General features: G+C 40.8%; 1 protein-coding gene across 1 annotated transcript; it reads right to left on the bottom strand.

Annotated features, from left to right (window-relative positions):
* Positions 1 to 229: 229 nt before the first annotated feature.
* LOC124717021 (inositol-tetrakisphosphate 1-kinase-like) lies at positions 230 to 94,821 on the bottom strand. Its single transcript, XM_047243675.1, has 11 exons — positions 93,926 to 94,821; positions 82,177 to 82,201; positions 71,373 to 71,471; positions 58,500 to 58,644; positions 46,788 to 46,880; positions 32,051 to 32,094; positions 24,090 to 24,249; positions 21,066 to 21,308; positions 13,296 to 13,439; positions 8,466 to 8,619; positions 230 to 599 (listed from the first exon to the last, which is right to left on the bottom strand). Exons 1-10 carry the CDS (start codon positions 94,030 to 94,032, stop codon positions 8,474 to 8,476), a joined length of 1,206 nt encoding a protein of 401 aa, XP_047099631.1. The 5' UTR covers positions 94,033 to 94,821; the 3' UTR covers positions 230 to 599; positions 8,466 to 8,473.
* Positions 94,822 to 121,896: the final 27,075 nt, after the last annotated feature.

Here is a 121,896-nt window from a genome sequence, read left to right as displayed (position 1 = left end):
GAAAAACAGATTGTAGAAATACCAATTTTACAGAAATGTGAGTGAATCATCTAGTTTAGCAGTAGAAGCATAAAAAAGCGAGAAGGCGACAGACACTGGAATGGCACACTCAAATGCAAATCACAGCCTGGACAATGACCTGACATATTAAAATGACAGTTGCAGAAAAGCAATGCCTAAAGAACACTCGAACATTAATACATGCTTAAAATAGTGAAACATTTCTAGATACTAAATAAATGCTTTGAGAGAGATCTGAATACAATAATTTAACTTGTTCTTGGGACTCAGAGTGTCTCATTCAGGAAACAGTATCTTGAAGGCAACAGAGGTGTAACACTTTTTTAAATTTCAGCAATATCTCCCCTTTTTTTGTCTACTAAATGAACACAGTTGAAAAGTCAGAGTTCCTCCTGTTTCAAACACAGTCAATACACACAAAAAAGTCAGCCAAAGAGGTTCCAGAGAGACAAAAGTGCAGAAACTGGAATGTAAATCACTATCTCTGTTGGTGGCCAATGAAGAAGAGAATGTACACACTGAGGCAGCTAACACAAAGCTGCTTCGGGAGTTCATCTGGCACAACTGTCCCCAGGAACCTGCAACACAACACCGTAAAGCTTCATTCAAAGAGACACCAGTGTACCATATGGTTTTAATGTAACAAACAGATGCTGACGTCTTTATAAAGATTTATAATACACCTACAGCTACCTAAAATATTTTATGAACCCTTTGACCACCACAGGTGTGCTCGATACAGGCTTAGCTGCATGTTGCACGCTTCTTGCCCGATGCGTCTACCCGCACTACTTTACGTGTTTGGGCCAGGGCTACCCGAAGGTCTGGCTTGCCCTGTGCTGAATATTTTTAGAGTGATTTCTGCAACGTCTCCCCCTGTTGCTCTCCGATTTGTCACTGCTGAGGTGAACATTATTGTATGTTAGTTGTTACTCTGCAAATTTACAATTATAACAAATCTGCCCAGATATGAAGATGGCTTTTTCAACAGTGTCAAACCCAGTTTTGGTAACCATAACTTTCAAATACTTTGTAATAAGAACTATGAATTACCATATTTACCCAAGTGAAAGATGACCGTGAATACAGGAGAAAAAATTATTGTTTAACTTATTATGACTAAACAAAATTACAAACTTTTATTGCTGTAGGAGATTTGTCTAAAAAGTTAACATTACACCTAGTCTAAATTTATGCCCTTTACTGATTGTCTACATTTTGACAATACAAGGAGAAATAAAATGAATAAAAAGAAATTTTTACACTAGTTTTTATCTTCACTGCTTTTTAGTTTACTTAGCCTATCATCTGTAGTATCATTAGTTTCAATCATAGTCATCATCATGATCATCGTCATCACTGCCATCATCCTAACAGGACAGCTGTGAAACTTATAATATTCACTGTCACAAATATTTGGCCGTTGGTTCCAAATATTTTGCCATTTCTGAGGTGGTTGTTACAGTGGGACCCAAGAACACAGCTATTTATTTTCTGAACATACTGCAGATATCACTTCTATAATGACATGAGAATGTTACAATGTCTCTTGCTTCCAAACACATTGCCTGTCCACCACTCTCTAATTGGCTGTGTACAACCAGCAGCTGACACCCCCAACTGTCCCCGTCGTACCTCACGGTGAGTGTCAACAACAGTGCTGCACGAAACATGTAAGTAAACCACTGGTGCCCATCTAGTCTTTTAGTGTTTCCTGCAGAAATGTATGCTATTGTTGAGTACCTGACAAATTTTAAAGTCAGTTTGCTTCTAAGTACAAATGGATTCAGGCAAACTGCAGTTTAAACATGGTAGATGTAATGCAATATACATTCCCATGGTTGGCAGCATGACGAAATTTCTGTTGCTCAACAATAGCCCCCCAACCCCGCACCGATTGCAGTTCTTCAGCCAAATCGGTCACTGTTTGTAAGCAACGGTGAAACGCGGATGGTGATATCTTCTAAAGTGCAGGTCATATGTAACAACAAAAAACAAATAAATAAATAAATAAAAGGTCACAATCACTATTTGGTCCAATTCTTGAACTTTTGCTTGTCCCACAATCTAGTGATGACTTTTCATATAATCTCCACAACAGGTCTTTCCGCTGTAATATATTCTCACGACAACAATTACAGTCACTTTAATATGATTTACTTAATTTATTTGACATAACCTCAAACTGTATGAATTACCTCGAAGAGAATGGTCTATTGACACATTGTCGACACAGACTTAGAAAACATCGTTCTTGTGAAACACAACTAGCTTTTTATTCACATGGAAGTGTTGAGTGGTACTGACAAGGGATTTCAAATCGATTTTGTATTTCTAGGTTCCCCGAAAACTTTCGACACACTACCTCACAAGTGGCTTGTAGTCAAATTGCGTGCTTATAGAATATCATATCAGTTGAGTGACTGGATTCATGATTTCCTGTCAGTAATGGAAAATCATCAAGTAAAACAGAAGAGATTTCTGGTGTTCCCCACGTTGAGTTATATGTTCTCTGCTGTTCCTTTTCTATATGAACAATTTAGGAGACAATATGAGCAGCCACCTTAGGTTGTTTGCAGATAATGCTGTCTTTAGTATCTAGTAAAGTCATCAAAAGATCGAAGCAAATTGAAAACAATTTAGAAAAGATACCTGTATGGTGTGGAACTCGGCAACTGATCCTAAATAATGAAAACTGTGAGGTTATCCACATGAGTGCTAAAAGGAATTCTTTCAACTTCGGTTAGACGATAAATTAGTCAAATCTAAAGGTCACAAATTCAGCAAAATACCTAGGAATTACAGTTACGAACAAAATGCTGTGGGGCAGGTAATCAAGGATTGCGTTTTATTGGCAGAACACTCAGAAGATGCAAAAGATCTACTGAAGAGACTGCCTACACTACGCTTGTGCATCCTCTTCTGGAGTACTGCTGCACATTGTGGGATCCTTACCAGATAGGATTAATGGAGTACATCGAGAAAGTTCACAGAAGAGCAGCCGTTTTGCACGATTGAGAAACAGAAAGTGTCACAGACGTGATACAGGATTTGGGGTGGACATAATTAAAACAAAGGTGTTTTTTGTCGCGGTGGAATCTTCTCACGAAATTTCAGTCACCAACTTTCTCCTCCGAATGCAAAAATATTTTGTTGATGCCAACCAACATAGGGAGAGAAATGATCTTCATCATAAAATAAGGGACATTAGAGCTCGCACAAAAAGATTAGGTGTTCATTCTTTTTTTTGTGAACTGCTTGAGATTGGAATAAAAGAGAATTATTGTGAAGGTGGTTCAATGAAACCTCTGCCAGGCACTTAAAGTGAGATTTGCAGAGTATCCACGCAGATGCAGATGTAGATGTAAACGTAGACATTTCATTCTGGATTAATTTTCTTTCTTGTTGCACTTGAATGTCATCATCTTGTTCTAAAGTTCTAAAGCTTGTACAGTAATGATTTTCTCCAGTATTATAATATGAGATCAGCAGTGGAATTACTCGTTTGCAACCTACCTGGTGAATCATTAATTCTTCACAGCCAAATAAAATATAGACATGGGTTAAGAATCAAGTAATGGGTTTTTCATCTCTGAATGTTACATTTACTTAAAAAGCAACAAAAATGTATGTGTAATGTATCTTAAATACAACAAAAGTTTGTAAGTTGATAGAATTTAATGTTGTTCCTCCTGGCTTTCACAAAATTGTCAATTTTTTTTGCATAGCATTAGATTGTTGTTGTATCCCTTACGATAGCGCTGCAAGTTACAGGTCACGTGATTGTTCGAGCAAGGTCGATAACGTACTGAGCAATTCAATGTATTGGGAATTCTTGAACCATCTGAACTCAAGTATTGTGTGATAAGCCGTACCCTACGGCACTGTTCAAAATAAGTTTGTATGAAACCTCAATAGTCAAATTTCATCTGTAAACATAATATGACCCCTGTATTACTCTATTGAACAGCGTAAAAATGTTGACCTCAGAAGCAATATCTTAATCTGCGAATGCAAGATGAGCCCATATTTTTCAAATGATGAATTTGGGAAACAATTTGTGTTATAGTCAGGTAAGTATGATACAGTAATTGTCGAAACATAAGACTGTAGCACTACTCCAGCTGACGTGTGTAGTTTACGACTGTCACTTTCAGAATCTCTGAAGGACTTATCATGTATGTCGACATCAAATAATTTGTCCTCATTGTTGCTCTTTGTGAGCATATGCAAGTGCAACCACTATGCCTTGTCATTTTCCTTGTAGAATAGAGTATGAGAAAAACATTGTGATGCCAATCCTGAGGGACAGAATGATGAACAGAGAAGTCGGATGCAGCAAAACAAAATAATGACAGATCAAGTACATGGTCACAACTTAGCAGCTAGGTCTGTGAAATGCTTTTGAAATATGAGGCAGAGACACTGCTGTACATTTAAGCTCGCCAACAGCTGACGTGAGTCCATACTGGTCATCAGCACTCAGGGATCAGCAAGGAGGCCTAAGTTAAATTATCAACAGTGGTGGAGGAAAACCCAGAGACTACACTTAAACTTTGTAACAGTGCTTGGGGAGCGGCAGTGCGTAAAGAATTAATTCATCAAAAGCAGTCAAAGGGTTTAATATTTAAACAAAGTTATCTGTTTTATAATCAGATAGTACAATTATTTTGTGATTAGTTGAAATAGCATCTGCCTCACCTGAATAAGTGTGTATGTTCATTTTATGAGGCCTAACATTGACATTGCTAAAATTCTAAGTCAGTAATGTATCATTACCAATGTTAAACTTACTGGCAGATTAAAACTGTGTGCCCGACCGAGACTCGAACTCGGGACCTTTGCCTTTCGCGGGCAAGTGCTCTACCATCTGAGCTACCGAAGCACGACTCACGCCCGGTACTCACAGCTTTACTTCTGCCAGTACCTCGTCTCCTACCTTCCAAACTTTACAGAAGCTCTCCTGCGAACCTTGCAGAACCAGCACTCCTGAAAGAAAGGATATTGCGGAGACATGGCTTAGCCACAGCCTGGGGGATGTTTCCAGAATGAGATTTTCACTCTGCAGCGGAGTGTGCGCTGATATGAAACTTACTGGCAGATTAAAACTGTGTGCCCGACCGAGACTCGAACTCGGGACCTTTGCCTTTCGCGGGCAAGTGCTCTACCATCTGAGCTACCGAAGCACGACTCACGCCCGGTACTCACAGCTTTACTTCTGCCAGTACCTCGTCTCCTACCTTCCAAACTTTACAGAAGCTCTCCTGCGAACCTTGCAGAACCAGCACTCCTGAAAGAAAGGATATTGCGGAGACATGGCTTAGCCACAGCCTGGGGGATGTTTCCAGAATGAGATTTTCACTCTGCAGCGGAGTGTGCGCTGATATGAAACTTACTGCAGAGTGAAAATCTCATTCTGGAAACATCCCCCAGGCTGTGGCTAAGCCATGTCTCCGCAATATCCTTTCTTTCAGGAGTGCTGGTTCTGCAAGGTTCGCAGGAGAGCTTCTGTAAAGTTTGGAAGGTAGGAGACGAGGTACTGGCAGAAGTAAAGCTGTGAGTACCGGGCGTGAGTCGTGCTTCGGTAGCTCAGATGGTAGAGCACTTGCCCGCGAAAGGCAAAGGTCCCGAGTTCGAGTCTCGGTCGGGCACACAGTTTTAATCTGCCAGTAAGTTTCATATCAGCGCACACTCCGCTGCAGAGTGAAAATCTCATTCTGGAAACATCCCCCAGGCTGTGGCTAAGCCATGTCTCCGCAATATCCTTTCTTTCAGGAGTGCTGGTTCTGCAAGGTTCGCAGGAGAGCTTCTGTAAAGTTTGGAAGGTAGGAGACGAGGTACTGGCAGAAGTAAAGCTGTGAGTACCGGGCGTGAGTCGTGCTTCGGTAGCTCAGATGGTAGAGCACTTGCCCGCGAAAGGCAAAGGTCCCGAGTTCGAGTCTCGGTCGGGCACACAGTTTTAATCTGCCAGTAAGTTTCATATCAGCGCACACTCCGCTGCAGAGTGAAAATCTCATTCTGGAAACATCCCCCAGGCTGTGGCTAAGCCATGTCTCCGCAATATCCTTTCTTTCAGGAGTGCTGGTTCTGCAAGGTTCGCAGGAGAGCTTCTGTAAAGTTTGGAAGGTAGGAGACGAGGTACTGGCAGAAGTAAAGCTGTGAGTACCGGGCGTGAGTCGTGCTTCGGTAGCTCAGATGGTAGAGCACTTGCCCGCGAAAGGCAAAGGTCCCGAGTTCGAGTCTCGGTCGGGCACACAGTTTTAATCTGCCAGTAAGTTTCATATCAGCGCACACTCCGCTGCAGAGTGAAAATCTCATTCTGGAAACATCCCCCAGGCTGTGGCTAAGCCATGTCTCCGCAATATCCTTTCTTTCAGGAGTGCTGGTTCTGCAAGGTTCGCAGGAGAGCTTCTGTAAAGTTTGGAAGGTAGGAGACGAGGTACTGGCAGAAGTAAAGCTGTGAGTACCGGGCGTGAGTCGTGCTTCGGTAGCTCAGATGGTAGAGCACTTGCCCGCGAAAGGCAAAGGTCCCGAGTTCGAGTCTCGGTCGGGCACACAGTTTTAATCTGCCAGTAAGTTTCATATCAGCGCACACTCCGCTGCAGAGTGAAAATCTCATTCTGGAAACATCCCCCAGGCTGTGGCTAAGCCATGTCTCCGCAATATCCTTTCTTTCAGGAGTGCTGGTTCTGCAAGGTTCGCAGGAGAGCTTCTGTAAAGTTTGGAAGGTAGGAGACGAGGTACTGGCAGAAGTAAAGCTGTGAGTACCGGGCGTGAGTCGTGCTTCGGTAGCTCAGATGGTAGAGCACTTGCCCGCGAAAGGCAAAGGTCCCGAGTTCGAGTCTCGGTCGGGCACACAGTTTTAATCTGCCAGTAAGTTTCATATCAGCGCACACTCCGCTGCAGAGTGAAAATCTCATTCTGGAAACATCCCCCAGGCTGTGGCTAAGCCATGTCTCTGCAATATCCTTTCTTTCAGGAGTGCTGGTTCTGCAAGGTTCGCAGGAGAGCTTCTGTAAAGTTTGGAAGGTAGGAGACGAGGTACTGGCAGAAGTAAAGCTGTGAGTACCGGGCGTGAGTCGTGCTTCGGTAGCTCAGATGGTAGAGCACTTGCCCGCGAAAGGCAAAGGTCCCGAGTTCGAGTCTCGGTCGGGCACACAGTTTTAATCTGCCAGTAAGTTTCATATCAGCGCACACTCCGCTGCAGAGTGAAAATCTCATTACCAATGTTGTTAAAAGGGTAATTACACATTATATGAGCCTGAATCACTCACTCGGAGAAATGGTAGTCTTTGAAGAAAATACATTTGAATTTCAATTAAATTTGCTGCTGTCAACTTGTGTAGCTTTTCAAACAGACTGATTTTAATTAAGATTGCCACTTTGGCTTCAGTGGCCAACTCAACTTTCTGTTCAAATTATACTCTGATTAACTTCATTATTATAATAATTCTTTTTTGTGCAGTGTTAACAGGATTGATTGGCCAAATGCGTCATTTTTGTTGTAGCTTCCTTCTACTGGAGAAAGCTGTGCTGAACCACTCCTACTTCACATGATGACAATTTTTCATGTAGTACCAGCATTTAAGATAAATACTGTTGAAAGATGGTTGGTAAATTATACAGGTGAAATGCATTTACAGCTGAATATGGACAATTGTCAGCTGTACAACAGAATGCCAACAATGAAAATTTGTGCCAGACTGGGACTCGAATCCAGATTTCCTGCTTATCACAAGCAGTCGCCTTAGGAATTGGCTATTCAAGCACGACTCATGGCTGGACCCACGCTTTTATACATCGTGAACCACGCATCTACATCCTGTACTCGTACATCCATTATATATAGATACATTCCTGTACAGGTGAGGCATTTTACGTGAAAGCCATTTGCCGGGAGTCAATGGGTAATTACGATAATGCACAGTGCCTGTGTTATTATGAATTACAATGCAGTGTTCCTTGGGCATGCATGTATGTCCAAAGGAACATTGCATTGTAATTCGGAAAAATACAGGCACTGCAGTATTGAAATTATGGTGACATTTATTTACATTGTCACAGTGTTCTCACAGGCAGTAACTACATAACTGTACTGCTACTGATATGGCCCGTACAGCGCTGTTTGATTAAAAACTTACGCCTATTGTCACAGCGAGATCTATGAACTAAACACGCCTCGAGCACTGCAGTTTCTACCAGATAAAACATTAGTCTACTATGACAGGTTACAGTATGCTGCACATATTAATGAGGTACTTACAGAAATGAAAGATCACAACTACAATTTTCTAAATTAAAAGAACTGTAACATTACAATAGAAATGAGGCTCAAAATTCCCAATTAATTAACAAATGCAGACAACGCTAGATGCAGTTACATTACAAATAGTGGTTCCAACTACACACAGAATCACAAACAGAGATGTTTAACAGCTGCGTACCTGAGCTGTTACTTGCCGGCGACCGCCGCGAAGCCGCCGCTCCCACGAAGGCGTCGGCCCCACTTCTTCTTCTTCTCGTCACTCGAGTCGCCCCCTGTGTCGAAGCCGGAATCGTCCTGGTCGCCTGGTGAGCTCGTGCTGCTGCTAGTTTTGCCTAAGCCAGAAGAAAATATGTGTGTGTGTGTGTACATTATGTTCCACCAAAAATAAAATGACAGTGTTACTGCGCCTACATTCGGTCTTTTTTCATCTCCTTAAGAATGTAAAGCCTCTATTTATGGAATGGTAGTTACTAATTTCACTATGCATTTTACTGTGATTGTGCTTTCATTGACAACTGAATGATAAGTACAAATTCTGTCTAGCAAGAAAGAAAAGTTCTTGCACCATTCTTTATTGACCAACTATGACAACGAAATGAACGGTATCAAAAGTTAAGCAACTAACACTCTCTCCACAGAAATGAATTGCCTAACAGACAACAGCAATGGTTTTCAAATTAGAACAGTTACAACATTAAAGACACCTTCTCTCCAATTTTCTTCATCTTCAAAGCATCTGGAGGTCAGTGACTGGACATCAATATCCTGCAGCAGTAAAGCGCACACACACACACACACACACACACACACACACACACACACACACACACAGTAATTAATTGTGATGTCGCTTGTTTGAATCTCGCTCATAGTTATTTTTTCTACTTGTATTTAAATTCCACATTTATTAACAAATGGAAATGTTAATTAACAAATACTGAATCATAATTTTTTATAAAAATAACTTCTTTATTTTTAATTACTGGTTATATGTAAATAAATTAAAACTCAATACAAACATGCGCAAAATGGCTCTTTATTACACGAAGAAAGTTAAATACATAAATAATAGTGTTCAATCTCTAAAAATAAAAACATACTTTATATTTTACTTGATGTTTCACATTTTCATACAAATAGTAATTAAAAATAAAAAGATGTTAATTTTATCAAAAACATTTGCTAGTATATATTTCCATTTGTTAATAAACATGGACTTCTAATAAAATAAAACTATGCTACACGTGAAGTTCAATCTAGTGACTTTAGGATTACCATCCTCTTATGGTACGCATTCACCTACTGGCATATAAGTTGATAAGACAAAAATTTTTTGCACTTAACTGTGAATGGAAAACATTTTTGAAGGCCTCTTTCCTTCCAACTTCTTCTGAGAATTGCACCGTACTGTGCCTGCTGTCCAGGCAATGACCTTCAAATTGTCTACATATGAAGAAAATTGAAGAAGCTGAGCAGCCTGTAAGGGCCCCTGGTTAGAGTAAAGTTATTCGTTCCATATTCTGGTGGCATTTCAGGACAGAAATGGGTACTCAGTTACATACAGGGTACAATCAGGAAGTGTTGCATTTCTGAAACCCAAACCCAGTTGTTTCTGAATGGATAAGAATTTTTTTCCTTAAAATTAAATATACAATGTCATTTGGTAAATGCATTATCAATAGGTGTCAAAAATGGCTTAACACATGAGACAACTATTCGTACTCAGGATTAGTTGCAGGATTATGGAAAAAAATGTCCATACAGCTTTCAAACATAGCACATGGAATTGCTTGGATATCACCAGTCCTACTTTCCAAAAGAGCTTCATGACCATCGGTTTTCCAATTACGTCCAAGATTTAGGTGACCCCACTAGAAATGAGTACTTGGAGCAAGATCCAGAGATTAAAGGGCCACTTCACATGCCTGACAGACAAAACGCCATGTCCTCTCTCAAGAAAGCTATGGAGCCTCTTAAGACATGGCACAACACGGCACATGTAGACAACCTCAGCAAAATAGCTAGTGGGATGGAAATTACCAGGAGGCACTGTGCAGAAATAGGACGAATTTAAATACCTGGGAGAATATATGACAGGGAAAAACAGGAGCAATGAGGAAATAGTAGAGAGGATGAAGATGTGGTCAGCCTTCTGTATGACCAGAGATATACACACGAAAAATAACAAATATCTACTGAAGCAAAGATGAGACACTACACGGCAACATGAGGAATGCAGTATTATATGTGGCCGAGATGATGCGTAGTAAGTACACACAGGTAACTGCGATGATGGCACTAGGATGCAGAAAACCAGAGAAATAAGAGTGAGAAACAGTGAGGAAAATACCAGGCCCTAAAAGGAGTGGTGAAAGATGGATGCGAAAATGTAGGGAAAACTGCCGGAACATAAGGACAATATTAGAAGAAATCGGAGTGAGAAGGGCAAGGTTTACCGGACATGAAATCAGAGTGAATCTGGATGGAATGATGAAAAGAGTATGGGAAAAAACAGGGAATACAAGTGGAAAAACAAGAACTGTGTGGGTTGTTGAACTCCAAAAGTATTTGTTGAATTGAGGATCAAAATAAAAGGAAAGGAAAATTGGTGAAGCAAGTACACACCAACCAATATGCCGGAGACTGACAACAGAGAAGGATACGGGGGAAGCAAGAACAGTCTCCAGTGGAGCAGACAAGAAAAGAGAATACTGAATATCTCAGAAGACAGTCAAGATGGAAGAAGAGAAAGAATGAAGATATTCTGAGAGCAGAAGCAGAAAATGCAATCTATGATGGGGCTACCAGTGGTCCTACAGAGGCTGTAATGCAAGAAGAAGAAGAAACAGGAAGTAGCACCACACCACTGAAACCAAACCCTACTGATATAAATTCAGCATCTTCTCAGATTAAGCAAAAAAAAAAAAAATTCTTACCAGAGTATAAGGTAACACTGTGACTTATCTGTTGTTCCAGAAAAACACACGTTATAATAAGTAAAAATCGTGGAATTCCACATTTTGCAGTTACTTGGTCACTATGAGGGGGTTGATGAAGTTTACAAGCACTACTTGCTAACCAATACTGGCAGTTCCGTTTGTATAAAGTACCTGATAGGTAGAAATGAGCCTCACAGCTCCTTACAGAATACAGTCAATGTGCCAGGTTTCCAAGGTCATTTCTGCAAACGTAAACACTTGCAGATGATCATTTTCTTCAGTTCGTTACATGTGACTTTGTACAGGCTTAAGTGAGGACCAAACCACAAAATTTGGCAAATAGGCCTCACTGACATGCACAAAGCATAATTGTGCTGTGCTACCAAAGGATGAGACATCTCTACAGGCTGTTCTTGTGACTATAGCTCCGACTGTAATACCCTAACATAGTGTCAGCTACAAATGATTTTTCCTGTTTCTCAAATATAAAGTAACATAGATTTATTTATTTCTGGGCAATCTGGATGAAGTGCACATCAATAATAAAAATTAATGCCTATAATGCTATTATATAACAATTGTATTCACTGAGATAAGATAGGGTGAAGAAAATTGTGTAGCTGAGGATTGCCACATCTTCCTAACAGTGACTTTTGAAATTATGCATGCTTGGGTGTACACACCAGTCACAGGGAGAGGATATGGCTACTGGACACGTTGTTAGAGCTCTGCAGCTGACTCGTATGTGGCGGACTGTGATCAGATGCTTTTCTGAAGTGCAAGTTAAAAGTGTGTGAGTTTCTCACAAGCATGACACATCTGGGCTGCAGTTGGAAAAGAAGAAAACTCTGACAAGAGTTTATTCAACAGCACAAAATTAATGAGTGTCAGAAACTTCAGATATGGAGCAATTTCGCACCAGTCACCACTGACCGACCTCATCAAGATTATGACATTCGCCAACACTCGTGAGACTGTAAGATTTGCGCTTTGAGCGACCAGTAATTTAAATCATTTAAATCGTAAGTTCCACTGACTCGGAACAAAAAGGAAGATATACATGTTGCTTATGAGAAACGATTTTTTCAATGAACGTGGACTTGCCAATATTTGTGTCGCCATAAAGGTACAATTGTTTTTTACGCACCACCTTGGACCGAAAGGCCTGGTTATACCAGCGTACCACGCGGCCCGCCCAGCCATTATACTGCAAATGACACTCGGACAACGAACTCACTATAAGCTTCTTAGCCTGAAAGGATTTGAAATATTTTTCAATGAAACGAATACGTGACCAGTTGTTAACTAAAAACGGATCTGTATAATCTATAACATTAGTACGTTCGGCCCACCTTCGAACACGAACGTTAAAAGACAAAGCAGAATCATTACTATTAGAAATAGGTTCGGCATCATACTTGCTTATATATATCCTATTCCAAGATTCCTATTTGTATGATAAAGTATCATAAATACTCTGACAGAAAAAAATCACAACACCAAGAACTAATTAGTGTAGTCATGAAATTTATGGAATACATTTGTCTTGGTAACATACTTAAGTGATTAATATTCCAAGACCACCCATACTGAACCCTGAATTGAATACATAAGGTAATTAAAATCATATGGGAGAAGATTCCAGATGGAAAAAAAGAAATAATAATAATGAGAGCAAATTAAAAGGTGAATATAATGATTAAAATGATGCGACAAAGGACGAGAAATAAAAAAAAAAAAAAAGAAAAGAAAAATTAAAGCAAGTAACTGAATAAAAATAATGATCACAGTCATTCTGATAAACTTATTGCCATGTTATGGTGCCATTTCAAAATCAGTGCTATTTTCGTTGTTCTAATCAATCATATGATTTTTTTTTTATTACTTACAAACAAGGGCTCACTAGGCTGAAAAGTTGCAGAGTGTGATATCTGATATCCTATCTTACAGAAATGCGTAGGTGGTTTCAAAAAGTCTATTCCATCCTTGGGAACGACCTCTTGCAAGTTAAAATGAATAAATTGCTAAACTCATTGATTAAAAATAAATTTTTTAAAACTTAAGCTCACTGCAAGCAGAACTGCCAGGTCCACTGGAGAAGCTGTCCGATCCATTGGAGAGGACCGCATCCGACACGTCTGTTCGGTGTGACTCGACGGCTCCCAGGATGCACGTCATCAAGCTCTCAAAGAAGTTGGGGAAGCCGTCATAACCTGCACACGAGTGCCACAAACCTTACACAGTTCTAATAAGAGAAGAACTAACACATTTGATTTCACAATCCAGATGAAAATTTAATGGAGATTCGGAATTTCAATTTGATTACGAAAAAAATGGAAAAATAATAGCAAAATACGGTCTGGGGGAAAGGAATGAAAGGACGAGAATTTTCCACAGGGCACAATTTAATCATCGCTAACACTCGGTTTAAGAATCGTGTAAAAGGGCTGCATATGTAAAAGAGACTGGGAGACTCTCAAAGATTTCAGACTTATTACATAATGCTAAGACAGATGTCCAAACCAGATTTTAAACAGCACAGTATTTCCGTGGGCAGATGTGCACTCTGGCCATAATGCATGGGTTATGAACTGCAATTTAAAACAGAAGAAACTGCAGAAAGGTAGATAACTAAGAAGTTTGGACACAGTAAATTGAAGGAACCAAAGATTGTTAAGAGTTGCAAAGTGGACATTAGGCATTTGACTGAAATGGAGAAAAGGAATACACTAGAAGATGAATGGGTAGCTCAGAGATTAAACAGTGAAGGCAGCAGGGGAAAAGATGGCAAAAAGACAAGATCTGTTAGAAGCCCTTGTACAGTTCACATGTCCATATGTATAGCAAAAAAAGTGTGTGTGTTTTCCACATCTCCTAAACCACTAGACTAATTTTAACCACATTTAGTACACATATCCCTTACTGTCAGGTAACAATTGCTGTGGGGGTAAGAACCACCAACCTATCATAGTTCAGGAGATAAGACATCGTAAACACAGAGCTGCGTGAAAATTGCAGCACTGTGCGTGGCGTTTAAATTTATTATTTCTTTTCTACTAACTCTGTTCACAACACATTTTCCTGACAGTATCCACATATGTCGCTGAATGTACCTACACGGATATATCATTACACGACACACAGTTGAAGAGATACGGTTAATAAATACTGAGATATGTGGAAAAAAAGTGCTGCATCAAGCATGAAGTTTTAATACAATTATTCCTTACTACTGAGACACATCTAGAATCAGGTCATCTTAATGAAATCCCTAATACCTGGCAACGATATTGCTCACTCTCCACTGCTATACACAAACAGCTGTAGGTGAATACAATAGCCATTTGTAGTGCTACGAACAAGCACTGCCACAGGGATGTCTACAAAATCGCATTGCAGGCATGCGAAGGAGCTGTGTCCTGTGTACAGAAACTGTCTGGGATCATATTTCTTGACATGGATACTGTACTTATACGTGTGTAATTTATGAATATTTCTCTGTACAACTGTTTCATAATTTCAAAGGTATTTTCACGAACGCACGGAAATCAGTTTTTTTGGTGCTTCGCTGCAAACGCAGTTCATTTCTTTATCTTCGTTTCTAACAGAAAATTATTGGCAAAATGAATACCTGGGCAATGCCAGGTTTTTCAGCTAGTTGAATATAATTGATGAAAGGAGTATATATAAAACTGCAGCACATGAAGCTGGCAAACATGAATACAGAAGTCCAAATAATGAGACTGACTGGAAGTGCAAAATGGCAAAGCAGGAATGGCTGGGGTGATACTAAGCCAGTACTAAGCACAAAATGGAAAGTTGAAACGTAATACGAGTATACAGAAAGGCTAAACAGGGGGAAGGAACTTGAAGGGAATCCTATGGAGAAGAAAGAGGAGACACATGAAGATGAGATGGGAAATACGATACTGAGAGAAGAATTCAAAAAAGCACAGGAAGACTTATATCGAAACAAGTTCCTCGGACTACACAACTATCTCTCACAATTCACGAGATCATCGGTATTGCCTGTCAAGGTGAAGACTATTCCACTAGGAGGCCGAGACAAATGAGACGTGCGAAATATCCTCAGACTTCGAGAAGACTGTAATAATTTCTAGTCCAAAGAAGACGGGATCTGACAAGTGTGAATGTTACTGAAGCACTGGTTTAATAAGGCATGCTCGCAGAGCACTGACACGACAACTGGTAGAATCTGACCTCGGGGAAGACCAGTTTTAGTTCTGATGAAATGTCGGAATGCGCGAGGCAGTATCGATCCTATGACTCCTCTTAGAAGATAAACTGAATATTTGCAGGTTTAGGGAAGACTTGTGGAAGTGTTGAGTGGTACTACACTCTTTGAAATAATGAAGGTAACAGTGATAAAGGTTGTGACCACTACACAGTGACCAAGAGTGCAAGCACTGGTAAGGAATTGATTCAAATAGAATAACCCAAACAGAAGTCCAATAGTAGACCCAATACAGCCAGAGCACAACGATCACCAGAGTGCAACTAGCAAAGTGAAGTGTGGAGTTGAGGCGGTGGCCTTAGTAAGTCACTGTACTTCAAAGGTGTGCCAACTGGCACAGTCTGAGCATCAGCACCCACATTGTTTCGGGACAGTCTCTACAGGAAAGCTGGTGTTGTTTCTAGATGCCGATTCTGGAATGGACGCCATCGGCTAGCAGGTGAGCCTCGACGATGAAGCTCAGTGAGGTGGAAATGGTAGGATGCTGTTTGTGTGGCCACATGTCAACCGTCCACGCTTCAAATGGTGGCCGGACGAGAGGCAGCAGCCACTGCTGCCATCAGAGACGGAGAGGCCTAGTAATGCGGTAACGTGTGAGTTACCACATAATATACAGGGGGTGAAGGGTTATCCAAAACTTGAACAGAAACTGGATCGATTATAAGAGTTGAAGGACATCAAAGTGAATCAGTAGTTAAGAGAGAAACGAGGCAGGGTTGTAGCCAATCCCGATGTTATTGAACTGCACACTGAACAAGCTGGGGAGGAAAATAAGGAAAAATTTGAAAAGAGAAAAGTTCATGGTAAAATATTTAAACTTTGAAGTGTACTGATGACATTGTTATTCTGTTGAGGATTTGCAGTATGAATTGGAACAGAATGGAAACTGTCTGTATAAAAAAGGCTGAAGCAAGTCAGGTGATGCTGGGAGAACTAGATTAGGAAATGAGATGCTGAAATAGTAGATTAGTTTTTGTATTTGGTCAGCAGAGTGACTGGTGGATTGTTTTGGATACTACCATAATTTTTTACAAACTAGTACAATATAGAAATATTTTTAACTATGCTGCCAATAAATGACATGTTTTTTAGTCTAGTTATAAAATAAAACTGATATTTGGTCGTTTTTCATTATGCAAACAAAATTTGTTGCTTCCTCTGTTTAACTCATTTTATTCATCGTCTACAATTCAGGACACAGAAATTGTAAGTTACACATCTCTGATGAAGTTATGATGAATTGCCCTAAATTGTAAGTAAAATCACTTCACAAACATCAAATGATTCAGTCATAAGTTACTGATGTGAGTTTGGTGACACAGTATGCGACTGTAAGTTTCTATACTTAGTGACTAACAGAAAAATGTATAATATCAAGGATGCACATATAAGAGACAATAGGTACTCAATGTCAGATTTAGTGTACTATATTTTCAAATATTTCATTTATATCCTGCGACTGATAAATAATTATGTGCTAGGGTTGTCTGTAAAGCAAAGTCTTCAACAAGCTCCCACCGGCACAGAGCAAGCTAGCTTAAATCTGATAACAGCACTGTGTTCCTTGCTTCCCACACCACTATTTTTGCCAGTCTCCACCCCTCTGTGACACTCATTCTTGGCATAGTAGCCATTAACGATGAAAAGGAAAATTGATGCTCCTGCCAAGTGTGAATTGCGTTCTGTGATTAGATTTCTGTGGTTTAAGGGGTCAACTCCTACTGAAATCCACCACCAGTTGACAAATGAGTATGGAAAAAAGTGTATGAATGTAAAAAAGTGTTCATAAGTGGTTTAGGTGTTTCACAGTTGGCTGTACTAACTTGCACGATGAGGCAAGCTGTGGGCGTCCATCAGTTTTGAATGAGACAATGAGGAAAGTTGAAGAAGTTCTGCCTGCGGATCAGCGTGTGACTGCGAGTTTTGAATGAGACAATGAGGAAAGTTGAAGAAGTTCTGCCTGCGGATCAGCGTGTGACTGCGAGAGATTGCTGAACTGATGGGGGATGTGTCTGAGAATACTGTGGACAAGATTTTGATGGACATTTTGAAGTATCACACGGTGTATGCCAGGTGGGTGCCACGGATACTCACTGATGAACACAAAAAGAAGCGCATCGAAAGTGCTCACAAGTTTTTGTGCCACTACCAGGAAGAGAGTGAAGAATTTCTGGATTCAGTTATAATCGGACACAAGATTAGGGTTCACTACTTCATGCCAGAGACTACTGAACAATTAAAACAATGGTAGCATTCTGTTCTCCAAATGTCAAGAAGTTTTAGCAAATGCCGTCAGGGTGGAAGGTGATGGCTCAGTATTCTGGGGTATAGAATGTGTTCTGCTGGTTGACTACCTGAAAAGAGGTACAACAAACAATGTGGCAAGGTACTGAAAGATACTAACAAAGCTAGGCCGGGCTACACAGAACAAAAGGAGGGATTGGCTGACAAAGGGAGTTTGTTTGCACCATGACAACACCCACCTTCATGTCACCAGCACCATGACAGGTCTCATCGCCAAATTCAGATGGGAAATCGTTGACCATCCTCCATACAGCCCTGGTTTGGCTCTCAGTGACTACTATTTGTTTTCCAACTTGAAGCAACACTTAGGCAGAATTAAATTATCAAGCAACAAAGAGATGAAGGCAGCTGTCCATTCCTTTTTGCACGAGTCGGCGGGAGAGTGGTATAGTGCAGGTACGAAAACGCTTCTGGAGCATCTAAAAATGCATATTTTGATGGTGACTACATTGAAAAATAGCTAAAAGTCCAACCTTTCAGAATCTGTAACTGATTTTGCTATAAAATGATGTTTACCATGTGAAAAAGCATTGGAGACCTCAATTTTCAGACAACCCTCATACTTGACACCAAGAAACCATCTTTTAACCTGAAGTAATGGTGTCCATGAGTATCTGCTCTATACAATAGTTTGCATTACTATTATTTTGACATATACTATCTAAACATATAACAAATTAAAATTCTTCATCACAGTTTTCATCTATATGTTTCAGGTTAATCTTAGGAACTACTGTAGGGATTTTGATGTGGTTTCACTAATAGATAAACTGGTTTACAAGGAAGGTCTGGGCATATAATGTATTACGACTACATAACGATGAATGTATAATTTCTATGTTGTTATCAGTTCCATATTTATGCAGCATTTGGAGCAGATCTCATGGCAACAATAAGAGTCACAAGCTTCTCAGCTAGAGAGGAGGCAGTAAGTGATGAGAAAAGGAGTAAAGTAAGCAGGCAACACAACTCCAGAGAGCAGCAAAGTTTGATTAGAATCGATGTTGGGCCTGGAGGGCTAGTGGTAAAGGGTGTGCATTAAAATCAAAAAGTGACAGTATTGTATCTTGGTCAGACCACTGTTTTTTTCAATTTGTCTTTTAACCTATCAGTTATCTCTTAATGCTGTGGAGGTTCACCAGTAATGGCAGTGGTTTGGATTTCACACTGAGTTGTACAGTACGTCCTCTTTGCCCAGTTGAATAACTGGGGAAGGTTAGCGACACGCATGTTGCCAAAGTGGTATCCAACAGTAAGACTTGCCCTGGGCCATTGAGCCGCATGAAATTATTACTACCAGAATATATACATATTATAAAATCTCCAGTTGTGTTTTTCTGTCTCTTTGTGAAGACCAATTTCAGGAACTAGCGATTTTGATGTGGTTTTCACTAATAAACTGAATTCTTGAGGAAGCTTTGCATATATAATCTATCAATATTTTCAGTAAATTGGCTGAACTGTTGTTGTCGTGGTCTTCAGTCCAGAGACTGGTTTGATGCAGCTCTCGATGCTACTCTATCCTGAGCAAACTACTTCATCTCCAAGTACCTACTGCAACCTACGTCCTTCTCAATCTGCGTAGTGTATTCATCTCTTGGTCTCCCTCTGCAGTTTTTACCCTCCACACTGCCTTCCAATACTAAATTGGTGATCCCTTGATGCCTGAAAACATGTCCTACCAAGTGGTCCCTTCTTCTTGTCAAGATGTGCCACAAACTCCTCTTCTCCCCAATTCCATTCAATATCTCCTCATTAGTTACATGATCTACCCATACAATCTTCAGCATTCTTGTGTAGCACCACATTTCAAAAGCTTCCTTTCTCTTCTCCTCTAAACTATTTATCGCCCATGTTTTACTTCCATACATGGCTACACTCCATACAAATACTTTCAGAAAGGACTTCCTGACATTTAAATCTATACTCAAAGTTAAGAAGTTTCTTTTCTTCAGAAACGCTTTCCTCGCCATTGCCGGTCTACATTTTATATTCTCTCTACATCGACCATAATCAGTTATTTTGCTCCCCAAGTAGCAAAACTCATCTACTACTTCAAGTGTCTCATTTCCTAATCCAATTCTCTCAACGTCATCCGATTTAATTCGACTGAATTCCATTATCCACATTTTGTTTTTGTTAATGTTATCTTATATCCTCCTTTCAAGACACTATCCTGTTCGCTCAACTGCTCTTCCACATCCTTTCTGTCTCTGACAGAATTACAATGTCATCAGCAAAACCTCAAAGTTTTTTATTTCTTCTCCATGGATTTTAATTCCTACTCTGAATTTTTCTTATGTTTGCTTTACTGCTTGCTCAATATACAGATTGAACAATATTGGGGATAGATTGCAACCCTGTCTCACTCCCTTCCCAACCACTGCTTCCCTTTCATGCCCCTTGACTCTTATAACTGCCATCCGGTTTCAGTACAAATTGTAAATAGCCTTTCGCTCCCTGTATTTTACCCCTGCCACCTTCATAATTTGAAAGAAGTATTCCAGTCAACATTGTCAAAAGCTTTCTCTAAGTCTACAAATGGCTGACTACGAAGAATTAAATTCCTCTGTCTTGTTTCTCCATCTGTATGTAGAGGTTAATCTCAGGAATATCTGCAAGGATTTCGATACAGTTTTCATTAATAGATATAATGATTCATGAAGAAAATTTGTGTACACTTTATTACCACTACACCAGACAAGTCTTCCAGCCGTAGATACGTAGTGTTAAACATGCAATGCAAGAAGCATTGCTAATTTCCTACACGTTTTGTTAATACATAGGTGAACTAAATACGGTCACTTGACCACAAATGGCTATCTATAAATAAACACAGCTCACAGGAACTTTCAGTGGTTTCGTGATTCTGTTCTGTAGATAGACTAAGGCCGTGCAGCTCTGTATACAGAAAATATTTTGGGCATCTTCCAACGAAGTATTGGAATCTTTTTACTGACTCTATAGTTCCTCACCTCCGAGACTGTTACTGTCGATGATATAAGGTGTAAAACTACATATAATCAAACAACCCTCAATCAAGTACAGACTCATCAAAAATTTTTAACAAACTGTAACACGGTGGATGATGCCGATGACAGAAGTCTGACGGCACACTCGTGTTCTATACTCTGAGACCAGAGAATTTAATCCAAATACAGTAGAGATAACTGGATTTATGAAGCATATTCAATTCATTCATTCATAAATTTGATCTCAGATACGTTGCACAGCAATTAAACAACCCAGAGGAACAGTCCGAAGCATGCTGTACACCCACCAGGGTAGGCATTGATGTCAATAATGGCGATGCGGCCACTGCAGTTCTCGACGACCACGTCCACGCCGAGGAGTGCCAGCCCGAGCTTGGAGCGTAGTGCGTTGACAACCGCCCGGAGTCTCTCGGGGTCTGGGGGCGGTGGCTGGGGAACTGTTGCCGCATCCTCTGGATCCAGCACAGAGAGTGCCGACTGCGAATCTGCCTTCGACACGTCGTGGCTGTCGTAAAAAATCGTGTCTCGATCTGTGAAACACACGTGAAGAAATGTTTGTGAAATGTTGCCTTGTCCAATCTCCGATCTTTTTTTCTTCCTTTTTCGTGTGCAAATGCTGAAACTTATAAACTGTTCAAAAGTTTTTGAAACTGTTTAAAAAGTCACATAACATTAGTGTCAAGAATTTAATTATAAAATCTGCTGAAGTATCTATTCCTTTCACAAATGTAGATTGTATGAAAAGACACAGAAAATATTTTACTCCACCTATAAAACATTGACCTCTACCTGCTGTTGTCTTTATTTTTCTTGAAAATGCAACAAGAATGTTGGAGTATCTGCCTTTAGGTATATTTTTATTACATAGTGTAAATAGTTACTTGGCTGATTTTACAGATTCTATAATTATTCTTTGGCAGCTCTTTTTATCTATTGACAGTCTGAAGATGCAGCAGGGGGATGGAGAGATAGGGCGAAGGGTTCGTTGGGACAATATCTTATGGATAAATTAAATTTGAGTAATTTGAATCTTTTTGCTGGTGCAGCTGTGCTATCTGCATTCCGTGCTGAATGCTGCTTTTTCATGGCTGTACTGCTCACCAAATGCTGCTGTCTCTGCTGAGAGGTGGTGTTGCGGCCGCTATGAAATACTTATCATTCGATTTTAAGAAAACTATTAGATGGTAACATTGATTTTTACACATCTTACAGTCTTATATCTACACACAATAAAGAACTTAATTTATTTTTGTTATATGCCATTATTACTATGATGCATCAAATTAGCTAAAAAATTTCACACAATTTTAAAGAATTTGCAGATGTAAAAACACACTGTGTCAACTTTGTGTATGGTTGATTAAGGTCACATACTGTAGCGTATGAAATGTACAAAGATGTTGAATGATAAATTGTCCAAACTTTTTTATTCACTGAGATATGGAAGTAACTCAACCACAGCAGTGAGAGGTTGGTGGAACGGGACGCGTAAACACAACAACACCACTTCAGGAAAACCCAGGGTCTGCATTTAAAGACATCCTCTGCACCTATGGAGTGGTGGAACATGGCTAGTTATCTTGTTTACAGCAGTTAAAGGGTTAAGCATACCAAATTCCCTCCTACAGTTTCTTGGTAGATTTTATAATGATTCTTTGTTTCCTCTTCCTATCTATAGGCAGTAAGAAGAGGTTAAAACTGGTTACGCACTGTGAAAGGTTATATATTTGTGTTGTAAAAACCATACAAAAATAAAATAACATGATCAGTGAATCACATAATCTATATGGACAGAACGTCTTAGGGATTTTCTATACTTTCTACCCAGTAGAATTCTTGTGTATTCAACTGTATTACTGTCTTGGAAAATAATATGTTTCAAACATTCCAATTGGAATGTCATTATTTATGTTTGTACTTGGATCGGGATAACAAAATCAATAACTAAAATGGGGCATGAAAGGGAAGCAATGGTTGAGAAGGGACTGCGGCAGTTTTGTAGGTTATTCCTGATTTTATTGAATCTGCACAATGAGCAAGCAGTAAAGAAGTTCAGGGAGAAGAAATAATAAACTTATGGTTTGTCAATGACACTGAAATTCTATAAGAGATTGCAGAGGATTTCGAACAGCAGCTGAACAGAATGGATAGTGTCTTGACAAGGTGTTATAATGGAATGTAATTACATTAAATCTGGTCATGCTGATTTAATTATTTTAGGAATATGACACTAAGAGTAAAAGACAGCAAAATAACTGATGAGGGACAAGGTGGAGAGCATATAGGAAGCAGACTGGCAATAGAAAGAAAAGGATTTCTGAAAAACAGAAATTTGTTAACATCTACTATAAATTTAAATGTTAGGAAATGTTTCATGAAGGTATTTGTCAGCAGCAAGGGAATCCAACCTTTCAGTTCACCTGAGCCATGTCAGGAGAAGACAAGTGTTTTTGGGCTACTCTAAAAGGGAGGGAAGGAGGGAGGGGGCAGGGAGGGAGGGGGAGGGGGGAAAGGGCGAGAGAGAGAGAGAGAGAGAGAGAGAGAGAGAGAGAGAGAGAGAGAGAGAGAACTATGCAGCAGCAGTTTCAAATTGAAAATATTCAATGTATCACAACTTTACAAAACCGTAATTTTATGGAATTTATTTTTTGTTGATCATGTGATAGACACTCACTTTTTGGGAGACACTGAAACTTGCTTTGGGCTGCATGCAGTCATCACAACTTTACAAAACTGTAATTTTATGGAATTTATTTTTTGTTGATCATGTGATAGACCCACACTTTTTGGGAGACACTGAAACTTGCTTTGGGCTGCATGCAGTCTGCTGGTTGGACACCTCTTGTCATTTACAGAAGAGAACCATGGATGATAATTAGTTCTGACAAGAAGAGAAAAGAAGTTTTTGAAATGTGGTGCTACAGAAGAATGGTGAAAATTGAAGTACTGAATCAGACTGAGGAAAAAAGAAACTTATCACCCTAGTTGTCTGAAAGAAGGGATCGGTTGATAGGACACATCCTAAGGCATCATAGAATTATCAGTTTGGTAATTGGGGGTGGGGGGAAGGTGGAAGTGTAGGGGGTAAAAATCGAAATCTTCGTAGAGTGAAACCAATGCATGAATACAGTAATCAGGTTGAAATGGATGTCACTTGCAGTAGTCATTTAGAGATGAAGAGGCTTGAACAGGATAAACTAGTATGTAGAGCTGCATCAGACCAGGCTTTGGACCAAATACAATAACAACAACAACAGCACTAAGTCCAAAGTTTAAAGCGGCGCAAAAACAGCAAAGACGGCGCATCTCACCACACGGGTAGAAGTTCTTGAGGGATGGCCTCTCGACGATGTGCTGTCTGTCTCCCACCACATATATCTTGTACAGGATGGCGTTGTGATTGATGAAGCTCTGAGCCACACACGGAGGCTGACAGTCACGTACTCCACGCTCGTTAAAGATGAGGCACATCTTGAAAAGGAAAGAAACTTGTGTTTGCAGGATGGACTGGAATATTGTTAACACAAGATTCGCAAGACTCCAAATTCCTTTATTGCTCAAAAGTCAAGGTTGAGTAAATTCTTTTTTTGCATCAGAAATTAGCAAATTAATATAGAAAATAGATTTCCTGAATGAGTTTGCTACCATTGTGGATATATTGTTAATAAAACCTTCTAGATCACTTAATATACTTCTTTATTTAATACATCATTTTAGCTAATATCATCATCAGATTTGTAATTAAGATTAAAGGAACATAAGAGTGGGAGGCGTTTGTTATACAATATCAAGCTGCAAAAGATCAAAAATTAAAACTTAAAAACTTTTAAAAAGTACACTCACAAAAACGTAGAACTTGTAAAACAATGCTCAGTGTTAGTATCAACAAAACGTACATCTAAGTGGGATGTCAACTGTCAACTCAGCTCACAATGTTTACAAAGATACAAGTGTTACCCGAGGTATGCACTAATGTTGGGGATGATGGCAGCAGCCAAAACAATGTAATAAATAAAGAAATATATTAAAAACTACTCACAAAGAGTGGCAAGTGTGGCATCATCTTTGTATTCATTTTCCTGTTTTAACAGCTCTGAGCCTCTGCTTAGCATTTCATTTGCAACTATTTCAATTTGAAAAAGCATGTTTTTGCAGTCTGTTTTGCCTTATAAAATTATCTTTTGGAATCAGCCAGCTAAAATTAATGCAGTTCAGTCTGAACAAATTGGGAATAGTAATATCGTGTAAAGAATCAATATCAAATTCATTGATTATGGATTATGTTTTGAGGGCTGTGACTGTCAATTATAATATGTTGTATCATTCATACTGTGTATAGTAAATGACTGAGCTTCAAGTTAGACTGCTTGGACTTACTTCACTGTACAGTTATTCCTCATTGGTATTAGCAGTTATAAAACAAAAGTCCAATTACAGTCATTTGTATTATGTAAAATAATAAGACATGATGGAAATAATTTACATTTATAACTGCCTCCTCATCTAGCATTCAGACTGGAGTTCTACATACAATAGGCACAGTTTGGTTAAATGTACAGTGAATAATAGCACCCTTCAGGTGTAAGTAAATGGCAGCAAAGGTCAAAAATGAGAACTAGAGAGCACTTACAATGCAGTACCCCACTATGCACTATGAACGAAAAATGTGGAGTTTCAATAATGTGATTAAAACCAGCAGAATAAGGATTCTTGGGGTAAAAATCATAAAGTAATTACTGTGGCTTTGATACTGAACAACTGCAGTGGAAATAGACTGAAAATGATGTAGCATGTCCATCTGTTGCCATTGTCAAGCATGCACACTGTTCCATTCTGCTGTAATTTGATCGCTTTATTGAAACTACACATATGCACTTAGATGAAAAATAAGGAAAGATCATACAACTATTATTTTGAGAAGCATGACTCTGTGAGTACTGCATGTGTTAACACACAGTGTTTCAAGCAAGTCTTACAAGGAAACATCACCAAATTACCAAGTTGACCTCATATTTTAAGGAGAAAAAAAAGCATATTTGTAAGATGGCAGCCCCAGCAATTGATACCATGTGAAAATTCGAGCCATAACTCTGATAATATGCATTTATGGCCTTCTGAAAGTACATTTCTAAACTTTCCAAACACTGGGAAACCCAAGATGGAATAACAACTATATTATGGAAAGTATTTGCTGCACACACCATATAGAGGAGACACTGAGTTGCAGACAGGCAGAAAAAAAAAGACTGCTAAACATTTCTCTTTTCAGCCACAAGGCCTTCTTCAAAAGTAGAAAACACACAAAAACAACTCACACATGAGACCACTGTCTCTGTCTGCTAAGGCCGCTCAGCAACCACAGATAGTGGTCATATGTGTATGAGCTGTGTTTGTGAGAATGTGGGGTGTTTTCTACTTTATAAGAAGGTCCTGTGGCCAAAAGCAGCCTTTTTGTTGTGATTGTCTCCAGCTCAATGTATCCTCTATATGGGGAGTAGCACTCCATCCTTTCCATTATACTGTAGATTTTAAACTTCCATGTACACTGAGTGAAGCGCCCTACAGCCTGAGTGAGAAGTACTGCACACTGAAATGACAACCAGAGCCCTCCTGTTCATGTGATGTTGAAGGTGAGGAAAGAGGAGGAGACGTTGTCTGCCCAATACATTTGGAAATCTTGTTTGAGAACACATGTCACTCTATGCAAAAAAAATACTAAGCACCATGACTACATAATATGCCACCTCATGTACATATATTTTCAATGAGGCTCCAGCAGTCAGTTCAGCTTTGTGGATCGGTGCAGCTTACTCCATGGTAGTCCATCTGCCATTCTGGAGTCTGAAGATGATCCTTATGGATTGAAACCGGTCTCCCCGATTAAAAGAAATTTGCGATCAAGACTGTTTTATAATTATCATATTAATATAAGATCACTGATAATGTCTTTTTTTAAAAAATTATCATTACAACAGTATTCTTGTATTGATATTCTGCAGTTATATTTAAGCCTCTAAATCAAAAAGAAAAACCTAAGCAACTGTAGAATCTTTATGAAATGAAATTAATGATTTTCTATTTAAAATTTAATCATGCCAATCATGTTGAAAAATAGTAGATCTCCTGCAAATGTACTTCACTTTAACAGTCATAGCTTTAAAACCAGAAGAAAATAATGCACAAGAGTGGTGTTAATAACTGAATAGTGCTACACTACTACTCTAATGACAACTAATTTGTTTCACTCATTTACACTGCTTTTTTTAATCAAACATAAAAATGTGCAATGCAGAGAGGTCCTTGGCACCAACAACAGGTTAGAAACTGTGCACTCTGATACAATGAACAAAGCATGTTAACAATGTGAAAAAATTAATTCATAAACCTCTTACTCAGTCCACTGATTCCATTTAAAGTACCGATGTCATTGCTATCATTAGTTCCTTCCCTTTCTTTTGCTTTCTCTCTTCTCTACCTTCAATTTACATAATATGGATCACATCTGCGAATTCCGCGTGGTGTATGTTGTTTCGAACATGTTCGAAAGAAGACATCACACGTTCATATAATCTTTCTTCTGAGACTTACGTTTTCTTGGGATTTTTCAATCAATCTAAGTTCTCTGCAGATGTCCAACTTTAAGTTTCCCAACATGAACATTTCGAGACAGGACAGTTTAAAATAATGATCACCAATCTATATCATGCCTATTTCTGCACAACACATTACATTTCTGTGGGTAAACTGACAGTCTTCTGCAGGTATTTTCACATTCCAATACAGCTTTCTGGTGTTGCAGCATTATTTGCTAACAGATTCACAGAGCTGACATAGCTATGCACCAAATCATTTGCATACACTGATTAGCTAGAATTTTATAACCATCTACTTAATGGTGTGTTTACCCATCTGTAGCACGGAATAAGGTGTGGGTTCCGTGTGGCACGGTTTTGACAACTCCTCAAAATGTTTCCACATGTATGTGGCGTCAGATGTTACACACAGACCACGCAATTCCTGTAAATTATGGGGAGGTGGTTTTTGAACTCAGAGCTGGCACCCGACAGCATACCAGATGTGTTAACCAGTTTCGGAACAGGCGATTTTTGTGGCCAAAAAACATCAACATAGTTCACCACCATCTTCCTCTATGCACTGCAGAACAATTCTGGCCTTGTGACACAGATAGTTATCCTGCTGGAAGATGCCATAGCGACCAGGAAAGACATCAAGCACGAAGAGATGCAGGTGATCCGAAATAATTTTCACAAAGTGTACAGCTGTCATAGTGCCTTTGATTAGTATCACAGGTGCTCCTAAAGCCAATGTGAATTTTTTCCATAGCATAATACAGCCTTAAGTGGCCAGTGACTATGGCATGGTGCGTGTTTTGAGCATTCATTCGCCTGGACAGTGGTGAAAAGGAATTATGATTCAACAAACAGGAAACAAATTTCCATTGATCCATCATCCAATCTCTTTGACCCAGGACCCACTGCAATTGTAATCGTTAATGTCATTCAGTCAACATGGGAAAATGTAGATGTTGTCTCTGCAGAGCCTCATGTTCAACAATATATGTTGAATGGTCTGCTTCATAAAACTCATGCTTGTATGAGCATAATGTTCTGTTGTCAGAACTACCATAGACTGCTTCCCATCCTCCACCTTCATGTTCAGTGATGAAGTGTGGATGTCCAACACCTCGTCGCCAACTTGTGGTTTTACTGTTCTTCAACCACTTTCTGTTAAATTTCTGTCATTTGTACTGAGGTGATTCATGTGAAAAGATTTCTGAAGTGATTAGGTCTGCACAACACGAATTAACAGATTTTGAATGTGGAATGGCAGTTGTAGCTAGATGCATGGGACATTCCATTTCAGAAATTGGTAGAGAATCCAATATTCTAAGACCCACAGTGCCAAGAATATGCCTAGAAAACCGAATTTCAGGCTATACCTCTCACCAAGGAGAACACAGTGGTCAACTGCCTTCACACTACAACTGAGAGCAGTGGCATTTGCGTCGAGTTGTTAGTATTAACAGGCAAGCAATATGGCGTGAAATAACCACAAGAATCAATAGGGACATGCGAGGAACGTATATGTTAGGACACTGTGGCGAAAATGATCGTCGCGATGCCTCTGCTAACAGCATGGTGTCGCATGCAGTGCCCATCCTGGACTCATGACCATATTAGTTGGATCCTAGATGACTGGAAAACCATGGCCAGATCAGATGAGTCCCAATTTCAGTTGTTAAGAGCTGATGGTAGGATTCAAGTGTGGTGTAAAACCAATAAAGCCATGAACCCAAGTTATCAACAAGACATAGTGCAAGCTGGTGGTGACTCCATAATGGTATGGGCTGTATTTACATGGAATGGAGTGGGTCCTCTGGTATAAGTGAGTTGATTATTGACTGGAAATGTTTATGTTCACCTATCATATTCCCAAACAACTATGGAATTTTTATAGATGACAATGTACCTTGTCACTGAGCCACAACTGTTCGTGATTGGTTTGAAGAACATTTGGAACAATTTGAGAGAATAATTTGGCCTCCCAGATCGCCCAACACGCATCCCATCAAACACTTATGGGACATAATTGAGAGGTCAGTTCGTACACAAAACCCTGAACTGGTAACGCTTTTGCAATTATGTAGAGTTAAAAAAAAGGCACCGTTGCCCAATATTTCTGCAGGGGACTTCCAACGACTTGTTGAGTCCGTGCCGTATAGAGTTGCTGCACTATGCTAGGCGAAAGAAGATCTGACATAATATTAGAGGGTATTCCATGACTTTTGTTCCTCAGTGTATACACCACTGAAAACGTGATCACCATGAGTTGTAGAGGAGCCTGAAGATGGTGGATTGTATCACTGATCAGGTCACAATACATAGAAAATTGGTACATACAGCTGAGGGTATTTTTATTACTGCACACTTTCCAGAAATGTCAAAACAGTAGCACATGTACAGCTCACCGGCATCACTGTTTAAGAGAAGCTCCTTCCCAGGTATCAGGTCATAACAATCTGCACTTTGCCAAAGCTGTTTACATCAATGGACTTCTCTATTTGCAGCTCACATTTTCACTAGAATGATTCCCATTCTTCTTCGCTCTACTTATATATTTTCCGTGCCATTTCAGGAGCACATGAAGATAGAGGGGTAAAATTAACATGTGCTTGAAAAGGCATGGGGTTTTATTGAAGCCACAACAAAATGTACAAAATGACCATTAGCTTCATATGATACAAAAACAATAATAAGCATAACAACTCGTGTTGTTTATAACAAATGCTCAACATGTCTATCATTCATTCATCAACAATACCTACAGTTGAGGGACAATGTGAACAGCACTGTACAGCATGTCAGCGGATATGGTGAGAAATTGCTGTCAGATATTGTCTTTCAGCATCTCCAATCAGGTCGGATGATGTGGTAGACTTGTGCCTTCAGGCAACCTCATCACCACTAATCACACAGATTGAAATCTGGGAACCTGCAAGGCCAAGCATGACAGAAGTCGCAGCTCAGCACGCAATCCTCACCCGACAACACACACAAGAGATCTTTCACATGTGTAGCAATGTGGGATGAAGCGCCATCCTGCATAAAAGCTGTCCCTTCCAGAATGAGTTTATCAGCCAGGCTAGGGATGTCATCTCCTGTAATGTACTGGTATAGCTCGCACCCATCATACTGAATTTTATACAAGATTCTCATGTGATGTCATTAACATGTTGCTGTTCAGCACCACCTGTTGAGCAGTTTTTGCTCTAATTTTTTGTTTCAATTAAACCCCACATCCTTTCACACATGTGTGTCAAGTTATACCTCTCTACATAAATTATTCCCTGAGATACAGAGTCCAGAATGCAAGTTGTGGATGGATGGAGCTAGTTTCCCATCTGATGATTTCTTCTATCTGCTAGGACAACTTGAATTCAATCAAAAAGCTGATCTGTAGTTACACAATACCATATTTAAAAAATTACTGAAAATACTTTCTATGCTGACTGCAAGTTATACACAAATAAAGATCAAGTTTTTAATTCAGATATACAGTAGTATAATACAAAAAATGAGAAGCCTGAAAGCACCCTGTGAGAGGGGAAAATGTTTACTCAACACCAACAATTATTAATATAGTCCTGGCAATTTTAAATAGCTATGCTACTTAGTTGTTCTTATTTCTGAGGTTCCCCCAGTTATGATTTTGAAAATATACCTCCATGTATCCAGCTGAAGTGTGACTATGACTTTTCTACACAATATATCAATGACTTATCCAATCTTCTTCACCAAGGGATTTCAGTGAAGGTTTTGAGATAATTTGGTTGCAGGTAGGGCAGGTCCCAGATCTTCGCTTGCAACACCAGGTGAAGAGATGTGTAAGTCACTTGTCAAAATATTGCATACAAAAATGCTAAAATCAATCTTACTGTACATTTGACAGTACAGCAAGCTTTAATAACCTGGGTGTGGATTATCCATACATAGTTTGGTGCATTTTTGAAAGAAATAAAAAAATGAAGCTGGAAGTATTCTGATATAATTAGAACAAATATTTTCATTCAGAATACAAGTATATGATTGTGAATATATAGATGATGAAACCACCCGAAACTGGTTATATAGCTATGCCCAGGAATCAGGGTTTGAGCAGTTATGTGACGCAGACACAGTGAATGCAGTGTGCCCAGGAGAAAAAGAGAGCAAAGAAGAGTAATTGAGGAACCCATTACCGTGCACTCTGAGCCACTGAAATGTGTCGATCAGTTATCTGAGTATGTGAGGCAAAATCTGTTAGACTAAATGTGTATTTTGACTCTCCAGCAAATGAGAGCTATTATGGATGGGAAATATTGAAAAATTATTTTCTGAAAGCAAATGATATGAACTACAATTTATTTTAAGTGCAACTTTGTAATTTTACAGCAAGTAACACATAAATAATGCTGTGGGTTTTCAAATGTGACATGTAGTATGTTTTGTAAATACAGAAAATAGCAATTTCTGGTAAAAATGTGTATTCTGAATTATGCATACAGTCTCAGATCCACATTAACCCAGATAATAGGGACCTTGCTATAAATCTACAATATGATCATCTTTGTTTTAGACTAATGGTTCCACTCACTCCCTGCAAACACAAACATGCACATGCATACACTTGTAAAACACACACACACACACACACACACACACACACACACACACACACAAACAACATTTATATATATTTCAAAACAACTAACCTTGTGAGCTCTGCTTGATCCATGGGCAACAGAAGGCTTGCACACTGTAACAGGAAGTTCAATGTCTACTGAAAACCACACTAATGTTTTGAAAGTAAATCACTACAAGTTGAGATTCTCATTATACACCCACAGATGCAATTTATGGATTTTCTTTTCTTATGGGACTATACAAATTTATTTATTTCAAAGCAACAACAGCAACCAAATATTAACAACACTTGCAACAAAACAGGTGTGTGTACACACTGGTCACTTTAATGGGAAAAACTGAATAAGAGCTAATAGACAGATAATTTTAAAACCAGTGCTGAATCTCAGGTTTCATTATATTAAAACATCCCCTCCAAAGGAAAAAACAAGGACACAAATGAGAGCTATTATGGATGGGAAATATTGAAAAATTATTTTCTGAAAGCAAGTGATATGAACTACAATTTATTTTAAGTGGAACACAACTTGGGCTTCAGCATTTCAGTACCGCTCACACTAAGTTCTCGCCAGTCATACGATGTTAATTTAGGCTGGTCTCTTCTCCCTTGGTTTCTGGATTCTCTTAAGCCTATTTTACGCGGCACGTGCGACAGAACAAGAAAGTCGTTGTCTACTGCAGCGCTCCACATGACAGATTGTCCGGCTACAAGAAAATCTCTACACAGTATGTGCCAGTCTAATCGTCTGCTTCACATGTCTACTGTGTTTGTTGTCAACTTGCAACATGTGAATAGACAGTTTAAATTCACTTTTTTATATTATCAAGTGTTTTATGTCCTTTTGTAATGATTAATGTATATATCTGTATTTTAGACTGACACGGTGATGCTGTATTACTTGTTTTCATCCAGTTTAGGTGAAAGTAAATTGCCCATATGTGTAAACGAACTCATTATAAAAGCTGGAAATTATGGATAAAGCAATATAAATGTTGCTCTTCTGTTGACGCTATTAATTTACTCATTGAAGACAAGTTTTCCTTTAATGAGAAGACACATAGTGGCTCACCTCTGCTTACATTGTGAATGTATGTACAAGTGAACAAGAATAAATTTTTTAAGAGTAGTTCCAGATTGACCCAGATTGCTGAATTACATTCATTTCATTGCATTGCATAACTGTCTTATCATTTAAATTACAATGAGTGTTTACAGCAGCTCTTTCACCAGTTAACTATTTATGAGACGAACAAATTACAACATTTCACTGAGCAGGAGACACTATTCAAAAGAACTTCACGTGATTATCAGTTGGGCTCCCCACTTGGTTGTCTGTGAATCCACAAAGCACTTTCATACAGGTGAGAATGAGATCCACCCTATTCTGTTTAAACATGATTGTACACATGAATATTGTGCAAGCAGTCACGTCCACAGACCGAGTGGTTCTATGCGCTTCAGTCTGGAACTGCACGACCGCTATGGTCACAGGTACGAATCCTGCCTCGGGCATGGATGTGTGTGATGTCCTTAGGTTAGTTAGGTTTAAGTAGTTCTAAGTCCTAGGGGACTGATGACCTCAGATGTTAAGTCCCATAGAGCTCAGAGCCATTTGAACCACGTCCGCAGAGTAGAGGCCGGCAAAACACGTGCATTGTGGGTAATTTTTCAAGCTCACATGTCCTCTGGAGAACAGGCTTTGCAGTCCAGACTTTCCTTCTCCCTTTTCTACTTACATTCTGAATAGTTCAAAACATGGTCATGGAACAAGGTACAGTTTGGGCTTACATTTGCCAAATGTTAAGAACTGAAAAACTCTAAACAGTATTTTCCATATGAGATTAAAATTATTAAATAATTTTCCCAAGGATTTGAAAGTGGTAACTAAAATATGTTTATTTAAAAAGGCAATAGCATATCTCTTAAATAATTCACATTAAAAAATTACATACAGAATTCAAACTAGGGATTAATAATCATTAAAGAAGTAACAGCTAGAACATCTGTCACATTATGTGGTCGCACTGTAAAGCTTTTTACAGGAAAATTATATACTCGAGATCACAGCTTACAAATTACGCAGACTACATTCCTCCAGTATTTGAGAATGACAGCACTTAGTGCCTTTCAGCAGATTTCACACATGTTTACATTAATATTTGATAACTGTTTGGTTGTTTAGACACATTGACCCACAGATATACTTGTAAAAATTCCAATTGCATCACAAAAACACTTCGGCAATGCACTGATATTATTGCAGCAAAAAAACTGACAGACCTTAAAACAAAGAATGCAGCAGTAATCTCAGTCTCAGGTCACATACAAGGTGTCCCCCCTAAACTTTTCACCACCTATATCTCTGGAACCACAACCGATATTGACAAACGGCTTTTACAGGTATGAATGTACAGCAGCGGCTTACAAAAGTTCTAAACCATGTGCAAATATTGGTTCCAACACAAACTTGTATCTTTTAAAATGGAGACCCCATATTATTCCATACGCTATCAATAACACGAGAAATCACTATAGTAATGGTGGTGGGTGCATCGCATCCTGAGAAATTGGAATGCGATGTTGGGGTGCAAAATGAATGAAGCACACCCCTATTGCACTTCCCGTGATGCAAATGTGACCTGCACGTTCCTCGTAATCGCGATGTGATTGACGTACGTATTCTTACTTTTAATGTTATCGCATGGCTGAAAGTAATAATAGGGATTCCTGCCAGAAACATTAATATGACATAACGATGTCCCTTATGCATGTTGTATTTATCTATGTACAGACAACAGAAGAGTACTGGCTAGTGTACGCCGCCCCATTATACCGCCCAATCAACACTTTGCCTCTGCAGTTGTGTACAGGGACAGGTGGCAATCAGCACTGTGTGTGGGAACAGCTCACTATGAAGCAGATTGGTCTGCATGGAAGTGTGTACAGGTACATTGCACCGGTGTAGTGTACACTGTAATTTGTATCACTGTTGTGATTGTGATATTAATTTACATGTCCATCTATTCTAGGCATTCGACATGGTATTCACAAATGAGGAAATAGCTGACATGATTTTATTGTATGGAGAATGTCACCAAAATGGCACCTGTGCAGTACAGATGTATGTCGAGTGGTACCCTAATAGAAGTCATCCAACTCACTCTACCTCCATGAATATTGTTAGAAGGTTTTGCACGACACAGCAGGTGTCTCCAAGAACACAGCTCCAGAGCACAGGCATAACTTATGAAGCAGCTGTTCTGGTGGCTGCTGCAGTAAACCCTCATGCAAGTTTTTGTGAAATGGAGAGACAGATGGGAATCTCTTGAACAAGCATGGTGCATATTCTGCACACACATAGGACCATCCATATCACGTGGCACTACATCAAGGCCTCCACAGCAACAATGTTCACAATTGCCTGGAATACTGTCGGTGGGTTCTGTAGCAAAACCATGACGTTATGTGTAGGGCACTGTTTACTGATGACGACACATTTACAAACCCTGGGAACATCACGTTACACAATATGCACTATGGGTCACCAGAAAACAAACACTGGATTTGCCAAGTTGAACATCAACATCAGTGGAATGTCAATGTATCACACAGTATTGTAGGACTCCACTTCATTGATCCATATTTCGTTGATGGCACTCTAACAGGTGACAGTACGAGCAGTTCTTGGGATGTACCTTATCTGTACTGATGGAAGACCTAGCCCTTCATTTGTGTCAAATAACGTGGTATCAAAATGATGGATGCCCTGCACATAATGCCACGGTGGCATAACAGGCGCTAAACCAACAATTCCCATGTTGACGGATTAGATGGGGCTGGTCCATTCAGGGGTTTCCAGCACGGTTGCTGGACCTCACCTCCAAGGACTTTTTCCTCTGGGGACATGTGAAAGATGTGGTGTATCTGCAGGTCCCACAGTGGCCAGTATGAAAACCCATTTGAAGAAAATTTTGAGTTTGGGGAAGAGATGGGAGTCTGATGGAGTCACATCAGACAAATGAAGTGAGTGTGGTAACAATTCATACCTCAGTTCACGTATTTTTACCATGGTAATGACACTCGTGTGTAGATGTACACTGTCTTAATGAAATATGACTTTCTTCCTTGCCAAACCTGGTCTTTATTGGGTATCTTTTGATGGTTGGTCCAGGAAGTTAGCATAGTACTGTCCCATAATTGTTTTACCAGTGGGAAGATAATGTACCAGAAGAATCCCTTTACTGTCCAACAAAACTGACACCATGGTCTTTCCCATTGAATTACAGTAGTGGACCCATGTTTCATCTGTGGTCACAAACCTGCAGACAAAATATTGTTGGTTGTTCTGAAAATGGGTCAGACATTGTTTGAACATTTCCATTCTAATGTATCTGTGATCCTGTGTTAAGAGTCATAGCACCAATCTAGCAGATCATTTTCTCATAGCCAATTTCACTGTAAAATGTAATTCAGATGACGTCCCTACAGGTTCGGCAGTTTCCCCATTTTCATTTGGTGATCCTCTATGACCATTTTATGCACTTCTGCAATAATTATGTCTTAGTGGCACATTGTGGCCAACCACTACGCAGATCATCATCTAAGCTCTCCCGACCAAATTTAAACCTCTTTGTCCACTTGACAACAAATGAATAAGATGGAGAAGAGCACCAGCATTTTCTGTAAATTGGCACAAATTTCCTTTGCTTTCATATTTTTCTTTACAGATTACTTAACAAATACCCAAATCTCGATTTTTAGCATCTTTAGAAACCACCCCATGGAAACAACAACATAGAGATGTCTGCACCACAGATCTCTGATGCATCATACTTACTCACAAAGGATGACCTATTATTACAATGGAGCCTAGTGCCAGCACTGACATCAGGTGGTGATTCTGCAAACTTTTCAGACTATGCTGGTAGCAAATTGTGGCACCTCGCTCAATCCCAAATGGAGGGAATAACTTTGTACTAACATAATAAAAAAATATCAAAAGCTTGAACATTAATGTGATTTTAAGACCTTTTAAATGTGTGCACTGCCTACAGTATATGAGGGTCATTCCAAAATTCCTGCACACTGTACACATGCAACCATTACGGTGGCACAATCAAGCCAAAATTCGTTTCAGCTGTGAGTGAGACCTTAGGAGTTATTGTCGTACATGAGTTTGCTAGTTTGTGTGGGTGTGTCATGAGTAATTCAATTTTAAAGTGGAACCTGAAATGGAGTCAGATTGGATTACACATAGTGACCAGTTTCCTAAATCAAAATCAAATCCCTATGTGGAAAGAACCCAACAGAAATTTACAACACTTTGTGAGAGGTGTGAGGGAACGGTGTAGTGGATCGTAGCAAAGTATCGTGGTGGTATACTTCTTTCCGTGAAGTTGAGTAAGCACTGAGAACAGCCCAAGAAGTGGAAGGCCATCAAAAATTCGTCAACGGTCTGACAAGCTTGCAGCTGGTGTCCACATTTTGCCCGATAATGCAAAATCGCTTATTGTCCTACCAGTGAGAGAAATGCTCAACAAATACAGATGGGAAATACCTCCGCACCCGCCATACGATCCCGTTATAAGCCTATCAGATTTTGTTTGTTTCCCAAACTGAAGAAACAATTCTGGGGAAAATGTTTTGATACATATGATGAAGCTTCCAGTGAGGTGACCCGAGCACTCAGATAGCACAACAATGAAGGTGCCCTATCCGGAATAAGGAAGCAGCCAAAATGTTGGAAAGCTGCCATAAACAAGAATGGAGATTATACTGAAGGCCTGTAAAGATATTTTCTCCAATTTTATCTTACAGTGCGCAGAACTTTTGAAATGTTGCTCATTTATTCAACTTCAGGTGAGTGGATGTCTGCACTCAGTTTTCATTTTTCCTTTGTCATTTCCATCATAGAAACCCTATTATTGTGATGTACATTCCAGCTTTTCTGCGGCAACAATCAGCATGAAAACTACATACGTCACTGAGAAACACAGAAAATACACTGCTGACTGTTAAAACTGCAATATTATAAACGTGGCCGGCAACAAATGTCAAACTGGTATGAAGTGTACTATATGTCTGAATACACAAATGATTAGCATTTCAGCAGAACTGCACAAAATACATCGGAGTAACATCATCAAACAATGGAAAATCCAGGATTGAATGTACCAATACCAGAGAAGGAAAGCTGCTACTTACCATATAGCGGAGATGCTGAGTCGCGATAGGCACAACAAAAAGATTCACACAATTAAAGCTTTCAGCCATTAAGGCCTTTGTCAGCATTAGACACACACACACACACACACACACACACACACACGTAAACGCAACTTGCACATGTAAACGCAACTTGCACACGTCTGCAGTCTCAGAGAGCTGAAACCACATTGCGAACAGCAGCACCAGTGCATGATGGGAGTGGCAACTGGGTGGGGGTAAGGAGGACGCTGGGGCAGGAAGGGGGAGGGATAGTACGGTGGGAGTGGTGGGCAGTGAAGTGTTGCAGTTTAGACGGAGGGCAGGAGAGAAGGTGCGGAGGGGGAGGGGATAAGTAGCGGTGGAATGATGGCTGTGTGGTGCTGGAATGGGAACAGGGAGGGGGCTGGATGAGTGAGGACAGTGACTAACGGAGGTTGAGGCCAGGAGGGATACGGGAACGTAGGATGTATTGCAGGGAAAGTTCCCACCTGCGCAATTCAGAAAAGCTGGTGTTGGTGGGAACGATCCGTATGGCACAGTCTATGAAGTAGCCATTGAGATGAGGGATATCATGTTCGGCAGCGTGTTCAGCAACAGGAGGGTCGATTTGTTTTTTGGCCACAGTTTGTCGGTGGCCGCTCATGTGGACAGAAAGCTCGTTGGTTGTCATGCCTATACAGAATGCAGCAAAGTGGTTGCAGCTTAGCTTGTAAATCACATGACTGGTTTCACAGGTAGCGTTGCCTTTGATGGGATAGGTGATGTTAGTGACCGAACTGGAGTAGGTGGTGGTAGGAGGATGTATGGGACAGGTCTTGCATCTAGGTCTATTATAGGGGTATGAGCCATGAGGTAAGGGATTGGGAGCAGGGGTTGTGTAAGGATGGACGGGTATATTGTGCAGGTTCAGTGGACGGCGGAATACCACTGTAGGAGGGGTGGGAAGGATAGTGGGCAGGACATTTCTCATTTCAGGGCATGACGAGGGGTAATCGAAACCCTGGCAGAGAGGTAATTCAGTTGCTGCAGTCCTGGATGGTACTGAGTTATGAGGGGAATGCTCCTCTGTGGCTGGACTGTGGGACTTTGGGAGGTGGTGGGAGACTGGAAAGATAAGGCACGGGAGATTTGTTTTTGTACAAGGATGGGAGGATAATTACGGTCAGTGAAGGCTTCAGTGAGACCCTCAGTATATTTTGAGAGGGACTGCTCGTCACTGCAGATGCAATGACCACAGGTGGCTAGGCTGTATGGAAGGGACTTCTTGGTACGGAACGGGTGGCAGCAGTCGAAGTGGAGGTATTGCTGGTGGTTAGTAGGTTTGATATGGACAGAGGTAATAATGTAGCCATCTCTGAGGTGAAGGTCAACATCTAGGAAGGTGGCTTGTTGAGTTAAGTAGGACCAGGTGAAACAAATGGGGGAGAAGTTGTTGAGGTTCTGGAGGAATGTGAATACGGTGTCCTCACCTTCAATCCAGATAGCAAAGATGTCATCAATGAATCTGGTGAGGGGTTTAGGATTCTGGGTTTTTAGGAAGGATTCCTCTAGATAGCCCCTGAATAGGTTAGCATAGGATGGTGTCACGCGGGTGCCCATAGCCGTATCGCAGATTTGTTTGTAGGTAATGTCTTCAAAGGAGAAGTAATTGTGGGTGAGGATGTAGTTGGTCATGGAGACTAGGAAGGAGGTTGTTGGTTTGGAATCCATAGGGCGTCTGGAAAGGTAGTGTTCAATAACAGTAAGGCCATGGGCATTAGGAACGTTAGTGTACAGGGAGGTGGCATCAATAGTGATGAGCAGGGCACCGTGTGGTAAAGGGAGAGAAACTGTGGAGTGTTTGTGGAGGAAATGGTTGGTATATTTTATATAGGAGGATAGGTTCCAGGTATTAGGTTGAAGGTGTTGGTCTACGAGAGCAGAGATTCTCTCAGTGGGGTCACAGTAACCGGCCACAATGGGGCGTCCTGGGAAGTTGTGCTTATGGACTTTAGGAAGCATGTAGAAGGTGGGAGTGCAGGGAGTGGTAGGGGTAAGTAGAGAGATGGACTCTGGGGAGAGGTTCTGGGATGGGCCTAAGGATTTAAGTAGTGACTGGAGATCCTGATGGATTACTCGAATGGGATCACTGTGGCAAGGTTTGTAGGTGGAAGTATCTGACAGCTGACGGAATCCTTCTGCCACGTAATCCTTGTGGTTCAAAACAACGGTGGTGGAGCCTTTGTCAGCAGGTAGAATTATAAGGTCAGAATCAGTTTTTAGATGGTGGACTGCACTTCTTTCTGTGGATGTAAGGTTAGTTTGCACGTTGAGGGATTTGGGGAATGATGATGAGCCAGGGTTCGAGGTTAAGAAATTCTGGAAAGTTAATGGGGTGGTTTGGAGGCAGTGGGGGTGGATCACAGTTGGATGGAGGAGTGAACTGAGTTCGGCAAGGATCAATATTGGTCTTTGGTTGAGTCTGACTGGTCGGGTTGGTGGCAAAAAAGTGTTTCCACTGTAGGGACCGGGAGAAGGAGAGAAGGTCTTTAACTAGTCCTGCATGGTTGAATTTGGGAGTGGGGCAAAAGGTGAGGCCTTTGGAAAGGACTGATATTTCTGTGGGACTAAGGCTTCTGGAGGAAAGGTTCGTAACTGTGTTGTGGGTCTGTTTAGGTTCTGGGTTCTGTGTGGGGGTGGGAAGGAGTTTTGGAGGGGGGTTAAGTGTAGTAGGTCTGCGAGACAGGATTTGTCAGCTATGGGAAAGGGGGGGGGGAGGAGGTTTGGAGGTTGTTGTAGAAGTGGTGGACAGTAGCACTCTGAGGCAGGAGTAGGATAAGAAGCTTTTTGAGGTGGTGTTACGCCTGTTGCTCAAGTTCCTGCAGGACAAGAGTTTCAATGTGTGATATGGGTTCCAGGAACTTGGGATTACATAGCAGGAGAATTTTGCGGGCGGAGAGCAGGTACTGTGAGGAGGATTGGGCTTGGTTGATATAGTTTTGCAGGACTATGTTGGTGAGGGTTAAGGATTGGTGGAATCTGAACAGGTGGAGGTAATTGTGGAAGGAGGGGTGGCAACCAGAGATGGGTAATTTGATGGTAAGGCCATTAGGGGCGATTTCATGAGCCAAGCAACAATGCAGGAACAGTATGTGGGACTGGGCTCTGGCTACGGATAAGGAAACTTTTCTGCATTGATGCAGATGGAAGGAGCAAGGATCCACGGTGGTGCAAAAAATGTGAAAAATTATGTAAGAAAGTAGAATTACGTCTGAAAAATTACGCAAAAATACACTCAAATATGCATCAAAAGTACGAAAAGGACAAAATGGATGCACAAGCGGGAAAAAAACGAGATGAAATCTGAGGAAGACGAAGATAGTGGAAGGCGAAAACTCACTAAAATTGGCGAGAAGTCACAAGGGTCAAAGTAGAGAATAACTAATCAATAATAAATATATGTATATTACTGTGGGTAGCAGGTTTGAAGATGGATAAGTGTAAGGGGGACGGCAAATGTGACTGGATGAGGTGATTTAGTGGGTGCGAACAGGCATAGAACAGGGAAAGTGTGGGGGGGTGGGGAGAGGTTCGTAGTTAGAGATGTAAGATTGTGTGGCACCGGGAAAGTGCGGGAGATAACACACAAAAATACGGGAACTGACACAGGGAGCGTGATCAGTTTGAAGGTGCAGGCTTCATTATATCGGCGGGAGTAATGTGCGACCTAAGATGCTGCACTAACAATCGGCTCGGTCTCGATGCCGTCTGTTGCGTGCGGCCGAGACAGTCGATATAGTGCGGCTCATAAGTAGAGTGTGCAGTGTGGTGAGTACGGCAAGAAGAGCATCGACATTCTGCCTGTAAGTACAGATTACATAAAAGGTTTCACATTTGGAAATCACAATGGAAGATCATGTTATGCCTCTTGTAATACGAAGAAATCTCTACCGGCACGTACCGGTGTTTGGCAGTCACAGTATCGTGGTCTATCGAGACTGTAGGTTATCATTTTACATTAGTGCCAGAGGAGACAGACACATCAGTCATTCGGCTGCCCACGATCATGTTGCCCGTCACATAAGGTCGTGAAATGGGGTTGTTTGCAAGAAGACAAGTACCCACTGAAACATGGGACATCTGGAGCACCAAAGACTGCCAACACGGAGACCACTGCAACGGCTTCCCGTGATGCAGTGCAACGACAGTGGTGCACGGACGATGACAGTGAGCACAGGAGTAGCACCTTGCCATTTTTTCGTGCAAGACACTGTGCTGCACAAAGCGTCTACGTTAGTGTGTCAAGACTCTGAGGAGATTTATCGTACTGAACTTCTCATTGTCATAAACCTGTGAGATACATTTCTGAAAATCATTTGACTCAGTGTGACTTCTATGCTTATTGTCAAGAAGTACAATCCTATAGGGTATCAAGTGGAATTTGCAGCTGGATTGAGGATTTTTTTCATAGAAAGGATGCAACTTGTTATCCTGCATGAATAGTCATCATCAGATGTAGAAGTAACTTCAGGTGTGCCTATGGATATGTGTTGGGACCCTTGCTGTTCATGTTGTATATTAACAAACTTGCAGGTGATATCAATCCTTTTGCTGCTGTGGACGTGTATACGCGTCCTGCTACACTGTTCCCCAGCTGCTGTGGACATGTATGAGTGCACCAGCTTGGATTTTCCTGCTTTGCTACGGATGTCTGTGTGTGTCCTGAGATGCTGAACTCTCATTGCTGCAGAAGAGTCACTTCCCTATCTCAGTGAATAAAAATCTTTCGACTATTTGTCATCCAACAGATGTGCCTTACTGTGGGGTATTGTGTGCAAAAAACCTCATTTCCATACCTTGAATTGTTAACGAGATACGCCGATTGTTACGATCGCACAATTCGCGATGTGAATGAAATTATTGTGCACTATGGTGGTTAGTTCAATATAAAACCCAATAATTCGAGAACAAAATAAGATATCAATCTGCTCTCAATTTTAAATAAAATTCTGAAATCTTACCTACTTTTTATTCGCTGCAATGTAGGAGCTAAAATGAACTATGTGTTAAGTTTATGCAGTTGCCTCTGCAAAATCTTTAAAATTTTGTGCAATGTTTTACTTAATTTGATGCAGGGCAGGAAGTATGATGGACAATGAAAAGAAATTCAGTTCTTTATCGAGTGAAGATACCAGATTGTAAGATGAGCTAAGACCAAATTTTTTCACCTACCAGTTTTCGAAAAATCAGATAAGTATTTCATATCAGCCGGAATGTCGTCTCTCAGCACAGCTACCAGCATTTGGTGAGCAGTACAGCCACAATAAAAGCTGCCCTCAGCACAGAATGTAGTAAAAAAGTTAACAGTAACCTTAGAGTATGTATAGATGATGCAATTATCTGTTATGAAGTGCTGTCTGAAAGGAGCTGCATAAATATTCATCAGTGACCCCCAGCTCAGAATGGCTAACTCGTACAAATACCTGGGTGTAACAGTTTGTAGGGATATGAAACGGAACGATCGCACAGGCTCAAGTTGCAAGTAAAGCAAATGGTAGACTTCGATTTACTGGTAGAATACTGAGGAAGAGTAACCAGTCTGCAAAAGAGATTGCTTACTAATCACTTGTGCGACCCAGTCTAGAATATTGCTCAAGTGTGGAGGACGCATATCAAACAGGACTAACAGGGGATATTGAATGTATACAGAGAAGAGCAGCTTGAATGGACACAGTTTGGTTTGACCCATGGGAGAGTGTCACAAGAATACTTGAGAAACGGAAGTGGCAGACTCTTGAAGACAAAGGTAAATGACCTCAGCTTTAAATCATGACTCTCTCTGTGTACTACAATCCCCTCTGTATTGCCTGCTTAAGGATTGTGACAAGATTATATTAAGTACAGAACACAATGAGGCATTTAAACATTCATTCTTCTTGTGTTCCAATGTGAATTGAATGCAAAGAAAGCTTAATATCTGGTACAATGTAACATACTCTCTGCAATGCACTTCACAATGTTCTGCAGAGTGTAGATGTAGACATAAACAACACAATCACTTTTGATTGCATGGCCAGTAATTTGGACAGAAAGCATTACTCTTCTAATGTCTGTTGTCCAGCAGCAGTGCCCTATCTTCGAGTTGTTAGTGACACTATCTTTCAGAATTCTAACGCAAGACTGCATGTTTCGCTTGCTGTCTTGATCCACTTCTATACAATAGGGGCTTGACTGCTGCCCTGGCCAGCACATTCTCTCAGCCTCTCACTCATTGAAAACGCCTCTCATTTCTTTCCTCCTCTCACCTGCCACTACGAATTATGAGCTCTGCCACAGACCTAAAGCCGCATCAAATGTTGTACCCATATCCAACATTCGATATCAGTTTGATTGAATGCCCAGCCAGGTTAGAGAGATTATGCCTTCCAGAGGTGGCCATTTTGTATAATAAATTTCACCCCTTGTCCACTCTTCAATTTTTCTTCTCTCGAAACTTTCAGTCTGATAGGCCGTGGTCAAGGTATAAAACTTTCTCACAACATTTCCCTTCTGACTGCAAGAGACATCTTCAGAGGTACAGAGGCAAACTGGAACCCTCTACATATATAGACAATGTAGAGGGCACTACAGTCCATCACATGATTTCGCCTATGAGATTATCTCCAGTAATGCCAACAGTCTCAATTGAAAGTAATCGATCGTCATTTTTACGGTGCAATATTGACATCCATATTTTATCTAATTTAACACCTCCCTCTTTTATGTTAAAATTGCTATGGTGTTTATAAATCTCAATAGCCTCTCTACAATTGTGCACATGTTACATACGATGTTTTCGATATGATGTTCATCTAATTGAATTTTATTTCATGATCACCCTCTTGGTAAACATGTTCAGTTATGGCTGATTAGCTGTATGTCACAGGTTGCAGTTCCTCATGTGTTCAACCAGACGAGTGCTAACACTTCTTTTTGTGGTACCAATATATACCAGTTCACAACACCAAGGAATTTTGTATACACCTGACATAGTCACAGGATTTCATACATTTTTTTGCATTTCTTTTATCTTCCTGGTAAGTCTGAAGATAGTTTCCACACCATACTTGCTCAACACTTTAACAATGCGATCTGTAATCTTACTAATGAATGGAATGAAAATTTTACCCTTGGGCAGCCACTCTTCCTCATCAATGCTGATTCTATTCCTAGGGTGAAGTGCTTAATCTATCTCATTGTTAGAACAGCCATACTTCTTGAATGTAGACTGTGGATGTTCAGTCTCATCCTTTAAGTAGGTCAGTTCACAAATTTTGTATGCCCAGTCTACCAAGGTTTTAACCACACCTTTTCTTCGTCTGAGGTGGTGGTTAGAATCTTTATGAAGGTAACAGTCAGCATGCATGGCTTCTATTGTGTTGTTCCTCTCTTGTAATTGTGAACTCCATTATAACAGTACAATGAAAAGAAGCAATAACATCCCCCTGGTTTAACACAAGAGGATGATGTTTGGTCTGTGGGGCACTCAAATGACCGGTCATCAATGCCCATAAAAGTCCTAATCTTTGCACAGTCCAATTTTAGCCACTTCGACGAATGATGATGATGATGATGAAATTATAAGGGGATAACATAAACACCCAGTTCCCGGGCAGAGAAAATCCCCAACCCGGCCGGGAATCAAACCTGGGACCCCGTGATCCAGAGGCACCAACGCTAACCACTAGACCACGAGCTGCGAATTTTAACACAAGAAGAATTACCGCCTGGGACATATGGATAAATCAGCCATAATGGACCGTGTTTTCCAAGAGGGCGATCATGACATAAAATTTGGTCAGGCAAGTGTCATATCAAAAATATTGTATTATCACGTGCACATGTATTGAGGGGTTACTAACATTTATAAACACTATAATAATTTTAACATGACAGAGGAAGGTGTTAAAATTACATAAAACAAACTTTGCACCATAAAAATGGTGAGCGATTACTTTAAACGGAGAATGCTGCCATTACCAGAGGTTATATCATAGCCGACGTCATGTGGTGTTCTCTACAATGCCTATATATTCAACACTCCCTCCAGTCCCAGTTGAAGTTCATCGTTTTAACTCTGAAGATGTCTCCCACAGCCAGAGATGAAATGTTAGGAGAAATTTTCTACTTTGACCATGGCCTAGGAGCCTAAAAGTTTCAACTGAAATCAGTACTCATCGTGAAAGCCTACACTGTATGATCATACCTAGAAATTTAACCATGTGTTCTTCCAGCCATACTATACCAGCTCAATAAATAAAAATTTGTTGTTTGTTATTCTTATTCTTCCTGGCATAGCAGTTTTAATAGCCAACAGTATACTACCAGAAAGCTTTCAGATTTAAACAGGGAAATTCTCTCACACATAAAATCAGCAACAAGCCACTTTGTCCTGAAATACATGCCTCATAAGAATTGTGGCCATCTGAAGCAGTATGCAGTCACAAAAGAGAACACTGTTAATGACACAAGTAATGTCCAAACAGTCGTGCACATTGCTAAGGAGCGAAAGAATGGACTCTTACACAGTGTCAAGCTTCATTAGATTTTAAGCAGAAAATTTCTGCTACAGCTCTCACCAAATGGGAATGTGACACCCGCCTCCTTCAGCCGTCTCAGGTTGTCTTCCACGTCTTCAGACAACAGCTCCACAAAATTTGGCGTGAAGGCATCTGGAATGAAAAATGTCACCAATTACTTAAAGTTTCACGACAGTTATTATATACAAGGAGACAGTGTGGTAAATTTAGAAAGTGAAATTCTAAGCACTGCCAATAGGCATATATACAAAAGCATAAAAATATCCTAGCTTTCAGAAATGTTAATTTCTTCTTCGGGGAGGGAAACAGATAGGTTGGAGATGGTTGCAAAAGAGTGACAGGTCACTCAGAACCAAAGATCAGAGGAGCAAACCTTTTCATTCAGGCAACATGTGACACCAATACCCATTGGTTAACTCTTTTAACACCAGCAGTAGTCATTCAGTGTGGTCACAAATGACTGGAAAAAAACCCAGACGAGTCCTGTATATGAGACAGATTAAAGAACAAATCTGCAAAATTACAGACCGACGTTCTTAACCCTCTTGCTGCTGTAGACGTATAGATATGTCCTGCTCCATGTTCTACAGGTGCTGTGGACATGTATAACCATGCCGTTTGGGTTTTCCTACAGTGCTGTTGATGACCGGATGCATCCTGGGCCACCAAACTCTCATTGCTGCAGACGAGTTTCTTCCATATCTTGCCGAATAAAAAAGATTCAAGTATTTACACAACATGTGCCTCTTTGTGTGCTGTCATTTGCAACAAAACTTCATTTTTATATCCTGAATTGTTTATGAAGTATGGAGATTGTTATGACCACATAGTTCACGGTGTGCAGGTACAGAAGTGGGTGCACTGTGCGTGACTATCTGTCAGATATAAAAATTAATAACTCAAAAAGGAAATGAGATACTGTTCTGCTTTCAATTTTACTTAAAATGTTGTTATCTTACCGACACTTCACATACTGCAATGTACAAACTAAATTCAATGATGTGCAAAGTCTATGCTATGCATTTTTACCTCTGCAAACTCTTTAAAATTTCATGCAATATTTTACCTAATCTGGTGCGGCACAATAACTAAGATGAATAATGAAAAGAAATTCAGTCCTTTATCAAGAAAAGATATCGAACTGTAAGAAGTGCAAAAATCAATTTTTTTCAGCAAATAGTTTTCTTGAAATTGGACGGCGAGTATTTCATAGCAACCAGAATGCCGTTTCTGAGCACAAGTAGCAGCATTTGGCGAGCAGCACAGCCACAACAAAGCCACCTCAGCACAGAATGCAGAAAGCGTGTCTGTAGCAGTGAAAGGGTTAAAACTGCTTCACCGCCCAATACCTGAGCATATTCTAAGTTTCCTTGTGACAGGAAAGCTTCTGTCCACAAATCAATGCAAATTTAGAAAGCAGCCCTCGTGTGAAACTCACCTTTCGCTTTTCTTGCACAATATCCTACAAAACGTGGGTGAGAGGAACAGGCTGAAAAGTGTTTCTCACACTGCTCCACTGTAGTCTATTAACAAAGGCCTGTGCGTACGGAATAGGTTCTCAGATATGTGAGTGATTCTCAAAGACTCCTTAAGTAATAGACAACTGTGTGTTACCCCGACAGCGAGTGTTCGTCAGAGACAAGGGTATCTTCAGGAGTACTCCAGGGAAGTGTGATTAGGATCGCTCATGTTGTCTTTATACATAAATGATCTGACGGAAAGGTTGAGCAGCAATTTACAACTGCTCATGTCAGTGTAGTGTACAGAAAAGTGTCATTGTTGACTGTGGGAGGATACAGGATAACTTGGATAGCATTTCTATTTGGTGTAATGAACGACAGCTTCCTATAGATGTGGAAAAATGTAAGTTAATGGAGATTAATGGGAAGAACAATCCTACAATGTCCATATACAGGATTAGTGGTGTGCTGCTTAACACTGCCACGCTAATTAAATATTTAGACGTAATGTTGGAAAGCAACACGAAATGGGACAAGCACATAAATCAGCTGCAGGGAAGGTGAATGGTCGACTTTGGTTTATTAGAAGAATTCTAGGAAAGTGCAACTTATCTATAAAACAGAGCACATACAGAACACTTGTGTGACCCATTCTTGAGTGCTACTCGAGTGTTTGGGACCCATACCAGGTCGGCTCAAAGAAAGACATCGAACCAATTCAGAGCGCCAGGAACTCAAATGGGAATTCCCAGATAGGAGATAATGTTCTTTTCACAAAACCCTATTGAGAAAATTTACAGAACTAGCCTTCTTCTGCATTCTAGTGTCGCTGATGTACTGTTCACATAAGTGCTGTGAAAACAACACAATAGAAATAGGGCCTCTTTTGGAGATATACAGACAATTGCTTTTCTGTCTCTTCCTTTGCATGTGGAACAGGAAAGGGAATGACCGATAGCTGGGTACGAGGAATCCTTGCTGAAAAAGTATTTAGACACTAATGTACAGAATCCTCTGTGCCATACCGTGTTTATTAACTACAAGACACACTTTTTTCCTTCAGAAAATTGCCTCCAAAATTCAGGTGCTTCTTATATTTGAAACTAATATAAAAATGTCCAATGTTTGATTTAAAATTCCCACCAGTCCTAAAAACTGCCATATATTCGATGCCGCAGGAAACCTTTCTCTATATGCCAACAAGGGATTCAATTGGCACCAGCAGTGCACTGATGCGACAAACATGAGCTACGGGGATTCACAAGCTTGCTGACACTATCTAGCCTACGATGCGTCATTACAGTCTACTGTGCCAGTGAACTCGAACTGAAAGCAATTTGTGAGATTGGTAAAAGTACAATATTTTTTTTACCAGCCAGGTTCGTAATGAAAAAAAATGATGTGTGCTATAAATTGAAAGTAATAGCATCTGCAGAAGAACGCGGAAAAAGAGAAGCTGAGCAGCATTTGGGTCCTCCACTAACAGAAAAAACCAAACATGATTGGCGGGCTAGTAGGGGGGGGGGGGGGGGGGGGGAAGGAAGACTAAATGTAATGTGCAAATAGGGGAGTGAATGTAACATGGCCAAAACTAAAAGCTGACATATTCAAACGGATGATTCACGGACACTATCAAAATGGCAATGGAATTAAAACAAAAATAATACAAAAACACGCACATAAGCTAGCACTACAGTTGAACTTTACAGACTTTAAGGGTGGAATTGGTTGGTGCTACAGGTTTATGAAGCATGCGAACAAAAATCTCTCACAAAATGCCACAAGGATATTCAACATCGAAAGCAAACCAGTAAGTATGGAACTATGCAAAATAGTGAATACGAATGAAAGTCCTTCGACATTTAATGTGCTGAGTAACATAAGTATTGCCATGAAAGGTGCTAAAACTGTAGCTATAAAAACAAGTGTACATGAAAAAATGCACTACGCTGTTGTCACTTCATGTTGTGCTGGCGATACGAAACTTAATCCAATGATCATTTTCATGCGTAAAACCTTCTGAAATACACCAGATGGTGGTGTTCACGTACATGAAAAGGGTTGGATGGATGAGGCTGGTATGAAATTATGGATTAACAAAATGCGCGAGACAAGAAAAGGTGCAACATACTGAAGAAGAGTTCTCTTCTTGTGCTGTATCAGTTCAGTAGTCATTTGAAAAATTCTGTGAAAGATAAATTGAGACAGGGAAATACAGAGGTTGCTGTTATTTGGAGAGGACTTACTTCACAATTACAAACTCTCAATGTCTCGATAAATAAACCATTTAAAGTGCTTATGAGAGAGGAATGGAACAAATGGATGAGGGATGAAACCCATCATGAATTCACGCTGAAGGTAGCGTTAAAATGACCTATTACCAAACAAGCGTGTCAGTGTATAAAACAGTCGTTGTCTAGAATGAGATGAGAAAAAATTGTTAAATCTTTCAATTAAGTGCAGCATAAGCGATGCTGTTGATGGCAGTGAAGACCATCTTATATAGGGGCGGAGGGGGGGGGGGGGGGGAGGAGGAGAAGAAGAAGAAGAAGAAGAAGAAGAAAGTTCAGATAACTATTTTCAGGGATTTTAAAGGTCAGTTCGGTTTTATAAACAAAGAATTTTTCGTTGGTCTTGTTCTGAAATCTAATAATAAAAACTGTAAATATGTTATTTTTAATAACTGCTTAAAAATTATGGTGCATCTTATAGTCTGTAGCATCTTAAAGTAAAATACAAAACACGGAAAAAAGTGGGTTAGCGATCGGACACACGTGACCAGATGTCACCCAATGATGTAAACATTTATCATTGTTCTTTTGGATCTTGACTTCGACCTACCATTGGCTATTGTAAGACTACATATTTCTGTCAATTTTCATGTTTTAACATATGAATTATTTTCATATTATTACTTTTCACATAAAATATACACTCCTGGAAATTGAAATAAGAACACCGTGAATTCATTGTCCCAGGAAGGGGAAACTTTATTGACACATTCCTGGGGTCAGATACATCACATGATCACACTGACAGAACCACAGGCACATAGACACAGGCAACAGAGCACACACAATGTCGGCACTAGTACAGTGTATATCCACCTTTCGCAGCAATGCAGGCTGCTATTCTCCCATGGAGACGATCGTAGAGATGCTGGATGTAGTCCTGTGGAACGGCTTGCCATGCCATTTCCACCTGGCGCCTCAGTTGGACCAGCATTCGTGCTGGACGTGCAGACCGCGTGAGACGACGCTTCATCCAGTCCCAAACATGCTCAATGGGGACAGATCCGGAGATCTTGCTGGCCAGGGTAGTTGACTTACACCTTCTAGAGCACGTTGGGTGGCACGGGATACATGCGAACGTGCATTGTCCTGTTGGAACAGCAAGTTCCCTTGCCGGTCTAGGAATGGTAGAACGATGGGTTCGATGACGGTTTGGATGTACCGTGCACTATTCAGTGTCCTCTCGACGATCACCAGTGGTGTACGGCCAGTGTAGGAGATCGCTCCCCACACCATTATGATGGGTGTTGGCCCTGTGTGCCTCGGTCGTATGCAGTCCTGATTGTGGCGCTCACCTGCACGGCGCCAAACACGCATACGACCATCATTGGCACCAAGGCAGAAGCGACTCTCATTGCTGAAGACGACACGTCTCCATTCGTCCCTCCATTCACGCCTGTCGCGACACCACTGGAGGCGAGCTGCACGATGTTGGGGCGTGAGCGGAAGACGGCCTAACGGTGTGCGGGACCGTAGCCCAGCTTCATGGAGACGGTTGCGAATGGTCCTCGCCGATACCCCAGGAGCAACAGTGTCCCTAATTTGCTGGGAAGTGGCGGTGCGGTCCCCTACGGCACTGCGTAGGATCCTACGGTCTTGGCGTGCATCCGTGCGTCGCTGCGGTCCGGTCCCAGGTCGACGGGCACGTGCACCTTCCGCCGACCACTGGTGACAACATTGATGTACTGTGGAGACCTCACGCCCCACGTGTTGAGCAATTCGGCGGTACGTCCACCCGGCCTCCCGCATGCCCACTATACGCCCTCGCTCAAAGTCCGTCAACTGCACATACGGTTCACGTCCACGCTGTCGCGGCATGCTACCAGTGTTAAAGACTGCGATGGAGCTCCGTATGCCACGGCAAACTGGCTGACACTGACGGCGGCGATGCACAAATGCTGTGCAGCTAGCGCCATTCGACGGCCAACACCGCGGTTCCTGGTGTGTCCGCTGTGCCGTGCGTGTGATCATTGCTTGTACAGCCCTCTCGCAGTGTCCGGAGCAAGTAAGGCGGGTCTGACACACCGGTGTCAATGTGTTCTTTTTTCCATTTCCAGGAGTGTAGAAATAATTTTATGTGGTAAACAGGAGAACGTACTGCTTCATCTCCACTTGGGAAAGGAACATCCTGTTATGGTCAACAATAACATATGTGTTTTCACAGAATCTAATGTCTCTCTCTCTCTCTCTCTCTCATGTGTGTGTGTATGTGTGTGTGTGTGTGTGTGTGTGTGTGTGTGTGTGTGTGCGTGTGTGTGTGTTTAGAAATGGATATACTTGTAATTTTATTATTTCATTTCATTATCAATCGTCGAGAAACAGAAGACAAATTAATAGTTCGGGATTCATCATTTCAATAAATGTGTATTTGTATATTAAAATACGAGGTGTCCATAATTGAAGTTACAGTTTCAAAATGCTGTAGGAAGAGAACCACTGCTCATAAGGATGTCGAACTTGAACAGCATATTACTGACGCAGAGGGAACCATTATGTAACACGAAAAAGCTAACAAAAATTTGACCAATACATGGCACTGTAAGTGTCAGAATATGTGCACCAACACACATGTGGCATACACCTGTTCCTCAATTTGCATCTGAGATGCCCAACATGGCTGTCTCTGTGAAGGATCGCGCTCCGCTGGTAAGGCTCTTTTACAAGAACAGTGACTGTGTGCCAGTAGCCCTGCAGACATTCCAGACACTCAAGGGTATACAAAAAGGCATTGGTCCAAAGTCTGTTAAGGGTATGGAGAATATGATTACAAAATTAGAAAATACAATGTAGCAGTGGGAGGAAAGTAGATGATCTGATACCTGTCAATGATGTGGCTGCAGCACTGCAGGAGGGGTCGAGCAGTGATGTGCAAACATGCAGTGCATGGGGAATTTCCCGAACATTGCACATGAATGGTGCATAAAATCCTACAAAACAACCTGTACTGCTATCCATACAAAATCACCCATGTTCACAAGTTCTTTCCTGTTGACGTGCCAGCAAGTTAAATGTTCACTGTGGAATTTCTTACTCACATGGAAGTGAACAACGAATGGTTGTGGAACATTCTGTGGACAGGCGAAACCCATTTCCATCTCCAAGGGCAAGTCAATACACAGAATGGCAAAATATAGTCAAGGGAAAATCTGCACATGCAGCAATTGGTACTACTTCCTTCTGCAAAGATGACTGTGTGGTGTGGGTCGACGGCATTACTTGACACAGGGCTGAATTTTTCGAGGAGATTAGTCCTGTGGGTCCTGTTACTCATACTGTCACCGATAAATGCTACAAGAGACTTTTGCTCACCAATGTCATTCCAAACCTTCAACAGTGTGGTGTGTGGGTAGGATCATTTTTATGCAAGATGGTGCTCCTTTGCATATTGCAGTCAGTGAAGTGGCTGCTGCAGAGACATTTCGGAAATTCTAGAATTATCGGTCGTCATTTCTCTACAGCCAGGCTGTCTAGATCAGCTGATCATCCGATCTTAATTTCTGTGACTTCTGACTGTGGGTTTACTTGAAAGATGTTGCTTTCAGTACTCCAGTTATGAATGTAGCTTAAGTGAATGTACACACTGCTCAGCACATTCTCAACATAACCTCCAAGACACTCTGATCTGTAGTGGAGCATGGCGTTTCTCGATTTCAACTTATGGCAGAGAGCAGTGGATAGCATACTGAACACATCTTGTGCCAGTCTCACAACAATTAGAAATTGATGTCGTTTCACTTTCTAAGCAGCTTTTAGTTCCAGGAAAATTAAAAACCAACATAATTTCAATTTTTAAAGTAGTTTTTGGTGCTGGGACAAATAAAAACTGATGTCATTTTGCTTTTCATGTGGTTTCTGGCCTCAGGACAATTAAAAACCATTTTTTCCCACCCAATGTGGTATGACCTTGCCATGGTGGATGGGCTTACCTAACTAACAGTGCACAACTGTTGACTGCTGAACTTACACAATCAGACACATTTAACAGTACTGGTGGTATAATGTGCAACTCGAACCATAGCCGTCATATTGCGATTCATCTGTCATTTGTGGTCGATCCCATTTATGTTAAGATGCTTGCAGTGCCATCTATTGATAAAATTTTTATTAAATGTTTTTCATTCCACGACATTTCGCCCTGTGTCAATAATATGTGGTTCAAATTTGATCTAATTTTAAGCAGTGGTTCTCTTTCTACAGCATTTTGAAACCGAAACTTTATTTATGGACACTTTATAATCAAAACACATTGTTATACAGCGAAGAAATGAAAGAACAAAGAAACTTAAAATCTGGCATCTGGTATTATATTTTATAATTCAATCTTGATAACATTAAATGGCTCAATATTTTTGTTTGATCTTGGAGCGAGGGAAATTTTCATCAGTCCGTCATATGACTGACATCATAGTGGAAGTATGTTTCCTTCGGTTCAAAATATGACCGGTCTAGCATTAAAATGTTATTATCTTATCTGTTTGGTAAGTACTAGTCTGCTCTTTTACATAAACTTAGTTACATATTTGCATACTGCCATATCATTCATAATATCTTGTTAGGATGCTGAGTGTCTCAATAAAGAAGGTAACACATTTTATCAAGGCATACACTACATATTAATAATTTAGTTGATTTGTACATGAGCATCTATCTATCTATCTATCTATCTATCTATCACCATCATTATGATCTTCATTCCCAATATGGAGTTCACTGCACGATACTGGCCTCTCCTAAACTCTCTAAAGCATTGTGGACTTAATCTATACACATCCAAGTTGTTTTGGCATGTTCACCAATCTTCCATTAGGTCTTGATTTTGATATTTTCTTATGTGTTGAATATAATAAAAAACTTTCTTCATCCATGTACAATCTGTTAGCCTGGATAAATGTCCCACCCATTATCATTTCATTTTAGTCATAATTACCCCTCCGGTCCCAGTATACACCCCGAGCAATTTGTCTTCCTGTCTCAATTAGTAATTCCGACATCCATCTTCCCATACTAAAACTGAATGGTTTTCACATTAATAGTCCTTGTCTCAACACCATAATTAAAAACTGTTAACACACAATGATTGCAAACTATCTTTATCACATACACTGGTAGTTTACTTTTGAAACTATCCAGTCTACCATGCACAGCACACACCATTTTACTTCCACATTTATTTTTCTTCTCCTATCCATCCTGGTGTTGTCTTCAAGAGACCTAAATAAGGAGACTTATCTATGCATTCAGTGATTTAATCGGTAATTTGTGCTGTTTTCATTCCGTTATAAAGATAGAGGTCGAGTTCTACATTCTAGCCTTAGATGGGCCGATCAGGCCTTACCAAATGCCGTGTCGTCCTCTGCCAGTGGTGTCACTGCATGCTTTGTGGAGGGGCATGTGGTCAGCACACTGCTCTTCCAATCACTGTTGGGTTTCTTGTCCTTCGAAAAGCTAGTAGCCAGTGAAGTAGCTCCTCAATTGGACTCACAAGGTTGAGCGCACGCCGTGCCTTTTCTCCCATCGTCCAAAAAATCCCTGACAGTACCGGGAATCAAATTCAGATCCTCCAATGGCTGTCAGTCGCATTTACATCTGGATACGGAGGCGGACTTCTTTTCAATCTATTATTTTAGTTTTAAAAGAAGTCATGGTTTGGCTGAGGAGGTAACTGAATAAGATGCCCTACTCAGCACTATTGATAAATTTCAAATTAACAAGTGGACATGTACAAACTAACATACAGGTGACATTAGCAGACTATACACAAAGTCGAAAACAGAGAGAAAACGCCAAAACGTGCTCCAAATACACACATTGAAAAAAAATTTGCATACCCCGGTTCCCAGAACTCGGGAAGATAGATGTTGACTGTGGATACTGTATCACACACACACAATCCCTTTGACTGTTCAGAGACGTCACTAAACCTGCCCAAAGTTGTAAACAACCGCGCATGAGCAGTACCTATTAGACGGAGGGGGTCCAACAGCCGATCAGTTCCAGTCATTCCACCAGGAAGGGGGTACACGGCTCATGTTGTCTGTAGTTCAAACATGCCATCCTCTGACCAATAGTGCAACCATATCAGCAGCATATTGATGAAGCATACGTCTTCTTGGACGGCAATTCACGCCCCCATCGTGCACATCTTGTGAACGACTTCCTTCAGGATAACGACATCACTCAACTAGAGTAGGCAGCATATTCTCCAGACGTGAACCCTATCGAACATGCCTGGAATAGATTGAAAAGGGCTGTTTAAGGATGACGTGACCCACCAACCACTCTGAGGGATCTACACTGAATCGCTAATGAGGAGTGAGACAATCTGGACCAACAGTGCCTTCCTGAACTTGTGGATAGTATGCCACGACGAATAAAGGCTTGCATCAATACAAGAGGACGTTCTGCTGGGTATTAGAGATACCAACAATCTAGACCACCACCTCTGAAGGTCTCGCTAGATGGTGGTACAACGTGCAATGTGTGGTTTTCATGAGCAGTAAAAAGGGCGGAAATGATGTTTATGTTGATCTCTATTCCAATTTTCTGTACAGGTTCCAGAACTCTTGCAACCGAAGTGATGCAAAACTTTTTTAATGTGTGTTCATCATTGATCCAATTAAGTCACATTATGGAAGATAACAGAACTGTGTTCACATCTATTGCCAAATGAACCTTATGTACAGGGGTTAGACAAAAATATGGACACATCAAAACACAATGAAACCTGTTGTCTCAGAATGGATAAATACAGGTCGTGAATGGTTTTCAAGGGAATCCTATACCATTCTTCCAGCCAAATAGTGGCAAGTTCAGGTAATGATGATAGAGGTGGATACTGATGACATACCCTTTTCTTCACAGCAGACAACAAAGGCTCAATAATATTAGGATATGGTGACTGTGGTGGCCACGGGACATGTGACAGTTCATCCTCCTGCCCACAAAGCTGGTACTGGACGATACGAGCTGTGTGAACAGGGATCCTGTCACCTTGGAACACAGTGTCACAACTGGACGACAAATATTGTACCACTGGGATGAACCTGATCAGCCAAAAGAGTCACATTGCAGAGTAACCAAGGGGCTCACGGAATATCACAATATGGCTGCCTGTATCACCACTAAACCCCTGCTATGTTTCACTCTTGGGATGTAAAAGGGGTCAGAAGTTGGAATCAGTCTGAAACAAGACACAGCCAATCAAATGACTTGAAATTCCAGCTTGCCCAACAATTCCCTGTTTACAGAGCTCCCTTCACACTGTTTCGGTACTGACAGTGCTCATGAGCACAAGATTGAGATCCACAGTGACTTTTGCAGCTATTGTCTTCTTATTTTTCATCACAATCTTTTCAATGAGCGTCAATCACAATCACTCAACACACATTTTTCCACACATTATGACTCAGTGGATAATCGTATACAGGTGATGTTTTTCAGATGTACTGAGCCTCACCTTTATCTACAATAATGATGTAGGCTTACGGGAAATGGCACTGGATAGCTCGCTGCTATTACTGTCACAAAGGTAATTCACAGTGATGTCCTGTTTTGGAATTCACCTGTTGAAAAATGGATTATAAATGTTGTGTAGTCCCTACAGTAGTGATATCGTGGGGTGGTTGATACTGTGTTTTCCAGCTCGGGTTTTTCAGGATCTCCACGATGCTTTCCAATAGATTTAAAAAAAAAAAAAAAAAACAGTGAGCATTTGCATTGTCCTCCTTTTAATGCATTCAATATCCTTTATTAGTCATATCTGGGTTGGGACCCTTGCACCTAAGCAATATTGTATGAAGTGTCGCACAAGTGTTTTGTAACCAGTCTCCTTTGTAGACTGTCTGTGATTTCCAATCTGCACAAATTGTTACAGTCAACGCAAATTTAAAAATATGAGAAACAAAAACTAGCTGAATTGTTCCTTATCTAGTTGGGATCTCAGTGTAATTATTCAATATTAAAATACACTCAACAGGCATATGTTATCACCGATCACTTACCGAGGCTATCGACACCACTGCGCAAGCTGATGCTGTACGAGTGGAATCGGTCAAGTAGTTTCCTGACATTGTCGAGGGGATCGATGACCGCCACCTCCGGATGGGCATCTAGGTAACTCTCGACCCTCTGAACCATTGCTTCTGCCTGGAAAGTTGAAAATCGTTGACAAAAACTGGTGACTGAAAAAACAATTATTCAAATGGTGGCATCACCAATTTTCGTTAAATAAATTTTGTAGGTCCCATGAAGAAAGAGAATCTTCAAGAATATGAAACAATTAAAAGAACCTGTTACTAAAACATAAGAAAGATGTAGAACAATAATCCATACACTGTATTAACCTTTTGACTGCAATGTGCAAGGCTTGGTGGGTGCTTCACATTCACACCTCTCGATGGGTTCTGTGTGCTCAAAACGTTTTACTCCCTTGCTAACACTCACCCTTTTCTTTTTCTGGACTTTGGACAGGTACCATGTGAGTTAGAAAGTTTTTTATACACACAGATGCCAACCTCGGAGAAAATCAGTTTGGGTACAGAGAAATGTGGGACTTCTTAGAAACTGTCTTAACAAAAAGTAAACCTATGTTTACAGCATTTGTGGTTCTAGAGAAAACTTTTGACAATGATGATTGGACAGCACTCTTTGAAATTCTGGTGGTAGCAGGGGCAAAATGAAGCGAGTGAAAGATTATTTAGAGCTTATACAGAAACCAGAGAACAGCCGTACGAGTTGAAGAATACGAAGGGGAATTTACCTATTAAGAAATCTTTACTGATGGTACTTGTCTGGACTGTATCCTTCCGCAGAAGCAAAATGTAGATGATAAGTAAGGCAGCCAAAAATAGAATGAAAGCTTCTTAAATGTGATGTTAAGGAGGAATGATGAAGATTACAGGATGCGTTCATGAAGTACAGGATTCGTCTCAGAACCAAAAAACTTATTACACATTTTTGTACAGCGAACTAAAAATCTGCAAACGTGACCCTTGAGTATCAATACACCACTGCCAGCATTTTTTCATTATTTATAGGTTCCCTGGAATTCCTCCTGTGAAAAGGCTGTCAAGAGACCTTGTCAAAGCAGCCTGAACTGCTGGGATCGTGTCAATTCAGTTCCCTTTCAGGGAACTTTCTGCTCATCCAGAAGAACTTTCGGAATAAGCTTGGCACACACCTTTCTCATTATCAAATCTTCTGTCACTAACTTGAACAGTGTAATCTTACCCAATCCCAATTCATCGGCAAGTAACCTAACACTAAGACAATAATCAGTGTTAAAAAGTTCAGACACTTTCACCAAATTTTCACGAGTTCAGCTTGCTGAAGCTACTCCCGTGCAATCATCGTCTTCAATGCCCTTGTGGCCATCTTTGAATCTCTTAAGCCACATAAAAACCATTTCATGTGACGTGGCTTTTTCTTTGTAGGCCTCTTTAATCATACCAAAAGTTCCTGTGGTGGTTTTGTTCAGTTTTGCTTAGAATTTTACCAAATAATGTTGCTCAAAATGATGCTGCATTTTAGCTCTACGAGTTTTCGACGGGGGCAACTGACACTCCCAGCACTAGCGTTCTGGGCACTGCAGCATCTCAGAGGAAACAGTCGTTGGTGTGGCTGGTCAGCTAAATCTGTCTTGAAACTTTGTGAATGAACCCTGTAGATGGATAGATTGAATATCTGATGAGGAGGTAATGAACTGAATCAGACAGAGAAGAAATTTATGGCACAACTTGACTAGAAGAAGGGATGAGTTGATAGGGCACATCCTGAGGCATCAAGAAATTGTCAATTTGGTAATGGAGGAATATGTGGGACATAAAAATTGTGGAGGTAGACAAAGGCTTGAAAACGGTAAGCAGGTTGAAATGGATGTACAAGGCAAATCAGAAAGTCTCTGCCGCTATTTTTTACTAGTGGAAATAAACTACATACAGATAATTACAAATACATGGTGAAAAGTATTTAAACCGACAAACTCTGGAAGGTTGTAGGGGACATCAAAACAAATATTTTTCCCTAATGTAATTTTTTCCTATGAGGATTATTTAAACCGGTGGAGGCCATATTATGCTCTTCAGTTGTTAGAGGCCGTATTACGATCTTCAGTTGTTAGAGGGCATATTATGCTCTTCAGTTGTAAGCAACTGCTGTCCACCAGTGTAGTAGTGCATTGTCTCTGTTTATTAATGGAGCAATACACCTGGAGTGAGTACACTGATATGGTTGGTGCGTACTACGTAGCGCACCACAACGGACGAACTACACACCCGGTTTATCAATAACAATATCCTAATTGCCATATCCCGCATAATATGACCTTTGCTGCTATGTACCAACGTCTGCGTGAGACCGGGTCATTTAGCAGATTACCTGGACAGGGACACCGTCGCACGGTAAGAACGCTGCAATTTGAGGAAGCTGTCTTGCAGCATGTGGAGCGGGATCCTTCAATCAGCACTCGTGCAAGTGCACGTAACATGGCGACGAATCAGACAAATGTAAGAACAGTCCTTCAAGAGCAATTGTTACGTCCATTTCACTTACAGTGTGTCCACAATCTGGAACCAGTTGATTATCCACCCAGAGCACAGTTTTCGCAGTGGTACCTGGAACAATGGAAATGCATCCTACATTTCCATCCACAGTGTTGTTTACCGATGAAGCAATGTTCAGGCGTGATGGAGTCTTTAGCATGCACAATTTGCATGTTTGGAGTGAGGATAACCCACATGCCACAGTTACTAGCACTCATCAAGTGCGGTTCTTCATTAATGTGTGGGTCGGTGTTGTTGGGGACTGTTTAATTGGGCCATATCTGCTACCTAGGCCATTAAATGGCAGGTACTATTACAATTTTCTCGCCAGAGCATTGCCAGAATTGCTGGAAGATGTCCCGCTCTCTACAAGACAACGTATGTGGTTCCAACATGTCGGGGCGCCGGCACATTTCAGCCGTCGTGTTCGTCGATTCACAGAAACATGGATTGGCAGAGGTGGTCCTGTACCATGGGCTGCTCGATCCCCAGATATGTCCCCTCTGGACTTTTTTGTGTGGGGAGAGATGCGCAACCTTGTTTATGCAACTCCTATTGCATCAGAAGAGGATCTGGTTGCCCGGATAGTAGCAGCAGCAGGAACAATTCAGGATACTCCTGGGGTTTTTGCCCGTGTCAGACAGAACATGATCCGACGGTGTAACCTTTGCTTACGTGTCAATGGAGGTATTTTTGAAACTCTACTGTAATTGAAATTGGGTTGTGTTAATGTGTTGTCTCTTGGTCATAAAAAATGGAAAAGTGTTTGTTAATTCAATTAACTAGCCGCCAGAGAAATCTTCCTCTACCGGTTTAAATACTCCTCATAGGAAAAAATTACATCAGGAAAAAATATTTGTTTTGATGTCCCCTACAACCTCCCAGAGTTTTTCGGTTTAAATACTTTTCACTCTGTATACATACTATTCTATGTACCTTACACTATATTTCCACATAGTCTCCACAGCAATTCAGACATTTGTCCCATCACTGGACTAAATCTGAGATCCCTTATGGTATAACAATAGTCGGTGGTTCTGATTACCACACTTGACCTCGCGTTGTTGTGGAGAATAATCACACTGTGTCCACATTGATAATGCACCATTGCTTCTTCCTGACAGCAGTCTGCAGTCATAGCAGTGTGGAACAGTAACTGTCAGAATTGACTGTTGCACCTAGTGGCATGAAATCTAGCAGCAGCAGTGCAAGGCAATCCCAGAAGACTGATAACATCACTTTCCCAACAGAACTTTTTTTTCACAGGTGAACCCAGGTGTTCCCACACCATGCTCTGCAGCTTTGATTCTAGTGTGAAATGCAGAATCCGTTCTTCACCACCAGTAACATAACTGTGCAGTCCAGGTAAACGTCACCCTCCTTGGTATGCTGTTGTAGATGATTCAGTGAAGCAATCATTTGCTCGTCTTTCATAATGTCATCCAACGGCTTAGTGCTTAGGCACCCCCAGACAAGAAACCTTCTGGTATCATGAGGATCCTTGAACAACATCGTAAGCACTCCCTCTTGAAATGCCAAGTTCCCGGGACATGTCCTTGGGGTGCAAACAGCAATCTGTTTTCACCATTGCGTCCACACGGGAAATGTTATCATCAGTCAGTGACGTATGTGAGCTCCCCAAATGCTCATTGTCATACAAGTCTTCACAGCAATTTGCAGACTGTGTAGCTGAAAGTTCCTGGAAGGTTAAAGCTGTTCATTAGACCGGGATGCAAACCCAAGTTTTTTTTGCCTTTCATGAGCAAGTGCTCTACCGACAGAGCTATGATTCACAACTTTTCCTCACAGCTAGTATCTTCTTCTACCTTCCGAACTTCATAGAACACATCCTGTATGCCTTTCGGGAAGAAGTCGTGAGGGCAGGTCATCAGCAGCGCTTGGATAGCTTGGGAGGCAGATCACTTGCATGCTAAAGGCAAAGGTCTCTGCTTGAGCTATTGAACCAAGTAGTGGGAAAAAACAGTCACATAGAAAGAATTAAGCTCCGGTGACAAACATGTACAAAATATTCAGGGAATGAGATTTGTTTTGAACATTTATGAATTTCATTTTCTCAAGAACAGAGAAAGTCGTGCTAACTTATTTCTGTAAGGAATGATAGGAACACAACAATCAGTCACAATCCCACTGGTATTTCTTATACGCATCCAGGATATACTTATTTAAAGTGTAGGTGTCCATAATTAAAGTTCCAGTCCCAAAACACTGTAGAAAGAAAACCACTGCTCACAATGACGTCAAAAGAACCACTGCTCACAATGACGTCAGGAGAACCACTGCTCACAAACAATGACGTCAAGGGAACCACTGCTCACAATGACAATAAATTTGAACAGCTTATTACTGACATGGGGAAACACCTTGGGGGGTGGGGGAATTAACGAAAAGTTGTCCAACAGATGGTGCTGTCAGCATCAGAATATCCACACCAACAGATGCGCGGCACATGGCTATTGCTCAGTTTGCATCCAAGACCACCCCCAGCATGACTGTCTCTGTGAAGGATCCCACACTGCTGGTAAAGATCTTTTACAAGGAAAGTGACTGTGTGCCAGTTGCCCTGAAAGTGTATGAACCACGGTGTTGGTCTGATGCTTGCTAATGATCTGGAGAAAATTATTACAAAATTCAAAAAGACACATTCTTTTGAAGTGCAATGTGCAGAGGGAGGAAAGCAGCTGATATAGTGTCTGTCAAAGATGTGACCACAGCACTGCAGCAGGGCTAAGTGGTGGTGTGAAAACAGGCAGTGTATGGGGAACTGTCTGAAGGTTGGACATTCCTGTTGGCACAGTGCACGAAATCCTTAGTAACATCCTACATTGCTATCTGTGCAAAATCACCCATGTTTAGGAGTTGCATCCTGCTGATTTGCCAAGAAGACAAACATTCGCTCTGGAATCTCTTGCTTGCAAGGAACATTCTGCGGACAGATGGAATCCATTTCAATCTCAAAGGACATCTCAATACACAGAATTTGAGAATATGGGCAACAGAAAATCTGCAGGCACTTTGACCAGTACCACTTTATTCTGCAAACATGACTGTGTGCTGTGGGTTGACGGTGTTGTTTGCCATAGGGCCATATTTTTTGGGGGGAGATCAGTCCTGTGGGTTCCTGTTACCTGTATACTCACTGGTAAATGCTATGACAGTTTTTTGCACATCAACATCACTTCAATTCTTCAACAGTGTGGATAGGATCACTTTTATACAAGGCGGCACTGCTCCACCCATTTCGCAGCCAGTGAAGTGGCTGTTGCAGAGGCACTTTGCAAATGCTGCTATTACCAGCTGTCATTTCCCAACAGTCTGGCCACTCAAATCAACTGATCTTAATCCTGTGACTTCTGGCTGTAGGGTTATCTGTAAGATGTTGTGTTCAGTATTCCAATTATGAACATAGCAGAACTGAACGCATACACTGCACAACACATTCACAACGTGATCCCCGAGAAACGTACTGTTTCCAGATTTCAACTTATGGCAGAAAACAATGGGCAGTATATCAAACATGCCTCCTGCAAGTCTCACGACAATTATAAACCAATGTCATATTGCTTTTTATGTGGTTTAGGGCCTCGGGATGACTAAAATCTGATTTTTTCCATCCAATGTGGTACGACCTTGCTGTGATGGGTGGGCTTACCTAACAACAGTGCAACAACTATTGACTGCCGAGATTGTGCAGTCGTGTATGCTGAACAGTACAGATGGTGTATTGTGCAACTCACTCCCCAGCTATTGTATTGTGATTCATCTGTCTTTTGTAGTTGACCCCATTTACATTTAGATGCTTACTGTGCCCATCCACTGGTAAAATTTTCCTTAAAATTTTTTTGTTCCATGACTTCATCCCCCTGCGTCAGTAATACGCTATCCAAATTTGATGTCACTCTGAGCAGTAGTGCTCTTTCAACAGCATTCTGAAACTGAGCTTTAATTAAGGATACCCTGTGTATGTAATGGACTTGTCTAAATTTCATATATATAATAACTGTAAGATAAGAGATTCTTTGCTGAGGCTACACTGTGTCCAGGAAGTGTGGCGTCAAACTGCCAGTCATAAACAAAGTTTAGGTGTCACAGATTAGATATGAGCTAACAGGAGAGATAAGTGGATGATAACACCTTCCTGATGTTTGAAGGAAGGCACACCCTGTGAAATTTTTCTATCTGCTGATACAAACAGCATTTTTAAGCACAGAAGTCAATGACATTAAATTACACATTTATCTTTGCATATCTCACCTGCAAAGCTGTTGGTCACAAAAGAACGTACATGATGTTGGGAACAAAATTAAGGATTCTAAAACAGTCATTAACAACTTAAATGATACATTAAGCCAAAATGATTTGCTGCCATTCAAGCCATGCAACTCCAGTGACAGTTCACAATTTTTAATGTATGAGGCCTCACAGTGTGAGAATGGCATTAATTTATCATTTACAACTATGTTAAATTAATCTGAGAGGCCAGCTGATACGGTACTGCACATGGTCTGTTAACGAACCAGATTATGTACGGCTACCTTTTGATATCTTTTACTTTATGTCTGAGGGAAGTGGTGTAGCTCTTCTTCTAATCTGATAGAGCAACTAACACTTTGCTTTCTTATGTTCTATTCCCTTAAAAGAAGAAGAAGAAGAAGAAGAAGAAGAAGAAGAAGACAAAGGCAATAAGAAGGAACAAACCATGCTGTGACACTTTGTTATCAGATGGACTAAACAGCTGGAATGTAAAATCAATGGTCCAGTGAAAGCACTGTACCATCACGACATTCAAATAACTTACAGAAAAGCAGATGCGTAACTTCCTCAACGAACTGCTGTAGTGGACATTCCCCAGCAGCATTCCCGTGAGTTACGAGGGTTACTCCAAAAGAAAAACATTTTTTCACAAAGCCAACTCTTGTTCTACATATTTGTTATTCACAGAAGTCATAGAAACATACTTCCCACTTGCATTCAAAACACTACTTCTGCAAGTTGCACTTTTGTAGCACACCCTCAAGATGGCTGCTGCATTTCATGTTCATTTGAAGCAACAAGCTGTTCTAGAGTTCCTATGTCGTGAGAACAAAAGTGTCACAAACATTCACTACTGAAGAAGATGTATGAGGATGACACAGTACAGTTTGTAGTCAGACCAGCAGATTACCTGGTGAAAATGGGCACGCCAATACCCACGATCTCCTGCACAGTGGCAGACCGAGCACTGCACAGGCTCCTGACAATGTTCAGTGTATTCACAATCACATTTTGGCTGACAAAAGTATAACAGTGAATAAACTGTCAATCAGAATGGAAGTAGGAGAAGTGTGCAGAATATTGATACAGTTGAAGCTGGAAAGCATTTGTGTCAGGTGGTTCCGAGAATCCTGAATGTTAAAACACCCATTTATGGCCCTGATGTAGCACTGTAGGATTACACCTCTTTGGTGAAGTGGACCAAGATTTGAAGATGACTTATGAAGACTGATAAACAGCGGCTCAAATGTGCTGGTCCTGACTTTGGGCAATTGAAAGGGAGGGAGGAAAAGTGGAAAAATGACATTTTGTCTCACACAAATGTATCAACAATTGTAAAAACATCAAAGGTAGGGAAAATAAATTGAATAAATTGGATGGTTAAAAAAATGCTGTGCATTTCTTCTGGAGTAATCCTTGTATCTGAACATTCTATACACTGGTAGAAACTTAACTTTTGTAGTGTCATTGTGATTTTAACACAATTCAACCTGCGTTCTCTGGAAAAAAAAAAAATTAAAATCTGGATTTTGGCCTAAAAAGGGGATCTTACTAGGCCCTCTTTAATTTTCTACACTTTCGTTGGGGCCCCAATACCAATATCCAAAAGCAACAAGACTCACTTCTCAAAAACTTTCTTGTAACAAAAACAGACATTGAACATTTCTGAATCTTGTCACATACAATGTACATAGCATTTCAACTATTCTTGACACACCTGGTGACGACAGTGTGTGTAGCAGTCTAATCCTCCAACAAAATGGTCAATTGTGTCACTTGTTAGAAGCAAGGCATTTCTTATTTATTATATTTGAATTCTACATTTATTATCAAATTGAAATGTTAATTACCCCTTGTTACACTGATTCACTATTTGTCATTAATATTTGGAATTGTCAGCTAATGGACATAATCAAGTACACTATTGTAATTGTTTTTGTACCACATATGCACAGAAATATGATGCATACCTTTCCGCATGTACCAATGTTGTATTACAATGTGAAATGAAGCTGTAATCTTAAGATACATGCTTGAAAATGTCCCACAATTGAAATTGGTCACTCGCACATATATCAGAAAGAATATAGCCTCTTGGATAACGTTTTCATTCTCAAAACATGTTGAGGCTGTAGACCCCCAGAAAAGTAAAATTTTAAAATAAATTTATACTTCACATAAAAAAAGAGTTGCTTCTAATGAAACTCAAAGATGCAAACTTGTGATCTGCAGACAGGAACTCTACAGACATATCTGGAAACAGCACTATTAGGTAATGCTCAAAATGGTTAATAATTTACACAAGAGGGGAGTTCGTAAATTTTCAAGTTAACTTTTTTTAATGTTTTCAGGAAGTGTGCCTTATTGCTTTAGAATACCAATGTACAGGCACCGACCTTCAAATGCATTGCAGTGCCTGTGCAGCTGTGTTTATTACTTGGGAAGGGCCAAGGCATGTGAGACGCTTGAGGAAATTGTCAGTCTCTGTAACGAGATTAATAAGGAGAAAAACTGGAGAATGAGTTATCAAATGGTTTTTGCAGCTCATCTACTCCTTCCTATAATTTATCAGGTAATCCAGACCTTACCTGCAAAACTGTCTGCCAGCTTGAGTGTTAGTATCAGACCTCACAAATGAAAACAGGTGTTTCAGTTGCAGAGTGTTGAAAATTATTCAGCGATGAGGGGACGGCTACAGAAGTAACTGAGATACTGCAGACTGAATTCAGTACTGAGCTCAGTATATTGTTCTCAGAATCAAAATATAAAAAAAGAGACAGCCTTTACAAAATGGGAATAGCCAAGAGACTACAGTTCTGGACTACAAATGGCCGCAGCAACCTACCCACGGAATACTTAAACATGAATATTGCAGAAGTAAATAATACGATGATATTGTCAAACATTTAAAAAAATGCAGGTATTATTTAGTGAGAACCAATCAAGGGAAGATAAACATACAGCCAAAAACAAGAACACAAGCATGTTGGGACACTGGTTGCCATCAGTGCAATGTACAGGAGTATGCAGATCGCCTGCTGTTCCGGAAATAAGTATGTGTTGTATCTGTGATTGCATTATTGAAACATGCAATCAAACTCTACTTCCTCATTTACTGAATACCTCTGGCTTCAAAGCAAAACCATCCGGTATGTGTTATGACTAAGTAAGATGGCTGCTGACTTGTACGCCTATTTTTCAATTAACTGACAGATCGCGAGCAGGAGCTGCTTCCCATTGGGCTCTGGAGTGTGTGCCTCCCAGTTTTATCACCTCGAGGACACACAATAGTCCTACACTGCCGACCTAACTAGGTAGGCAGTGCTGTTCCTCCTGCAGCAAGTCAGACAAATGGAGTGGGTGACCCTTGGGAACATTCATGCTAGTCACTCTGAAGAAGTGCCAAATAGACCCTTCCACAAAAAACACAATCTTCCTTTGCCAAAAGGACACTGTGAAGCTAAAATGGCTGAAAATCTGCCTTTTCAATGCAGCTGTCATCTTGGGACTATGTTGCTAATTTGGCTTCTAGAAAGAAGAAAATTATGTGGATATTGATACTTCCTGGCAGATTAAAACTGTGTGCCGGACCGATACTCAAACTCGGGACCTTTGCCTTTCGCAGGCAAGTGCTCTACCAACTGAGCTACCCAAGCACGGCCCACGCCCCATCCTCACAGCTTTACTTCTGACAGTATCTCGTCTCCTACCTTCCCAACTTTACAGAAGCTCTCCTGCGAACCTTGCAGAACTAGCACTCCTGAAAGAAAGGATATTGCGGAGACATGGCTTAGCCACAGCCTGGGGGATGTTTCCAGAATGACATTTTATGTGGATATTCTCCTCCAGCAGTTATCTATCTTGGGAAGACTTTGGTCATGCCAAAATTGTCAGCAAAATTATTTATCAGAATGAAAAAAGGAAAAATGCCAATCAAATTTATTAGCTCATTAAATATGCCTGCTATTCCCCTCGATAAACAAAGTCCGATCTGCCCCTCCCCCCTTCTCTCTCTCTCTCTCTCTCTCTCTCTCCCCCCCCCCTCTCTCTCTCTCACACACACACACACACACACACACACACACACACACACACACAAATCAGAATCTACCAGGGCTGTATGAAAAGTTCTTGGCCTGATGGTGAAAAATGACAATTTATGCTTTCAAAGAAGTTTTTTATTTTTCAACATAATATCAGTACATTTCATCCTGCAGTGTTCCAATGTCATTATCTCCTCTCATAGTGTTCTTCCAGAGATGCTCCAAAATACCCATCTACAGCCACAACGGCTTCTCATTTGGGCGAAAAGTGCTAACCAGTGAGGAATTTCTTCAGTTTTGAGAATAGATGGAAGTCCAAGGGGGTCAAATTTGGGCAATAAGGTGGATGTTCAAGCACTTCATAGTGCAGATCCCTCAATTTCACCATGGCCAAGACACTTTTGTGAGCAGAGGCACTGACCTGACAGAAGATGATTTTTTTTTTCTTTTTTCTTTCAGCTGGGTACAAATCCTTGCATTCAGTTTCACTAGAAGTTGAGAGTATGACTCTCAAGATATGGTTTTACCTTTTTCAAGACAAGTCAATCAAAAATATTTCTTTCGCATCCAGAAACACCGATGCATGATCTTTCCCGCTGATGGCACTGTTGTTCCCTTCTTTGGAGCTGAAGAACCATCTTCTATCCACTGCATGGATTGCTGTTTGGATTCAGGTGTGTAGTGGTGAATCCATGTTTCATTCACTGTCAGATACTAGAGCAAAAAGTCCCTTCTATTTTTCTTAAAACACACCAACCACGTTTCGGAAAGCGTTGTGCGAATGCATTTGTGGTCTGCAGTGAGCACATGTGGCACCCACCTTGTGCAAGGCTTTCTCATGTTCAGTTCCTGGTGCAAGATATGACAAGCACATTCCTGTGATATCCTTAGATCAATAGCAATTCCAAGCACCTTTAAATGCCAATCTTCCAAAATCATTTCATGCACTTTGTCGATGATATGCAGTGTGCTTGCACTTTTTGGATGCCCTTCTCGTGGATTATCTTGGGTGCTTTCACAGCCATGTTTAAGCTCAGTCACCCATTTTCCCAAGGTGGAAACTGATGGTGAAGAGCCACCACACACATTTACAGGCCACAAATGAATTTTCGATGGTGTTAAACTTTCTCTTATGAAGACTTTAATCACTGCACGACACTTGATTTTTTTCCATTTCAGACACCATGTTCATCGCAACTGCCTCACGCAACAGGTTACAGTCAACTGCTGCCTGGTATGATTTGCAATGTACATGCCATCTACTAACATGTACACTAACATAAAGGGAAAAAATTATGCAAGTAGTGCTTCAGTCTCTGGGTGAAGCTGAGAACTTTTCAGGCAGCCTTTGCGTATCTGGATTTTAAATTACTAACCACCTCCATTAGGACCTTGCCTAGTTAAGGTGGAGCAGTTTTCCTGCATCGTCCCCTACGCTCCTTGGAATATGGGACCTCCATCATCATCATCCTCATCATATACTTCATATCTCTTTGTCAGGCTGAACTAAATGAATGTTGGGATCTCCCACATGGGTGCTGTATGCTGGAAAAGTCTCATATTTACACAACAAACAAGGATTAAATCAAAGAAAGTAAATCTGTAAGATCTTATTGTAAATTGCAGTATTTTGCACACAAGAAAATAGAAATGACACAATTTCAGAGCCTTTATTGGTCTCATATATACATGATTTTACGTATACAGACTGAAGCAGCGATTCAAAATTTGTATCAACGGTGGCAGTGAGAATCTGGATCAAGGAGGGAGGTGTGCCAGGGTACTTCGTGAAGTTGTGCGAACCACTGTGCCATGGTGGCTCAGTGGCTAGCACACCTGCCTAGTAAGAAGGAGACCCAAGTTCGATTCCCGGGCTTTGTATAAATTTTCGCTCGCTGTTGCAGTCTATATACACAGGGGGGGAAAAAAAAGGTTGGCCTCAAAGTATTTTTTTTACTCCACACAACACTTAAACTGTTAAAACTCAAGACAGACAATTGTAAAGAAAGGAAAAAAATACCTTTTTATCTCCTTGACCAGCAAGAACAATGATATCAGTAAGCTTGTGCAGGATTACACAAAAGGGGCCTTGGTCTTCTAGTGATCTCGTCAAGTCCAGCTGTCGAGGGACAAAAAAAATTTAAGAGCATCTTTTAGATAAATGACATTTTGCAACACAACATTGGCTTCTCATCTTGTACAGTATGAGTTTTGATCAATAAGTTTCCATCACAAAGTATTCAAGAACCTATATAATCACAGATACGAAATTCAAGTAAACTTAATGGTAATGTCTGCAACAAAAGACAAAATGTCAACTTGTCACCCACTCAATGAACACACCTGTCATAAAGCTGACAGACAGAAGTATAAAAATGTAGTTCCACCTATGTTACATACTTTCGGAGATGGAAAAGACAGAGAATGGGAAGAGGATTGCGTGAGATAGGCAGGTGTTGAGGTAACCACAAATACATTCCACATGCTGATCACAGTTCTGACAATGTACAAGAAGGTGGAGGGGTGGGGGGAGGGAACAAAAAACCTAACTGCTGAGGTTCCAAATTCAAAGTATTACAAATAATGGGCTCTTGGTAACTGAAATTGAGAGATTAACTCATAAGAAATAATGCGCTGAGAATGCAAATTAGTGGTAGATAGCCGCAGATAAAATATGTGAAGCGGGAAGACAGAAATAGAATGGATGAGGTTTGAAAAGAGGTACAGAAATAAAATAATGCTGAAGCATATGATTGAGAAGCAATGTAGGTAAGAGGGGAAATTTGGGTAACTTGGGTAGTGACAAAAGCATCTACATCCAAGCTGTTATATTCCACGGCATTGTTTGTTCCATATCACAGCCAAATATTTCGAGCACGACTCGTGGTGTGAGCACATAATTAAATAGCAGCCAGATAACAATTACCCCCCCCCCATCTCATTTCGGCAATAGCTGTGGTGCTTCCCAACACATAATAACTAGTAACTAGTAAGTATCCTCAACTATATTAGTCCACTGATTAATTTCTTAGCAGAACCAATTGGTATTTCAGCAGCGCTACATGAATCACAGCTGTTAGGGTGGTCTTACTTCTTGATCTCCTGAATGTTGAGTGTGTACTAATCTACAGTTTACAAAGAACATTTTTATTTCATCACCCATAAATTTTATTCATATTTTTCATTATTACTTGTCTTTCTCGTCAGAGAAGGGAACTGAAAAGCTATGTCTGCCATTCCTGCTCAAGGTGGCCCATTACCAGCAGCTGAAAATTTTAAATAGTATAAAAGCAATTAATCCCAAAATGTGTAATTTTATAAATGTTGGCTTAATACAGTTTCAGGATATTTCCTTACTTAATCTGCTTATTAAATTTCTAAAAATATTATTAATGGAATATTTTAGTTCTTAATAAACATATTATAACAGTAACTTTCATTATCTGTATAAAACGGGCAGCAGTTATCTCATTAGTACTTTCATCAATGGGACTGTAATAGTTCTTTACTTGAGACCTCCACAATGTTTTCTTTGTTCAGCTATAGACTACAGTTTTTATGAGGTGTGTAAGGAGGAGACAACAAGAATAATTGTAAAGTGGGTGGAAAAGGAAAAAAAAAAAAAAAAAACCCTCACAAACATCTATTACCGCAACAAGTTATGAAAACCTAAGCCAAAATGTGATCTTCCCTTTGTAGTAATGGTACAGGAATGCAATGTAATAGGACTCAAAGGAAGTTATTTTAAATTATCAGAGCTTATGTACTGCATTTATCTAACTGTAGGATATAAAATAGTACATCTAAAAACAAAGATGATGTGACTTACCAAACGAAGCGCTGGCAGGTCGATAGACACACACAAACTAACACAAACAAACACACAAAATTCAAGCTTTCGCAACAAACTGTTGCCTCATCAGGAAAGAGGGAAGCAGAGGGAAAGACGAAAGGATGTGGGTTTTAAGGGAGAGGGTAAGGAGTCATTCCAATCCTGGGAGCGGAAAGACTTACCTTAGGGGGAAAAAAGGACAGGTATAACTCGCGCGCACACACACACACATCCATCCACGCATAGTTGATTTATAGTGATTCTATTGTGGATTCCCCCTAAGGTAAGTCTTTCCACTCCCGGGATTGGAATGACTCCTTACCCTCTCCCTTAAAACCCACATCCTTTCGTCTTTCCCTCTCCTTCCCTCTTTCCTGATGAGGCAACAGTTTGTTGCGAAAGCTTGAATTTTGTGTGTTTGTTTGTGTGTGTCTATCGACCTGCCAGCGCTTTGATTGGTAAGTCACATCATCTTTGTTTTTAGATATATTTTTCCCACGTGGAATGTTTCCCTCAATTATATATAAAATAGTATATGTCTAATATATATGATTATATCTAATACATATGATTATATCTGATTTTAAAATGATTGTTAAACTGATTACTAGATTGTCAAATAGGTGTATCCAGAGCACAAAATATGGTACCTTAGGGGTGTGGCATAACAATGAAACTGCAGATACCAACTTTTTAAATCAAGAGGCTACAGAAAATTAGCCATAAGGTCCACGTTCAAGTAAAGAAGCACGTTATCTGAATATCTGACAACAGGACAAAAAAAGTTTTTACTCCAAAGCATCTTGTGAATGCAAGTGTGAAAAATAGCAAAGTTGTTACAGTCTACATAATGGTCCTTAGTGTGTATCAAAAACCATGATCCCATTTCTCTGTCGATGCATTTGGTAAGTGACCTGTTTCCATGCTACATGCCTGGATATTATTTGTTTGTTTGGTACCAATATTTCTGAGATAAAGTTTCAGTAATGTCACACAAGTGACATGCATATATTTGCAAATCAACTAAGCTACTACATTCATGTCAGAACCAAATACTCCTAATATCAGTTACACAGGTTGTTTCAGCAGGAATAGAAAATATTTTAGGAAGTAGCACTATACATTAATTCAAGTAACACATTCCACACAGCACATGTGTATTTGGTACAAATGCAGTTACGGTGTATCTTCCATTGCATGCTGCATGGCGAGAATTGAACACAGCGGATTGTTGTATTTTTTTGTTGAAATTCATTGGTTTCACCAACTCACAACCAAACTGTCACATTCCAAGCTAACCTCGGCCTCATGCTTCACTACAGGTCACTCTGTCACCACATTTAGTTTTCTTCCTGCCCTCCATATTGAATACAAATGCAGTCAGCCACTTACCATACGCATCACACAGTTGCCAACTGCAGTACATAACAGAACACACAGGTACACCATAACTGCACTTTAGCCTTCCAATTCTTTTGATTACAGAGATACTGCTGGTTACAGAAACAGACTTTCAGTTCACGTGATGGTACTCTAGCTGCTTTGACAACTGTCTTTTTTTTTATTTAAGATTCCAGCTATGAAGTTGTGCTTGAGTGCATATAACTGAATTTTTCAACTGTGTTTATGATTTGCTGACCAATTCTACTGTATCATTTTAACATGTCACACTTACTTACTACTATATCTCAGCTAAGCATCTACTCGCACCAGCCACCTGCACAACAGAACCATCAAGCAGGTCCCGCACTGAGTAGGGGCCAACTGTCGGCCATCAAGCTGAGTCCTAGTCACACCAGCGGCCGTTGGAAGGCATCAGATATGCTGCTAGAGGTCACGACGTACACGGACTAGTTTATCGTTCACAGACACGTCATTGAAAATAGTGCGCCGAGTACTCAGCCACAGGCAGCCATTTAAGAGCAGGCCAGGTGCTAAGAGGACATATAAAGAGCTACACGAGATGTAAAGAGAATTCAGTCGTGGGTGAAATTTGTGAAACCAACTTTGAACTTTAACATTTGTTGTTCCTTAGTACCTTTTGTATTTGTCTGTATTACTCTCTGACAGCTATATCTCTGTTACTAATAAAAATCACACACATGCTATATGAAACAAAACGATGGAACATCCAAGACGGAATAATGACAATATTATCAAACGAATAGATTGCTACTCACAGTATAGCAGAGATGGTGGGTCACATACGGGCACAACAAAAAGACATATAAGCACATAAGCTTTTGGCCAGAACACCTTCTTCTGAAATATAAAACATACTCATACTGAATTACATAAACACAGTTCATATACACGTGACCACTGCCTAGGCTGCTGGGGGCAGCCTCAACAGTTGTTGTGTGTGTGAGCTGTGGTTGTGTGTGTGTATGTTGTCTATTACAGAAAGCTTGTGTGTTTAGCAGTCCTTTAGTTGTGCCTGTCTGGAACTCAACATCTTCACAACATGGCGAGTAACAATCTATCCTTTTCATAATATTGACACATGGGTTGTTTTATTAGAATTATTCTACATTACCACCTCAGACTTCAAGAAGAAATTCCAAAGAGAGCAGGTGCTGGCAGGTGCAAATATTACAGAACTATCAGTTTAGTAAGTCATGGTTGCAAATACCAACACGAATTCCCTACACAAGAGTGGATAAACCGGTAGAAGCCAACCTTGGGAAAGATCAGTTTGGATTCCTGAAAAATGTGGAAACACACCTGGCAATACTGACCTTACGAAGTCCCCTAGAAGATAGGTTAAGGAAAGGTAAACTTTCATTTATAGCATTTATAAACTTAGAGAAAGCTTTCGCTAATGTTGACTGGAATACTCTCTTTCAAATTCTGAAGTTAGCAGGGGTAAAATGTAGAGAGCAAAACATTTCTTACAGTTTGTACAGAAACAAGAGGGACATTAAAGGGAAGCAGTGGCTGAGAAGGGAGTGAGACAGGGTTGTAGCCTATCCGCAATGTTATTCAATCTATATAATAAGCAAGCAATAAAGGAAACCAAAGAAAAATTTGGAGAAGGAATTAAAGTTCAGGGCAAAGAAATAAAAACTTGGGTTTGTCGACGACACTGTAATTCTTTCAGCGACAGCAAAGTACTTGTCAGAGCAGCTGAACAGAATGGACAGTGTCTTGAAAGGAGGAGATAAAATGAAGATCGACAAAAGCAAAACAAGGATAAAGGAAATGTAGACGAATTATACCAGGTGATGCCAAGGGAATTAGATTGGGAAACAACACACTTAAAGTGGTAGATGAGTTTTGATGTTTGGGCAGGAAAATAACTGATGATGGGGAAGTAGAGAGGATATAAAATGTAGACAGGCAATGGCAAGAAAAGCATTTCTACAGAAGAAAAATTTCTTAACACTGAGAATAGATTTAAGTGTCAGGAAGTCTTTCCTGAAAGTATTTGTACGGAGTTTAGTCGTCCATTTAGTAAGCAGGTCAGGCTCCAGCTCTCGGCTGATATACATCTACGGAGCATTAAGTTGTGTGTTTATCTTTTTCTGTGTTTCCAAGTAGCACATTTACTAAATTTTGTGCATATTTTTCTGTATGAGAGGTTTAATCTCACATTTTTGTACATGTAAATTCATTCAGTCTGTACTTTAATAGTTGCTCAGTGAAAGGCCTAGCTACGTAATTCAGTAACGCATCAGCATCCCCTGGTGACACATCAGGAGGGTAGCAAATTACATATCTAGTGTTGTCTACTTATATAGTTCACTTCCTCGGTTAGTTTTGCTAGGAAGACTAGGATATGTGCATACTGTCTGTGGATGCAGGAGGAGCTGGCTGCAGTTCACGAAAGCTGCATCTGCTTTTGACTAAGGTCAGTCATCTTCAGGCTGCTACCTTGGGGTGTAGAGGTGGTGGAGAATCTGGCACACCTCAGGTGTCGCTTGTTTTGCCCATGGGCTCTGCTTTCGAGGCACCTACTAGTGAACCCGATGTGGTGGACTCGCCCTCGCAACAGGGCGAATGGTAGGTGGTAATGCATTCATGTCATTCAAGGCAGAGTGCCAATGAGGAGACTGGCTGCCTGGCCTCGCCCGTTCACCCTGTGAGTGGGCAGGTGACCACTCCTTCAGCAGGGTCCGAGCAGGCATACGGGAAGAGGGGTTTAGTAGTTACTGGGAGCTCCAATGTTAGGTGTGTTATGGAGCCCCTTAGGCAGATAACGTTCAGGGCTGGAAAGAAACTCCGTGTGCACTCAGTATGTCTGCCAGAGGGGGAGGGTTCATCCATGATTTGGAGGTGGCCTCGCCTGTGGCTATCGAGCCTGCAGAGTACAGTCATCTGCATGTTGTGGCTCACATCAGCACCAATGACACCTGTTGCATGGGTTCGTATGTGCAGCTGGCAGAGGTGGTGAAGATTGCTGACCTCATGCACGGGGCACAAGCAGAGCTCTCAATATGCAGCATCATTCCCAAAGTTTATGTGGGTCCTTTCGTTTGGAGCCAAGGGGAGAGTCTCAACCAAGGGCTTCATCGACTCTGTGACAGTCTTGGCTACAGATTTCTAGACCTGCATTATTGTGTGGGAAGTGTAGGTCTCCCCTCGATAGGTAATAGATGCACAACACAAAGGAAGCATCTACTCGGGTAGCAGAGTACCAGTGGAGTCCACATGAGGATTTTTTAGGTTAGGCAGTTGTTTGAGGTACTATGAGGAACACTTGCCGGTCGATATCGAGCAAGGAAAGTCAAACAGTGTTCAGAATAAAGACACATTTCCTGTCACAGTTTTATCAGTAAGCTGCCAAAGTATTTGTAATACAGTTCTCAAATTTACTGCACTCCAGGAAAGTGCTCATGCTCAAATTATTCTTGGGACAAAGAGCTGGCTGAAACCTGAAGTGGAAAGCTCTGGGATATTTAGCAAGTCACAGAACATATTTTAGAAAGACAGGTTAAAGGCCATAGGAGGGGGTGTGTTCATTGCAGTTGATGCAAACATGGTGTCTATTGAGGTCAAAGCTCTGAGAGACAGTGAAGTCATCTGATGCGTAGAACAGGTGTAGGTGAAACCAAATTAATTGCTGGAGTTTTTAATGGCCACCCAATTCTGCTGCGACAGTTTCTAGAGTCATTCAAAGAAAGTCTACAGTCAATAGTGTGTAAATACCCACATCATGCAATACTAGTTGCAGGAAACTTTAACCTGTTGAGTACAGACTGGGATGCCCAGGGATTCATTGTCTGGGGTACAGACAGACAGACATGCAAAATACAGGGTGACACACAGGAGACTGACGGTTTTTACTGAAATAATACTCAGCCAACTTTAAAATTAATGCATGTTTATTTATACAAAATCAAAGCTCATTATTTGCCATTTTAGTTAACAAAGTTATTTGTGAAAAATAATGTCATCAAGGTGATGTCCATCATTTCGAATCCTGGACTCAAGTCTCTTCTCAAAATTCTCCATCACATGGACTAAAATCTCTACAGGGATGGTAGCAATTGCTTGAATGATTGCATTCTTCAACTCGTCCAAATTTCGTGGTTTGTGGTTATAGACACAGTTCTTACGGTACCCCCACAGAAAAAAGTCACATACTGACAAGTCGGGAGACCTGGGAGGCCAAGGAACATTGCCGAAACGTGACATAATCCGGCCAGGAAACATGCGTCTAAGAACTGTCATCGAAGTGTTTGGGGTGTGCGATGTTGCCCCATCCTGCTGGAACCAAATGCGTTTTAAAGGGATTTGTTGTCTTCTTAGTTCTGGTTTCAAGAATGTTTCAAGCATACGAATGTAACGAACCGAATTAACAGTAACTCTTAAAAAAAAAAAAACGGTCCAATAATGCCAACAGAGCCAAGAGCACACCAGACTGTTACCTTTTTTCTGAGTGTAGAGGACACTGGTGGATAAGGTGTGGATGCTCTGGAGCCCAGTAACATAGGTTTTGCTTATTCACGGTCCCGTTTAAATGAAAATGAGCTTCATCACTCATCAATAAAATTTCATTTTCACTCGATCCGAAAATCCCTTGCATTCTGTAAGCGAAGTCTTCTCGTACAGTAAAATCAGTTTCCTTAAGTTGTTGGACAATGAGCATTTTGTAGGGATGGAATTTTAGTTCTTTATGCAAAATTCATCTAACCGATTCATGATTGATTCGTAACTCACTAGCATGACGTCTAGCTGACCGTCCTGGGCTTCTGACTGCCGCTTGCCTTACCCTTTCAACATTTTCTGGGGTCGTTACTCTGCGTCTTGGGCCAGGATGCTTCTTATCCAATGTGTTTCCAGTTGATCTGAAGTTTTCCACCCATCTGAGGATTGTGTTACGGCTCGGAACAGCTCCATGTCGACCGACATTAAACCGCGCACGAAACAATTGCTGCGTAGCAATAATAGACTCACCACTTTTCATGAAACTGTCATAGACAAACATTCGACGTTGCAAGTCCGACTGCTCCATAGTGACTGAGTAAATGGAATGGCTTCTTGTGTGAATCAGAACTATCCCCACCACAACCACCTCCCACCACCGCGCCCTCAGTACTATGCAGTTCAAAACCGTCCGTCTCCTGTGTGTCACACAGTACTTTTGAATACGTTTTCTGAAAATTGTCTTGAGCAGCTAGTCCGGCAGCCCACACACATACACACAATGGAAATATCTTAGACCTTGCAGATACAAATACGTTGGACCTTATCGACAATGTCAGTGTAGAAACGGGGATTAGCAATCATGATGTCATTATAGCAACTATGATTACAAAAGTTAGTAAGTCAGTCACGAAGGCTACGAGAGTGTTTCTGCTAGATAGAGCAGATAAGCGGTTATTAACATCTCACTTAGACAGTCAATTGGCATCACTTAGTTCCAGTAAGATGGATGTAGAGGAATTATGGGCAAAGTTTAAACAGATTGTAAATCATGGTCTGGAGAGGTATGTGTCTGGATAAAGGATGGAAAAGACCTAATATTGTTTAGTAATGAAATCTGGAGGATGCTATAGAAGCAGAGGCTGTTGCATTCTCAGTTCAAAAGGGAACGCATGAATGACAATGAGCAGAGGTCAGTAGAGATTTGTGTATCTGTGAAAAGAGCTATACGCAAAACGTACAATAACTTCTACCGTCACACCTTAATCTGGCAGAGAACCCAAGAAAATTCTGGTCATATGTAAAATAGCTAAATGGGTCCACAACGTCCATTCAGTGGGTTGTCGACAGGTCTGGTGGGGTAGTTGAAGACAGTAAAAGGAAAGTTGAAGTTTTAAATTTCACATTCAAGAAATCGTTCACACAGGAGAATCGTACAAACATACCATCGTTTGACCATCAGACAGACTCACATATGGACAACATAGTAATAAGCATACCTGGAGTAGAGAAACAACTGAAAGATTTGAAAGCAAATAAATCACCAGGTCTGGATGGAATCCCAGTTCGGTTCTACAAAGACTTCTCGACGGCATTGGCCCCTTACCTAGCTTGCATTTATTGTGAATCTCTTGCCCATCATGAAGTCTGAAGCGACTGGAAAAAGGTGCAGATAACTCCAGTATATAAGAAGGGTAAAAGAAGAGACCCGCAAAATTACAGACCAATATCATTAACTTCTATTTGGTGCTGAATCCTTGAACAAATTAACAATAAACTTTCTAGAGACTGGGAAGCTTATGTCCATGAATCAGCATGGTTTTAGAAAGAATTGCTTGGACAAAACTCAGCTTGCCCTTTTCTCACATAATGTACTGACAACTATGGATGAAAGGTAACAGGCAGATTCCATATTTCTAGATTTCCGGAAAGCATTTGACATGGTGTCCCATTGTAGGCTGTTAGGTACGAGCAAACGGAATAAGTTCACAGATATGCAAGATGCTCAAAGACTTCTTAAATAATGCAAACCAGTACATTGTCCTCGACGGCGAGTGTTCATCAGAGACAAGGTTACCATCAGGAGTGTCCAGGGAAGTGTGATAAGATCACTGTTGTTCTCTATACACATAAATGATTTGGCGGATAGGATGGGCAGCAATCTGCAAATGTTTGTTGATGATGCCATTGTGTACGGTAATGTGTCAAAAGTTGAGTGACTGTAGGAAGATACAAAACGACTTAGACAAAATTTCCAGTTGGTGTGATGAACGGCAGCTAGCCCTACGTCTGTAAAAATATAATTTAATGAGTAGGAAGATCGTGTGTGGATGTAGATGTGGGAAATGACAAATAGTGGTGCAGGTGCCCTCCAACACGCGCCATATGGTGGCTTGCAGAGTATTTGTGTGGATGTAGATGTGTGTAAGTGAAATATGGATGATAAACAGTTTAGACAAGAGGAGGATAGAAGCTTTTTAAATATGGTACTACAGAAGAATGCTGAAGATTGTAATGGGTAAGTCATGTAATTAATGGGGAGGCACTGAAGAGATTAGGGGGGAAAAACATTTCTGGTACAACCCGCCTAGAAGAAGGGATCAGTTGACGGGACACATTCTGAGACATCAAGGGATGACCAATTTATTATTCGATGGATTTGTGTGTGAAAAGGCAGGAGCTGGAGAGGGGGGGGGGGGGGGGGATCATAGAGGGAGACCAAGAAACATTGTTATGAGATGAAGAGGCTAGCACAGGGTAGGGCAGCATGAAGAGCTGCATCAAACCAGTCTTCAGACTAAAGATCATAACAATGACCACGTCATAAAATATTTACAGTTCCGTCTGAAACTCCCTGCATATGTTTATGCTGCACCTCTAATGGTACCGGTCACAGAAAATTTGAGTTTAATCAAGTCACAGTTACAGTTAAACCTAATAAATATAACAGCATCTCACTTCCCTTTTTTTTCTCTCTCTCTCGGTAATGGAACCTGTATCATAACAAAAACTTTAAGCTCCAGGGAATGAGCTAATTATTTAATTTTACCAATCACTTCATATCTTAAATAAACTAGTAATAACAAATTATCAATGCTGATTGAATATAGTTACGTTAACATACCTTAACTAAGTCAAATCCGTGCCTCCTGAAATAAAGAAATAAAAAAAGAAAATGCATACTTTGTCATTAAATAACGTGTTGACATAATACAACTCTGAAGAAATCATATAGTTAACTTCATAGCAATATCAAATGTTGCTGACATTATAAGAAAATAATATGTGTTGAAATTACCTAATATTACTGACACTGAGTTCACATAAAGACAGTAGTTTCTTAAAATTATTTAAATGCAATGTTTGGTATTGCAGCTCTGTGTGGGTGTGCAACAGGGAAATGTAGAAAAATCTCAAATGATCTGAAGCCTCTGAGATGCAGAGCTACAGGAGATTACTGTAGATCAGGTGAACCAACGAATTAGACTGATGATGTTGTGAATGTCCACAGAAATTTTGCCAACAGTGGGAGAAAGGGGCAGCCAATTTTAATGTAACTAATTTGTGATCATAAAAATTTGACAGGAGGAAAATAAAAAGTTATTGTCTCTCAAATGTTTGATATTTATGAACCCAATACTTTTTTGTTCACAAAGCTGCTTCTCTCTTTTCTGGTGCACAATATGGTATTCATCCTTTGCGACACTTTTGATTCCACGGAACTAGTATAGACCAACACACCTACAATGTTCTATGGAGCCTACTAAAATCACTCTGTCATGTTAAACTGAATATATAGAATAAGTTTGTATGCTTCCACAGCCAATGTCAAGTTGAATAAAATTATTTTCTGTGTTAGGCTGTGTCACGATCAAAGACTATACCACCAACATTTACACCATCTTTGCAGAGGTCTTCTTTAGGGTGACAAAGATACGAGATCCTGAGGATGTTCTTTCTTATATAATGCCTATTTTGATGCAGTGGTTGCTAAGCCAAAATTTTACCAATGTTCTACCATCTGGTAGCCTACGGCCTTTGACTTAAAAGGCTAGTAATCATAACTAAATTAAGTATATTAATTTCTTTCATATATAAAATGAAATATTTGAATGTATTTAAATTTTATAATTAATCACGTAACACTGTGAGGAATAAAATAACAACGAAAAAGAAATTATGGTACCAGGAGGAATCGAACCTGAGCAGACGAATTACCAGTCAGTGTGCCTGACCACTCTGCTATCACACCGAGATGTGAACTGCTGCTCAAAAATTCCTCATACCCTATGGGTAAATCTCTAAGTGTGTTTTACCTTTTCCTACAGCTCACTCAGGTGAAATATTCAACGAGCTTGAATGGGGTGTCTCCCTGCTTCTACTCGCACAGTTAGAGCAAAATCAGTGACCTCATCCCACACACTCCTGCTGTTAGAATTACATTTGGAGCAGATCTACTTTACTCTCAAAAAATGATTTCCTCTTCTAAAGCTTATTGCAAAAGGGCCTCTTTGGAACATCATCTACAAAAAACACTGCAATACTAAATTTTCCTCATATATTCACTTTTTACCACCATCTATAGTCTTTTAACTTAAATTGGTAGTAATGGTAACTAAATTGGATATATTTATTTTATGTTTATGAATTTAACTGTTTAAATATATTTAAAATTTACAGTTAATAGACTAACACAGTGAGGAACAAAATGAGATGATTAAATAGGGAAAAAACAGGAAGGCAACAGTCGGAATCAAAGCCAAGCAAATGAATTGACAGTGTGCTTCACCACTCGGGCATGCACTGTTACATCAACTGCTCCTCAAAACTCCTTCATATCCTACGCTTGGACAATACATTACATGTACTTTCAAAGAAATATACTGTTTCGCTGCTGTGAGTAATGAGCACTCGCAGTGCCACGAAGGATGACATCGCATCAGAGTGTGTGCAATCGAAAACAGACAACCGCATCCCTTCTCTGAGTTGATCATATCATGGCTGACCATCATGTCAGCACTCGACACAGGTTTCTAGTCATCATGGATAGGGTGCTATAAAACAGGTTTTCATCTGTTTTATTTGCACAACAGCAGGCATTCAAAGAGAAATGGCACAATTTTAGTGTGGTATTGGACTTGCATCCCGTGTGGGGTTGCTAGTCCCCCATCGGGCGCCTCCCCGGGTGGCGGATTGGGGAATGCTCTCCAGATACGGGGGGTACCGGGGAAATAAAATACCCGGGGTGGACCAAAATTAGCACGGGTAGGGAAGACTCGTTAAGCCATGGTGAAGGCAAATCCCTAGGGGTAGAGTACCCCAAAATCAAGACTCCTGGTCCTCCAGGTTGGGGGTTGTGCAGAGGGCTACCAACCCACTCATGTAAAACAATGGCCGGTCAGGACACTCAAGGTATGCCTCGGAAACAGGACAGAATTTACTGGAACAGAAATTGGCAAAGTTACAAGGATTTCTCTTTTGGTTCGTGGAATGTCAGAAGTCTATACCACCCAGGAAGCGCACAAATACTAATAAACGAACTAGGAAAATACAAGGTACAACTGGTAGCGCTCCAAGAAATAAGATGGCAGGGAACGGGATCAATGAAAATAGGAGACGGGACAATAATGTATGGAGACTGCGGTCAGCGCCATGAATTTGGAACGGGCTTTTACATTCATAAAACAGCAATTGACACAATAAAGGAATTCAAATCAATTAATAACCGAATATCACACATTACAGTTCAGGCTCAGTGGTTTGATATTACATTTATAAATGTTCATGCACCCACAGAAGATAAGGAAGATGACGTGAAAGAAGAATTTTATAGTCAACTGGAACAGACATATAATTCAATAAGTAGACATAACGTAACAATAGTGTTAGGAGACTTTAAGAAGAAATCTACAAACCAACCATTGGGAATTACAGCTTACATGATGAAAGTTCGGAGAATGGTGTGCGACTCATAAACTTTGCAATGGCAAATGGTCTCACATTAAGCAGCACAAAATTCCAACACAAACGCATTCATTTAGGGACATGGATATCACCAGATGGAAAAGTAGTGAACCAGATTGACCATGTCGCCATCCAAAGACGATTTCAAAACAGTATTAAAGACGTTAGAACTTTTAGGGGAGCAGATTGTGAGACAGATCATATGTTAATCATAGCACAAATGAAAATAAAGCTAAAAAAGACACAAAGTACAAATAGGGTTGAAATTAAAAGGTACGATGTAGAAAATCTGGCAGAAGAAAAAATAAAAGAAAACTTTAGGAAAGAAATGGAAATTAACCTATCGGAATCTAGACTGACACATAGTGACCAGCAAGACGTGGAAAGTAGATGGAGACACCTCAGAAACAGTATTCAAGATGTAGCTTCCAAAACTATAGGTAAAAGAAAACGAACTAACAAAATCTGGTTTAATATAAAGTGCCAAGAAAGAGTACTGGAGAGGCAAAATGCGAGGAAGGCATGGTTACAAGACATGGACAATATTACACTAAAGGAGAGATACTATAAAATCCGCAAGGAAACACAACGAACTCTAAGACAAGAGAAGAGAAAACACTACAACAACATGGTAAGAGAAGCGGAGGATGATTTCAAGCATCACAGAGCAAGGCAGATGTACCAGAATATAAAAAAGTCCTTGGGAAAATTCACTAAAAGGGAACAGTTTATAAAGGACCATAATGGGAAAATACTTAAAAACAAGAACGACATACAAGAAACATGGAAGACATACTTTACACACCTGCTCAACTGCAATGATCCACAATATTACTTTACATTTGAAGAACCAGATACAGTTGATATACAAGTCACCACACCATCAGTAAATAAAATAAGACAAACAATAAAGAAATTAAAGAACAACAAGGCCTGTGGGGAAGACCAGGTATATGCTGAGCTTTTAAAAAATGGAGGACCACAATTGGAAATAGAACTACATTCCTTAATTGAAACAATTTGGGAGACAGAAAACATACCGGCCGATTGGAAAACTGCAATTATATGCCCCATCTTTAAGAAGAATGATCCCCTTGTCTGTGATAACTACAGAGGAATTGCCCTACTCGATGTCACGTATAAAATTTTGTCGATGTGTATACTACACAGACTGATTCCCATAACCGAAGAACTGATTGGGGACTACCAATGTGGTTTCCGCACTAACAGATCCACTTTGGATCACTTATTCACACTGAGACAAATAAATGAGAAGGCATGGGAATTTAATGTAGATATCCATATTCTATTTATAGACTTCAAGAAGGCCTATGATAGCATACACCGACAGACACTCTTAAACACCATGAAAGAATTTGAAATACCATTAAAATTAATCAAATTAGTTAAAATGTGTTTGGAAGAAACCATATGCAAAGTTAAGACACCTGCAGGAGAGACTGAAAATTTTAAGGTGTAGACTGGACTGAGACAAGGGGATGCCATCTCACCTATTCTATTTAATATTATCTTAGAGAAGATTGATAGAGAATTCACCAAAACTAATCCACAAGGGATCCAACTGCAGGGACAGAACATTACTAGACTTGCTTATGCAGATGATGTAGCCTTAATAAGCACTTCAAAAGCTGAATTAATCAGGATGATGCAAAATTATTACAAAATAGCTGAGAGAGCTGGACTTCATGTGAATGAAGAAAAGACAGAATATCTAGTCATAAGTAAAAAACTCCAAAAGAATACACCACTGACCGTAAATGGTCTCACTTTCAAGGCAGTTGACCACTTCAAGTACTTAGGGAGTCTTTTTAGCAGAGACAATAGAGCAGAAATAGAAATAGACGCCCGTCTAGCAGCAGCTAATAGAACTTTTTACAGCTGTATCAAAATTTGAAGGATGAGATCACTTAGTACTGAATTCAAAATCCGTTTTTATCAGTCAACTATTGCACCAGTAGCATTATATGGATGTGAAGCTATTACATTCAGGAAAAAAGGTGAAGAAAAACTGTTGATATTTGAAAGAAAAATACTAAGAAAAATATTTGGACCAATCTTCGATGAAAATGTCATGGAGTGGAGGATAAGGAAAAATGAAGAACTACGGGAGCTGTACAAACATAGTACCATTGTGGAAATGTTAAAGAAGAGAAGACTGAACTGGGCTGGGCTGGTCATGTAGCAAGGATGCCGGAGAACAGACTACCCAAAATAGCATCCACTAAGAAATTAGAAGGAAAGAGAAGAAGAGGAAGACCTCGAATTAGGTGGATGGAGAATATCCGGGAAGATGCAGCTAGGATGGGCATCAACTCTGATTGGACAACAATTTCCCTGGATAGAAATAATTGGAAGAGGCTCGTAGAGCAGGTGTATGGTCGATAAGGCCTTAGCCACGTGTAAAGAAAGAAAAGAAGAATTGGACTTGCATTCAAAGAGAAATGGCGTAATTTTTAGTGCAATTCCGGACTCGCATTCAAAGAGAAATGGCATACTTTTAGTGCAATATTTACAGTGTGCTATAGCCTGATAACTGACTGCCACTGCTAGGTGGTGATGTAATTGCTAACGTGACATTCTGGTATTCCGCTGGACAGTTCGAGCAAATATGCATATGTATGGGTGGCTGTGTTACTCTGGCAGAAGGCTGGCTGGCAACAATGAATCGGCAGCTCTGACTCGGGAGCAGCCTTTTCCTGCAGCGAGGTATTGACACTGCGCAGGATTTCTCTCATGCCCACTTCTTTATAATGTTGCTGGCTGGTGAACACAAGAACCGGGTCAAACTGAGATAGCCGGCAGTCGGGTTGTTGGCGACTTGCAGCCGTTCTCCCTCTTCGTTATGGTAGGACATCATTTTGATAGTCTCTCTTATTTTCCACTGCTTCATTCAAAGCTACTGAGCTAGCACATAATGTCACTGAAAATGGATGGGTCAGTCGCAGTCCATGTGGTGTCAAACTGTTGCCAGTTGTTGTGTTGCAGCAGTTGCAAGTAGTGCACATGTTGTGACAAGCAAGTGCTAATCAATCTCCCAGTTCCACCAGTGTCAACTTTGATGCATTCACATCGAGGTTCATAGATGCCTGCAATGTGGAGAGCATCTATGGAATCCTTTGTGTACCTCAACAGATCTTAGAGTCATTCTAGAGTACTGGTTTAATTCCTCTGTGGCACAGTACCTAGCCTACAAGGTCACTGACACCTCTCACCCTAGGTAAGAGAGCAATACTGAGCTGTTCCTCTGTTGTACATCACAGTACCCCATTGCTCACTGTAGGTTCTTAATCCTATATCCATTTATGCAGAATGTTGACTGGAGCTAGTTTGGCTCACACTGGAGGCTACCACTACCATTAATCACGTGAGCTCAGACTGTTTGCATATGTGACCCAGTAATCTTTTGTACTGGATGGTGGTGTGACTGCCTGCAGATATCTGTTGGTATGCATTGGTTTCCTATACACACTATGTCCTAGTGGATCACAGAGGAATGAAACCAGTATTCCAGAGCAGGAAGAACATGTCCAAAATCTAGCAGTTTAGTTGCCTTGAAGAGGACCAATGCAAATACAGCCAAAACATTTGTGGTATAGTATTTTAGTCTTTTCTAATGACACAGCCTATAAACTGAAATAATTTGATGAACATGCAGTCTCAGCAAGCTCTGACAGTTCACTTTTTGCCTACAGACGTGTGATAATGTACTGTTGAGAGTAAATTGCGCTGCAGGGAAAGTGGACGTGCTTTTGAGAACAGAAACTGAGATATACTGGGGAGATACACTGCAGCAACGTTTACTTTATGCACGGTGTTCGAACTGCCCCTTTCTGGAGAGCAGTAAGGGCTGTATGAGGAAGAAAGCGGGCATAGTTCATATAATTCAGGCAGGCTAAGAAAAAAATTTACCTTCCTAGTCTCGGGTGTTATTGAATTTAGCATATGTTAAAATGAAGGAACATATATTTTTTGTTTTCTCCAAAAAAATTTTTGCTCTGAGATAGAGCCCTCCAAAGATGACACTGCGCATACCATTTTAAAAATGTGAATTTTGGAAAAATTTTAAAAAGCTGTATCTCTGGAACAGTTCTAGATATTTTGTTGTTTTTTTATTTGGAATATAATTGCTTTATGACTACAAAGAAATCCTCCATTTGGACTTATCTGTCAAAGTTCTTTTACTATAGCAGTCTGAACTTTTTAAAATTTATGGAATTTTTTTTTTCAAAAATGCCAAACCAATAAATTTTAATTTTTTTCTGTTAATTAGTACCATAAAGTTCTACATTCCCTGAAAAGGAGAGCTTCCACTTTTAGGTTGAACAGGTTTTATATACAATTGAAATTTTTGCCATACATATGACCCGTTTTATTACCACATTATCACATTACGGGCTCATAAAAATCGAAAGCTGGTCTTTATTTAACATAATTTTAGTTTTGAGAGATGAGTAAGAGATTAATTTTTCAAGCATTTTAAATGGTTCCAAAGTGTATGTGAAAGGTCCAAAGACTTAAAGGTTTCAATTTATACAACTTCTGTGGGCTCTGTTTTGTACTAAAATTAGCCAGTCAATGAACTAAAAATGTGTTCCACTGCTTCAGTATCTTCCTTTGATACAGAGTGATGCCTTCCTGTTGAACCAATAGGAACTGGAGGACTTACAATCTTCAAAACATTGTGAACAGGGAGTGAGCACTGATGGTGGTGTTGCTGTCCTTCAGCTGGAAACCTATATCTAGCAGTTGGTCCATGTGGTAGCATAAAGTTCACTACAATTTCGTTTAACTCATAACTGCTGTCCATATTCTCTGCAATCCACCAGTCACATTCATACACACAAGCCACAAACATCCCCCTTCTCCGGTTGTGAATCTGAATATTATCCTGCTGTTTCTGCGGTGTTGGATGAACAAACAAAATTTCTTCTTTCTTGCTCTTTAAAGTGTGTGCAATATGAGTTCGTCCATCACTTTGAGTACAAAAATGTGTTTTCTGTATTCGTTTCACAGGAGTTGTTTGTTCGGACCATTCTTCTTCTTTTTTCTGCTCACGGAATTCTTCGATTTCCTTTTTGGACAAAAGAATGAGGGCTGTGGATGTGTAAGATTTCACGACTCTCGTAAAATCCTCAGCATTCTGAATTTCCGCTGTATTTGGTCTGGAAAGATTATGTTTAGTAGCATGGTGCTTCAGCAGGCCTTCTACACCATGACAAGACCCCTTTCCACGACCAATAGCACTGTATACCAAGTCAGTTGGCACAAGCGATTTACTCAATTCAAACAGCTGGTAATGATTTTTAAAATGACTGGGAGCACCATCAGAAATAATGATGATCTTCTCTGCCCCTGTTTGCAGCTGAAGAATTTTGCGCATTGCTAGCAAAGCATGTGCTGTCATGTCCTGTGTCATCAGTTACAACTGCAACACTTGTGGTCTTATTTTGAAAATCTGTCACTCCTGTAAAAATTGAAACCTGGACATTACTCCAATGATAGCCTTGTACTTCTTGTACTACACGGTACTAATCAACAGAAAAAAATCAAACTTTCCTGGATTGCCATTTTTGGATAAAAAAAAAATCTGTAAATTAAAAAAAAAAAAAGATTCAAAAGGCGAAAGTAAAAGAACTTTGACAGTTATGTCCAAATGGAGGATACCATTGTATCATTAAGCAATTATCTTTCAAATAAAAAAAAGTATAACAAAATATCTAGAACTGTTACAGAGATAGGCCTACAGCATTTAAAAACTTTTTCCGAAATTCGCATCTTCAAAATGGTGTTCGCAGTTTCATCTTTGGAGGCCTGTATCTCGGAGCAGGAATTTTTTTGAAGAAAACAGAAAAACATGTGTTTCTTAGTTACTCCTGAATTTTAACATTTGCTTAATTCAGTAACATCCAAGGCTATGAAGGTAACCCCCTGCCTGAAGTGATACAGATTATGCCAACACAGAAATCATATACAGACTAGGCATACTCACATTAGGGAAATATTCTATTTTTTTTTTTTTTTTTTTTTTTTTTTTTTAAATTATGTATTTCTGTCTCAATTCACACAAGTGGTATCATTGTCAGTTCTAACTTATTACCAACTCCTGTCATCAGATGATCTAAATAGCTGACATAGAAATTTGTCAATAGAAAGGCTCAGAGGGGCATTTAGAACTGAAACATATCAAAACATAGACAAATTTAAACTGCGAGTGCTCCTCTGGGTCTCTTCAGTCTACACTTTACTATGTTATGCACTCAAATCATCTGATGACTTGGTAACAAGTAAAAACATAATGATACCATTTGTCTGACATGGGGTAGAAATATATAATAAAAGAAAACTTCAACAGATAAAAGATTTGGGGTGTCTATTTCAGCACTGTCCCGTAAGGGTTCACATGTGCCACAACTGTAAAACAGTGTCGAAACTTCTGCTGTGCCAAGGAAATGGTATGACTCACCATGAACAGACTGATAATCAAACACAAGTTATGCCACGCTTGCTAATCCACTCCCTTTTACGTCGCTCTAGGCAATGCTAAATCTGCAGTTTAGTACCATCACAGGTGATCATTTCTAAAAAAAAAAGTGGCAGAGCTCTGTAATGAATAAAAGTGTGTAGGCCTAGACAAGATTTCAGGTGCAGGCTAATACGCCCTGTTATGCGAGCCTATGAAATGGGACTCCTGGAAGTCCGGTGGATTGATCAAGTTTAGATTGAAGACATAGTGCCATGCAGCAGCACTCTTCTTAATAATTCCAATGATTACATTATGGTCAAAGAGTTCTTAAAAAAATCTATAGATTAACTAACTAATACTTGTTTGTAATCACAGTAGCTCACCATTAACAAACAGATGAGGTAGAAGCAGAAGTTTTTGCCAGTGCTCCAGTCACTAACCCTTGTCTTTTGTTATGATTACAGAAAGTAAAACCTATCTCTTCAGTATGCATAAGGAAATTGTATGTATTCTAGGACTTCAGATCCATGGCCTGAGACCAGCTTTTACTTTTTTCAAAATGACAAAATTTACGCTAGAGCACATCCCTAATGCATAATGAGAAATATCTGCAAGTTAAAAATTAGCAATAGTATTACATCAGACTGATCCATGATATTGTACGGTGATCAGTCCCAGCTGTTACTTTTAAGGAGAAGTATATAAGACTGGTCCATAATTTTCTGTGATGTTCCAGTCTTTGGCAACACTCCTCACACCCCCCCCCCCCCCCCCAAAAAATCAATGATCAATGACTGGTACCATGGTGTTACTTTTACATTTTTAAAATTGAGTTCAAAACATACCTGTGACCAAAACTAACTACATTATACGATCCTCTATTGGAAATTAATTTCTGTCGATCTTTGCAATCTCAACAGGCAAAGTAATCACATGTGTGGGGAATAACTTTGCAGGCCTATGCATACAGTGTAGGGCATGATGACAAAGAAAATCTCTCTGTATTTGTAAAATCAAATGCTGTTAGTAATTTTACTCCTTCTATGACATTTTTCCCCTCCCCAAATGAGAGTTCTTGGCTCCAAGAACTGAAACAATAAATCTGAGGTCTATCACATTCTTCATCAACGGTCGTGTACCTTACTTGACATTACACATGTCTGAGTTCTGCTCTCACAGCAGTATACCATAGTGCTTATTTCAGTGTTCCCTAACACAAGACATATTTTACAGCCAATAAATCTCTCTGTATCGACTCTTCCGCTGGGAAGTTATCAGTACATTTCTCTTGGTCACAGGAGTAAGGCTAAAAAACAGGTTCCCAAGCCTCAGTTGTGAAAAATTTTGACCACAGTTTTATTAACTATGTTTTTGATTTCTGTTATTGTTTAGACATGTTTTCTTTTCCTGTTCACAATTATTTATCAAACTTTCCTAACCACCTTAAACTTCATTAACAAGATATATATTTATATACTATTTTATGTACTAAGTTCCCTATATCTGAACTGCCATGGAATGATTTAGAAGCCTTTAAATTTGCAGTCAGCTAACTGTCAATGACTGGGTACATATGAAAATCTTGTGTGTCAAGAATTGGCACTAGTCCAGGTACTGACTTAACTTCAAATTCTTTGGTGAAAAGTTACTCAGAGTATCCACAATGATCTAAGGGGAGCCTAGATTATAAAAGGGTATATTTTTAAGCAATGGACTGTGAACCTCTTAGGAAATACATAAATCTCCTCACTATGGGCTACTGTCAAAGACTAGTGTGTCTACCTAAATTATTCCCATTGTTACAAAACACAACTTACAAAATACAAGTAGGCCTAACTACTACTTTGCTTTAGGAGTAAAATATTTCAGAAGGATGTTCTCATAATTGGTAGCAATACCCAGTAAAGAAGGTGGACATTTGGAGGTAACAATTTGTATGAGAAAGAACATAAATACAGAGAGAAGAACGCTACATGTTGGAACTATAAGTACAGAAACATATTCACGTTCACTGGAAACGTATAAAATCGGAAAAAGCAATATACGTTTATGATTATACAACGGCAACCTAATATACTGAGCAGAAAGCTCAAGTTTCTGCCGTCTCGGAGGACTGAATGCACTGACAACCAAAGAAATGGTTTCATGCATCAATACGTGTCCTTCACCAAATGAATACTTCAGGGAAAAAGTTGATTGTGAGTCACAGAATGCTAACTGAATAATTAGCTCAGATGAATTTAAACCGATACTTCTCTTACTTTTAATATTAGCTAGCTTTTCATGCAACAACGAACTATGAAATATTTAAATGGATACAACTCAACAGTTTATCAATGACTTACTGGTTACGTATATCTTGTGGCTCTCATAATGAATGAGTTATCAGTAATCTATTGAAAAGTATTAAATGATCTTCGCTTACTTGCACGTAGTCCCAAATTCTGTCCAGTTCAGTTTCTGCCTCTTCTTCTCCGACATCCAATATCCGATGATATGTGGCCTACCTTTCTGTTCTGTCATTTTGGACATCTCTCTCTCTCTCTCTCTCTCTGCGTGTGCGGTGGAACTGGAACTCTCACTCTGCTGGAAGGCACATATTCCCAACAAAACTTCTGAACAGCAGATCTCTTTGAAAAGATGGTACGCAAACACACTTAAACAGGTTTCGCTACTACAGATCTCTTATCAGTATCCAATAATTAGTGTCTATTTTTCGTCCTCCGACAATGTGACGTCGTACGATTTATCGCCTATAGCTGAAAGATAAGAATTCAGCAACACGTCAGGAAACGGCTGTTCTGTATACATTTGACCTCCCGCTAGTACAGCCGCTGTTAACGCCACTAATTTATGATTCATCAATTACTGCTGGCGTGATCAAGAAAGCGTGAGTGACCTTGCTGAAGTTTTGCCAGCTTGCGTCCTTAACCTTACTTTCACTCACCCGCCAACCCAAACAAACAACACCGGTTACAAAAACAAATACCACAACGAAGCAAGATGAGGTTTGAAAAACATACCCTCTGATCACAGATTGGCAAGTAATCTAGCACAGATGTTATCTGAGACAAACGATTATGAAAGTACTCTCAACGTGAGCGAAAAACAAAATTACGAAATACCGACGAGTGTCATTTACTTTTCCGCCACTGACTTGTATTACTTTTTTGATTAACTTCACGTGGCAGCACTCATTATTCGATGGTACTTTTAAAATAAACTTTACTGCAGTGCCAATGACGTAAGTGTCGCGCAGCACATAGCGAGAAGCGGCCAACAGCCAATTTACTCCAGTTTGTTATCCGCGCGTGCAACGCCCCCTCCTGCCTTGACTAGTGGAATGTGACCTGTACCGTCTGGAGTGGGGATCTGTGCAAAGATACCAAGAGAGGGGGGCAAGGTGCGCCGTGCCGGTTCGTGGAAGGTTTCTGCATGCACTTGCAAACAGGTTTGGGTTGGGCTCCTGACTCATAGCCGGAGAACGCAGCACAGAAATGAGAAACCTTCAATAACAGATAACTGTAAACAAGAAAATATGCTCTCAGTGTTCGAGCGCATACAATTTATGAGTATGGAAGGATGCAGCATGTTATCTTGGATGCAGAGTCATCGACGTACCGGTATGTAAATATAACTTCAGGCATGCTAGAGGAAGGATGGATGAAACCCTTGCTCTTCATATTGTGTATTAATGACCTGGCGGAAAATATTAATTGGAGTCTCGTACATTTCGTAGATGATGCCATTTTCTATCAAAAAAGCTGTCCAAATATTCACTGAGACATAAAAAAATGGTTCAAATGGCTCTGGGCACTATGCGACTTAACTTCAGAGGTCATCACCCCCCTAGAACTTAGAACTACTTAAACCTAACTAACCTAAGGACATCACACACATCCATGCCCGAGGTAGGATTCGAACCTGCGACCGTAGGGGTCGCGCGGTTCCAGATTGTAGCGCTTAGAACCGCTCGGTCACTCCGGCCGGCGAGACATCAAACAGTTGCAAAAATTGGTAGTTTGCTTTAAATGTCCAAAATATAAAGTTATGCACTTCAGAAAAACAGAAAACGTATTAGTCTGTGACTACAATATCACTGACTCACAACTGAAAACAGTCAACTCACATACCTAGATATAACAACTTCTGGGGATATGAAATGGAATGTTCACATTGCCTCACGTAGGTAAAGTAAGTGGCAGCCTTCGATTCACTGGTACGATACTGAGAAAATGCGAGCAGTCCACAAAGGAGACGAAACACTTGTGTGACCTATCCTAGATTATTGTCGAGAAATTGGACTATCAGGCAATACTGAATGTATACATTCCACAAAGGAGGGCAGCAAGTATGATCACAAGTTTGTTTCCCCTTTGGGAGAGTGTCACGGAGATGCTGAAACAGAAACCAACTATCCCGCGAAAGCCTTCCTAAAAATTTTCAAGAACCAATATTAGAGGAGGACTTCAGGAATATACAGTAACCCTGTACACATCGCCCTCTGCTATTCACTTCACAGTCGTTTGCAGAATATAAATGTGCGAGGTGCGATCAAAAAATACGGCGAATAATTTCATTAGAAACAAAGTAATAAGCTTACATGAAATTTGATTTAATTTCCTTCAAAGTACTGTCATTGGCTAGCGATGTACTTATCTGAACTTTGAATCCATGACTGGAAGCATTTCTCGAAGGTTTCCTTTCGAAGGACGTTCGGCTGCTTTGTCGTGGCCATTCAGTGTCACGAATGGCGTCAAAACGTTCTCCTTTAAACCCTGTTTTAATTCCAGGGAAGAGCCAGAAGTCGCATGGTGCTAAATCTGGTGAGAAAGGTGTATATGGGCATGCAGGAACAATTTTTCCATCCATAAACTCGCGAATCAAAAGCGAGATGTGGCACAGCACTTTGTTGTGACGAAGAAGGAAGCCATTGGGCTAGTTTTCTGATCTCTTTCCATTTCGCAGATCTTGCATTACGCCCTAGTAAACTTCAGCATTTACTGCTGTTCCTCATGGAACGAACTCTGATCACACTATGCCCTCAATATCGAAAAAAAAACAATGAATATGACTTCAGTATTCGATTCTGAATAACTTTCGTTTTCAAGACGAGGAGGTTCATTGGTTTTCCTTAGAGAACTCCGAATTTTCGTTTCATGGTAGCACTCTTAGGCCCAAATTTCATATCCAGATGCAATTCTGGACATGAACAAAACCGCCCATAGCATAGTTTGCAGGGGAGTGGGTGGGCAGGGGGGGGGGGGGTGGGGGAGGAAATGTTTGGGATATGGAGGATATTTAACATTTTGTAAGACGAATGGCGATTTGTAAGTAGGCACGCTGAAGTTCCAGATTCGACACTGTTAAAAACTTACGTAATTCCGAATCTTAAACCATTTTCCTGAAAAAGAAGGCCGGACCCGAATGAAGACGATCCTTCATCTCTGTGAAAACTGACACAAATTTTCCTTCCATTCATCACTCAAAAGTCTGGGGACAAATTTTGGACTCATCCATCTCACTTGCAAATTACCGGTTAAAATGCTTTGGACGGACCTATTGTGTTTTCCTTTGCACGCTGTGTGCTTTTTAGTGGGTACAGGAGTTAGGAACACATGCCATTCACGAACAGAGAATTCACATATTAATTTATTCTACAACTAATATCAAATAGTGAGAATAATACATAGCTTTGTTGTCGTATTGGGAACGTCAGTTGCTAACAGATTTGAATTTAGAAATATATACAGATGCAAAAGGATTTATAAATCTGTCACTCTTCAGTACAATGCCTATTCAAAAGATATCGACCCCTGGCCACCGTAAAAGTTTGCAAATGTTATTCAACTGGCAAACACACACGATGGGGTCACTGCTTTGTTACTGTATTGACAACGTCAGTTGCTAATAGATTTTAATTTAGAAATATATACAGATACAAAAAGATTTATAAATATGTCACACTTCAGTACAAAGTCTATTCAAAAGATATCGACCCCTGGCCACTGTGAAAGTTTGCAGCAGCAACTGTTATTCAACTGGCAAACACACACGATGGGGTCACTGCATGAATGTTCGAACAAGTTCACCCTCCGATGGGGCTCCAGAAAGGCGATGCTTGCATCTCATTGGCAGCAGCTAATCGTCCGTTGCAGCGACCTCATACCGCGGTGGCGGTTGTATGAAACGCGACGGCGTAACAGACGGCACTCGTATTTGAAAGTGCGGCCGGCCTGATGGCGGCCGAAAGTGCAGGACACATACGAGATGCTAAGCTCTTCTATAAGTTCTTAATAGTTTGTCGCCTGTTTGAACGAACAATTTTTGCCACTTTTTGCATGTTTTCTCCTATATTTGGGGTTAATGGACGTCCCGAACGTTGCTCGTCTCCCACCGACTCATTTCCGTTTTTAAATCGCTCATACCACTTATAAACAATCTTAGAGTTTCAGTACTATCGTCACACACCAATTTCAACATGTCATGCGTTTTTGGTACATTTTCGCAACTTAAAGCAAAACTTAAAGTTCATGCGTTGCTCGAAATCCATAAAGCGAGACACGGTAAACAAAACCTCACTTTATCATCTCTGGCGAGTCAGAATATGTTTTAACTTGACTCTGCCTGTGTATCAGGCTATCGGAAAAAAATATATAAAATGGTTGTAGCGTCAGAAGTCCGGAGGTAAAATAGTCCCCCATTCGCATCTCCGGGCAGGGACTACTCAAGAGGACGTCGTTATCAGGAGAATGAAAACTGGTGTTCTAGGGATCGGAGCGTGGTATGTCAGATCCCTTAATTGGGCAGGTAGGTTAGAAAATTTAAAAAGAGAAATGGATAGGTTAAAGTTAGATATAGTGGGAATTAGTGAAGTTCGGTGGCAGGAGGAACAAGACTTTTGGTCAGGTGAATATATGATTATAAATACAAAATCAAATAGGGGTAATGCAGGAGTAGGTTTAATAATGAATAAAAAGATAGGAGTACGGGTAAGCTACTACAAACAGCATAGTGAACGCATTATTGTGGCCAAGACAGACACGAAGCCCACGCCTACTACAGTAGTACAAGTTTATATGCCAACTAGCTCTGCAGATGATGAAGAAATTGATGAAATGTATGATGAGATAAAAGAAATTATTCAGGTAGGGAAGGGAGACGAAAATTTAATAGTCATGGGTGACTGGAATTTGATAGTAGGAAAAGGAAGAGAAGGAAACATAGTAGGTATTGGGGGGAAGAAATGGAAGAGGAAGCCGCCTGGTAGAATTTTGCACAGAGCATAACTTAATCATAGCTAACACTTGGTTCAAGAATCATAAAGGAAGGTTGTATACATGGAAGAATCCTGGAGATACTAGAAGGTATCAGATAGACTATATAATGGTAAGACAGAGATTTAGGAACCAGGTTTTAAATTGTAAGACATTTCCAGGGGCAGATGTGGACTCTGACCACAATCTATTGGTTATGAACTGTAGATTAAAACTGAAGAAACTGCAGAAGGTGGGAATTTAAGGAGATGGGACCAGGATAAACTGACTAAACCAGAGGTTGTACAGAGTTTCAGGGAGAGCATAAGTGAACAATTGTCACTAATGGGGGAAAGAAATACGGTAGAAGAAGAATGGGTAGCTCTGAGGGATGAAGCAGTGAAGGCTGCAGAGGATCAAGTAGGTAAAAAGACGAGGGCTAGTAGAAATCCTTGGCTAACAGAAGAAATATTGAATTTAATTGATGAAAGGAGAAAATATAAAAATGCAGTAAATGAAGCAGGCAAAAAGGAATACAAACGTCTCAAAAATGAGATCGACAGGAAGTGCAAAATGGCTAAGCAGGGATGGCTAGAGGACAAATGTAAGGCTGTAGAGGCTTATCTCACTAGGGGTAAGATAGATACTGCCTACAGGAGAATTAAAGAGACCTTTGGAGAAAAGAGAACCACTTGTATGAATATCAAGAGCTCAGATGGAAACCCAGTTCTAAGCAAAGAAGGGAAAGCAGAAAGGTGGAAGGAGTATATAGAGGGTCTATACAAGTGCGATGTTCTTGAGGACAATATTATGGAAATGGAAGAAGATGTAGATGAAGATGAAATGGGAGATATGACACTCCGTGAAGAGTTTGATAGAGCACTGAAAGACCTGAATCGGAACTAGGCCCTGGGAGTAGACAACATTCCATTAGAACTAATGACAGCCTTGGGAGAGCCAGTCCTGACAAAACTCTACTGTCTGGTGAGCAAGATGTATTAGACAGGCGAAATACCCTCAGACTTCAAGAATAATATTATAATTCCAATCCCAAAGAAAGCAGGTGTTGACAGATGTGAGAATTACCGAACTATCAGTTTAATAAGTCACGGATGCAAAATACTAACGATAATTCTTTACAGACGAATGGGAAAACTGGTAGAAGCCGACCTCCGGGAAGATCAGTTTGGCTTCCGTAGAAATATTGGAACACGTGAGGCAATACTGACCCTACGACTTATCTTAGAAAAAAGATTAAGGAAAGGCAAACCTACGTTTCTACCATTTGTAGACTTTTTTTTAAAAAAAAATTCATTCAACATATTTTAACACCTCATATATCCGGCGTTCCCCAAGGAAGTGTTATAGGCACTCTATTGTTCCTGTTCTATATTAGCGACATACGAGACAATCTGAGTAGCCGTCATAGATTGTTTGCAGATGATGCTGTCATTTACCGTCTTGTAAAGTCATCAGATGATCAAAACGAATTGTAAAATGATTTAGATAAGATATCTGCATGGTGCTAAATGTGGCAATTGACCCTGAATAAGGGAAAGTGTGAAGTCATTCGCATGAGTACTAAAAGAAATCAGCTAAATTTCGATTACGCGATAAGTCACACAAATCTGAGGGCTGTAAATTCAAATAAATACTTAGGGATTACAATTACAAATAACCTAAATTGAAACTATCACATAGATAATATTGTGGGTAGAGTAAACCAAATACTGCGATTCATTGGCAGAACACTAAGAAGGCGCAACAGGTCTACCAAAGAGACTGCTTACACCACGCTTGTCCGCCCTACTCTGGAGTACTGTTGTGCAGTGTGGGATCTGCACCAGGTGGGACTGACGGATGACATCGAAAATGTACAAAGAAGGGCAGCTCGTTTTGTATTATCGCGAAATAGGGGAGATAGTGTCACAGATATGAATTGGAGTGGCAATCATTAAAACAAAGGCGTTTTTCGTTGCGGCGGGATCTTCTGATGAAATTTCAATCACCAGTTCTCTCCTCCTATTGCGAAAACATTCTGTTGGCACCCACCTACATAGGGAGAAATGATCATCACGATAAAATAAGAGAAATCAGGGCTCGCACAGAAAAATTTAAGTGCTCGTTTCTCCCGCGTGCCGTTCGAGAGTTGAACGGTAGAGAGACAACTTGAAGGTGGTTCACTGAACCCTCTGCCAGGCACTTTATAGTGAATTACAGAGTAATCACGTAGATGTAGATGTAGATATAGGCCTATGCAGAATATTATTCTGGCACTTGCTGTAGCTGTGTGACAGTTAGTTAAAAATTAGACTTATTCAGTACTTTCTGCGAAATGCAATTTGAAGCTTATTGGAACTGTAAGTAAGGGAAATATCAGACCTTTCAATACTAAACTATTGCAGCTTTATCGCAGAGAACACTTCGATTATGGGACCTGTTTGAGGTGATGGGTCTGCTCAAGTATCAGGTTGAATGAGTTTCAGTTACATATAGGTGAACTATGAAGGTGTTGGACACATTATTCAATTAGATGAAATAATCAAGGCATGGGCCTCCGTAGCAGACGCTAGGGAGGACAAGAGGTAGAACATGTCCCCTTCTGAAATCAGTCACTCAATCAAATCTGGGAGCATAGACTTTCTACTCAGTACAAAGTTCTCACATAAGGATCGTCTGCGGTTATAATAAACCGAATATTTAACAATTCCGAGAGCGACGTGAAATACTGTGTTTCGCAATCATGTACGATTTTGTTCTCACACAGCTGACGGGAAAGTATGTCGTTTCCTTGGCGCGGTTGCGGTTCGACGCTGTGTTGCAATCAAGGTGGACGCGAATCTGTGTGGAACAGATCCGAAACAGTCACATTTTTCTCTGTCGCTAAAGAGGAAGCCGCCTTGTAGAATTTTGCACAGAGCACAACATAATCATAACTAACACTTGGTTTAAGAATCATGAAAGAAGGTTGTATACATGGAAGAACCCTGGAGATACTAAAAGGTATCAGATAGATTATATAATGGTAAGACAGAGATTTAGGAACCAGGTTTTAAATTGTAAGACATTTCCAGGGGCAGATGTGGACTCTGACCACAATCTATTGGTTATGACCTGTAGATTAAAACTGAAGAAACTGCAAAAAGGTGGGAATTTAAGGAGATGGGACGTGGATAAACTAAAAGAACCAGAGGTTGTACAGGGATTCAGGGAGAGCATAAGGGAGCAATTGACAGGAATGGGGGAAAGAAATACAGTAGAAGAAGAATGGGTAGCTCTGAGGGATGAAGTAGTGAAGGCAGCAGAGGATCAAGTAGGTAAAAAGACGAGGGCTAGTAGAAATCCTTGGGTAGCAGAAGAAATATTGAATTTAATTGATGAAAGTAGAAAATATAAAAATGCAGTAAGTGAAACAGGCAAAAAGGAATACAAATGTCTCAAAAATGAGACCGACAGGAAGTGCAAAATGGCTAAGCAGGGATGGCTAGAGGACAAATGTAAGGATGTAGAGGCCTATCTCAGTAGGGGTAAGATAGATACCGCCTACAGGAAAATTAAAGAGACCTTTGGAGATAAGAGAACGACTTGTATGAATATCAAGAGCTCAGATGGAAACCCAGTTCTAAGCAAAGAAGGGAAAGCAGAAAGGTGGAAGGAGTATATAGAGGGTCTATACAAGGGCGATGTACTTGAGGACAATATTATGGAAATGGAAGAGGATGTAGATGAAGATGAAATGGGAGATATGATACTGCGTGAAGAGTTTGACAGAGCACTGAAAGACCTGAGTCGAAACAAGGCCCCCGGAGTAGACAATATTCCATTGGAACTACTGATGGCCTTGGGAGAGCCAGTCCTGACAAAACTCTACCATCTGGTGAGCAAGATGGATGAAACAGGCGAAATACCCTCAGACTTCAAGAAGAATATAATAATTCCAATCCCAAAGAAAGCAGGTGTTGACAGATGTGAAAATTACCGAACTATCAGCTTAATAAGTCACAGCTGCAAAATACTAACACGAATTCTTTACAGACGAATGGAAAAACTAGTAGAAGCCAACCTCGGGGAAGATCAGTTTGGATTCCGTAGAAACACTGGAACACGTGAGGCAATACTGACCTTACGACTTATCGTAGAAGAAAGATTAAGGAAAGGCAAACCTACGTTTCTAGCATTTGTAGACTTAGAGAAAGCTTTTGACAATGTTGACTGGAATACTCTCTTTCAAATTCTAAAGGTGGCAGGGGTAAAATACAGGGAGCGAAAGGCTATTTACAATTTGTACAGAAACCAGATGGCAGTTATAAGAGTCGAGGGACATGAAAGGGAAGCAGTGGTTGGGAAGGGAGTAAGACACGGTTGTAGCCTCTCCCCGATGTTGTTCAATCTGTATATTGAGCAAGCAGTAAAGGAAACAAAAGAAAAATTCGGAGTAGGTATTAAAATTCATGGAGAAGAAATAAAAACTTTGAGGTTCGCTGATGACATTGTAATTCTGTCAGAGACAGCAAAGGACTTGGAAGAGCAGTTGAATGGAATGGACAGTGTCTTGAAAGGAGGATATAAGATGAACATCAACAAAAGCAAAACAAGGATAATTGAATGTAGTCTAATTAAGTCGGGTGATGCTGAGGGAATTAGATTAGGAAATGAGGCACTTAAAGTAGTAAAGGAGTTTTGCTATTTGGGGAGCAAAATAACTGGTGATGGTCGAAGTAGAGAGGATATAAAATGTAGGCTGGCAATGGCAAGGAAAGCGTTTCTGAAGAAGAGAAATTTGTTAACATCCAGTATTGATTTAAGTGTCAGGAAGTCATTTCTGAAAGTATTCGTATGGAGTGTAGCCATGTATGGAAGTGAAACATGGACAATAAATAGCTTGGACAAGAAGAGAATAGAAGCTTTCGAAATGTGGTGCTACAGAAGAATGCTGAAGATTAGATGGGTAGATCACATAACTAATGAGGAAGTATTGAATAGGATTGGGGAGAAGAGAAGTTTGTGGCACAACTTGACCAGAAGAAGGGATCGGTTGGTAGTACATGTTCTGAGGCATCAAGGGATCACCAATTTAGTATTGGAGGGCAGCGTGGAGGGTAAAAATCGTAGAGGGAGACCAAGAGATGAATACACTAAGCAGATTCAGAAGGATGTAGGTTGCAGTAGGTACTGGGAGATGAAAAAGCTTGCACAGGATAGAGTAGCATGGAGAGCTGCATCAAACCAGTCTCAGGACTGAAGACCACAACAACAACAACATCTCGAGCAGTTAGGTCGAGCTATAGAAAAGGAATAGTCCAACATAGTGGTGCAATTCTGGCGACTATTCCCTAACTGCTGCGGTGTACAAGGACTCCGTTCCTATCTACTGTACAATTTAATCGCGACAAACTCTGTGATGACGTCCTGATTCTGTTCACGCGATAGCCTTTGAAGATAACGGCCACGCTATGCTATTCATGTATCCGTCTGTGTGTAGCATGCACGGTATCAGTATGTTCCAAAAAACGGCGTGTAAAATGTTATTTTTCTGGGGTCATATATCTAGGGTCCTATTGATCACAGAGATAAGAGGTCAAGTGTTTTGCGTAGACCTTCGCCTAATGACCATTTGTGTACCTCTCGAAAGAACGGGCATACTGTAACTATCCTTCAGTACAGGGTCAAAATTTAAACATTACACACTTCCTCGAACTCGGGCAAATTGAGTAAATCAGCTGGTTTTTTTTCCATTAGGTTTGGTCTAGAGTGGGCCTTAGATGGCTTACAAAAGCACCATATGTTCGTGGGCGGTTGCTGAGGAAACCCCAGAAAACCACGGTTGTTGGCTGCGAAAAGAACCAGTTGTGGGTAATGGCCCTTTCTATAATTTCTAATTATAGGAGATCGGAGAAACGTTTACCATGTGTTCTTAAGATGATATTCTTTGGGAAACTTGAAACTTTTTAAAGTATTGTTATCCATTACCGAGATCCGGCAGTTCTACATCTACAGCTACAACTGCATCTACACTCTGCAAACCACTATGAGGTGCATGGCAGAGCGTACGTCCAATGTACCAGCTGTTAGGTTTTCTTCTCGTTCCATTTACATATGGAGCACGGGAAGAATGATAGTTTGAATGCCTCTGTGCATGTTGTAGTTATTCTAATCTTATCCTCATGAGCTCTAAGTGAGCTATACATAGAGGATTGTAGTATATTTCTAGAGTCATCATTTAACGCCCTTTCCGGATCCCTGTTAGTAGACTTTCTCGGGATAGTTTACGTCTATCTTCAAGAGTCTTTCAGCTCAATTCCTTCAATATTTCTGTGAAACTCTCCCTCGGATCAAGCAAACTTGTGATCATTCCTGCTGCCCTTCTCTGAACACGTCCAATATTCTCTTTTACTTCTGTTTGGTATGGATGCCACACACTTTAGCAGTGCTTTAGAACCGGTCGCAAAAATGATTTGTAGGCGATCTCCTTTGGAGAGTGATTGCAGTTTGCCACTATTCTGCCAATAAACCGAAGTCTACCACCTGCTTTACTCTCTACAAAGTCTTACATCCAGCTATTTGTATCAGTTGGACGATTCCATCACCGACTTATTGATATTATAGCCATAGAATACTACGGTTTTTCGTTTTGTGAAGTGCACAAATTCATATTTTTGAACATTTAAAGCAAGTTGCCAATCTTTGCACCACATTCAATTTTTATCAAGATCTGACTAAATATTTATGCAGCTTCTTTCAGACAACATTTCATTATAGATAACTGCATCATCTGCAAAAAGTCTGAGGTTACTATTAATATCGCCTGCAACGTCATTAATATACAACATGAACAGCAAGGGTCCCAACACACTTTCCTGGGGAACACCCGAAGTTACTTCAAAATCTGACGATGACTCTCCATCCAAGATAATATGCTGCGTCCTCCCCAGCAAAAAATCCTCAATCCAGTCACAAATTTCTCTCGATACCCCATATGATCATACTTTTGCCTAGATGTGATACTGAGTCAAATGCTTTTCGGAAATCAAGAAATAATGCTTCTACCTGACTGCCTTGATTCAAACCTTATAGTATGTCATGTAAGAAAAGTGCGAGTTGAGTTTCACATTATCAACGTTTTTGGAGTCCATGCTGGATTGCTTTTTTTATTTTTTTATTTCTTTTTTACCCATTTAGTTCGATAGGATCAAATTGACGATCAAATCTCCAAGGTCATGAATGTATCAGTACATGAAATTACAACATGAAAGTAACAACAGTTAAAATTAAATGTTTGAGAACCCCAAAAAATACAAGCCATTAGTTTATGTAAACGCAGTCTTCAATATAACACTTTTCAAGGAACTCCTCGACAGAATAGGAAGAATGATCCATGAGGAACCTCTTCAGTCTCGATTTGAAAGCTCGTGGGTTACTGCTACAATTTTTGAATTCTTGTGGTAACTTACTGAAAATGGATGCAGTAATATACTGCACACCTTCCCGCAAAAAAAGTGAAGGAATATATAAGGGGGAGGGTGGGAGGGGGGTTGCTCCAGGGATCAGTTCTTGGGCCACCTCCGTTCCTTATTTATGTAAATGACATGTCTTCTAGTATTACAGGTAATTGTAAACTATTTCTGTTTGCTGATGACACTAGATTAGCAGTACAGTATGTTGTGTACAACATCGGTACTGTTTCAAATAGTGCACTTCATGACATAACTTCAAGGTTTGCCGAAAATAAACTTATTCTAAATCACAGTAAGACTCAGTTTTTACAGTTTCTAAACACAATTCAACCAAATCCGACGTTTTAAGTTCACAGAATGGGCATAAGATTAGTGGAACTGAACAGTTAAATTTCTAGGTGTAAACTGTCATGGAAAACCCACATTCAGGATCTTGTTCAAAGACTTAATGCTACCATGTTTACTATTCGAAGCATCTGAAATAAGTGATAGTTCTACACGAAGAGTAATCTACTTCGCTTATTTTAATCCGCTTATGACGTGTGGTATTATATTTTGGAGTAACATTTCCCATTCTCAAGAGATATTTTTGGCTTAGAAATGGATGGTTCGGACAACAAGTGGTGTAAGTTCGTAAACCTCTTGTCGACCCCCGTTCATTAGCCTGAGTATTCTGACATTGGCCTCTCCCACTCTCTCCCTCTCTCCCTCTCTCTCTCTCTCTCTCTCTCTCTCTCTCTCTCTCTCTCTCTCTCTCTCTCTATGTTTAGTGTTAAAATTTGTGCATCATGGTCTGAAAGGCCATTCACCCTTTTTCTAACAGAATGCCTGTCTAGTAATGAAGAATAAATAAAAATATTGTCTATGGCTCTGCTACTGTTCTCCTGCACACTGGTGGGAAAAGAACATAGTCTACATCAGATCGTATGAATGTAGGCGATCTTTCAACATCATACACATACAAAATTAATACTGAAGTCACCCCCTATAGCTAATTTTTGGTACTTCCTATAAGGTGAACCAAGAACCCTCCCTAGCTTGAGCAGAAATGCTCTGAAGTCAGAGTTAGGAAAGCTATAAACAACAACAATCAGAAGTTTAGTTTCACTAAATTCAAGTGCCCCTGCACAGCATTCAAATATCTGTTCAGTACAGTACTGCGTTATGTCTACGGACTCAAATGGAATACTGTTTTTTATGTACATGGCCACGCCTCCACTCCTCAGAGAGCGCTTGAAAGACAGCCAGCTAATCTGTATCCTGGTAAAGGAAGCCTCGCAATTGTCAAACTATTCAAATGGTGCTCGAATATACCAATAATGACAGAGCCAACATCTACACTCCTGGAAATGGAAAAAAGAACACATTGACACCGGTGTGTCAGACCCACCATACTTGCTCCGGACACTGCGAGAGGGCTGTACAAGCAATAATCACACGCACGGCACAGCGGACACACCAGGAACCGCGGTGTTGGCCGTCGAATGGCGCTAGCTGCGCAGCATTTGTGCACCGCCGCCGTCAGTGTCAGCCAGTTTGCCGTGGCATACGGAGCTCCATCGCAGTCTTTAACACTGGTAGCATGCCGCGACAGCGTGGACGTGAACCGTATGTGCAGTTGACGGACTTTGAGCGAGGGCGTATAGTGGGCATGCGGGAGGCCGGGTGGACGTACCGCCGAATTGCTCAACACGTGGGGCGTGAGGTCTCCACAGTACATCGATGTTGTCGCCAGTGGTCGGCGGAAGGTGCACGTGCCCGTCGACCTGGGACTGGACTGCAGCGACGCACGGATGCACGCCAAGACCGTAGGATCCTACGCAGTGCCGTAGGGGACCGCACCGCCACTTCCCAGCAAATTAGGGACACTGTTGCTCCTGGGGTATCGGCGAGGACCATTCGCAACCGTCTCCATGAAGCTGGGCTACGGTCCCGCACACCGTTAGGCCGTCTTCCGCTCACGCCCCAACATCGTGCAGCCCGCCTCCAGTGGTGTCGCGACAGGCGTGAATGGAGGGACGAATGGAGACGTGTCGTCTTCAGCGATGAGAGTCGCTTCTGCCTTGGTGCCAATGATGGTCGTATGCGTGTTTGGCGCCGTGCAGGTGAGCGCCACAATCAGGACTGCATACGACCGAGGCACACAGGGCCAACACCCGGCATCATGGTGTGGGGAGCGATCTCCTACACTGGCCGTACACGACTGGTGATCGTCGAGGGGACACTGAATAGTGCACGGTACATCCAAACCGTCATCGAACCCATCGTTCTACCATTCCTAGACCGGCAAGGGAACTTGCTGTTCCAACAGGACAATGCACGTCCGCATGTATCCCGTGCCACCCAACGTGCTCTAGAAGGTGTAAGTCAACTACCCTGGCCAGCAAGGTCTCCGGATCTGTCCCCCATTGAGCATGTTTGGGACTGGATGAAGCGTCGTCTCACGCGGTCTGCACGTCCAGCACGAACGCTGGTCCAACTGAGGCGCCAGGTGGAAATGGCATGGCAAGCCGTTCCACAGGACTACATCCAGCATCTCTACGATCGTCTCCATGGGAGAATAGCAGCCTGCATTGCTGCGAAAGGTGGATATACACTGTACTAGTGCCGACATTGTGCATGCTCTGTTGCCTGTGTCTATGTGCCTGTGGTTCTGTCAGTGTGATCATGTGATGTATCTGACCCCAGGAATGTGTCAATAAAGTTTCCCCTTCCTGGGACAATGAATTCACGGTGTTCTTATTTCAATTTCCAGGAGTGTATTTTCGCAGTCGGAGGAGAAAGTTGGTGATTGCAATTTCGTGAGAAGATTCCGTCGCAAAGAAAAACGCCTTTCTTTTAATGACGTCCAGCCCAAATCCTGTATCATTTCAGTGACACACTCTTCCATATTTCGCGATAATACAAAACGTGCTTCCCTTCTTTGAACTTTTTCGATGTACTCCGTCAGTCCTGTCTGGTAAGGACCCCCACCGCGCAGCAGTATTCTAAAAGAGGACGGGCAAGCGTACTGTAGGCACTCCTTAGTAGATCTGTTACATTCTCTAAGTGTCCTGCCAATAAAACGCAGTGTTTGGCTAGCCTTCCCCACAACATTTTCTATGCGTTCCTTTCAATTTAAGTTGTTCGTAATTGTAATACCTAGGTATTTATTTGAATTTACGGCCTTTATATTTGACTGATTTGTAGTGTAATCAAAGTTTAACGGATTACTTTTAGCACTCAGGTGGATGACCTCACACTTTTCGTTATTTAGGGTCAACTGCCGATTTTCGCACCATTCAGATACCTTTTCTAAATCGTTTTGCAGTTTGTTTTGATGTTCTGATGACTTTATTAGTCGATAAACCGCAGCGTCATCAGCAAACAACCTAAGACGGCTGCTCAGATTGTCTCCCAAATCGTTTATATAGATAAGGAACAGCGAAGGGCCTACCTTGGGGAACGCCAGAAATCACTTCTGTTTTGCTCGATGACTTTCAGTCAATTTCTACGAACTGTGACCTCTCTGACAGGAAGCCACAAATCCATTCACATAACTGCGACGATATTCCATAAGCACGCAATTTCATTATAAGCCGATTGTATGGCACAGTGTCAAAAGCCTTCTGGAAATCCAGAAATACGGAATCGATCTGAAATCGCTTGTCAATAATCTAAAATAATCTTCTACAGGAATTTTCTCATGAGTGATCCCACCGCCACCCACTACACTGTCATCTATAAGCTTTGTCAGTCTCCCCTTCATACCTACTGAGGTGCAGGCCATGCCTAGGGAAACCCGATCTATTGATCAGCTGACACCGCTGCAATGTGAGCCATGCCCTCCGCCGTTAGTGCCTTCTCCAGCACCATGTTAACACGCCTAACAGAAGCATTAAGATGAGGCCGATCATGACGCCGAAACAGTTGCACGAAGTGCACGTTAGTGACACCAGTTTGAGTAGCTATCTTTACCAGGTCACCACTACATCGTACTCCCCGTCCATATCAACACTATTCTCAGCTCCACCCACTATCACTACTTGATCCTTTTTCGTAAAATTCCTACATAACTCCCCTATGTCACCTGAGCCAACCCTGCGCTAGGCTTCACGATGCTGGTGACCTGGTGTTCACTCCCCAACACTTCCTGCAACTGCTGGCCCACTACCTAACAACAGAACTTTCTTCTCTCTGTTAGTATTTGCAAGAGGCTCCTCTCCATTCAGCTCACAGAGTTGGTCAAATTTATTGTTTATACGCAAGGTGCAACTGTCTGAACATCTGCTCCTCCTAGCTGCCCTCTTACCAACTGCCAGTTCCCATTCCCGGGTGCCCTTCACCTCCTCAACCTATATAGTTCCTCCTTTGCGTCTTGTAACTGCACCTGAAGGGCACAGATCTTACGATATTGCTCCTCTGTCAATTTATTTCCGTTACAAATTCGGCATTTCCAGGAAAGGATTTCGCTAGAATGCCCTCTGGGTGCCCCACTGCATTCCCCCCAATGAAAATACTTTGCACACTCTCACACCACAACCCACTACTCACAAAACTACGATAAAGGCTATCCTTCTCATTCAAGTCACAAATTTCACTTGATACCCCGTATGATCGTACTTTCGACAACAAATGCAGTTGTGATTCTGAATCAAATGCTTTGCGGAAATGAAGAAATACTGCATTTACCTGACTGCCTTGATCCAAAGCTTCTAGTATGTCATGCGAGAAAAATGTGTGTTGGGTTTCACATTATCGATATTTTCGGAATCCATGCTGGATGGTATTGAGGTCATTTTGTTCAAGATACTTCATCGCTCAAAAGAGGAAAGGCCGCTGGACCTGATGGGATACCAGTTCGATTTTACACAAAGTACGCGAAGGAACTTGCCCCCCTTCTTGCAGCGGTGTACCGTAAGTCTCTAGAAGACCGTAGTGTTCCAAAGGATTGGAAAAGGGCACAGGTCATCCCCGTTTTCAAGAATGGACGTCGAACATATGTGCAGAACTATAGACCTATATCTCTAACGGCTATCAGTTGTAGAATTTTGGAACACGTATTATGTTCGAGTATAATGACTTTTCTGGAGACTAGAAATCTACTCTGTAGGAATCAGCATGGGTTTCGAAAAAGACGATCGTGTGAAACCCAGCTCGCGCTATTCCTCCACGAGACTCCCACACAGGTTCCCACGTAGATGCCGTGTTTCTTGACTTCCGCAAGGCGTTCTATACAGTTCCCCACAGTCGTTTAATGAACAAAGTAAGAGCATTTGGACTATCAGACCAACTGTGTGATTGGATTGAAGAGTTCCTAGATAACAGAACGCAGCATGTCATTCTCAATGGAGAGAAGTCTTCCGAAGTAAGAGTGATTTCAGGTGTGCCGCAGGGGAGTGTCGTAGGACCGTTGCTATTCACGATATACATAAATGACCTTGTGGATGACATCGGAAGTTCACTGAGGCTTTTTGCGGATGATGTTGTGGTATATCGAGAGGTTGTAACAATGGAAAATTGTACTGAAATGCAGGAGGATCTGCAGCGAATTGACGCATGGTGCAGGGAATGGCAATTGAATCTCAATGTAGACAAGTGTAATGTGCTGCGAATACATAGAAAGAAAGATCCCTTATCATTTAGCTACAATACAGCAGGTCAGCAACTGGAAGCAGTTAATTCCGTAAATTATTTGGGAGTACGCATTAGGAGTGATTTAAAATGGAATGATCATATAAATTTGATCGTCGGTAAAGCAGATACCAGACTGAAATTCATTGGAAGAATCCTAAGGAAATGCAATCCGAATAGAAAGGAAGTAGGTTACAGTACGCTTGTTCGTCCACTGCTTGAATACTGCTCAGCAGTGTGGGATCCGTACCAGATAGATACAAGAGGTAGAAAATATCCAACGGAGAGCAGCGCGCTTCGTTACAGGATCATTTAGTAATCGCGAGAGCGTTACGGAGATGATAGATAAACTCCAGTGGAAGACTCTGCAGGAGAGACGCTCAGTAGCTCGGTACGGGCTTTTGTTGAAGTTCCGAGAACATACCTTGACCGAGGAGTCAAGCAGTATATTGCTCCCTCCTATGTATATCTCGCGAAGGGACCATGAGGATAAAATCAGAGAGATTAGAGCCCACACAGAGGCATACCGACAATCCTTCTTTCCACGAACAATGGAATAGAAGGGAGAACCGATAGAGGTACTCAAGGTACCCTCCGCCACACACCGTCAGGTGGCTTGCGGAGTATGGATGTAGATGTAGATTATGTTTGAGCTCAGAATATGTTGTAATATTCTACAACAAATTGATGTCAAGGATATTGCACAGTAGTTTTGTAGATCACTTCTACTACCCTTCTTGTCGACTGGTGTGGCCTGTGACTTTTTTTTAAGAACTGGGCACTGTTTCTTGCTCGAGGGATGTACTACAGAACAAAGTTAGAGGAGAGCTAATTCAGCCGCAAATTCAGTATAGAATGTCATAGGCATTCCTTCGGGTCCTCGAGCTTTGATCAACTTTAACAGTTTCAGCTGCTTCCCAACACCACTGACACTAATACTTATGTCATCCATTTTTGCAGTGGTACTGGGATTAAATTGGCGCAATTCTCCTGGGGATTTCCTTCATCTTTTCAGTGATATTAGGATTAAATTAGGGTAATTCTCCGGGGTTTCGTTTGTAAACGAATATTTGCAAACTGCACTAAGCATTTCAGCTTTTGCTTTGCTACCCTCAGTTTTAATTCCTGTCTCATTCGCTAGGGACTGGACACTAACTTTGGTGCCTGTAACAGCCTTTACATACAACCGGAACAAAGTTATCGTACTTATGGACGTAAAGTAGGCACATAACATCCGGTAAGAGGTGTAAATGTAGTAGTGAACACATGGCAAGGGCTCTAGGGTCATCGCGAGGGTTCTATTTTCAGCGAGGTATGTTTTTAGTCAGCATTTTTTTATAAAAAAACTTTATGACATGCTGTCTCTGCATAATGGGCACTTCGCGCCTTTACTAATTTGCCCAGAGTGGTACTGCAGTGACAAAAAAGGCTGAAAAGGATCTTAACATGCCTGAAAAGAACTTAAAATGATTGTCAAAAATCGCGCAAAACTGGAAAAGCTGCAAATTCAGTAAAATGTTACTAATAAATATTTTTACTCTTTTAAGAAACAAATCATAAACCAGGTGTTTTCGATGAATTGCGTATCCAGAAAAAATTTAAGGCAAACGATTTTGTGCTAACCTTATATTATACACACTTATTCGTTGTTTGTATGCGTAAAAGTATATAAATATGTCGACGTCTATGTGAAATACCCTCAGACTTCAAGAAGAATATTATAATTCCAATCCCAAAGAAAGCAGGTGTTGACAGATGTGAAAATTACCGAACTATCAGTTTAATAAGTCACAGCTGCAAAATACTAACACGAATTCTTTACAGACGAATGGAAAAACTGGTAGAAGCCGACCTCGGGGAAGACCAGTTTGGATTCCGTAGAAATGTTGGAACACGTGAGGCAATACTGACCCTACGGCTTATCTTAGAAAATAGATTAAGGAAAGGCAAACCTACGTTTCTAGCATTTGTAGACTTAGAGAAAGCTTTTGACAATGTTGACTGGAATACTCTCCTTCAAATTCTAAAGGTGGCAGGGGTAAAATACAGGGAGCGAAAGGCTATTTACAATTTGTACAGAAACCAGATGGCAGTTGTAAGAGTCGAGGGGCATGAAAGGGAAGCAGTGGTTGGGAAGGGAGTGAGACAGGGTTGTAGCCTCTTCCCGATGTTATTCAATCTGTATATTGGGCAAGCAGTGAAGGAAACAAAAGAAAAATTCGGAGTAGGCATTAATATCCATGGAGAATACATAAAAACTTTGAGGTTCGCCGATGATATTGTAATTCTGTCAGAGACAGCAAAGGACTTGCAAGAGCAGTTGAACGGAATGGACAGTATCCTGAAAGGAGGATATAAGATGAACATCAACAAAAGCAAAACGAGGATAATGGAATGCAGTCGAATTAAATCGGGTGATGCTGAGGGAATTAGATTAGGAAATGAGTCACTTAAAGTAGTTAAGGAGTTTTGCTATTTGGGGAGCAAAATAACTGATGATGGTCGAAGTAGAGAGGATATAAAATGTAGACAGGCAATGGCAAGGAAAGCGTTTCTGAAGAAAAGAAATTTGTTAACATCGAGTATAGATTTAAGTGTCAAGAAGTCGTTTCTGAAAGTATTTGTATGGAGTGTAGCCATGTATGGAAGTGAAACACGGACGATAAATAGTTTGGACAAGAAGAGAATAGACGCTTTCGAAATGTGGTGCTACAGAAGAATGCTGAAGATTAGATGAGTAGATCACATAACTAATGAGGAAGTATTGAATAGGTCATCCAGTATAGTACAGAATCTCAGTCTCATGGCGAACACATAGCGACGCCAGTCATTATCAGCACGTGGTTCCTAGTTATGGCACCAATTCGAACGTAGCCGTTCGTGATGTGGTGTTGACCGCAGCTGGCACATGGACAGTAATTTCTTCATCCATCTACTGCTAGTTTCCGGCCAGTGGTACACGGTGAGATAGAATGTTGTGGGCAGTCCATTACTTGTTCTCGGATGGCACATACATATGTGTAGGAACGTGATTGTTCTAAGTCCGACTTGGATTAAACCTCTAATGCACAGATTGCTGGCGCGCAGCTATCTACAACTGAGAAGGTTCTGCATGCCCATACAAAACACGCAGTACTGCGAGAAGGTGGAACTCGACAAAGAAGTGTGTCGGATTGCTGGCTCGCCCCTGCTACTTGACGTGCTGAAACGTCAATCAAGGAGTTGTTGTTGTTGTTGTGGTTTTAAGTCCTGAGACTGGTTTGATGCAGCTCTTCATGCTACTCTATCCTGTGCAAGCTTCTTCATCTCCCAGTACCTACTGCAACCTGCATCCTTCTGAATCTGATTAGTGTACTCATCTCTTGGTCTCCCTCTACGATTTTTACCCTCCACGCTGCCCTTCAGTACTAAATTGGTGATCTCTTGATGCCTCAGAACATGTCCTGCTAACCGGTCCCTTATTTTTGTCAAGTTGTGCCACAAACTCCTCTTCTCCCCAATTCTACTCAATACTTCATCATCAGTTATGTGATCTACTCATCTAATCTTCAGCATTCTTCTGTAGCACCACATTTCGAAAGCTTCTATTCTCTTCTTGTCCAAACTAGTGATCGTCCATGTTTCACTTCCATACATGGCTACACTCCATACAAATACTTTCAGAAACGACTTCTTGACACTTAAATCTATACTCGATGTTAACAAATTTCTTTTCTTCAGAAACGCTTTCCTTGCCATTGCCTGTCTACATTTTATATCCTCTCTACTTCGACCATCATCAGTTATTTTGCTCCCCAAATAGCAAAACTCCTTAACTACTTTAAGTGACTCATTTCCTAATCTAATTCCCTCAGCATCACCCGATTTAATTCGACTGCATTCCATTATCCTCGTTTTGCTTTTGTTGATGTTCATCTTATATCCTCCTTTCAGGATACTGTCCATTCCGTTCAACTGCTCTTGCAAGTCCTTTGCTGTCTCTGACAGAATTACAATATCATCGGCGAACCTCAAAGTTTTTATGTATTCTCCATGGATATTAATGCCTACTCCGAATTTTTCTTTTGTTTCCTTCACTGCTTGCCCAATATACAGATTGAATAACATCGGGAAGAGGCTACAACCCTGTCTCACTCCCTTCCCAACCACTGCTTCCCTTTCATGCCCCTCGACTCTTACAACTGCCATCTGGTTTCTGTACAAATTGTAAATAGCCTTTCGCTCCCTGTATTTTACCCCTGCCACCTTTAGAATTTGAAGGAGAGTATTCCAGTCAACATTGTCAAAAGCTTTCTCTAAGTCTACAAATGCTAGAAACGTAGGTTTGCCTTTCCTTAATCTTTCTTCTAAGATAAGTTGTAAGGTCAGTATTGCCTCACGTGTTCCAACATTTCTACAGAATCCAAACTGATCTTCCCCGAGGTCGGCTTCTACCAGTTTTTCCATTCGTCTGTAAAGAATTCGTGTTAGTATTTTGCAGCTGTGACTTATTAAACCGATAGTTCGGTAATTCTCACATCTGTCAACACCTGCTTTCTATGGAATTGGAATTATTACATTCTTCTTGAAGTCTGAGGGTATTTTTTCTGTCTCATACATCTTGCTCACCAGATGGTAGAGTTTTGTCAGGACTGGCTCTCCCAAGGCCGTCAGTAGTTCTAATGGAATGTTGTCTACTCTGGGGGCCTTGTTTCGACTCAGGTCTTTCAGTGCTCTGTCAAATTCTTCACGCAGTGTCATATCTCCCATTTCATCTTCATCTACATCCTCTTCCATTTCCATAATATTGTCCTCAAGTACATCGCCCTTGTATAGACCCTCTATATACTCCTTCCACCTTACTGCTTTCCCTTCTTTGCTTAGAACTGGGTTTCCATCAACGCTCTTGATATTCAAACAAGTGGCTCTCTTTTCTCCAAAGTTCTCTTTAATTTTCCTATAGGTAGTATCTATCTTACCCCTCGTGAGATAAGCCTCTACATCCTTACATTTGTCCTCTAGCCATCCCTGCTTAGCCATTTGCACTTCCTGTCGATCTCATTTTTGAGACGTTTGTATTCCTTTTTGCCTGCTTCATATTCTGCATTTTTGTACTTCTCCTTTCATCAATTAAGTTCAGTATCTCTTCTGTTATCCAAGGATTTCTACTAGCTCTCGTCTTTTTACCTACTTGATCCTCTGTTGCCTTCACTATTTCATCCTCAAAGCTACCCATTCTTCTTCTACTGTATTTCTTTCCCCAGTCATGTCAATTGTTCCCTTATGCTCTCCCTGAAACTCTGTACAACCTCTGATTCTTTCAGTTTATCCAGGTCCCATCTCCTCGAATTCCCACCTTTTTTTGCAGTTTCTTGTGTTTTAATCTACAGTTCGTAACCAATAGATTGTGCTCAGAGTCCACATCTACCCCTGGAAATGTCTTACAATTTAAAACCCGGTTCCTAAATCTCTTGTCTTACCATTATATAATCTATCTGAAACGTTCTTGTATCTCCAGGAGTTATTTTAATTAAAATGTGGATGGGGTTTGACAGCTGGGCGTAGCGCTCTCGCCAGCATTACGATGTATTGGGCACACAATAAGGCCATCATTCGTTGTGGCGGCCAGACGTTGGTAACCGTATCTCGACAACGAGGTATGTTGTAGAGTGGACTCACGCCCTCTCTTGCAGCAACCCACATTACATCCAAGTTGTGCAGGCAACCTGCTACCTTACAGATGACATTCGAGGGCTGGCACGGTTCACAGGCCCACCAGATGGCGAGTGAAGCACCAGCAGAAGTGGTTGATATCACAGACCCGTTTCCTACCCCGGCCACATGACAGGAAGCAAGACTGGCTGTGTTCTGGCGCCGACGGCTGTAATTAGGGCGGGACGTGAGTACACTCTGAGTGGCCTTGGACTTGACCATGTTTTCGCCATACTGGAACCTTAAAGTTGTCACTGTCCTATCAGGACATGTAATTTTTAGCGTAGTACTTTAAGTAACTATTAGCTAGTAACGTTTTCCAACAATGTTTGCTTTCGTTCTAGAGGCCTTTTGCTTCAGATTATACCGGGTGATCAAAAAGTCAGTATAAATTTGAAAACAATAAATCACGGAATAATGTAGATAGAGAGGTACAAATTGACACATATGCTTGGAATGACATGGGGTTTTATTAGAACCAAAAAAATACAAACGTTCAAAAAATGTCCTACAGATGGCGCTTCATCTGATCAGAATAGCAATAATTAGCATAACAAAGTAAGACAAAGCAAAGATGATGTTCTTTACAGGAAATGCTCAATAAGTCCACCATTATTCCTCACCAATAGCTGTAGTCGAGGAATAATTTTGTAAACAGCACTGTAAAGCATGTCCGGAGTTATGGTGAGGCATTGGCGTCGGATGTTGTCTTTCAGCATCTCTAGAGATGTCTGTCGATCACGATACACTTGCGACTTCAGGTAACCCTAAAGCCAATAATCGCACGGACTGAGGTCTGGGGACTTGGGAGGCCAAGCATGACAAAAGTGGCGGCTGAGCACACGATCATCACCAAACGACGCGCATCTGTCGGACATTTTGTGAACTTCTTTTTTGTTCTAATAAAACCCCATGTCATTCCAAGCATGTGTGTCAATTTTTACCTCTCTATCTACATTATTCCGTGGTTTATTAAGTTTTCAAATTTATACTGACTTTTTGATCACCCAGTATGTATGTTAATACTCTCTTGTCACCAGCTGCGTTGAACTTAGAAAATATCGCTGACTTGTCATATTTCTGTGTTTGTCTCAATTTTGGTTTTGCTCAATTTTTCTCATTGTTAACTTTGACTCTAATTCGATCTTTCGAGACTTCGTTTCTGTACTAAGTGTACCAAGAAAACATGTCCCAAGAACATTTAATTCAGAACTCTGGGATTGGAGGTTGTGTTGGAATTCTGGGATGGGATTACCCTAGAAGAGTTTATAGGTGGAAGAGTTGGATAAATTGCAGAGGCCCTCCGCCAGGTAGTCACTGGAATACATAACAACAATGGTGGAACCTTCGTCTGCAGGTAGAATGATTAGGTCAGGATTTGTTTTGAGGTTGTGTATGGCTATTCTTTCTTCTGTTGAAATGTTGGTGTTTCGAGGAAGGGACCTGGAGAAGGATGATGAGGCCAAGTTGGAGGGAAGGAATTCCTGGAAGGTGACCAGTGGGTGGTTAGGTGGAAGGAGGCAAGGATCACGGTATGGATGGTGGTACGAAATGGAAGAGGCTGGGTTCAGTGTTGGAATTAGGCGGGCTTCAGTTGGTGGTGCTGGTGGTTGTTGGGATGTTTAAGGGGGACTAATTCAGTTGGAGAGATTGACAGCAAAGCTTTTTCCATTGTAGGAATTGGGAGAAGGAGAGTAAGTCTTAGACAAGTCCAATTGGACACTTTGCTGATGACATGCGCATATCAAAAATGGAATTGTTCTAGTTTAATGAAATTAATGTGTGATCAATTTCGAAAGTAACTATAAATAGTTTGATACTGAATTTTGTACAGTTATGTAAAGATATATTTACTGTACTCAGGGGCCTAAAGGTGATGTAATGTAACATTGAAATCAATTAAAAATAAAATTAGATCTATGAATATAGTTGGAAGCATCACGCTTACTACATAAAGATCATATACTCTATATCAAATGCAATGTCTCCTCAAAATAATGGGTTCAATGTTAATGACCCGGTAGAGCTTTTCCATTGGAATCAATTTCATGCACTCTGTTACAATCAGCTCATTTACTGCAGCATCCAACTTCTTTTCACATGCAAAGACATTCCACACTTGATCTGTGTGATCAGCAGCAGAAGATGTCAGTGCTGCACAGTATCTGTGGTGAACGTGGGGGGTTGATCTGCTATTCTGTTATTCTGCACAACGGATTAATCTGAGATGTACCCTTCACCCTGTGGCTACTGCAAGATGCAATTTCCACCCCCACACTACTACGGAAGTCAGACAGACGCTCCTAACTTTCTAAAGAGAAATGCCTGAAAAACTTTCAGCAATAAATATCTTCTGGAGTCATCCGCTGTAGGGAAATGACACAAGAATTCACAAAATTTCTTACATAACTAGTGGGATACTTGGATACTGGAGTAGTGCTAGTTAGTGTAAGAAAAACATGAAACTAACGAAAATTATTATTTATTTTCCAAAAATTCTGAGAAATCACAATGGCACTTTTAGTTGTGAATTGAACAAGTTATATCCTGGTTCTTTTCGGAATGTGAAGTTACCTCTCAAGGATAGGATTCGCTTATGAAATTTCTATACAAAGTATAAGATTGTTATTGACTTTGCAGAATGGCTGAGAGGCGCGCCTACGGAACTTGAATAATTATCCTTTAGAATGTTACTAGGTACGGTCGAGTCTGTTGCGTGTGAAATGCACTGAAGTGTACTGTTGTGGAGGAAATATGGGGCTCGCAATAGCTGTAGTGCACAATACCGTAAGCTGCCATGACTGCTGTCTCCACCGCTCGCTGCTGACAAATAACTCTCATTCTATCTGGATTGACCTTCGCCAATCAAACTCTCCCTGCGCCTTGATGAAGTCAAGGATTCCTATTCGCCTTAGTCTAACTATTGGCGTGGTACACTGGTCAGATAACCAGTCCACTGCGATGGCACTAAAAAATTCGCTCGCAGGCGTTTAACTATAACTCTGTCCGTTCACACTGCACAATGAGTGTGTTGGCCAACACAGTGAACAACGCTTAATCACAAGGACTCAATACAGACCCTTCGATTCGCTCTCGACAGAGATGCTCTCCCAGTGAAGTACTGAGGAGAGACTTGTTCATCGCTCCAACGGAACAGCGCCTCTCCACACCAGACGTCAAGGGGTACATTTTCGGTCTCTTCCATTACTCCTTCAGCTCAAGGCGTCAGAAATATCGTTTGCCAATCAGCATTGCCCTTCTGAAACGGGAGAATGACGTTTCGTTTATGGCGACCAATCCGGAAATCTGTAGTATCGGCGTTTGGTGTTTGCTACCTCGCTGTGAAAAGCTCTGAAACTGCGTGCTATGTGTAAAGAATGCGTAGGTTGGACGCTCCCACACAATGTAGCGGAATTTGCTTTTAAGCCGAACATGGGGTCGTTCCCCCTTTCACTCGGGCACATGCTATCCGCTCCACGGGCGGCCGAGGTTGACTCGTCCTCTGAAGGGACCGGCCTCCCGGTGTGTAGTCTGCCTCTCTCGAACTAAAAGCTCCTGTGACCGTCGTGTCTGGAATGTATGTGTGTGCGCCAGCCTCGAATATTTCAACCCCAGTGCACACTTGTTATCTGCATATCGTTTACATGAATTCATACAACACTGACTTTATCTTATCGAGTTCGGGTTCGAATGAAGCGTCTTGATGTGCGGAATATGATTGTGAGGACGGAATATGTAAGCAATGAAGGTCAGGAGACCACGACGTCTTACAAGTAAGAATCGGCGTTCATGGTTGTACCCTTAGCCATAAACTCTGTGTAGAAGAAAATGCTGGCCATGACCTTTGCTGCTCATAACTCAACGTTCTGCCTCGGAGGTGAGCGGGCATATCCCCATTCCATAGAAGCACTCTTTATTGCAGGTGTGAGATGACGGACTTGTGTCTCGTCATTCTTTGCGCCGTTGTGTGCGGGAGTCAGTGATGGCGAAAGCCAGCTTTAGCTCATTTTCCAATACTGCAGACGATCTCTAACGAAAAATGGCCACTGCCTGTTGCGATGCACATCTGCTGAGGAATGTCCGTGAAGTCACTCTGCGACTGCTGAGAATCAGTTTCTGTACATTGTCGTCTGTGGTTGATGTCGATGTAGGCTTATCATATTTTTTTTGGGGTGCAATCAAGGACAAATTTTTTGGAAATATTTGGAACTCTTAAACGTGTACTGAAACATTGAACTTTATTTATTCAGTTGTATATTTCACCAGACATGACTTCACACCACCAGAGTTACTGTTACCGGTACCAGCAGTATAAGAGAACAACTTTTCTTCGCTTTTGTGTTTTGTCACGCACTGAAAAAGGTACTGAGTCAAAATCTGAG

Source organism: Schistocerca piceifrons, chromosome 9 (genome assembly GCF_021461385.2).
Source record: "Schistocerca piceifrons isolate TAMUIC-IGC-003096 chromosome 9, iqSchPice1.1, whole genome shotgun sequence".
Taxonomy (NCBI): Eukaryota; Metazoa; Arthropoda; class Insecta; order Orthoptera; family Acrididae; genus Schistocerca; species Schistocerca piceifrons.
The sequence above is the reverse complement of the archived record's forward strand: the minus strand, read 5'-3'. Positions and strand labels throughout refer to the sequence as shown.

Excerpts from the sequence above, each read along its gene's own strand:
- LOC124717021 (XM_047243675.1), bottom strand. The coding sequence starts at position 94,032 with ATGTCCAAAATGACAGAACAGAAAGGTAGGCCACATATCATCGGATAT. Across the intron at positions 82,202-93,925 it reads GAATTTGGGACTACGTGCAA|GAGGCACGGATTTGACTTAG; the intron begins GTAAGCGAAGAT and ends TCTTTATTTCAG. Across the intron at positions 8,620-13,295 it reads ACCTGGCAGTTCTGCTTGCA|GCAAAACTAGCAGCAGCACG; the intron begins GTGAGCTTAAGT and ends CTTCTGGCTTAG.